Genomic DNA, 142159 nt, shown 5'->3' with positions numbered 1-142159 from the left:
TTTGGTTCCTAAGCCAGTATTTGATGCATTGTGGCTAAGGTATGGCCAATCCCTGCTCATACATGGAAGCAGAACGCGTGATGGGCTTCCCATCACTGGGAGCGGAGTCTTCTTCAGGGAACCCGCTGTGTGCTTGTGTGGGGACCCACGCTCACGTGCCCATACCCCATCGTACTTTGAGGTTGAGGGTTTCCCTCGAGTGTGCCTCAGGACCAGATATTTCAGCACCCAAAGCCTGAGCTGAGCTCTCTGTGAAACCCATGTCCTCCAGTGTGCAGGAGCCCACAGACCATGCCATGGCCTCTCACTGTGTCCCCGGCTGGCTGCAGGAAAGCCTTCTGGCTGATCATTTTTACCACCTTCACTTGCATTCAAGCACTTTGAGAGTCATCTGCTGGGGAGCTCCTATTCAGCTGCTGCTTCAGTTTTGGTCTGGGCTGTGCAGACACACTGGGGAAAGCATTGCTCCCTGCTGCATCCTCATCCCCCCGGAGGAATGCAGCCTCTCCTTTGTTTAGTGTGTTTCCACGGTGCTCTGTCGCTAGAAATGACCAGGGCAAAACAACCTTTTGAAAGGACTCTTTTTGAGTTGGGGGACAGAGGGATGCTGAAGAGGGACTGATGCTTTTGAGGGTGCTGGAGGAGGGGAGCATGGGAATAATTTGAATTTTTATCCTTTTTCCTGAAAATGGTGGTTCTCCTGCTTTCATACCTGTGCAGTGTTCCTTCAAAAAAGGCAAGTCCCTGCAGCAAACAAGCCGTATAATCTCAAAGCCTTCTCATCCCGCCTGCAAACGCAGTAAATCTTTGGAAGCCTCAGATGAAACCTGCCCTGTCCTCCCACCCCGCGCCAGGCCAGCTGTCTGTGCTGTGCGTGAGCGTTTTCGCAAGGGGCACCAGGATCTCATCTCTGACTCTTTCAGAATACCCAGGATACACCAAAAAATGCCACGGTAGGGCTCTGCCGACAGCCTGTGAGGGGCAATTTGCTGCTTGCCTTATGCTCCATTTATTTCTCTGTCTGTGGTTGTTTCTCTCTGCTCTACTGCTGCTGGTTTTCCTCTGCTTTGGTCTGGTTCTTTGGCCATCAGTATTGTTGACTTTATTGTGCAAAAAACTTAGGGACGCTCTTGGAGAAGCAATTATTTTGTGTAGGGGCTTTAGCTTCCTCGTGTTTTGCTGCCTCCCAATCTTTCTATTTCCCAAGGAGTCTGACAGATATTTCTATATATTGGTGTATGTGCATGCATGTTTGTACATACCTGCATACATACACACAGAGACATGCACACATATATATGGTGGGCCAAAGAAACTCTATTAGTTGTTGAGTTACTGCCATGTTCCTTAAAGTGAGTGGGTATTACCTTCACGTATTTATTGAACGGGGCCTTTAATATAATTTTGAAGGAATTTTAATAGGTGGTGAGTGCAGAGCCCTGGCGTGGCTGACCACCAGGTCAGCAGTGCAGACACCTGGGAACTTGATTTGACCACAGATGTCTTGTGGCTGTGAGGGAGCCAAAATCTGCTCCTCAGCCCTTTGCCTCTCCATGAAGAGGTGACAAGGCTGAAAAGAGCATTGTCGAAGCTATGGAAGCCCAGCTGGGACACGGTCATCTCGCCATTGAGGAGGCAGATATTGTCCACCTCACTGTGATTGCCATCCCAGCTGTGGAAGAACTCAGGACTTCTGGCTGGGGATGGAAGAGACACATGGGTGCTGGAGTGAGCCTGCCCTTGTTCTAAAACATACATTTGTCCATGTTAATATTTCCCTGTGCACTTCCTCTTTGACTGATGAAAGCCGCTGAAAACAGTATTTCCAATTTCAGATAGAGTCCTGCATAAATAGAGAATTCTGTCCTCTCAAGCAGCAGCAGCTGGTCCGTCTAAGGGCGATCTCACAGCCCACGTTTTCTCCTCTGCCATGGATGCTTTCTGAATGCCTTCCTCAAGCTCCCTGGCCTCTCTCACAGAATCACAGAATGTCAGGGGTTGGAAGGGACCTCAAAAGCTCATCCAGTCCAATCCCCCTGCCGGAGCAGGAACACCCAGATGAGGTTACACAGGAAGGCGTCCAGGCGGGTTTGAATGTCTGCAGAGAAGGAGACTCCACAACCCGCCTGGGCAGCCTGTTCCAGGCTCTGTCACCCTCACTGAGAAGAAGTTTCTTCTTAAATTTAAGTGGAACCTCCTGTGTTCCAGTTTGAACCCATTACCCCTTGACCTATCATTGGTTGTCACCGAGAAGAGCCTGGCTCCATCCTTGTGACACTCACCCTTTATATATTTATAAATATTAATGAGATCTCCCCTCAGTCTCCTCTTCTCCAAGCTAAAGACCCCCAGCTCCCTCAGCCTTTCCTCACACGGGAGATGCTCCACTCCCTTCAGCATCTCCGTGGCTGCGCTGGACTCTCTCCAGCAGTTCCCTGTCCTTCTGGAACTGAGGGGCCCAGGACTGGACACAATATTCCAGATGAGGTCTCACCAGGGCAGAGTAGAGGGGCAGGAGAACCTCTCTGACCTGCTAACCACCCCACTTCTAATACACCCCAGGTCCCATTGGCCTTCCACCCTGACCACAGGAGCAGTTGCAGAGGCATGTGGTGTGGACTAGAACCCCCCATTCACGACAGGAGCCTGGCCGGCTGAGGACAGGTAGGTGCCACCCAAAAGCATCTCAAGGCTGTTGGCCGGGTGGCGTGTTGGGCAGAGGGGTGTGCCCTTGGCAGGCGGCTCCCGTCCCGCCCAGGCTTGTTCCCCATCCCCAGCAGCACTGCGGGATGGCTTTCTGCTTGCAGCTGGAGCAGGACCGGCGCCCTGTTCAGGGAAGGAGAGCTGTCTGTGTGCCGGGCGAGGCCTGTCTGATCTACGTGCCAGGAGCTGGATATAGACACAGGCAGCTGGATGAACGGTGAAAGGTGTGTAAAATCCCCCCCTTAGGGGCTAGGATTAAAGCTGTGAAACCAAAAGCTTATGGAAACACTTTAGGCTCCATCTGGGGTAGCTGTATTTAACTCCAAAACCAGTGGGAATTGAGAGATCATAGGCTCCAGCTCCACTGGCATTTCATTTTGGAGCAGTTGTGTGGTTTTGAAGCAAATTTCCTAATTGTCCTCACTTTCTGCATGCTGTATTGGTTGGTGGTGCAGTTTTTGTAAACACAAACTGCGTTCATTTTGGTGGAAACTAGATCAGAAGTTCTGCTCTGAGCTTGCACCAGATGTTCTCCAGCTGCAGAGAAGGACATGGTGGTTGGAAGCAGCAGCTGGTCCTCTGGACAGCTGTGAACCATATGCATGTCCAGGGGTTTGGTCCAGGTGACCAAGTCTGGCTGGAAGTAACGTCCTTGAGCTGCATACATGGTAGATGTAGGAGTCCCCAAACCAAATGCTTCAGCCAGCTGATCTCCTCTGTCACGCACAACTATTTGCTGCTGTAGACACTGCCCTTGAGCCTATGTGACCTTGAACCCTTGCTGAGTAGTGGCCTTAAGTGGATGTTGAAGTTTAGCTCTTCAGGGACCATAGGTCATCACACTTGTGTCCCACACCTACGACTGCAGTATGGCTTATGCTGAAGTGTTTGCAGGGTCCACACTGCTGGGGTCAGGGCTAAGTATTCCCCCTTTGTGGTGGGGTCAGCATGGGCCATCAGGAAGAACACAGGCTGCTGTTTTATACATTAGGTGTTTCAGCGAAGTGCCAAAGCGGTTTTCTTCTTTCATCTCTATCTGCTGAGACCTCCATCAGGACAGATGTTGGGGTTTCCCGCGGGTTGCTGTGGTCTGGAAAGTAATTTCAGCCATCTCGGCATCCCTTGGGAAGGCCCCTGCCACTCTCTTCTATTGTAAAATCACATCCACCGGAGAAGATCAGGGTGTGGGAGGCAATGGGCTCGCTTGTTGGGAGGCGAAGGTGCTCCAGCCTGCCTGACTGCCGGCAGTACCGCTGGCTGATGTTCTCAGCTGCGCTGAAGCAGGGCTGAGCAACCTGAGCAGGAGCTGCACTGTGCTAGTGAATACCCCCGGGAGTGCCTCCAAGCTCTCCCTGTCCTTCAGCTACCCCTGACCCGGGTATGGCAGCATAACGGGCCAATGCAGTGCCCAGCAGTGCCAGTTTTTCTGCAGCTGCCAGAGGAACAGCTGGAACGGACTACAGCTTTTTCAGTCTTCATGTCAAGGCTTCCCTGCTCCTTCTTGCCCAGCTGCAGGTATCACCTCAACTCAAATGCTTCCCAAATGAATCAGTAGTGCCTGGAGTGACCAGGCACCACCTCTGGCAGAAAGGGGCAGAGATGCTGAGCAGAGCCCACTACTACGATATGGGCATCACTTCCCAGCCTGTTGATAAGGGCTAGAAAAAATTCCTCATGAAAGAAACAGGGCATCTCCCAGCCACAAGTTAATCTTCCCAAGCATAACTTCATGTTTTGTGTTGCCTTTATGGCAGCTGCAGGAGTACAAGCATTGTCTGATCTGGCAGGGAACATGTGGTGACTTCAGACAGGACCGATGTTGTGGATCGTGCGAGCCGGGCAATTTTGATCAGGTAGCAAGACCTGGGTTGACCACATCATTGCCAACACAAGGGCAGACGGGCGGGAGGGCGGCTGGGTGGTGCAGGTTTGGAGGGGAGCGTGGATCAGACAAGGGTGAGAGCAATGGGACGGCTGGGCCAGGCGCTGCCCGCACTGTGGGGAAGGCCCCAGTGGTTGCAAGGGTGTGTTTGTGTTTGTGCAGAAGGACTTGGAAGAGGTGAGTGCTGGAGTTGGGAAGACAGTGGAGAAGTGATTTGTGTGATGGTTGGTTGGAGAGATGCTTTTGGAGTCCTGCCTCATCTCTTTAATCTGTGCAATCCCTGGCATCTTGCTGGTGCTTTTCATCTAGAGATCTCTGAGATAAATACAGTCATCACCCCTAGGTAGGAGACTGGAAAAATTCAGGTGTGGAGCAAGTAGAGGTGAGAGTTGGGCTTAGAACAAGATCAGCTGTCTTGTGGGGCCACTGCTGCTGCCCTACACTAGGCTGCTGTAACGGCATCTGCTCCGAAAAAACATGGGGCAATCGACACCAAGTCCAAAGCTGTGGGTGGATAAGTTGTACTGGTAGACCTGGGGATTTTCTGCAGTGTCTCGGGTCAGCGTTGGAATGTGCTCTCTGCTCATGGGTTCTTATGGATAAGGGAGGACAAAGCCTTGGGCTGCTGCAGAGGTCTTCTAGTAGGTGTGTGCTGGTGTGCGCAGTGTCAAACCATGGGAAACACTGGAAGGCATTGGTCTGCTTTTCCCCAGAGGATTTTGACAGCAACATGCCTGGTTTGGAGAACCTGTCTGTCCAGGTATTGCTTTTCTTGTGTTCAATGGTCTGGATGGTTCTTCTATCACACCTATCAAAATAATACCTCAGCACCTTTCGGGTGTGCATCAGGTGATGTGATTTCTATCCCACGCGGGTTGCTCATTCTCACAGTCTCTCCAGTGGGAAGAATGCATATCTTAAAGTGCTTGGCTTTGTACTTTAATACTCACGTCGCTTACTAGGGAAGGGCAGAGAGCAGGAAGGTTTGAGGTTATGTGGTTGTTCCTGAGGGACCCAGCAAAGTCCCAGCTCCTGTGCAGGGATGCTCTGCCCTTGCTGTGGGAGCTCCTCTGTCCTGAGGAGCTCCGCCATGGCTCTCCTGGCTCATTTCATCATCCTAACATCTGCTTTTCTGCACTCCGTGCAAAAGGTTATTTCTCTCTTTCTCCATTCTCAGTCCACAGGAGGTAGAAAGAAACAAATTGAGCAGTGGGAGGTGGTATGACCATGCGGAGAGGTTGCTGGGGGGAAGCGAAGCAGTTCGCTAAGCTCAGTTTTGTGTGCGACTGGTCTTGCAGAAGGTTACCTGCTCTCTGGCATGATCCATACTCCATCCGCTGGCTGTCTGGAACAGAAAGGAGTGGCCTTCCAGAGCCACTCTGGGGTTTTTCCTCACCTTGTAGTTTTGTGTTTGTGCAGGGCTTGCCTCTGTCTTTACAGTTTTTCAGCTGAAAAACATTTTTACTGTAGCAGCCTGAGGCAAAGGGTGAGAGATGTACAAGGGCAGGAAGGTGCTTCCAGCAGGGTTTGCTCCATTTTCTTTGGCAGCCACCACAAATGATGCTTGTGGCCCAGAAGGGTGTGAGCTCCACCTGCCTATGGGAACGCACTCCTGGTGAGCACTGGGGCTTTGGAAAACACCAACATCTCATCTAAAGCCTGGGGAGCTGCGGTGCGCTGTCTTGGGAGGTGGCCGTGACAGACAGCTCCTTGGGGACTGGCTGGGTCCTTGGATGACCTGTCAGGGTGCTGGCCAGAGCCCAGGGCTGATGGCCAGGCTGCGGGAGCGAGCGTGGTCCCGACAGAGCCTGTGCAGAGAGGTGGAGCGGACGCCACGCCAGGACTGTGGGAATGCCTGCATGGTTTATATAAAGCCTTGTTTCATACAGCTGAGTAAGTCCTGTGCTTTTACATACACAGGGTGTGCCAGGAGCGTGCGAGAGCTGCTGTAAATGGCTATATCAATACAGGATAAAAGTGGAGAGGCGAGCACTTTATTAGATGGCAACAAAAGTCAGCAAATCAGCTCTTTACAGCACAGGACAGCATTTCTGACGGGGCAGCAAGATCAGGCGCTGGGTTTCTCCTCTCTGCAAACAAATGTAGGGCTGAACTATAGAGGCCTGTTACGCAGAGAAAATTTCAGGGCAGTGGGTTTAAATCAAGGTTGCGTTGTTATGCCAATTTGAGTGAGAAGTTGTTCTGCAGCAGATTCCTGCTGCATGGGTATGCTGAAGGACGAGGGGCACTGGGCAGGGGCAGATGGAGAGAGGAGGGGGCTTTAGGAAGGTCCTAGAGAAGGAAGGGAGAGCTCTCCATCCTTTCTCTTATCCCAGCAAAGCTGTTTCCTGCTGAGCAGCTTTCCCACAGCCGCAGAGCTTCTGCCCTGCTGGTTCCCCTGGCCTGAAGGAAACCCTGGAGAGGAGGCATCGTTCCCAGCTCTCCTCGGGGGCATTTGCTGTTTGGCAGAGGAGATGGGACGGTCCTCCAGCCCCAAAGAAGAGCGCCTTTGAGCTCTTGCTAGAAGACCAGATCTCTCCGTGGCAGCAAATGTGGGACCAAGTCAATAATTCCATTTGCTTGATGGTGTTAGCCATGGAAAACTTCATAGAAATGCTCTAAGGCGCTTTTTAACTCGAAGTGTGTAGTAGGATTTGTGACACCTAACGCAGGGACCGTAGGAGAGTCTCAGCAGCAGAGTGAGTTCCCAGGCTCTGGTAGGTCTGTGATGATGCCTTGGGCTGCAAGCCACATTCTCACCAGGGCTGTGACTTATACATGAAACATCTCAGCAGCACAGATCTGATCCAGGGCTGCTTCAGCTTCTGCTGCATTATTCACGAGTATGCGAAAGCTCTGAAAAATGTGACAGACTTTGGTTTAGGTTCTCAACTCAACATTACTTCTCATGAGATGGAGTATGAGCATGTCCCTGTTAAGACAGGAATGTATACGCTGGAAGCTGTGAGATAATGGCATATATAAAGGGAAAGTGAAGTCTTTGCTGTTCTGCTGACAGTGGGTATGTTTTCACTTCTCTTGCAACAGCAGCACTTTGCTGGCAAACTACAAGCAGTCACAACCATGGCAGCGTGGTTCAAATCAGTCTGAAAATGTTTCGCCCCAGAATTGCTTTTGCACGGGGTTTTGCAAGGAGTCGCTTGTGGGCATGGATGATTGGGAGCCCCTCCACGTGTGCTTTGCCAAAGTGAGCACTCAACAAAGAGTTCAGCTGAAAATTTGGCTTGTGTTCCCTTTTTAAGCAGTGTGCTCAGTGTTTTGGCCTGGCTGCTGTGGGTGACTCCCATGGACAGATAGGACACTCTCTGCAGAGCTGTAATTTCTCTAACATACTCAGGAGCCTCTGCACTTTCCTAATGGGACAGGATTCAGTCTTGTTTCCTGAGAAATAAGTGAGAGTTTTCCTGTTGATTTCCATGAAAGCTGATCTGGGAGTGCCGTTTATATGAAGGGAGCTGCTATGCACGTGGATATTTTGTCCACCTGGGCTTATGTTATTATATAAATCTGGAATTTCTTTTTATTGAAGGCACACGGGGGTCCCGAGCCTCGGGTCCAGCCTTTCCCACATCCTTGTGTACATAGCAACTGGCCTCTGCTTTTTAATGCTCTGTTCACAAATATACACTTTGGTGTGTGGGGGGGCGCAAATAAAGCCCAAATCTGCACCGGGCTGTCCCAGCCCTGCATGTGCTGGGTGAGATGTGACACATCTTGTGAGCGCTTCTAGCGAATAGGTCTATCTGGCCATGCCCACACTGAGGAATCTGGTCTGGGTGCTTGTTTCGGCTGTTTCCACTCTGCGCATGAGATGCGGACCTGGGCGTGCAGCATCCCCGCTGTCTGTGCCTCCAAACCCCTGTGCCTGGGACATGCAGTCCCTGCTGGGGTGGGTGCTGCAGCCTTGAAGGTGCCTTATGTGGGTGCTGGGGACGGAGCCCTGAGCTGCGCTGCGGCACCCCCAGCAGCCAAGAGACACAACTGGCGGCGCCCGGTGCAGATGTGAAAACAGCATCTGTGCGGACCCTGCCGCTGTGTCCCAAGCGTGTGTGATAGTGCAGCTTCAAACACCCGCTTATGAGTATGGTGCTGGCTGCTCTGCATTAGCTTGGGGAGGTTTTCTGTGCCGCCCTTTCCCTGGGGAGAAGGTGGTAGCAGCTGGCAACGCGTTTTTGGTTTGTCAGTGGAGAGCTGCCTGTATTGAAGAGCAGAGTATTATTGCTCTTGTACAGTACTGGTTTTGATAACACCGGATGGGTTTGAAATAAATAGAGTTCCTATGTCAAACACAAGTAATAGCTGAAATACATGTATATGAAGTGCTATGAGTAGTCTTCTGCATTTCTGAAGAAATGTTTTATTTACTGAAAACCAGTGGCTCGCAACGGATTCCTGCAGCATTAGTTGTTGTACGTGACAGGGAGATCATTGAAAAGGTCACCATTGGTTTGAAATGAAGGCAATGAAAAACGAGTGTCTTGTACTAAAACTGTTCCTGGAGATGTTGGCCAAGTATTGCAGTCTTGCTTTTCTATTTTTAAAACTCCCTTGCCAGCTGCAATGTGACCCTTCCCTCCACACCCACAACAGAAAAAAACCTTAATGATTAGAAACAGGAAGTAATAAAACTCACTAACCACAAACTATTTTCAAATTTACAAAGTAAACAAGCAGAGATGGTGAGAAATACACATTTCCCACTGGTCTCTTTTCAGCACGGTAACCATAGATGATAATTATAGTCACCGGGGATTTACAGCTTTTAGGGGGAAAGTATGTTTTTAAGTTGATACTGTCAAACCACAGTAAAATATTTTCATCACAGCCTCTCCCAGCACAACAATGAGGTGGCCACAAGTGCCATGAGACTAATCACTGACACTCTCTGGAAGTAAATGAAAACCTCAGACCCCATCTGCTCCTCTCACCTCCCCAGTGATGCGCAGACCCCAGCACTGGGCAGTAGAGGTTCCTCTGATGGGAGCAGCCAGCGGGGCACATGTGGCACAGGGGCTTTATCTAAACTCAGCAATATGCATGATAAACTGGGAAGGTCTTTAATGTCTTTTCTCTTCCAGGATTTTGCAGTTCGCTTTGCCAGAATGATTTCCCTCCCCATGAGTATTCTGTGTGCTTTGCCGCGGCTGTTTGCTCGGGCTGGCCCCAGCTCCCACCGCAATCTGGATTTTTGCAGTGGGATGATTTGTACACGTTCTCTGTATTGGTGGTCACTCTGGAGGTTCCCATCAGCAAAGGGGGAAGTCCCAATTTTCAGGCAGCGGGTGGAAACCGAGGTTTCGGTAGGATTTGTGCAATCCCGTGTCTTTACCTGCCTTCTGACCCCGCGGCTGAAGAAACCTGCTGTGCCCCCGCGCAGCCGCGTGTAGGCCAGTTGTTTCTCCTACTGTCCTTATGCCACCTCTTCTAATGGCTTTTCAGGGGGGCTGGATAAAAGGGAGAGCTTCACAGAAAAAGATGCTAAACCCAGAGGTGATGGTTTTCACTCCTTTGGCACATCATGAAATAGATCTCGCTGCATAATGAGCCTCTCTGAACTAGGGGTCCATTAATTAGGATGCGTGGTGTTTGTTTAAGAGCTCCTTGCTCTTTTCTTTCAACTGTGAGGAACTTCCAACTGCCTTTGACATTATAAAACTCTGACCAAATGTTGCCGACAAGCTGAGCAGATTTGTCCCGGTTGTCTTGGTCCAATCTGCAGGGAATTTTACCTTTTGCCCTTTAGATTCTCCCTGTGATTCCCTTATAAAGCTAAAGCATTGATCCAAGCTGATAAACCAAACTCCTAATTTCTTTCATGACTTTTAAGCATTACTGTGATCCAGGTGATTCTGTGTGTGTGCAGACTGCTTTTTCTACAAAGCATCAGGGGAAAAACCTCTTTCAAACCCATCCAGGAAAAATCCTTTGTGAAAGAAGAAAACAAAAGCAGATCCCCCAGTACTGTTTATTCAGAGCAGACAGGACAAGGCTGGGAGAAGTATCTTGCAAAAGTTTATTTAGAACTTTTAGTTATGGAAACAAAAAAAGAGTCCCTAAGTATAACTCTATGTAACATATATATACATGTAGCTCACTAATTGAACAGTAATGTCAGGATGTCCAGGTGGCTGGGAACAGCACAACCAGAGTGAGCAACCCAGGGAGCATTTCTACACAGCCTAAGAAGTCCAAACCAAGTCTCTCCCTTTCTTTCTCTCTCTCTCTTTTTTTTTTTTTTTCCTAATCACTGCAGCAATCAGAACCGGAATCTCCTACAGCTGCACAGGGTTAATAATAAAAATAAAAAGTGGAAGAGATTGGCCACTTAACCCTTTACCCAATGAAGTCATCTCAGTGGCTTATGTGAGATCTGAGAGGTAAACTTGATGCCAAGGGGGGTCCTTGCTTGTTGGCTTGTATTTTTATTAATAGGAAGTCAATTATTTTAAGAATGTAAGACAAGAAAGCTATATAATTAATATACACTAAAGAGGATGAGAGAGTTCTATACAATAATTTAGATGTATTAAATAAATAAAAAAATAATAGCAGCCTTCTACAATTCAGGCTACACATAGGTTTACTTCGGCTTGAAGTACCCTGGTCTTTCGTACACCTACAGGAACAGACTTGCTCCACAAGTGTTTTAAAGAAACATATCTATAAGATACATACATAAGAGTGTCTAAGGTTAGGAAAAAACATTTTATAACACAATTTACCATGGCCTCCACATATCTAATGACCCCATTCTAGGGTTGTTATGGGAAAAATTTGGCTGCAGGACCTGTCTGGGAGGTGCAGTATCAACCTGGCTGAAAACTGACAGCGATGGCAGCTGGAAGGAATTTTTCAAAGCCTGCTTGTTCTCCGCAGGGTAGAAGCGCTCCTGTGGTGGGTTTGTGCCCCGAGTGCTCCCCTTAGAGCTCAGCGGGCTTTTTGGCATGAGAAGAGGCTGCTGAGATGGGCTCGAAGACCTTAATGCCGCTTTGCAGGTGTCTTCGCCAGACCTGGGTAAGGATTTCAGCAGGTGGTTCAGCAGGCGCGCCCCGAGGGTCTTGTCCATCCACTCACAGGTGAGGAGGAGGTTGTGCACCTCGTGCATGCACTGGATGTACCCGGTGCTGTACCGCTGCTGGGCTTCCAGCCCCACTTTGGAGTCGGCTGTGTTGGAAAGGAGACAAGGGGAGTTGGTGAGTGAGTAAAATCTACCGGGTGTGTTCCTGATTAAAAGCGTTCACCAGGTTTCCCGTGTGCACAGGCTCCTGGGGGCTCCTTGCTGGAGCCCACTGGGCTTTACCATCAGGTGAATCATTTGCAGGGCGAAGGTGATGCAGGGTGCAAGGCCCTGCATCCTCCTGCCCACCACCAAGGGCAAAATTTAGATCAAAAAGCAGAGAGCAGCTCCGGAAGGAAAAACACCTTCTGTGGGTTAACCGGTGCCCAGCTCCATCTCCCCACCTAGTGGAGAAAGCCAAAGCCGAGCAGCAGCCCGGGCCTCAACAGGTTTGGAAGATGCTTTTGCCAAGGTGCCAGTGATTTAAACCTGCTGGCACCCTCCTGCCCCAGTGCTGCCCACGCTCGTGGGGTGCGGGGACCCGGCACTCACCCATCAGCTTGCTGCTTTGGATGTTCTGGAGGTGCTTCACCGTCATTTCAAGGATGTCTGCTTTTTCTAGTTTAGACTGCTGATGAGGAAAGAGTGCAGCAGTTAGAGGCAAGGAAGGGTTTTGTACCATGCCCAGTTTCTCGAAAGAGAGAGGTGCCCCCCCGCCCCAATCCAATCCCCCACCAGCAAAAGGACAAAAATCTGCGTAAAAATGAGCACTTACATCCAGATGAAACGCGCCCACAACGGTCTCCTTCAGCTGGTCCAAGCAGTTATTAATCCTTTCCCTTCGCTTCCGCTCAATGAGGGGTTTCCTTAACTGGCAGAGGAAAGAAAAGGAGGAGGAAAAATTTGAGCTGGTATTTTTTCTTCTCCCTACTGCAGTTCAGCGAGGACAGAGAGCCCCATCCCCTGCGTGGAGCCAGCGTGGGGTGACGTGATGCTTGGCAGGGACCAGATATATATGGAGAGTGCTCCATCTCCGGCTCTGGTCACGGCCTGTCCCTGAGGTGGTATCAGGTCTCAATTCTCCCGCTTCTGCTCATTTTAAGCAGAGTTTACCCAAATGAAGCAAACAGAGAGAGAACTTTCTGAGGCGGGAAAAGGAAACAGAAAAAACACCAACACGGGTTAAATTCAGAGAAAGCATCTTTATAATAAGAAGAAAAATAATTGCCCCATTTCTCAGTGCCTGTAGCCCCGGCATTCGCCATTGGCGTGCCCAGTGGGGCTGCGGTCACAGCAGGGCGCAGGGGACCTACCTTCCTCTCCTCCTTGGTGCTGGCCAGCTTGTGGGTGCCGCTGGCGGAGGCTGCGGCGGTCATCGCAACCCAGGCTGCCCCGCCGCCGGGAGGACGGGACACAGGCACTCGGGCGGCGGGTCGCTCCCTTTCCCAACGGGCTCTTTGCTGCTGCGCTGCCCCTCTCTTGCTGTATTTATAACCCAGAATTAGCATGTGAAAGGAGATTTTCCTTGGCGGGATTTCTTTTCCCACATGAAGGGTCGAGCCCGGAGGTTTGTGGCCATCAATCAAAGCTGACAGGTCACTGCTTCTTTTCAATGACCACGCCAGCCCCCCCAAATGGCGACAGATGTCCAGCCTCCGACGCCAGGCTTTGGAGGGCTCTTTTGTTAAGGAAGAAGGGAAGGAAAATGGGCGCGCTCTGAGCAGCTTGCATGGCTCCCCGCTCAATTTGCACAGATTCCCAGGGAGGAAAACAATAGCCGGCAAGCGGTTGAGTTACACCTGGGAAAATGCTTGCCTTCTATCCGTCTTTTTCGCCTCTATCTCCTTAAAGCAATGTCTGTTTTTACCTGTTAACGTGAGCCCCAGCCATTTTGCATTTTTGACGCAGCCTCTACATTTAATAATAGAGTACTTGAGCTAGGAGTTCCTGCTCCCAGGAATTGTTATTACAAGGTAATGATGATCGATTAAAAACTGTTGACAGCAGACACCCATAGGAAGGTAGTTTCCATCACAGAAGTCCTCTAGGGAAAACACGGGAACTTTATTTACCTCTGGAAACCCTAATTCTCCATTGCACACAGCCGGATGTAGGAAATATGTAACTCTTCTCGTTTTGGCTGCTGTGTAGACTTTAATATTAAACTTACAGGCCACTGCAGATGCAAACAAACCTAGAGCTGAGTTAGTTCTGTGGGATTTTTACCGCTTTGGTTTTTTCCCCTGCGCTGCGAGGACTCGTGGGTGGCTTTGGGGGGAAGGGTGTTTTTTGGTTTGCCCCTCTGAAATGCTGGTGCAGAAGCAGCTGGGCCTTTGGAGGAGACTTGGCACAGGGTGAGAATGCACTTTTATGCTTCCTCACTTCTGCCTGGTCTGGGAGGGGGGAGTATGAAGGCTTTTTTTCATGACGGTGCTTTTGCTTTCTGACGGTCGCTTTGCTAATGAGCAGGATTTGGCAGTGTCCTGTTGAGTCCCACAGGTGAAGCCCTTTGGGTTGGTGTCGAATGTGTCACCTTATTGATATGGAGAAGAAGCAGCCGCAGCGGTTCAGAAGCACCGCGAGCTGCCCCGACCCACCGCTGTGGTTTCCCAGCACCTGGCGTAGCCCCTTGGCGGCAGAGCCCTCTCTCCCCTCCAGCCGTGGGTGGGGATGTACCCCAGCTATAAAAGCCAGGACATCACGTCCCTTGCTTAAACGCCGCGTGGGTGTGTGTTTGCTTGCGTGTAAATGCAAACATACTTGCGGCATGTCTGTACACCTGGCTGCCTGGGCTCATCGTGAAATCCTGTCCTCAGCCATGGTATCTTCTTGCAGGCAGAGGTTGTTTGTCAGTCAAATGCAGAGCTGGGGTGCAGTTACCTGGTTGTATAAGCATCCTACTTGGCAAGGGATCATGAGGGTGAGCCCGAGACGGGCCGGTGTGGCTGTTGCACTGGGAGCGGAGGGTTTGGGGTGGGAAGGTTAATAACTTGTCCTGTGTGCCAGGTAAAGGGATGGGCTCCTTATCTCAGGTGCAGCCGCACTCAGACAGTGAAAGGACATCCCCACCGCCCCTCACGTCAGCCAGCCCTGGCTGCACACAGGTGAAGACCCCTTTGTTTTTTCAAGCTTTTTCCAGCCCATGAGGGGAAGTGGTGAGTTGCAGGTATTTATAAAAGGCACAGCTGAGGCACCCGTGTCACTGCGTGACTCCAGCAGCTCGGCGTGGGAGGGACAGCAGGAGGGCTGGGGTCGGGCTCTGCCCTGTGCGTGCCAGGGGGTGCGGAGTGGAAGCACCCACAGCTCTGGGCAGTCTGCTGGGGTGCTCGGGGCTGCAAGTGTCTGCCCGTCAGCTGGGCACACAGCTTCTGTCTGGGTTCAGCTGGTGGATGGGGAAGAGCAGTCACCTCCTGTCCCCCCCAAATCACCCCTCTGCCACCAGCACCTTGTGCAGAAAGAGGCACCTTCCCAGGGCAGCAGGGGGAAGCCTGAGACCATCTTGGCTCCTGACCCAACTGAGCATTGCAGAAGTGTCAGCAAATTGCAGAACTGTCTAAAAGCTCTGAAAAACACATCCAGTGCCTGTCGGCATCACTCCCTGGCCAGGTATGGCTGCAGGGTGCTGTGTGTGCCCCCGCCAGGGGCTCCCCAGCACCACCAGGAAAGGTCTCTCTGGTCTCTGTGATGGAGGCACCTCCACCCTCGCCCTCCCTTTCGTCCTTGGCCTGGACTTGCTGCTTCTGCCTCACCCTCCCTCCCGCTTTCCTTGTCCTGCAAGGTGCTGCCGAGCTCCTGGGAGAGAGGGGTGCTCTGTGGGAGGGTCACACACAGGCTTCCCCTGCAAAGCGGCTTCCATGAGGCAAGCAGGCAGAGGGGTGCTGGTGACAAGGCGGTGGCTACCGGCGACAGATGAGTGTGATAGGGGGGCCAAGAACAACGCGGTGGCCACCGGCACCCAGCCACGATCCGTGCCCAGCCTGCCACGGGGCAGCGGAGCCCCCAGGCTTGGCGGGACAAGCCCCTGCGCAGCCCTTGGCTGGTGTCTGCTCCGGGTGAGCTCATTTCAAGGCTCGTTTGTAAGACAGCACCACAGTGAAAAAGAAGGGCAGCTTTTGCTGTAAACAGTTATTTTACACCTCTCAGTCAGGGCAAAGGCCTTTATTCTGGAGGCAGGAGGGCTGCAGGCGGGAATGCTGCCCTGGCTTTGGGGGAAGGCTGACATCTGTGCTGGGGATTGTGGGGACTCAACAGCCCCATGCAAATGAGCATTAAAGGGAGCTTTCTGCGAATTCCCGCTTTCCTTTTGCATTGGCCACTGCCAGGTTTCCCTGAAAAGGGGATTCTCCTTCATAAACAAAGCCTGCCTTTTTTTCCTGGGCTTTCTGAGAAAAAAAAAAAAAAAAAAAAAAAGAGGAAAAAGAAAAGGGTCAGCACTGCCTGGAGTTTTCTTTTTTTTGCTATTTGTCTACATTTCACACCCTGGAGAAAGAAAACAACTTTTAACATCTGTTCCTGCACTTTTTAAGAGGGAAAGAAAGGCTCTTGAAAAGAGGGAAAGTGTGGCAGATGTTGGCAGGTTCCCTCTGACGCAGATGTCTTGCTCCGAAGAAAACTTTCTTTGGGGCTTGGCGGCCAGGGCTCCTCTTTGACTCGGGACACGCGACTGCCTAGCGAACGAAGGGACGTGGGAAAGTGCTGCTGAACAAAAGAGCTTATTCAAACAAACCTGAGAGCCGTGAACAATCTAATAACCAGCAGAGAAATGGTCAGCGGCCCCCAGCCCTACTGGGGAGGAGTTCAGGGCAGCCAGGGGCCACGGGATGAGGGAATTTTGCCGCGTCCCCAGGGCTGTGAGCAGCGTTGTCCCCTCCTTAGCCCCACCTGCTCCCTCTGGGGCATCCAGCGTAGTGCTCTGGCCAAGGACTGTCCTTCTCGAGGTGCTAAATGGTCTCAGCTGGTCTGCAGACCCCATGGCAGAAGCAGGGGAGATGGAAGGCAGGTACCTGCCAGGCTGGGCTGTCCCACACGCACCGGCCAAGGCAGCAGGAGAAACCACGGGACAGCAAGGATGTGGCAGGACACAGCATGTTGGTAGACAAATTTAACTTTTAAATAAGAGGTTCTGAAAAGATAATAATTAAAAAAAAAAAAAATCCCAACCCTATCGATTAGGACCAGTTGAAAGATGCTTGTGAAACTGATTTTGAGGAAAGAAGATTTTTTTTAACGGAAAGCAAAAATATTGAGGAAAAAAAGTATTTTCTGTGAACCTTTTGTTCACCCTTTTGCCTTCTCTCTGGCTAGTAAAATAAAATGTTTTAAAATAAATTTTTGCCATGAAAGCTGGTAATATTTCAGTTTAGGCACTTCATAAGAAAAAGTGAGACGCCTAGAGAAAAGGGAGCAGAGCCAAGAAAACTCCTATAAGAAAGTAACTAATTCCAGTTTGCTGTTAAAGCCGATGAGCTCTGTGACGATTCCTCCGATTCCTGCGTGCTTGGTTCTGCCTCATCTCTGTCCCAGTCCATTTTCTCTGCAGGAAGGATGCTGCATGTCACCAGAGACCCATGCACCTGCCCAGGCTGCTGCCTCCTGCCTCTTGCCGCTCGGGGCGATGCTGTGGACACCAGCTCACAACCTGGCAGGACTACCTGGTGGGCAGCTGCCGGGTGGGTGGACGGGATGCTCAGGGTGTCCTTCCTCCTCCGGCCCTCCCAGCTGTGAGTGGGTTTGCTGGCTCTGCTTTTATCACGGGGGCTTTGCCTTTGGCACGCACAGTGACACGGGGTTTGTGAAGCGAGGAGCAAAGCGCAGGTTCGGGAGCCACAGGAGTGAGCAGGCGGCGGGCAGGGGCATTGGGCAGCGGGCAGGGGAAAGCAGGGACAGAGGCTGCTGCTGGTGCAGCTTCGGTGCACCCCTTGCACCCTGTGCTCCCTCCCTCGGGGACAGGTCCAGACCCACCTCGCCATAAGCGAACACTCACCAAAGAAATGCTGTTTTTACAGGGGCTTTAGTCATTACGAATAAAGAGTATTTCATCTGAGGTTTTTCAGAAGGTCAGTTCTGGTTCAAGGCCGAGGTTTAAAAATGAGGGGTGAAGCTTTCCAATAAAAGGTTTCAATCTGCAGGTTTCTTGATAGCTGTAAATCCCAAGCAGCCCGTCCTGAAGCCCTGTGTTGCCCAGGGGTGGTTTGCTCCCAAAACGTTGCAGCAAGAGAGGAATGTGAGGAGCAGCAGGACATGCCGACACAGTGACTGGATGCGCCGGGTCCGGAAGGTTCAGGCAGTGCCTGGGCAGGCAGGCTGGCTCCGGTGCTCAGGCACGGAAACCGCAGCCGCTCGGAGATTACTCACTGCTGGATTGCCTGGGGGCACCGGGCTACATCTCCAGCCTGGCCTCAGCTGGGGACCCGCGGCGTCCCATCTCAGGCTGATGCAGCATGGTCCACAGAGGGACCACACGTCCAGCAGCTTGGCCAGGACAGGATTGCGCAGGAAATAAGCTGGGGCAGATTGAGTGGTAGATTCCCCATCCCTGGAAACATTCAAGGCCAGGCTGGACGGGGCTCTGAGCAACCTCATCTAGTTGAAGATGTCCCTGCTCATTGCAGGAGGTTGGACTACATGACCTTTGAAGGTCTCTTCCAACCCCAGCTATTCTATGATTTATCTGTGCTTGGGGCATGGAGAAGAGCATTTGCAGTTGTTTTCTATTATAAGGGGAGTTGTCCGAGAGCTCAGCCCTGATGCAGCAGATGCCATCCATGAAGAGATGTGGGGCCGAAGGCACCATCAGAGCTTGCAGCGAGGGCAGCTGCGGCTGTGCTGGGGAAGGCTGCTCCAGAGACCCTCTGCATTGAAAGGTTGTATTGGTTAAATCCTTGGGGCTGGAATGACACTGCCTGTACCAGGTCATGGTTTTGGGCAGAGGGCTGCAAGGCATTGTGGTTTGTGGCTGGGTGAGAGTTGTGTGGCAAGTGGGGAAGAGGCAGAAGGGATCTGGAGATGAGTCTTGATGTCTGTGGTCAAGTGGTGGCCTGTTTAAGCAATGTCCTACACAATTCACCAGTGTGTAGACAGGGCTAGGAACACAGTTGGAGGTTCACCTGCTCCAGAGACACAGGTGGAGAGAGAGAGGACATACATGGCATTGGACAGTGCTACATGCAGTATTTTCATCATAGGGGGAGTCCAGCTCCAGAAGTGGCACTGGACATTTTCTGGAAATATCTCTGTTTCTCAATCCAGCTCCTTTACTGAGTGCACCAAACCTTGCTAGCCCTAGCTCAGCTTCCTCAGTACCAGCTGGCTCTACCACCTTTGGGAGTGGACTCCTGGGATAGGAAATAATTACATGGCTGGTACCAGCTGAGTGGCTCTCAGCTTTTCTTTAACAGTCCCCCTCCAGCCTTCATGTTAAGGATCAGCTGATGCTCCTGCCGTTGCTCAAGACATCTCTTGTCTGGCAGGTTAGCAGTGCTCCCGGCCCCAGAGGACGCTTTATCTGCTGCTTCACAGCCAGAAAGCTGCTGGTTGCAACGTGGCTCCTGAGCCAAGAGGCCTTATAGGAAGAAGAAAATCTGATAAGCCATGTGGGTGGCAACACACTGATAAGGGTTAGCCCCTCGCCTGGGCCAAAGCCATGGTATGAGGGGCAAGAGCCAGGCGTGGTGGAGAGGGCGTAGGGAGCTTTGAGGGACTATTCAGGGGAGTTCTTAGTCTTACCCCACCAGGCATCCCAGGAGTTGTTTCATTCAGTAGGGCAGCTCTGGGATTTTTCACACTCTCTCTGTGTGTAACGTTACCAGATGTCCCCTGATAACAAGCCTCATCTATAATGCAGCAAGTGCTTGGTTTATTCAGTCACCTTCATGTGGACAGCAACGTCCGTGTGGGTGCCTGGCTCCAAATATCAGAAACTGGGGCTCAGCGCCCCACACCCCAGCTCCTGTACATCGCACACAGCCTGTTTCTTCTTAGCTTCTCTGTTCCTGAGGCGGCAGAAGGGTCTGGGTTAAGTTTCACCTTTGCGAGAAAAATATCTCTTCTCTGACTGTGAGTAAACGCGGCTTTGTCCCGGCTTGGCCACGTGCCAGTAGCAGCTTTCTTTTTATAGTATGTGTGCATACGTGTACTGGTACTGACACCACATCCTGACCCCCTGACACAAAATACCTCGTCAGCACGACCAAGGCAGCGAGGCCGTCACTGTGGATGCTCTGCAGGGAGAGGGACGTGCAGCCCGGCCACCAGCACCTGGTCCCGGGCCACGGGCAGTGGCTGTTGCTGTGGGGCAGCAGGATGGCTGCGGGGGGGCACTGGGCTGAGCAGCAGCATTTCTTACATGCTGCTTGTTTCTGGTGCTGCGGGGCTGGGATTGCAGCACCCCAGGAAGTGGGGAAATGCTTACTTGGGTTTTTTATCACTTGCTGGTTCAGTCTCCGTGCAGCCTGGCTGCTGAGGGGACAGCAGGAAACACAAGGGTTTAGGATGGGAGGGCATGAGCCACAGCGGCTCTGGTCTTTGTGAGCCAGCTCTGGCCTGGATTGTACATGAAAATCACATCCTTCTCTCTAAGCTATTTCTTTTTTTTAATCTGTATCTTTATATCTAAATTTTTCACCTATCAAAGCAAGAAGTTTTACACCGCTTTTTGTTTTATAGATACTCTCTGGTTTTACCCGAGGTTCCACTTAAATTTGAGAAGAAACTTCTTCTCAGTGAGGGTGACAGAGCCTGGAACAGGCTGCCCAGGGAGGTTGTGGAGTCTGCTTCTCTGCAGACATTCAAACCTGCCTGGACGCCTTCCTGTGTAACCTCACCTAAGTGTTCCTGCTCTGGCAGGGGGATTGGACTAGATGATCTTTTGAGGTCCCTTCCAATCCCTAACATTCTGTGATTCTGTGATTCTGTGATTCTCTCTCTCCAATTCCTTTACTTTTTTTTTCTTCCCCTCTTCAAATATATCTAGGAGGGTCTATTTTTTTTTTTTTTTTTAAATAGGGATGAGGGTTTCTTATTCCTCTGGAGGAACCGAAGGGGGTCTTGGGAGGGGGTGTTGGGTGCTCTTGGGGCACACTTGCTCAGTGGAAGGAAGACCAGAGCCCCGATGGGGTGAAGAGCAGCCAGGAGCTGTGAGCAGGTGGGTGATGCTTCATGGGCTGCTCTGTGACAGGCAAAAGCAGAGCTTGCTCTTGCATCATCTTCTCCATAGCAAGGCATGTAAAAATAATAACAGCCCACTGCCATAACCTTTTTTTTTTTCTTGTCTTTTCTTTAACACTAGGGGCTGTGCCCTGGGTTTGCTCCATCAAAAAGCAAAAGAGGCCATGACACATGTGAGCTCCCCAAGGAGTTTTCCAGAAGAACACTTGTGATCAGCTGAGTGTTCTGTTGTGTTTTAAAGGTGATGTTTCCTCCCTTTTTACCATTCCTGGTGTGTACATATACACACGCACAGACAGCAACTTGCTTGCACACAGAACATTTTCAGAAGATACAAATTTCACCGTAGAACATAAATTAACTCTCTTTTGAAGGTGAATCCAGCTGAGCTGGGTGAAAGGGGCTCAGCCTTTCTCCAAACCAGTGCCTGGCTTGGAAGGTGGGGACAGGCAGAGCTCCAGAGTGCCCTTCTCCTCCAGAGCCAGGGATCCCATCAGGAGGAGGAGGAGGAAGAAGAGGAAGAGGACAGGCACAGAAGAGCTTTGGAGAGTCTCAGGGAAGGTCCCTGCACATATTTGCTGGAGTGGCTCGACATAGATTTAAGTGTCAAGTGATACGGCAATGGTTCCTGTGTTAACTCAGCCCCACGGCAGCTGAAGAGCAGCGCTAAGCCCGTGCTGAACAGGGTCACTGCAGCATCTTTTGGCTGTAAGAGCTAATTAATTCGTTTCTGCAAAGTCCTTTGAAGGGGTAAAGTGCTAAGTAAGTGCATAGCAGCATCATCCAGAGGGTGTGGGCTTCAAAGCTTAACAGGCACTACTTAAATATGAACCGAGTTAGTAAACTGGGTTCATAATTTCTTTAAAATGTAAAATAACAGGGAAAGCGTCTGGAAAAAAAGAAAACACCACCAGTCATTTTGGTAGTGGTGAGGCTGAGGAAGACTCACTAAAAGAAGCCAGCTCCCCAGAGGATGAACAATTGTCTTCCAGTTCCCCTTCCCTGGCTTTCAACCTTAACCTGCTGGCATAACCAGGAAAAACCTTTATCCTTCAATAATTTTCTGTTTACCTTTATCCTTCAATAATTTTCTGTTTTAGAATTGATTCAGTAAAAGCGAGAGAATAAAAGTGCTGAGAAATATAGAAGAAGAGCAGCCCTTTTGGGAAGATCGGTGGGTAAATCCAGGTCGGCGGAGACAGTTCCTGCGGCACCTCTGCGGGAGCTCAGCCTCTTCTCCCAAAGCCTCGTGAAATCTGTGTGTGGCAGCCAGCCCTGGCACGGACACGTGGAGTGCGGCCGGCTCACTGCCCTGATGGTCCTTCAGGCACGTTGGGTGACCGGCAGAGCAAACTGTCACCCACCGAGAGCACCCACGTGGGCAGGGTGAAAACTGAAGGCTCCTGCCAATATATGGAATATCCTTTTTAATTGTTTCAGCAGTGTTCACAGCGTCGCGTCTTTCCTGCATGATTTGGGATTTGTAGATGTATTTGCTTCCTGTTCAGTTGAATTAATGGATATATTTTACTGTTTTATGTTTTGTTTTGTTGTTAACTCGGGAAATACATTCTTCTATGGTGCTGTTTTTCAGGGCGACTTCTGTTATTTCCTTCCTGTTTACCGAGCTGATGGAAATCTGGTTTTGACTTCAGCCATAGATTCTTGCTGGAATGGATGCTGCCCTTTATAGATGACTTTCAATTGTGCCACAGTAATAAAAATTTTATTAAAAGGACATGGTTCTGCAGAATAATACGCTGCTCTTCTTGCTGTCCAGGAAAGGAACTTGCAGCAGATTATTTTCCTATGATTCTTCTGGCAATTTTTTTTTCTTTTCTGACAATCTTTACTTGCTACGCTTAGTTTTTGTGATTTGCACTAATATTTTAAAAATGTGTTTAAATTTTAAATGGCACCTTGAATTGAGGATCATAGCATCCCTGTGAGAAAAAACAAAACAAACCAACCAAAAGATCAAAACCACCCAAACCAAAACAAACACAAACAAGCAAACAAAAAACAAACCACAAACCCCTGATTTGGATGACAACAACATTTATTTGTGCTTTCTGCTGTAAATAGGTTTTGGAGGCTGTGAGTCTGTTCATAATGTATTAATTGAATGAACTGAAAGGTAACAAAACGCTCACCCAGAGATGTTTCTTTGGGAAAAGCTTCAAGAGTTTGCAGTGACCATCTCCAGCCAGGAACAAGTGAAATGCACTTTCAGGAACAGTCACAGGCACTTGCAAAACCTGGGTGATTAAATTCAGCCACTTCAGCTTGATCCAAAGTCCACGGAAAGACTCAGGATTCTTTTTCTTCCAGACTTTAAGTAGAGGATATCCAGCATAACTGCAGTTATCCCTGCTCCTAATATTTTCTCCCCGAAGCCTTTTCCCTTTCACTTTATCAGGGACCAGGAATCCGGGCTCTGGTCTCTGAATCACACCAGTGCATGCCCATGCCTAATTAAAACATAAACTAACGTTCGTTATGTTCTTTCCTCTTTGTATATTTGTCAAGACCGCTGGCAAGAAGACTCAGATTATTTTTTTCAGATGGTCCATGTCATGCTTAGCGAGATGGCCACACAGGTGGCAGAGGAGCAGCTCCATCCCGTCGCCTGGTGAGACGGGGCCATGCCTGAGATACGGGCAGTGATTTCTGCCTCTGTGCTCCCTGCCCCGCTTTCCTGTGATGCTTTGGGCTCTGTGCAAATGGGGCTGGTGCTGGGGAGCTCTCACGGGCACCACTGCCAATACAACTCGGCGCAGGGTGTTTTGTAGGAGTGACATTTACCTTGCTTGGGCTTGTTCCCATTTGGGCTATGGGCAGTGACATCCAAAAGCACATGGCAGTCTGCGGGATATGGAGGGACACTGGGGGGGACATGAGAGGCACTCGGGACCTGGCCCCGCAGCAGGGCAGTGGGGAAGAGGAGGAAACCCCCTCCAAAGGGCAAGGACGTGTGTCCTACTGCATTACAGCCCCGGGAAAGATAAAAGAGAAACCAGGTGTTAAGATACTTCCCCTGTGTGAAGTACTGAGGAAGAGGAGGGTGCAGCAGAGGGATTAAGAAATAAACCTTGATCCCTGGGGATAGGTTGGGAGAGAGACCTCGGGAGCTGCTGGGGACCCATTTTGAAATCGTATTTGAGAGGCAGTTTTGTCAGTTTTGGTGGTGTCAGCAGCCTCCCTGTCTCCTCCTGCCCTTAGCCTCAAGGAGAGCCGAGGAGGCTGGTCCTAGAGCCGCTGCCGTGCAGGACCCACATCCCGTCCAGGGCACAGCGGCTCTGCACAAGGTACAGTCAAAGGAAGAAAAGAGGTGAGAAAAATAGAGCTGCTTCAAGGAGGATAAATTTCATAGGGTAGCATAGTATTTTTCCCCATTTTCACCATTGGTTTGTGTAGGGTGGTGATTAGAGGAGCTGAACCTGAGTTGCAGAGCTCCCTGGGACCCCAGACCAGCAGCAAAAAGCCCAAGGATCCCATTCAACTATTTGTCCCTCCTGAGCAAAGCACCCAAGTCCTTGCCTTTCTATCTATATTTTTTCCCCCAGTGAAGTAACTTGTATTTCAATCATGTTTACTTGCTTCCTAATTTGAAAGAATTAATTAATTCACAATGAATGTCTCAGTCACGGCTGTGAATTAGTGAATTGCTAGTGTACTGAGAGCTCTCTCACATGTTGAATTTAATTCCTGCTTCTAAGAGCTTAGAAAAATCATGTGCTCTCTGCTCAGGGATTTCCCTGCAGTATACTGCACAGGGATGGTAATTGCACCAAACCCGTTACTTGCGTGATCTTTTTTCCAACGATCATTTGTAAAGCGGTAGTGTCTTTTTTTCCAAGAGCTGGTGTTGAATCCCTGTATTAGTGCATGCCTTTAATTCCTCCTTCTCTCTAGTCAGTACCCTGAACACTATCTGTTTAAACTTGAATGTTTTTAGCATAATTACAGGTTAACAGTATGAACTCAGACATACACACCCTTTCCATGTTGGCTTTGAAAACAACTATTCCCAGCTCACGAGCAGGATATATGAACTGCCAACGTTTTGCTGACTGCACACCGTGGGCCCAGGCAAGCTTGGCAAGCTGTTCCCCACGTCCTGCCACCCTGTGCAGGCAGCGTGCCCCCCTGCCTGCCCCAGCTCCAGAGCTGCTTCAGCTCTTGTATCTTGATATAAGAGCAAGTATTTATTTGGGGGAGATAAGCCAAGTGCAGGGAGCCGTCAGGGTGGGAACTGGAGGAGAACAAGGAGACTCGGAGCAGGAAAGCCAATGGGATGCTGCAGGTGGATGATGTGCAAAGGGTCCAGGAATGAAAATCTGTCTCACAGAGGTGAGAAGTTGAACTGTGAAATACTGGAGTTTGCTGCCAGGCTGCTGGAAGACACAGCTAGCGCAGAGTACACGGGGTATATATCCAAAAATGTAATACCAGGCCACTGCGTTTTCTTGGACAGCTGAGGACGGTATTTGTTGTGTGGGTATGAAGCCTATTTTTGCTTATGTTTGATTTTTTTTTTTTTAATTTGGTAAACTTCCAGCTGGAAGGAAGGGAATGCCTGCCGGGCACGGGGGAACAGGAGAGACCCTGCAATCCCCAGGGGAGCGTACAGTTAGGTCCAGCACCCTATGCAAACCCCATTGCACTAATTCAGGTGTTGCTACAGAAGTTGCTTTTCACCCACCCTGTCCCCTCACTTTGGCTAGATTAAATTCTCACTCTGTGCAATATGAGCTCGCTTGGCTGTGAGTACAGTCCAGAACAGAGGAGCTCCAGCCCGCCCCTGCCTCGCTGCCCAGGCCCCCAGCACAAGCTGCCACGTCCAGCACAGTGTCCCCGTGGGAGCCCATGAGGCGCAGGAGCAGCTTTGCCCACCCATCCCCACTTGCTTTTTTGTCCAGCAGACAAGCCAACCACAGCACGTGAAGTTCAGAGCAGCAACACGCTGCTGCAGGAAAAAAATACAGCATTGAGAAGCCCGACCCAAACTCTTCCCAGTGATGTGACGGGGAAGTGCAGGAAAGGGATGTGGAGGCACGTCATTAAAAAGAAGTTGGGTAGAAGCTGTCAGCTGGAGCTGTACAGTGCAGCAGAGCGTGAGCAGCTTAAGGACATTTCAGGAAATCAGGCCAGCAAGTCCCACGCTGCACAGCAATAATGCATCAAACCCGGGGGTGCGACGTTTCACCTTATAGCTTGTAAGAAATTCATGACCTGTTCCATAAAAATATATTTTTCCGCTTTAAAATCACGTTGTGTATTATACTGCAGTAATGGACAATTTCAACTTGATCTATGTTTGGAGACTTGTGGGTTTTTTTCGACTTGGGCTAATCTGCATTTGTCACGGCGAGAATAATATATGGATATTACCTGCCAGGGACACAGAAACAGCCCAAACCCCTTTGACGCTGCGATGGGAACCAGCAGAAAACCTTTGGACTATAATTCACTGGCAACCTGACGGCGGGGCCAGCTGAAGTCCAAGCCCAAGGCACAACGCTACGTCACGAGCCTGCGTCATGACACAGGAAAACGGTTTTCTGACAGTGCAGAGGGTGCAAACGGCCTGCAGCAGCTTAAGGCAATGAGGAGAGGGGTAATAATGCTAATAAATAATAAGAAATAATACATATAAAATAATAAAGAAATAGATATCAACTAAATAATTAAAAAGAATAAAAAGGAATAGACAACAACTAAATAATAAAACAGTTTAATAAAAATTAAAAGTAAATAATAATTAATAACAATAAAAAATAATTAATAATACATAGCCGCTGGGGCGGGGTGCTCAGGCACCAACGGCCCCTCCCGGGGGCGACGGCGGGGGAGGTCCCCTGCACCTCGCCGCAGGGCTGCCGCACAGCGGGTTTCCCCGCGGCCCCAGCGCACCCACCGGGGCGCACACGGGGCTCACGGGGGGCGCACACGGGGGGCGCACACGGGGGGCGCACACGGGGCTCCAAAACGCCTCCGCTCCCTCTCCCGCCCGCTGCCCGGGTGCCGCCCTCGGCCCTCCGCGCCGGCAGGGGGCGCTGGCTCGCGGCGGCGGGCGGAAGCGACAGCGCGCTCCGCCGCCCGCTGCCGCCGCCGCCGCGCTCCGCCGCCGGGCGAGGGAAGGGCCGCTGCGACGCAGCAGAGCGCGGGGCGGGGGGGGGGGAGGGGGCCGGGCGAGCCGGGGCCGCGCCGCGCCTCTGCCTGCAGCCGCCGGAGCCGCGCCGCCAGCCGCCGGAGCCGGGCCGGTCGGGCCGCCAGGGGCAGGCCCCGCCGGACACGCCGCCGAGGAGACGCCAGGCCGCGCTCCGCACCGAGGTACCGAGGCGGCGGGGCAGGGGGAGGCCGGCGGCGGGCGGTGCGGGAGGTGAGGAGGGCGAAGGCCGGAGGGCCCGGCGCGCATTGTCCGCCGCGGGGCCGGGCCGGGCCGGGTCGGGCGGCGGCGCCGCGGCCGGTGCGTGCGGGGCGGCCGCTCGGGGCAGGGCCCGGCCGTGCCCTGCGGCCTGGTCCGGCCGGTGCCCGCCGCTCTCCGGCCCCGGCTCTCCGCTCGGCGGCAGCCGGTGCTGGAAGGGACCGGCCGAGTCCTGCCGGGCAGATTGGCCTGGGAGGCGGCGCTGCCGCCGCGGGGCTCGCTGGCGGCCGGCGGAGCGGGGCAGGTCCCGCCGGGCGCTGACTGCACCGGGGGGTCTGTGCCCTTCGGGCCGGGGGGTGTCGGTGTGTTTGTACGTAGGAGCCGGAGGCACTGGAAGGGGAAGGTGCGGAGCGGTGTCTGGTTTAGGCTGGTGCGGCAGCGCCTTTTATCCCCGAGTTCCTCAAACGCTGTACCCGGGGACCGAATTAACGTGCACAACTGCGCCGGGTTTAACCTCAGCCTGCAGGAGCGGAGCCGCAGCTCCCGGGCCGGGCAGCGGGGGAGGCTCCGTCCCGGGCAGGGGAGCGCGGGTGGGCGGGCAGGGGGAGCCTGGTGGCCGGGAAAGCACCCAGCTAGAATCTCTTCTTTGTTATGTCCTTTATTACACGAGTTGGTTGGAGGTGCGGAGGAGGCACTACTTAGCGCAGTCCTCTCGATGTCCAGGTCTTAAGGCTTCTTCCTACAATTGTTACTTATGGTCATAGTCCTAATAGGCCTCTGTGTAGAAATAACTGTATGTGAGGACTGTTAAGATCTTGATTTTTTTTTTGCAGACTACCCAATAGAAAGCTAACACAGCATGGTCTCTGTGTTCCATAAGAGAAAAAAGTTTTTTCATTGTTTTTTCCTACAATTCAGCATACTGTATACTACTAGTATTGAAACTAGGATGTATTCAGGTGTTTTTTTGTATTAGAATTTTATGAAAATGTAATTTTTGGTTAGTGATCATCTAGGTGCGTAAGATTTATTTAAAACCTATATGCTGTCTTATGAGAATGGTGTGATTTAATTTGCATGATGAGTCAAAGATTAAATTACATGACCTAGGCTAGTTAGTTTCAGTGAGGCGAGTAACAATGCTGGGAACAACAGTTTAAATGTAGACCAGAAATGAAATTTGATTAGTGTCAAAATGTTGTCAAGTTTTTCTTGTGTGTCTCTTTTTTAAACTTACTTGTTAGAAACTCTAATTCAAGGCCCTGTGTTTTCCTTTCAGCAGCATAGTTCATCACCAGGAAATGTGTCTTCCTTTATAACGTGAAGAGCTCATGAAATCATATACTGTCAGAGGAAATTTAACATCCTGAGCTTGTGTGGTGGCATCTAAACTTTTAAAAAATAGATTTTTACTATTTAAAACGTCACGTACCTTTAGTTAATACCTGTTACCTAATACCTGTTGATGTGACACATTCCTTTAACTGCAGAGGGGAAAAAAAGGCCAAGAAACATTCTGTGGATTAGAGTAAGCACGGTACCTGTTTTGGGGTCAGAAATAACTTGATGGTTTTTTTCAGTTGTGCTGTGCAAATTGGCAGTTTATCTGATCTGTAAGAATGGCATGATGCCTTATGGTTCTGTGTCTTGGTAGGGTTCTGGCTGTTGTGGACTTGCTGCTGTATTGCTGTTGTATTTTACAATTAGTTGCATGGTTGTCTTGTGACATGAGAAACTATTGAGTCAGCCAGGTAGTAGACACTGGGCTTAAATTGTGTTTAAACTGTAATCTCAATGGTCGTGTGATATACGTGTTGGTGGGGTCTTTTCCTTGGTCAGACAAAGAAAGTACCTTAGTACGAGAGGAGATTGTGTCTTCTGGTATTGGGAGCGAGCTGAGTAAGATCTTGTAATGTAAGTTTGTTTGTATGGACTAACATGCTGCCAAATATTTCTAAATACTGATAGCATTGATTTTTTTCAGGTTAATTGCATTCTCTTATTTACTTTGACACAGAGTTCTGAAACTTTCGTGTGTTCTGTAGGTATTTAGTGCATATTTATAGATGGAGAATTATAAAACAGTCTCCTTTATTTGTATACATACATCTATCTTTACAAATATGAATTCTAAATAAAAGTGCCAGTTAAGTAATACTTTGTGGCAATATGTCTTTGAGAGATAATTATGCTCTCTGGGTATTATCAAGTGCAGACAAATGTGTATTCCCAGTGGGGTGTGATAATATTAAGAAAACTCCACCTCTTGGAATTCCCTGATTGCTTTTATGAAACATTTATTCAGGGGGGAATGGTATATATTTTGCGTTCTATCATAGAAGCTAATACATTAGTCTCTTATTAATTAGTGGATGGTTGGCAAATGAAACCTTACTGTTGCGCTGTACATGCTGCGCTCTCTAGGTTATTACGGCATTTTTATGGATGCTGGAATTGCTGTCCAGTGTCCTCACTTCTGAGTCAATTCTCTATTTAGTTTTTGCAGATTTTTTTAAATGAGATGTTGCCTTAATGTTTGTGTAAAATCTTCGTGAAAGTGGTTATAATCTCTGTAGCATGCTCTAGACACTTGTTAAAATGTCTTTTTTTGTGTTGCATGTAGAGTTTTGGAATAGCTTAGTAATAGTTGATGCTGGTTTGAAGCAGGGAGCAGAAAGGAGCCTGGGTGACCTTTTGAATTTCCTTCTGGCCCTGCTTTCTGTACTTATGACACTTTATAACATGGTTTAATTACAAGAGCAGCTATTAAAGTATGATTACCCTTGTCTAATTGGAGGCATCTTGCAGCTTTCTATCAAAAATAAAATTTGACTCATCTGCTCCTTCAAAATTAATAGTACCACAACAGCCTGCAGTTATTTTATGTGAATAATGTGCAAAGCAAAAATAGGAGTTTAATTTAAAATATCATATTTTATACATTGTACAGTTGAAATCTTGTAAATTTTGAAGTTTCTGGTAAAGAAATTGTGGCCTATGTGCACTTTTACCACTTCTTCTTAACTGCATGTTGAAGCCAGATATTAATCACGTTGGACAAAAACCTTTTTAGTTGTTCAGCGATCCTAAGATGTAGTGTTCACTGTAACTGTGTATTTTTGTAGCTGTCGATATACCTCAAGCAAAATGAAAAATTGTTTTTGCTATTAGTGCCCCAAACTGTGCTGTTCTAACAGGACAAGAACTTTTAAAATGTTACTTCCCCAATTTGTTGCCTAATTTAGGGTGTGTATTAGTCGGAATTGTTTGGCAGTTCAGCTCTCATTCCCTTCTGTCCGGGCTCTCAGTGTCTGACTTCTCGCGCCACAAGCTGGGAGAGGTGTGAGCCAGAAGGAAATGGAATGTCTTCAGTTAGAAGGTGGAACTTTACACTGAGATCCTTCCCCACCCTCCAAGTGCAAACACAAAGGTTAAATTAGAAGATGATGCTGTCTTGAATTATTTTAACAGACTTGAGCTAAGCTTTTAAATGTACACTTCAGGGGTACCTGGGGCTCAAACCGGTGTCATGTGAGTTTGGTCTTTCTTGAGCCTGTACAGATTTATATGCTTTTGTTATTCCACCTCACAATAAAATGGCACGTTCATTTGTCCCTATTCAAATAGTCTTTATAAAGGATCGAATTCAGGATTGAGCCAAACTGGAAGCAGCCAAAATGCTGTGTATTTACAGGAAAAGCTGTGGTTGTTCCTCAGCAGCCTTCATGGCCTGTGGTGGTGGTTTTTTTTTGGTTTTTTGTTTTTTCCAGGCAACATTAATTTAGAAAGTAAATTTCTTAGGTTTAAACAAACAACTGCAATTTGCTCTCTAACTGGCTTCTTTTGAGTATGCTCAGTAATGCTTCAAATAGTCAAAAGGCACTATAAGAAGTTCCTGACTGTGGACTTCAAGTACGCTAAAAGGAAGCAAATTTTTAAGCCTGTCTACAGGGGCATAAAATTATGGGGGAAGTCGCTGAATGTTGTAGCTAATTTTTCTGTTTATTAGAAATGTGCTACTTCTAGTAAAATGCCCAGTTCATTTCTTAAGATCCGTTTGCTTTCTAATTCTTTCATCCCTTTTGAACACTTGGGGAATTCATGGCTAAAAAGATAAATATATCAAGACAGTTCAAAAATTTATAAGTTATACTTAGTACAGAACTGTAATATTTGTATAGCGTGTTTTTCTAAGTTCAGAAACATCTTCGGCTGAAATTATTTCAGAGTTACTACTTGAGTTATTTTAAAGTGTTGAGATACACTGTCAAGTGTTTCACAGTGAAATGGCTGCATCAGTGGAAAATTGCTGTGTGCTGCTTTTGATCCTTATCCCATTGTGTATTTTTTAATCAATTTGTATTGATAACAAGTTCATTTTTCTTACTAAAGGAATGTAACTAAATGTTTAACTACAAACCCTACAAGATTTGAAACTTGACACTTAAAATAGCTAAAATAAAACTTGGCTATAAATTAATATGTCAGCTTTTCAGGGAGTTGAATACGTGTGATTGTGAGAGAAGTACTTATGTTCAGTCCTTCATGTGTGCAAAATGTCTTATCTCCTTTGAAGTTATCTGTGCTAAAAACATGTAATGAAAAAATTGAGAAGCAGTCCCGGAAATGTGGAACACGTACTTTTTTCTGGCTGGTAGACGTGCCCAGGCAGACAGTTGACATCTGAAGAAATACCCTTCTGAAAAGTTGTTATGGTTTTATTTACTGAGTTTTAAGTAAAACATGCTGGTGCGTAGAAATCCAAAGAAAGCCTTTTGAAGAGACAGCTGTGGAAGGGCCCTGTGTCTCACCGTCCAGCCCTCATGGCTGGTGCCACTTCAGATCTTGCCAGGCAGAAGCCGACTGCGACTTTCACTATTGCTTTTTTCTCTTTACTCCCCTGGCCAAGAGCTCACCTGGGAGGCTTACCATGGATGATTTTTTTTTTTTCCTCCAAATATTTATTCAGAGCCATGCCAGCTTCCCAGCTCATCTGCTGAGGAGGTTGCTTTAAAAAAACAAAATCTGTAACCACTGAATTATCAGTAACACCTTGTATGGTGGGGTAGATGTGCGTGCTGATAGCACACATTCAGAGCATCCTGCTGCAGTGGAGTCTCTGGTTTCTTCCCCTGGGTAAGCAGTTTCAGGAGTTTTTGCTACAGTTGTAGAAATGAGGCAAAAGTTACTTGCGTCATTATCTATTACTTTGACTATTACATGTAAAGTATGCACTTTACTGCCTTGGCAGATCATACTCCTTTTAATATATGTCAAAAGGTATTTTTGCCTGAGGTATTTTAACAATTTATAAAATTAAACAGCATATACCATTTTGACTTTGTTGAACATTGTGTCTAGACAAAGAAAGAGCAAAAGCAAAGTTTGTTCACAGAGAAGTAAGATTTTTAGAAAATAAAATGGGAATTTTATTCTACCTCAGTAAGCCCTCACAGACACTTGCGGAGTGTAACACACGTGAGCACTGAGAAGTCACTCCCACACAGTTTACGAAGGCATCGTTCTTCTAACCTGTAACACCTGCTATTCAAGTCCCAAGCTTCTTCTGACTGGAGATTGGATGTGATGGAGAAACTTTACAGGGGAATTTAAAGAGGCACCTTGTAGGGGAAAGGGCTGAGGCACGGTTCTTGATAAAGGCTTTGTATGTGCTCAGTACTAGATTAGAAAAATCTTGAAAAAGTGAAGTTAATATTTCAAAAGTTAAGAAATTTTGATAACCTCACTTTGCTTATACTGACTTGGTACAAAAAGTTAGGTTATGAGTTTGTTTTCGGGTTTTGTTCGGCAGGAACTTTCTTCAGTCAGTGCACAAGAGAGTGCTCAGTGAAGGGCCATCCTTGGCATGTACTTGTTTAGTTGCAATGTAGTATTTGGTCTTCTGATTTGTTGCATAAAACTCCGTTCCCTGAAGACAGGAGGATCCAGATTCTTGTGAGTTTTTCATTGGTTCGCAGATACTCATGAAAGTACAGTTCACACCGGTTTTCAGCAGCATGATGATTCTCCTCCTTTTTTTCAGGAGACAGGGAATTTTCACCTGTGTTCAAGTGCTTGACATTGTGTTGTCTGGTGGAGCACTTGAGAGCTTACACTTCCAAAGCTTTTATTCCAGTGGCATCCGTTGGTGATGTGAGATTCAGTTGCAGGAGGCTTTTGATTTTCTACAGGGGCAGTTGGAGACCATCTGTGCTGTTACAGTGTATTTGCAGTGGCATTTGTCATTCAGAGACCTGAACTGCTGCCTTGGTATTAGATGTTAGCTTCAGAGTCTCATTTTGGGCTCCCAAAAGGGGACAGATACTTAAATAAAGACCACATATTAGACACTTGGGTTATGTGTTGCCTAATGAGAAAGGAAGATTTGGGATGAAATTCAGCTGGCCAGGGCAGTGCTTAAGAGTCTTGACTGAGGGACCTGGTTTTGCTGCCCCCTGCCTGGTTGCATGCTTTCCAACTTTAAAATCAATACGGAACAGCTTCTGTGGAAAATTATGATTTTTTTTTTAGCCTAGCATAGTATGTCAGTGGAATGAACAAAGACTTCTCTTAAAGTGTAATTAAGAAACGAAAATAGTCAAGATAATTAGAAAACCTTAAATCTCAAAGAGTTGGTTGTTGGACTTGAGGGCCTTGCTACTTGAACATGAGAAATTCAGCTTGTCTGAAAATATGGTCTGCAAGCGAACACTGTCTCCAGTGACCACGATAAGCAGTCTTTTTCAATGAACTTCATGGATAATAATTGACAAAAAAAGCTTCTTTAAAATATTCTAATTTTTCTAAACAAGTGCTGTTCTGGATGTGATTTTTAATCTCCAAGAAAAGCAGTACATTGACTCATCAGCATTGACTAACATAGTTCCGTTTTACATCTATAATTGACATTGAGCAATATTTTAAACTCTGTAATAGGGTGGAGCTGGAGTAGACAGTTTTTCTGTGAGGAGCTGCATCCATTCACAGCATTTTGGCCAGTCCTGGTGTGGCTGTGCAGTGTGACTCGTGTTCCTCCTCACCCATGGGCTATGGTGAGGGGATTAACATCCTTAGATCCAAAAGAGCCTTGTTGTTTCAGGTTAATGGAATATTTTCTAAATAAGTCTCAAAAACTTCAGGATATTTGTGCATGAAAACAAACTTAGGAATGTATCGAAGTTTTAAATTCTGCGAAAGAATTGTGCGTCGGTTTTCTTCTTTCCTTTAACTTGGAAAAAAACAGTCTCCAGCCCCCCAGCTTTCTGGCTGGTAGTTGTAGTTATTCCTTCCTACCTGTGTATATACATTGTTATCTGTCTTCAAGAGAAATGAACTTCATTTAATGAACTTTCGTTCTTGTTTGGGAACTTACGTATATATACATGTATGCATATATATAAATACAAATGTTAACAGCCATGTAAGCACAGATTTATAGGGTCCATCCAACAGAAGATAGATGATGTTTTTTCCTTTGAGACTAACCATGCAAAGCTTTTTTCTTCCCTTAGGAATTACACTGAATAAGGTCTCAGCGTTGCTGCAGCTGAGGTGTTGGAATCTGCAGAGTAGATGGCAGCCGCCTCTCATATATTAACGCAAGCCGAGGACTTAATGGTATCAAATCTAGGAAGAAATGTCAAATCTGTGTTTTTAGAATTAGCCGTTCTTGAGCTCTTTAGCAAACAAGAGGAAGGATTGTTGGCCAGAAATACAGCATCTTTCCTTTCTTAAATCGGTTATTTTTAACTTCCAGAATTACTTACAAGCATCGAAAAGTCTTAATAAGTACAGCAGAAGTTTCTACAACCTGTCACTTCTATTTATTATGGTATTCTAACTTTCAGTGTTGTGAATTCATGCCTCCAAGATTTATACCAGAGCTGAGAAAATCTGGCCTTTCATCCAGTCCCTCAATTAGATAACTGGACTAAACTAATTTTAAAGTGATTGTGAATGGGAAAATTAAAGTCTATATTTTAGCAGCTAAAAGTGAAATCTCAATAGTTTCAAAAGCAATCAAGTATTGAGTCTTTCACATTGTTTATATAAATCTTGTTTGACTTAGTAATGAAAAACATTATTTTAATAGATATCTGAATTCTGTGAAGTCCCCTGATTTACTTCTGTGTCTAATGGATGGTTGATCAGATTCCAAAATTGTCACTGCATGCCTTTTCTTTTTGTTATTTTCAGAAACTTTAAAGAATTTATAACCAATAGTATGTTTTGACTGCAGTCAAGCCTTAGGTTATAGTTTTAGACCACAGGATCTTGAAAGCATAACCTTACCCGCTCCTTAAATTTATCATTTTACTAATTTGTGAATAACTTCAGAGTTTACCAAGGCTGTGAATTTTGATAGCTGCAAATTTTTATTTCTAGAGTAGTTGATTGTTTAAGGACTCTTGTTTGATTGAAGCTTTTTGGTGATGTAGAAAGCAATGGCATTATACTGTTGTGAACTCCTGTCAAAGTACTTTTTATAATCCCGTATTTAAATGAAATTAGTGTTAAGATGTTGCACCAATTAACCATTTTAAAGTGTGGTGTGTGTTTGTTTTTCCCCCACGTAGCCCTAAGAAAGAGAAGGACTTGACAGGATACTGATGTAGCTGAAATACTTATAATTCTACATTATATGTTATTAATTATCAGCTGAAATGCAAGCATTTCCACCTGAGCCTGGTGTCAGCCCTTTGGAAGATCTGCTGTCCTTTGGAACAGTATTTTCAGTAGTTGCAAAGATGATGTGTGATCTTTCCTTGGGTAAACTTGTAGAGATGATAACAACTTCTTCTGGTGGTGTTTAATTTTCTCTTGGTAGTGTTACACAGTAATGGCGTTGAAGTTGGGAGCTCTTATTTTAGTATTGTGAAACAATTTGACAGTTCCTTTTTCTAGTCCAGCTCTTCTTAGCGGGTCAGATAAGGGAACTCTGTCCCTCCAAGTTTTTCCACTCTGTTAGTTGGTGTAATATTAGTTGCTTCTTGTTACAAGCCTAGTTTTTTTTTTTACTTGCCGTCAGTAGATTGGTAGCCCTCTAACATTTTTCATTTGTGGTCCTCTTGGCGTGTTGCTGGAGAGATGCTGACTCCTATATAGAAAACGTAAACAGTGCTGGGGTTATTTGTGAACCTTCTGGAGAATCACATCTACAATAGCTATTGCTAGCTACTTTGAAGTAAAATCAGTTGGGAAATCTTCCTTTTGGAAAGGTATCTTTCCGCTGTGGTATTCCCCATTCCCTCCTTTTTTTTTTTAATGCAAAAATGCTTCTTGAAACTTCTGGGCAACCTGTCTTAGTTCTGGCAAGCAGAAACTGTAAAGTATTTCGCTTGGAGTTTTTATTGGAATAAATTTGAATGTTAAACTTTTTATGAGGACCTCCTACCCGCCTGTCCCAAGCTGTTTATTTTCTTGTATTTGTGACTCTGATGGAAGTAGAGAATTTTGCTTGCCATGATGGGGTCTGCCTGGAAAGATAACTCGACTGTTCCCAGGAGGGACATCCAGATGAAATGTAACATGTATGTGTATCTGATGGATCACCACAGACATCTGGCACGTTTCTATTCTGTTTCCATTTAATGTACAAGTAACTCCCAGTAACTGGAACTCTCAGGTGGCATCAGGAAGGAAAAGGACTTTCACATCGTTTTTTCAGGAATACCTGGCTTTTCAGAGTGTGTTTGCAGACATATCCTGCTGTATCTTAGGTCTTTGGACTGTCAACCTGTGGGTCATCGGAAGGACTCTTAGGTTGGCATGGCAGGAGGTTGGACACGTTTTAGGGGACAATCTAGATCATTCCTCCTTCTTGATTCCTGTGCTGCAGAGCATTTCATAGCATGGAGTTCAAGGTTACACTGAAACTTTTCTCCCTCTGCCTCACAATATTTGCCACAAAAGGAAAATACGATGGCATGGTGTTAAAAGTTCTGGCTCTTGCCTCGTCTCTCCTGAAGGTTTGTGCCATGGCGAGTTCTCCTAACCCTGGTATGCATCATCTCTGCCCTTAAGTTTATCTTTCTGTGATCTGCCTTGCCCCAAAGGAACACACCTGTCTTGGCAGTTGAGGTGCGATGTGGTTTATGTGTCAGAAGTCAAATCTATTAGTGACTTTGAAGATGTAGACCAAACATGTGAACTGGCAGGAGAATCAGAGGTGGTTTGAGGGAACTGTGTGAGGGACACTTTTTTTTTTTTTATAACTGCTTTAGGAATATTGTGATCTCGAAGTTATTGATGTGGAATTTCTGTATCACTGTGGCTGGTTCTTCTCTTGGGAGAATTTAATGAATTGTCATTTAGGCTTTTGTTTTGTTTGCTTGTTTGTTTTTATTTTTTGTTATCATGGCACACAGTTTGATCATCAATTCAGTAATGACTTCTACTTTAGTTGAAAAGGGAGATAATATTATCAGTGTATTTTCTCTTTCCTGAACCTGTGACAGTTTTGTTCATGCTAAACTTCAGGCAGCTACTTCTCATAAGTGTATTTCTTACAAACACACTGGTGTCTTGGTAGCAATGAGGTATATATCTGAGTATCTGTGTGTGCTCTGGCCTATAATGTGTTGATTTTTTTTTTTTTTTTTGGTCTATTTCAAGTGATTCTTGATCTTGAGTATTTAGGGAAAAAGAGAAGTTTCTGCTGGCTAGCCTCGGATTTTGCTGATCTTTGTGCAATTTCCCCATCTGCCGTATTGTCCTTAGTACAGCGTACTAGGGAAGAAGCACGCATTTTCATCTGAGAATAAGCCGGGTAAAAGTTCCATGCTAAAGGTACCTCCATACAGCTAGCTTGGGAAAATCATACTTGACACTTGATTTATGGTGGTACTGGTGTTGATTGTCAGTGTAAAGGAAAGAACACTCTCTGTAAAGGTACCTAATCAGTAAAGCCCTGGCATGGTTGCAGTTACCGTGGTCAGAGGTTGTGGTTTAACTAATATAAGCTGTATCTGCACTAGTAGGATTTACCAACAGAGCTGTGTCAGTAAACCCTTTGTATTGTCATCAAAACTGTATTTTAAGTGCCGGGGACCATGGCAGAATAATAGTTTGACAGCAAGCATGTTTGTCAAATGGATAGTGACCTTATGGATCAGCTCAGATATTTCCTGTACATTAGCTCCTAGTACTAGGTAAGAGATAATTTAAGGAAAAAAAAAAACCTCTTGAACACCTTCTTCCCTTTACTGAATGAGGATGTAATGAACGAGAAGGAAAGGGTTCACAGTAATGTTGGGGTCATGATTCTGAGTTGTTTATTGATTGTTCTCTCCTGCCTTCTCTGTGACTCAGTATATAACTCCCCTAGGCTATGTCAGGAACTCCCTTTTGCAGAAGAGATACGTAATCATTGAATAATGTGCCAAGTTCTTTCGGTTTCATGTGGCAAGAATCAGCTTGGATTCATGAGAGTTGATCTCAGAGTAATTCACATTTTAATCTTTGTGTCATACCAGTGGGCTCTCTCCATAAAGGTAAAAATGGCAGAACTGAGAAGTCGTCTGTGGTCTCAGAGTCACCTCCCAGGAGTTTGACCACTTGACATCTTTTTGCAGCACAGCTTGCCGTGCCTGTTGGTTTTGGGTTTCTGCCCTAGTTATGTCAAACTAATGCACAAAAGTAAACCCATGCTTGATTGCATGTCATCTCAGCTGGTTTCTGAAGGGCTGCTGGGACTGAGGTGAATTGTGCAGTAGTTTAACATAAATAGTCTTTAATTGTGAACACCCAAATTGATTATTTTGGAAGGGAAGCCTTAGCAGGTGTAATATGTCAAAGCAGAGACTGATGTAATTTGTTATACCCTACCTATGGTAGGGGCTGGTAGTCATCAGTTAGGGAAAATGGATACTCCTTGATATATCTTCCAGTTCTCAAGTCAATGTTTTTAGGATGTTCCTGAGCTGTTTCGATCATTGTTGAATAACCCATTAACTTAATACTTTGATGTTGTAGGTTTTTTTCCCTACCTTTGTTACTTGTGCTTCTAGAGAATGGCCGGTGTAGTTTTTTGTTTATTGAGGGAAAATTATCTAAAGAAAATGGCACCTTAGAGGATTGCACCTGGAGCAATCCCAGGACCATTCTTACAGTTTAATTGTTTTCAACTTCTCTTCAAAACAAAACGCCCAAAAAGCGCACGTGCGTTTCCCATCCTATCTTGTGCTAGTATGTAGGATTCTCATCCTCCTTACATAACTAATTCATGTGTTAGATAATCTGTTTTTCCTCTGTCTATTGCACCAGATTTCTGGTTAAAAACTAAATGCCAATGTTGTGTTGCTAGTAGGTTTTCCTGTGCCTCGCTTGTGCAGTTTCTGATATTCGTACAGCTGTCTTTAGTTATTGGGCCACGTTAACTGTAGACCATAGTGCACTATGTGAAATGAAGTCAGAGATTGAACTGCAGTGTACTTTCTGCCTTCACTTTTACCACTTCTTCACTCTCAACATTAACCCTTAGATCTGTATCAGAAATCTGATGCAAAGGGAAAACCTCTGGAAAGGAATGGGAATAATTATACTCAGGAATAGAAGCAGTTACAGAGGAGACTCTTTGGGTTTGCATTTTTGCTTCCAAGGGTGGGTAGAATGGCACATACATAATTGCAGTGTTTTTTGTCATGTAACAAATATTCTGGGTTTTGTGATGATGCAGTAAAGGCATCTGAGCCAACAGGGGGCTGACTGTAATGCCAGGTTATGGGAAAATTATTTGAACCTCAACTTGGCCAGAAGTGGGCACATCGTCTGACAATTTTTCTTGAAACTTGGAGTAAGTTTTTCTTTCTTCATGTGCAGTGTGTTAGAGATAGTAGTTACTTTTTGTGATGAAACTTGTGATTACTATTTCTAAAAACATATATTTACCAAGGAATAGGTGAGGCATTTACATGCTTGTCTGTATACCATATTGCAATATAGCAGTAAGGTTTGTGGGGAAACAAATGGGTGGGGTAACTAAACAGTACACCAGGGAAAGAGTCTGAGTCATAAGATTTCCTTGAATATGGAGAAAGAGCTGGGATCTCAGACACTGAGCATTAGTATTAACAGACTGTTGTGCCTATTCTGGATCTCTGAAGCCCCTCTGAAGCAGCAGCCTTATTTAAAACCTATTTCTACTTAAGTTTCTGCAGAAGCTCTGTAGCTGTGTGTTAAACTGCAGTGAATATAATGATCTACAAGTCGCCAAGTATAAGGTGGTTTAGGAGGCTGCAGTGAGCTTGTAGAGCCTGGTGGCAGTGGGTGCTCTGCTCTTTCCCCCACATGGTGCAGGTGTCTGCTGGAGAAATAGGCTCTGGGAGAGGCAGAAGGATCAGTAATTGAATGGCAAGAGAGAAGCCTGCTTGATGAAAGGAATCAGCTGGCATTTGCAGGGCTGTGAACTGCTGGGCTCTTAATTCCTTGGAAATTTTCAGAAAGCCATAAGATGTTTCATATGATGTGTTTCGTTTTTATGTAGAAATTTATTTTCCAATTTCCTTTTTTTCTGAATCCATTGAATTGATCTTTTTTGTTCACTTAATTGTTCATCTGTATTACAGCAGAGAATTTACCATTCTTAGGTAGGGGATTTTTTTTCCATTTTAATCTTTAAGTGGTTAGCACCACAAATGATTCTGTGATGCAAAGTTGTGAAACTGCTTTAGAATCAGATTAAAGTTTTCATACGCTGCAGACTTAATAGAACAAATTAATAGTGAATTTTAAGGAAGATGCTGGTGTTCAGTGATGGGTGGGACATGCCAGGGATGAGATGAACATGCCTATGTTGAAAGAAAACTTACATGTATGAATTATGTTCCTCACCAAATATCACAAGAGACCCAAGCAGATCGTTGGCTACTTTAGCCATGTTGTGTGTCAAAAGTTTTACTGCTTATATGTGAGACAATTGGTTGAGTCCTTCTATCCGCGTTTTAAAGTTATCTTGAAAGAAATGCTGAAAAGGTGTGCAGAAGTATTTAGAGGACAGCAAAAGTGCCTTAGAGCTGGAGTATACTCTTAAATTTTGCCAGTTGGTAGGAATTACCATTGACAACTATAGCCATTCTGTTAATGGTGTGCTTCCGCAGGTAAAGCTATGGTTATACTAACTAGCTCATGCTGGAGCCCTGAAATAGACTGAGGTGTGGCTTCTGCTCTTTATCAGTCTCCTTTCCTCCATGATAGAAAGGTTTTATCTGGGAGGTTGTATTAGTAAACTACGCTATTTAGACATGAATTTTAAATGAGAGGCTGTCATGTTTCAATTTGTTTAGCATATCAAAAAGAAAACCGAAAAAATGTTTTTGGTACAGTGCTGAGGCTCTAGAAAATTGTTTAATCTAGTGGGAAACTACACATCCAGAACCAGGGCACTGAAAGATGTAGTAGACAACAGCACGTGAAAAGTGTGGAAGAATGTTTTAATGATGAATATGAGTACCCCGTTTAAATATCCTGAAGGAAATGATGGATGCTGCCTTGGGTCAGCTATACTCGTGCAATGAGAAGCGGTAAGGCCTTTCAGGAGGACGGGCTAGAGCCAGGACTGGCAGCGCTGGGCTGGCGCTGGCGTTTCGGATGCTTCTGAGTGGGACCGGCCGCTGCCCGGGCCCTGCTGCAGCGCAGGGGCTGCTGCTCCTCTCGCTCACGCCGCTTACGGAAAGTACAGACAGTACCTAAAGTATGGCGAAATACTCAGATAACCAGTAAAACTCTGTAATCTTGTACAAGAGGGCTGAATAGCTAATATGATGTCTACTTCTGCCTTTGAAGTGCTTGAATGTTCTTTTCCCAAGCAGCATGGTAGCTTGCATAAAAAATGGTTCTTGGATCAAAGGAGTGGCTGTCATTCTTGCTTTTGGATGCTGGGCATGTCTGAGAGTGAGGCAGTGCTTTTAAAAATGCATAATTTCTTGATCTATTTCTAGTTTTATCATTCTAACCAGCCTTCACAGCGGTGAATTCTGGCTGAACTAACAGCTGCTTGTAACAATAAGGCCTGATGAAAACTGATTTATGTTACTGGTTTCAATATTGGCTTAATGATCCTTGTTAATCCAAGAGGCATACAACAAAAGAGCAGGTTCTGAGAGGAAATCAGTTCTATCAGGACAAGCACGTGCTCATGGCGTTATGTTTTTAATACAAACATGCCTCTCTGGCGAGATGCAGCATGTTTTTTCAGGAATAGACTGATAAATTGTCAATTAAAAATGCATATACAGAGTAAACCCAACTGTTTATTGTGAATCTGGGTATTTTGCCTTTGCAGACTTATTGTTATTTTATTGTATTTGCTTAAGTCAATCTCCCATGTGTTATTAACACTGTTGAATGTAGCTGGCACATGTTGAGGATTTGGGGTTAGTGGTGGGCAGCCTCCCTGCCCCTGGAGGAGATGAGGGGGAGATGCTGTGCCCTTCAGCCTCCTCCTCGCCTTCCTCTCTTGGGCTGGCTCTGCCTCACACCTGGGAGTGCCTTGTACTGGTTTCTCTGAAGAACATTTCAGAAATATTTTATTTTTTTTCTCTTCCCACCCCCCCATTTATGTTTGGGTTTCTCTTCTGCCATTTTGTTGGGCTCAGTCAGCATTCTGGGCATTCAGACAAATATCCGACCACCCCAAATAACTGAGGGAGTGTGACCTTCCCCCTTCAGCCCTGCGGTTGATTTGGCTCCCGCCTTACCGTGAAGTGCCCCTCCAGTGAGATCATGAGAGTGCTGATTCACAACTATTTGCAGGTCAAAGGGATGCTTTTTTTACATTCCTCACACTTCTCATTGCTTACTTTCCTTTTACGTGTTTGGTTTCTGATAGCTTAGTGGGTTGAATCAGCTGAGGGGCGAGTCAGCTGGCCCTGCTGTCAAGGCAGGGGAAGGAGCCCGCTGCTGGGAGTGGGGGAATGGGACCTCCCTACGGGAACCTTATTGTTAATGTGTTGGTGTTATTCAAATTGATTTTGTTTGATCTTCACCAGTTTTCTTTTTATGTGCACATTAACTGGGTGTTACATGTGCTTTTTCACTAGGCTTGGATTTTTTTTTTAACATGTGCAATTGTAGCCAGAAAGTGAATTGTGTTTTGTTTTTTTTTTTTCCCCCTCCTCTTTTACTTGTTAGGAGCTTACTAAAAGCATCTTAAACTCTTTGTGCCTGAACAAGGCAACAAGATCTACCTTTAATATAGTGCAGTTAAACTGGGAAGCCTACAAAAGAATAAGAAATTGAGTTTATTGTACCAGGTTGTTTCACGAAATTGGTAATGTAGGTGTTTTGTATGTTGTTTAAGTAGCATTTTGCATGGGGGAAAGGTGGACATTTTCCCCCCTGAGCTGGAATAATGTGAATACTTGAATTAATTTGATGCTTTATTTATGGATTATAGTTCTACACAGAGGAAAAAAGTTACAAGTTTTTTATGATGTAGTAATTCACGGTAAGTGATAAGCAGAAAGCCTGACTTTGCTTTTTTTGTCTTTGCCTATACAGCTAATGTTCCCTGAGCTTCAGTATAGCTTTAAAAGCCTGCATTGCCGAGACTTCAGCGCTGGCAATTTATTTGTCTGTGGAGTAACTCTGCACGTGCCACTGCAGTCATGAGTCTTGGGTACCAGAATTATCTTGAACATAGTTGTGCAAGCATCTTGCAATATGCTTTATTTAAAATAAACACACCACCACCACTGAAAATCCCTTCTATTGTTAAGTAATCAGGGTTTACACTGTAGCACATACTTCTACTCTTATAATAGGTAGCACATTTTCTCACAACAATTACACTCCAGGGTAGTGAATCTCTTCTGCAGAGAATTAAAATTTATTAAAAGAGAGGGATTTGTGTATCATGCTCCTGTATTTGTTCTTGCAGCAATTTTTTGAAAGAGGGCTGTCCTTACAGTGAAACACTTTTAAGTGTTACCTGCTTACTTGAAAAAAACCCAATCTTATCTATGATACACATTAGTTTGAAATTGGATGTTAATTGATTTGTATGGTCAATGCAGTGAAAAAAACCATAAAGCCTTATACATAAAGCAAACTGTGCACGATTGCACACTGCATTGACAGAGCTAGAAATGATATACTATGTGAAACAGCGGGACTACTGTCCCTTGTTATCACAAAAGTCCAAATGTCCCAGTGTGCCCGAGTGTGTGTCAGCCGCTCTGTGTCAGTCGTGCTGAAATCTCTGGGTGTTTGGCTGCATGCCATATTGTTGTTTGACAGTCCATTTGGATTTATAATGTCGTTTAAGATTTCTAAATGTGGCTGTGACACCAGTGCTTTGAGGACCTTTAATTTTGTTAGGTTTGGCATGCTTGAATAACGATGAAATAAAATGGCATGCCTAAGAAAGCCTGAGGTTTGTGTAATATCATTCATGGCCTCTTTTAACAAATGGATAAAAGCAGCGAGGTTTCTAGGAAGGTAAGATAAAGCAAAGCAGCCCAGCAGAGCACAGAACTGTCGATTTACTTGTGCAGTTTAACTCTTCGAAAGTTCCATGATCGCTTTCTTAAGCCATGATCAAAATTTTATCATGAATTTGAAAGGCTGCCAGGTGCTAGTAATGTGAAACAATTATCATTTGACATGATGTAAGGTCTGTTCTTATTTACAGCAAATGTCATTTGATGTTGTTTCCTTTTTTTCCCGTTTTGCAGATGCGGGTGCTTGCAGTTCTTTCCGATCCCACACAGATGTTGTCATTGTCTATTGTGCACAGGCTGCTGCTTGGGGTGGTTTTGCAGGGCTGGAGAGGGAACAGCCTGCCTGTGTTCTTGCTGCATGAGGTGCAGCTCTGATGAACAAAGGACTGCTACTGCTTTTTCTTAGCAAGATGTGGCACAGGTTCTTCAGTAATAGAGTTTCGCGTCAGGGTTGGTGGGGTCTTCGGTCTTGAGGCCCCACATAATGTTCCCGGCAGTGCCACTGCATTCTTTCCAGTAACAAACTGAAATAGCAGAAACAATGCACTTATTCCATTTTGTATAATAAATGAAATACCTTGAAGGAAAATTTGTCACCTTCAGTAATCAAGGATTTCCTTCTTACTGGTGCTGGCATTCTTGCCTGATTTTTTCCGAAGTGCTCATGAGAAATTTAAACAGGAAATTACCTGAATTGGGAAAAAATGTTCAGTATAAATATATGCTAGTATAAATATATGCTAATGAACTGTTATTAATTGATTATTTTCTGTTAGATACGCTAGTACATAGAATAAAACTCGTGTATGACTTGTGTATGTATGTAGGCGTATCTGATTTATACAGGACCTGGAAGGTTTCATGAATAAGTTAGTGGTAGACTATTTTTAATTTAAAGAAGATATTGAGCACTAACTTGAGGGAAATCAAGTTTTGTGAATCTAGATGTTTGACACACCATGAGGGTTGTTGTTTGTCATTATTATATATTTCTATGTTATATATGTTATCCATGTAGTCTTTTAGTTTAGAAGCATCTTAGTTCTGATCTAGAAAATGAGTATACAGAGATATTTTCTTGGTTTTGATTTCTTTTCTTTGTATATTGCTGTAATACTATATTTTCTGATTCCATATAATATTTTTATTCTTTCAAATAACTGTTTGGATTCCTACTGGATTTTATTCTGTTTTAACACATAATCCAAGGAATTAAGACTAGCAATTTTTTGAGCCAGTCCTGCTGTTACATGGGCATAGCCATCTTCCAGAATGAATATGCTGAGTAGTTGTTAAATGCTGTTATTATCAGTGATGATGTGCAAGCGTGAAAGGATCCAGCTTTGTTTTCAGGGCTCATCTGAATTTGGCAGAAAGGGAGAGATAAAGGGAACATTTCAAATGTTACTGTGGTGCTCGAGGTATGTCATCTACGTTGTGGGGAAATTGCACTTATTTTCATACCTATCTCTAGAAAAATAAATCCTGTGTGAAAATACTGTAATTTTCATAGAACAGTGTATTAAATGCCGTGACATTGTCATTAAATAACAAGGAGTAGTCACGCTTTTCTTAAAGGTAGGTTTCTGTTCCACTACATGTGGCAAAGTTGAGGCATAAAATTCTTTTGTCCAAGGAATGACACATGGGCAGCTTTTTATCTCTTTGGGTACCAGTCTTGCATTTGTATTTTCTGTGTTACAACCCCTTCTTTGTGCAGATGGTGAACGAGAGATTACTATAGTGAGACAATTATAGTACAAAACAAAAGCAACAGAAAGTCCTCATGATCTAATATAAGAATGGAAACAGCTAGTGGAAGGGCTTGTTTCAACCTTCGTGCTGATACTTTTATCTGAAAGTAATCTGATTAAGAACTACCTACCTTTATGCTTTTTGTCAGCTGTGTTGTGTCAGTTGCAGGCATGGAACAGGGAAGGTATAACCTCTGTATCTGGTTATCTGAAATACCTATTTATGGAGATTTTCTTGGCTGGAGATCTGCGTGCTTCTGGTCTTCACCTTTAAATTGTTGCCCTTGTGCCAGCTCAACTTGTGTTAAAAATCATAATAACTCAAAGATAGCATCAAATTGGTATTTTTAATTCTCGATCAAAACATGGTTGATTAAGATCAGGATTAACGTTTTGGAGTTCACGGTGAGTGAGCTGGTGTTTTAATCAAGAATCAAGGTGTGTGGTATTAGATAAGAAACTTTATTATGTACTAGTTATGGTTGACTTTTTACTAACTTCATGGACATTGTACGGAGATAGAAATTACTAAATTTCAAGGTAATATCCTTTCTTTGTAATGATGGTGTAAACTCCGCTATGTCAGCTTCAGCTGTCTTTTGTGTCCAGCAGAAGTAGCATTGTCAGCATTCTTAATGTAGGATTTCCTGTTCTTTTCTGTCTAGATTAGAGTTCTAGAGGTATGCTTTATGGAATTCACTTGTCAGTTTTTATTATTGTGTAAATGGGGGTGTATATGCTTAGTAACAAAAGCTTTGTATGCTCATTTGTGCTAGTAACACTTTTCTGTTTTGTACACAGAAGTGAATATGTATATGTTTATGTGTAAAAGCAAATATATGTAAATATACAGAGGAATTAATGTATTTGGATTCAAGAACCAAATATTTTTAGGGAAGGAAAATTGCTCCCATAAGAGAAGTTTCGTCTTCTTGAAAAGATACATACCAGGTCTATGGTTTTAATGTTTTCAAGTGCCTTATTTACATCCTTGTTGTTGGTGGCAAATTTTGTTTCCCATAAAATGCATTGGGGTGAGGCTGTATTTCAGCATGAAGTTACAGTAAGATTGATACAAAACAGCCAGGACAAACCAAGTGTTCTGACATGGGAAGAAGCCGCCGTCTGTAGCCTCGTCTGCATCGTGCTCGTAGCTCCCGCGCTAAGGCACAGGCTTTGCATCTGCTTTGCATTTGTTATGGAATGAATGTGGGTAAAAGCTTCTACCTGGACAGTCACTACAGAGCCACTGAGACATGATGGCTCGTGTGTCAAAGACCTAACGTAAGAAGGCATTTTGCTTGATAGCATTAACTGGAATAATTTATCCTTGTTAGTCTTGCCCGTATGTGGCATTTGTACAGTATGTGGTTTTGGATATAATTAATGTACTCTTTAATTTGTTCCTGGAGCGTAAGATAATAACCTTAATGTGAGTTCTTAGATGCTGTATCTTGTGTTTTAAATGAATTAGAAACACAAGCATTTAAGTTTGTCATGGCAAGCTCTAGTTGAACTTTCAGGGATGGTTATTCCACATACTAATACATTTGCTACTCTCTTCATCGTCATGTGTGTTGTTATACCGACCTTGTGTTTCTATTTTTTGACATACTTTTTTTCTCCTCCTTTTTCAGGTGAAGCAGGAGCTGTAGAAGGAAAACCTCGTGGGTCGCAATCATGCCATTCCCTTTTGGCAAGTCTCACAAGTCTCCTGCAGACATAGTGAAGAACCTGAAGGAAAGTATGGCAGTTCTAGAAAAGCAAGATATCTCTGACAAAAAGGCAGAAAAGGTACAGTTGAGACTTTCCTATTGCTAGACAGTAATTGAAAGGGGGGAAAAAGGCAATTACAGCTGTTGAAACTGAATCAATTAAGAATTAATAATTGGGGTTTTTTACTGTGATAAAGGGTAAGTTATTACGTACCTTTGAACAGGTGTGTTTCATGTTGGTTGCTTTTGCATTTTTCTGCTACTGGCAGCTGACATGATATTTAAAATAATTTGATTTGGAACTGTAGGATGTTGAATTGTTTATTAAGCAGCTCACAGCTGTACAGTGTTGTGGTGCCTGTGTCCACCGTAGTGGCTTTACTACTGTACAGTAGTTCTGTCTGTGCTTGTCCATGCAAATGTTGATAGGGCAGAGTGTCTGTTACTGAAACCAAGGAACTTTGTGTCTCCATGGATGTCAGTAGAGGTTATACTTTTACCTTTCCTTACCTTTTCTTCAGCCCAGAGGAAGATGTGGTGGAAAGTTCCTGTGCTAGTGCAGTTTCCTTTAGTGCTACTTCAGGATCTGAACCTGTCAACTGTAGTTTACTTCTCAACTAGTAGTCTCGATAGCTTTACTAAAAATTACCTTCAAGTTCAGCCTGTGTGCAGCTGCATCCCACCTGGTGACTTGTATGGCAGGGGTATTTACTGTTTAGGTGAAGTTTTTCCTGGTAAACTTAGCACAAGGGCATAGATTTCAATACTTAAAACACCAAAACGAAGCACCAAATGAAACAGATAAACAAACAAAAAAAGAAAATAAAGCATCTTCCTCACCAGTCTACCAGCTTTTGAAGCAGGCTGTGATACCCTCCTTGGATCCTCTCCCAGCATTATTTAACTGTTCTGTGCCATTCTTGGCATCCTTACAGAATCATGTGTAGGAGTTAAGTCACAGTCTTTTTCACATTCAGTCTTTTTCATGTTCACCAGTATTTTTAAGCAGTGTGTTTCACCTAGATTTGGCACTGCTGCTTTAAGTGCAGGGAATCTGGGTCTTAACCGAATGGCCATCTTGATCCTGATAGTCTTTGGAATCAGTGCATTCTACCCCAATGCCAGCATGTGGTATGTTCCAGGTCTCTTGCATTGTACCACAGAATTTTTCTCTGATGGTTTTTTTTCTCTTGCTGGAGAGAAAAATGTTATGGCCTGTTATGCAGGCCTGCATGGAGGCTGGGAGGATTTTCATCTGCTGCTGCTTATTTTCTATCTCTAATGAAGACATCTGTCAGGAAAGGAGTGGTAGGTGCATTCTGAAGAGTCTGTTATGAGACACGGCTCTGCCTTCTTCATCTCAGCCTTATTATTAATTCCTGGAGGTTTGGCTTGATCTTGAAATCTCTTTTGTGTCATCTTTTTCTTTTTGCTTAGACCTCTAATGGGGAACAGGCCAGCTTCATTCCATTGTGCATAGCTGTGCGCTGTATCACATGCCTGTGTTCTTGATGCTGTAGATGAAGATTATTATGTACCATTTGCTTCTTACTGGCCTTTAATCCCATACCTCCATCTTCTCTAAAGACCTCATTTATGGGAGGCTGCTGCTTTCACAAGGAATATGCTAAGCCTGTGGAGTTGTTTCTCCTGTGTCATATAGAAAGGAACACATTCTGCTCGAAGGAAATAGGGCAACCCATGTTCTCTGGGTTAAATGTGAGCAGGGTTAAATACTGACATTCACAAGACTGAGCTGGATATGGTAGTGCTGGCCTCTGTCATCCTCGTTCACAAAGGAGACCAGTTGATGAATCTGAGCATTCACAACAGTGTCTGCATCTCCATACAGAGATTCTTCAGGATATAGTTGTTTCATTGGCAAACCAAAACGTCCGTGAAGATAACTGTGGTTGTGGCAGTTTATCTCAGGTTCTCAGATTGTTTCCTAGAGATAGAGGTGTTCTTTGATAGAGAAAGTTCTTCAATACCTTATGGACCAGTCATCACGTCTTTGAGAGTGCAACTCTGATTAAACACTCTGAATTTGTGCCCTCTTGCTGTGCAGTCTGTAGAAATTACTGGAGTAACTTTGGAGTTAAAAGTCAGCCAGAGTCTGAGCAGTAGGCATTATTAAAAAGAAGACAATATTGTACATGTATTTAGGCGTATTTTTATCTTTCACTATCCCTTTTATTATTATGATCCTTTCTGCAATGTAACTTTCCAGCCTCCTTTGGAGAGGAATTCTGTTCTGATGAAAAGGTGAGGTCTGTGGCTAGTAGCGGAACAGAAATAGAAAAACTCACTGCGTATAAAGCACAAAAATTATTACCCTTTAGGAAATGGGGAGAAAAATGCCAGAGTTTTCTTTTTTTATAACTCCATTTTATTAGTGATTAGACTTGTATAATATACACTGTCTCTCTCAGAAATTTCTGCTCCATTGCTGCTGTTTCATCCAAGGGTGTGCTGTTGTAGCCTGTCAAATAACAGCAATAAACTTCCAAGGCTAAGCAGCATGGTACATAATTCAGTGTTAATTACTGTTTGTGCTAAAGACACTTTTTTGGGTGCACGGAATGTTTACTTTTCCTACAGTACTTTGTTTCTTAAAATTAACTACGCATAGTTACATATTTTCTTTACTCTTGAACATAATTTGAAGTGCGTATGTAGATTAGATGAAAAAAAATTCAGCACATGTTGAAGTGAACTGAATGTTTCAAAATTTATTTTTTGTTTAAAATATTTCTTCCACAAAGTGAAATTAATTGTAGATGTCCTTTTGTTTTATACCTTATGCCCAACTGAGGTTCCAGAGACAAACTAGTATTTTTGTACTGCAGTACCACAGTGGGGTTTTTTTTATGTGTAGTTCACCTTATTTCCTACCATGTGGTAGCAGGACAATGCTGTTAAGAACATATTTAGTTTGCTCCTATGTAGAGGATGCTCTTCGGCAGTTTCCTAACACACTTGGAAATACAGATTTGTAAGAAAATTAGACAAATAATTCTCCCTAGAAATTAAAAGTGGAATTACTTATGGTTGAACAGAACACCTCATTTTTTTTCAGTGTTTAGACTGAAATTTAAAGCCTTTAATGTTTTGTGAGAGGAAGAAAAATCAATGTAAGAAAAAAAGGTTTTTAAAACTTGGATAGTGTGTGTTCCTGTACATTCTTTATAATCAAAATGGAAGAGATTCTTCAAAGCAAAAGATGTAAAACAACAGTAGTGTTCATCATGCATCTTGTTCACTTATGAAACATTCTGCCTGCAGTTCAAAAAGTGAATTCTAGTTGCATGTTGATCTACCTTAGTTTGAGCTCTGTGAGTACTGGAGAACAATGAACCAGGTAATTCTCCAGGTCATTTTGAAATGTTCCTGAAGTTGGTGGTCCCTGCTTGGGAGCTGAGATGCGGAGTGGCTGTCAGAGCTGGACGTTGTGTCCGGTGCGGCGCAGCTCCGGCTGCACGCTGGCCGCAGCCTTTCGCTCGGGACACAGGCAGCAGCTTGTGTTTTGGAAGGGAAACTTGAAACGACAAGTGCTTTATGACTGTGAATGTGCTTATCGCCCATTACTTGTGTTTTTTCAGAAAGGGGGGCTGAAGGGAATGAGAAGGAAAGCTCCTTCATATAAATGGGACCTACCCATGATCTAGCCCATTAATGAGTCTCTTATTTGCATCTCTTTCTCCTCTTTGGCTGACATCAGCATTTATTTTTATACTCAGTTTTGTGGCACGCATTTACTGTCGTGAAGGTAAAGATTTACTCACGTCATCAACTTGTTCTTCCCTACCCTCTGACCTGGGGTTAACCTGCTTGTAACTGCTCTGGTTTTGGCTTTCAGATAATTGTGGCAACCATGTTGTTAACCCCTGCGGGTTGACTGTTGCAGGCTTGGTTGGTCTCCTTTAAGTTACCAGCTCTATACAATGGACAGTATATTCAATGTAAGGGTTAAAGCCATATGCTGGTTGGATTCAGCTGTCCAAATGTAATATTATGTCATGTTGCCATAGGTGTAGGTCACATTTCATTCAGTGAGTTGATGCTGTCATTTACAAAGCAGTAACATTTTGAGTTTGTTATGCGTATTTGTACAATTAACTCCTGGTTGAAAGAAGGCCAGAGGTTATGAGAGCTGCCCTGTCTGCTGCATGGGGCTGGTACCCAAAGGGTGAAGTTGGGATTTCCTGTGAAAGTCATGGATGAGAAGACGACATGCTTCTCTAACTGATCTTAGCTCTTGAATGATATCTTCATGCTAGATATCTGCTGAAAAAGAATGTAGTCATTGTTGGCCTGTAAAATAAACTAGTGGAACTGACGCAGATAATCATATATTTACAGATTTGTATGTTTTTTGTAAGTGTTTTGAAATCCAATCAATTTAAATAGAGTGGTGTTTGTTACTTATGAAAGATACCGGTCTAGTCTAGTGAAAATATTCACCAAGTACAGGCTCAAAATTATAGCTAGGCTACCTTTTTGATGGATATTTTAATTCATAGTGCAAATTATGTAGCTGCGTTGTCAATGTGGGTAGAACCCCTGACCATAGACCCGGAGCCTGCTGGGCTCATCTCAAATTCTTAAAGACTAACCATGAGTTCTTTTTCTACTGTTTCTTTAGGTAGAGGCAAGTGTTGCTTGGTAAAACTCAGATACTCCAGCTGTACAAATCTATATGAAGTATTTGGTATTTGCATTGCTTAGCATTTAAGGAAATAGTAAATTTTGGAAATATTGGTGAAATATCCTAGAGACTGGAATAGACCATAGTGGTTCATAGTTATAGAGACATGCAGCTGATTCTGATCTGACAATCATACGTGACTTCATAGTGTCTCTTTTTATTTTTAAATAATCTCTTCCTATCTTTGATAAAAATAGAGAAAAAAGTATTTTCTTTATTTTACTTACTTACATCTTACTTTTATATTTTGACTTGTCCTCTAATGCTATTGATTGTCTGGCACCATCGAATTTCAAATGTGATTTGTCCCAGAATTTTTATCAAAAACTGATTGCTCCATGGTTGCTCCTTCTCAGTATTGAGAATATATATTTATAATTTTAATATATAAAAATATATATTAATATAATTTTAATACAAAATATGTAGAGACTATAATACGCAGAATATATAATACACATTTTGTGTGTATTCTGTATACATAAAATATACCCTGCTTCTACATTGTATTAGAATGTTTTATTTATATATACATGGTGTCTGATTGTTAATTCTACTCTTGATCATGGGCTTTTGGATGAACTTCCTTGTGCATTTTCATTTTCCTCTACCCTTTTTTGTTCCTGTTAAAAGAAATCAGCACATTAGGCAATTACTTAGATCTCAGTACCTTAGGAAAATTTGCAAGTAATGCTGGCCAGCCTTCTCTTATCTTCTAGGTTCTAGGTTCTCTTATCTTATCTAGGTTTTCACTTAGGTCTTAACATTGATCTTTATTGTAGCATTATATTTTTCCATGTAGCTATCTAAATTCCATTCTGCATTTGAAATGGCAAAAATAGCTCTGCACATCATGTATTTGGAATATATTTGAGAGTTCATGGAATAGGAGAGTAGAGATCACAGAACCACAGAAAGTTAGGGATTGGAAGGGACTTCAAAAGATCATCTAGACCAATCCCCCTGCCAGAGCAGGAACACCTAGGTGAGGTTACACAGGAAGGCGTCCAGGCAGGTTTTGAATGTCTCCAGAGAAGAAGACTCCACAACCTTCCTGGGCAGCCTGTTCCAGTGTTCCGTCACCTTGACTGAGAAGAAGTTTCTTCTCAAATTTAAGTGGAACCTCTTGTGTTCCAGCTTGAACCCATTACCCCTTGTCTTGCTGTTGGTCATCACCGAGAAGAGCCTGGCTCCATCCTTGTGACATTCACCCTTTATATATTTATAAACATGAATGAGGTCACCCCTCAGTCTCCTCTTCTCCAAGCTAAAGAGACCCAGCTCCCTCAGCCTTTCCTCATAAGGGAGATGCTCCACTCCCTTCATCATCTTTGTTGCCCTGCGCTGGACTCTCTCCAGCAGTTCCCTGTCCTTCTGGAACTGAGGGGCCCAGAACTGGACACAATATTCCAGATGAGGTCTCACCAGGGCAGAGTAGAAGGGAAGGAGAACCTCTCTCGACCTACTAACCACCCCTCTTCTGATACACCCCAGGATGCCATTGGCCTTCTTGGCCGCAAGGGCCTAGTGCTGGCTCATGGTCATCCTGCTGTCCACCAGCACCCCCAGGTCCCTTTCCTCTACACTGCTCTCTAATAGGTCGTTCCCCAACCTATACTGGAACCTGGGGTTGTTCCTGCCCAGATGTAAGACTCTACATTTTCCCTTATTGTATTTCATTAAATTTTTCCCCGCCCAACTCTCCAGCCTGTCCATGTCTCGCTGGATGGCAGCACAGCCTTCTGGCGTGTCAGCCACTCCTCCCAGCTTGGTGTCATCAGCAAACTTGCTGATAGTACACTCAATTCCCGCATCCATGTCGTCGATGAATATATTGAATAATACTGGTCCCAGTACCGACCCTTGAGGGAATATTCCAGAGATATTCTAGAACAAATTTGTAAGAGTTGATTTCTACTCCTTTTGATGTTGAGTTTTAAATTAGGAGGGAATATAGAAATGTCATATTTTATAGAAGTGCAGTGCATCAGGAGACCTTGGGTATTGATGATAATACTTTCAGAAAACCTCAATTTCTATATTTATAGTATGTATCCAGAAATGGTAGTTTGGCTTAAGTTGCAGTGATACAAGCAAGTCTCTTTTTGTGGTGACAGTGGTCAGGCATTGGTACAGGCGGTGGGGTGGTGGGGTGTCTGTCAGGGAGCTGCTCAGGGCATGGTGGGCTGTGCGCCTCGTCAACCTGATGGGACTTCAAGGTTGGCCCTGCCTTGAGCAGCTGGTCGGACCCTGATGTCCTCCTGAGGTGCCTTCCAACCTGGGCTGTCCTGTGTTTCTGTGTCTCTGTTACTTCCCACTAAAGCCATATGTCATTCCAAGTTCAAGTGAAGCACATTCAGATGGCCTTGGCAGTTGTGAAGAGCACGAGAAATAAATTCAAGTCCTGGTGTGTGTCTCTCTCTTGTTTGTTTGTGGTTTTGTTTGTTTGGGGTTTTTTGTGTGTGTGTGTTTTGTGTGGGGGGGGGTTTTTTAAGAAAAAAAAAAAGCACTCAGTTTGGAAACACTATTTTTTCTCTCTGGTTGGTAAGCATTTCCATTACGAGCATCTGTCTTGGGATGGTGGTGAGGGAGAGCCTTTGAGTGTGATTATTAAGCTTTTGGCAGGGTTCTGATTTCTAGAATTTTGGTATGAAAAACTCTCCACCGCCATTCTTTTAATTGCAGGAATCCCCTCAGCATTGCCACCGTCTTACTTAAAGTAGGTAGTTACTCGAACCTCTGCCTTTCTTCCTCTTTCATCTTGTTGTCTAAATGAGTGTGCAGGGACAGACTGCAATAGAACTTTTATTGCTGCTTCCTCTTTCCTTGGTAACCTTGCATCAAAGGCATCTCTTCATATCTCCACGTTTGGCAGATGTTCCTGTTTTTTTCCCTAGTAAAGAGAGATTTCTTCTGAATTTTAAAGAAATAGAATGCTTGTGTGGTATCACACTACTATAGTACGGTGTACTGGCTTTCTCATTTTACGTCTTCAGGAGCTGTCATGGATCTAAGCAGTCTTACCAAGCACCTGCTTCTTGCTGTCTTACTAAAAGTGTTCAGAAAATCCTTTGGAATTTTGATTAAGGAGGAAACTGGGACTAGGAACTGCAGTTTGCAAGTAGAGGGAGGCGGCCGGGAGTGGAAAGTTGTGGAGGAGCTAAAAATGATATGGAGCCTCCTTAAATGTCATGGAATCCTCACTTGCATACCTAGCAAAGCTGGAAGGGCTTTGGCTTGGACAGTGCATGGGTCATGCTGATCTTAAGCCCCTCTAGATATAACACAGAAATGAGAAATCTTTTTACATACGTCTTATAAGACAGGCAATATCTAGAAAGTGATCATTTTTCACTTCGTTAATTTTCCATATGCTACCAATCATACATACTTTACATTAAAGTGTATGCATACCTTGTTGGCAGGTTCATCTAAGTACTAAAAATCAGTGCACTTACAAAGCATTCATACTTTTTAGGCACATGAAGAACTAATACAATATAATTAAAGCAGCTGTTTATGATTATCTTTTTCAGCATTTTGTCCCCAAGCTATGTAAACATATATATTGAAAAGAGTAATTCTTTTTTTTCTCCAAGATAACTGTGTTTTAAGATTTAGAAGTTAGTGTTTAGAAGTGTTCTTGTTGATTTTTTTTTTTTTTTTTTTTTTTTTTTTTTTTTTTTTTTTTTTTTTTTTTTTTTTCTCCTCCTTACTCATGAGAGAACTCTGATTCCACTGCTAAATGCTGCTCCAGCCCATCATGGCAACTTGGGAATTCCTTATGCTGGATTCCTTAAGTGAGAGGTCAGACCTGCCTTCTGTAAGCTGGACCTCAAATGGGAAGCATCTTAGACTTTTGTTTCCTGTATCACTGTGTCCTTTTGAGTGCACCTCTTTCTGGGTCTGTTTGCCACTTTGTTCTTGTAAGCTGAGATAACCTGAACATTAAAGGAGGTTTTCTTTGAGGTTTTGTTAGTTGGAAAGGAAAAATTTTATCCTCACTGACTGGAATAGGAGCCTGACAAGTGCAAAATCTGTAGGAGGGGTACGATTGGTCACTCTGAGCAGTTCACTAGAGACAGGCATGTGTCTCCATGTCATGTTTTCCAGTCTGATCCTGCCTACCTCTGTTATACGGAATGGAAATTTCATTGGGTTCTTTTCAGCCCATTACTGTTCTTAGGGGATTTTTGAATGGGAAGTTTAAAGGCAGTTAAAAGGAAGAGATTTTTACTTTTGGTAACTTGTCAAATAAATTGCGTGTGTCCTGGCTCTGCCTTTTTTTTTTTTTAAATGAGATAAAACAGTATTATTTGAAGAATGATTATCTATTGTGTTTTATTTTTAACAGGTTGTCGTTTCCTGATTTTTTTTTTTTTTTTTTTTTCTCCTTAATGGAAGTTTGCAGATTATAAGAATAATAGAATGTGCAGCTACAAAGGCAAATGGCATTGTGCTTTAACTGTAGTATTTTCCCATTTTCTTTAGGCCACTGAGGAGGTCTCAAAAAACCTTGTTGCCATGAAGGAAATCTTGTATGGCACAAATGAAAAAGAACCACAGACAGAAGCCGTGGCACAGCTTGCTCAGGAGCTATACAACAGTGGTCTCCTTAGTACCCTAGTAGCCGACTTGCAGCTAATTGATTTTGAGGTAAGAAAATAAGTTTGACATTTCTTATATGGCATATGTTAAAAGAAATACATCTGAATTCCTGACACTTTAACTGGTTAAGGCATCTTTTGATCTTTGGTCGCCTTTTTTTCTTGGCTGGGACAAAACCATTAGAAAACTCGTTATTCTGAACTACGTAGAAAATTAAGCAAATATAGGATGTGAAATCTGTGAATTTAGGCACATAAACCACAGAAAATTGAAGTAGATTAACCTCTAATCCTGATGATACAGTTCTGCTAAAATTATGGAATAATTCTTAATTGTGTACGCAGAAGAGTTAATCTCTTAGTAGTAATGCCAAAGTGAACATATGCTATAATACTACAAGGCATATCTATATTCTCATCTTGTTAAATTAATTTATGAAGTATTTTAAATATTTAAGGTAAAGCTGTTAGTTTTAATAAGTCCAGTATTTCTCTCTCTTTAGAAACAAGTGATGAAATCATTTTTCTGTTTTCATCATTTTTTTCTGTTTAAGAAAAAATCAACAAATGCGAGTTTTTATTGATTACTTCAAAATAGCAATACTACTTTGTATTCAAACATACATATATACAAACCTCTAACTGGCATTTGTCACTACATCACATGGAATTATTCAGCTTTCCAGTGCCATAATAAAAAAAATCACCCTACTTCTAAGACATTGCAGTACAGTAGGATTTTCCTGTTTTCCCTGAGGTCCCACAAGAACCGCGTGATTGTCTAGGAAAGGAGCCAAACCCCATGTATCTCACTCCACAGCCTTGACCATAAGACCATCCCACTTCAGGTTGCTTCAAAACAGTATTGTTCATAAACAAGTTGTTCACAATGCAAACACGTTTAAAGTCCCGTTGTGGTATGACATTCCCAAACAATGGCTTTCTTCCCTGTTCGTTCTTCTCTCCACTCCACCCCACCCATAACTCCCTCTGATTTGTGTTTAATTGTAATATGGTGGTACTTTTTCCCTACCCACACAACTGTTTATATCAAACACAAAACATTCAGGTTGTTAAATAAGCAAAGAGACCTGGGAAAGCTGAGAGGGAATGCTGGAATGTGATGGCCTTTAATTGCTGAAGAAAGGAAATCATGAAACGTCATCTGGTTTCTGCTGACCTCTGGATTCTTATCAGCTTGGTGTTTACTCAGCCTGGTTATTAGTGAAGGAAGCCTTCATTATCTCCTGGTAATGAAAAATGATAACAATTTGTACAGGCTTGCTCTCATTAAGGAGAACTATTCATTTTATTCTAAGGGGACTTTAAAAGATTGCGAGTAGTTTCCTGCTTGTGGACTTTCTGCTGCTTTGTTACATGAGGATATGACAGTTCCCCCTTGAGAGAGAACAAGTCGTTCACGCTGCTTTCTAGGCCGGACCACGTCTGCTTTTCAAGGATGGGACCTGGCAGACTGTCCAGCTGTTGTTGGTACCTAGCATTAATGTCTGCACACCTGTGCTCCAAACCCACACGACCTTCCCAGGTGTTACAAAGTCCACCAGATGTTGGTTTGATATTCCACATCCCTGTGGTTGGGGCTTTACTGCATTGGAAAGGATTTATCCATTATCAGTGGAAATATGAACTTGATTTCCTGTTGATTCTTAAACTTGAAGAGTAGGTCAAGCATTTATTCCTTCCGGTGCCCCATCAGAGCTTGAGGTCGTTCAGTGATGAAGTAAACATAACCTTTTTGTCAAGAACTTCACTCTTGTGCCTGAAGGTTTCCTTATAGAACACGGATAGAGAGGTCATTAATGGACAAGGACTGTTCACTCTGACTCTGAAACTGTCTCAAATGAATTTGAATCTGAATAGTTTTGTAAAAAAACAAAAAATCAAACCAAAACAAGTAACAAATTAAACCCCAGAAAAGTAACAAATTTCATGTTTTAATTAAGAAACTGTCTGACTGTCCAGACCTTGCTGTATGTAAAAGCCTGTTTAAAATTATACCCTTATCTGGAAGGTTTCTTTCCAAGTACAGCAGTCAACACAACTATCTGCTTACCTTTCTTATAAACTTACCACTTATCTCCCTGCTGGTTTGTGCTGGTGTGTCTACAGGAAAGATGGTATCTTTTGGTATCCCTTGTGCAACCTTTGGGGTTTTTTGTTCGCATTTACTTTGCGTTTTGTTGTGGTTTGCTTGTTGTTGGTTTTTGTGTTTGTGTTTTTTGTTTGCTTGTTGTGTGGTTTGTTTGTGTTTGTGTTTTTTTTTTTTAATTTAAGTAAAAACAGAAAACAAAAATGCCTTTTGCATAAGGGAGCCTGCTCAGAAAACAATACTGGCCCAGTCTCCTCCTCACCTCTCGCAGTCGTGACTGTGGGCACAGAGTTCAGTGTCTGTTTGCCCTTGTTGGACCATGAGATCACTCAGTAACACGTCCTTCCTACAATAACCCGCTTTGGTATTACTGTGTACCACTATCAGTTCAATTATGTGCATAATAAGGAAATGCCGTTCTTGCTGGTGAATCCAAAGCAAGTTGTGAGATCCAGCGCAAAATTGGCAATGTTAGTGAATGAGAGTTGATGACTATATTATGTGGAGTTTGAGTAAAGCAATTTCTGGAAACACTGCTCTACTCATTTCAGAACAAAGAGTTGTGGTGTTGCTTTGGGCTGGCTTTCAATGGAATTGTAATTGAGAAAACAAGCGTTTACAAACAAACTCTTATTTCCTGAAAACAACACTCTAACAAAACTGTCCATGGTAATTCACAAACATGCCATTTGTAAAACTACAGTCCTCCTACATTTTTAAAAACATCCATTTTTTTCTTATGCAATCTTCTTGACTTTTTTCTGTTGTTTTTAAAGTTTTTCCTAATACGCTTTGCATTTTACTCAAAAGCTTACTGATGTCACTCAGGACATTTATAGTACAGCTAGAGATTGTCAAGAAATGTTATCTACATATTTTTTTGTGTATAGCGTTCAGGGAACCTTCAGGTGGAGTTGCTTAATAGGCCTTTATTTGTAAGTCCAGGCTTCGTGCAAGTTTGCCTAGGCTTTCCCTGGATTAGATCTGATAGCAAATAGTTCTGAAGTTGTCTTTATGGCAATCCAAAATAGAAAGTTAATTGCAGAAATCTGTCTTTTAAATGTTGCACGTGAACGACAGTGAAAAGTGCTTATATTTATCATCAGCTTTTTGTTAGATGTCTGTACCAATTTGTCATCTTTAGCTGTGGTCTGACAGAAGAAATAACTCGGAGATGTATATATATTCAACAAAGAACATTGCCAGCTCCTTATTATACTGTCTGGTGCACTTTCTTTTGTGTAGTCTGTTCTGAATTCCGTCCTAGTCTTAACTATGCTTCTTTTGTGCATTGAAAAATGTGAGATTTGCATTTTAGGTCAGTGGAAGATTTATCTTTGTATGTTTTATTTATTTATTCAACTTCCATAAGTTGTAGTTTTAAGTTTGATGTTAACACTACAGTCAGAAATGCTCTGCACACTCTTAGTGGTGGCATGACGTGTTCCTGGGCCAGGGAAGAGGATAATTGAGTGTTGAAGAAACACTTTAGTCAAGAGCATGGTTAAAAACTGGTACGTGATTAACAAAAACAAGTATAAAACAAGCCCAGGAGACTGATGCTACATAAAAGTATCTGATGAAACATCGACTGTCTTTACTTCTTAATGTCAATTACGTGTGATCTGCTTGCAACATAATGTAATGTTTTGAGTGCTTTGACATATTTGAAACGGGTATAAAGAAACAGAATATTTGATCTGATTAAGATCAGAGTACAGAGACTGACTGAAGTGCAGAGCTCACACAGTGTGCATGCATGAGATGATGATAATGTTTGTTACTTGCCTAGTGGACTTGAATATTATGTGTTTAACTGCTAATGTTTTTGACAGGGCAAAAAAGACGTTGCGCAAATTTTCAACAACATTCTCAGAAGGCAAATTGGTACAAGAACTCCCACAGTTGAATACATCTGCACTCAACAGAATATATTGTTCATGCTATTAAAAGGGTATGTACACTGTGAAACATAAATATGCTTTTACATTAAGTATGTTTCTGAATTCATGGAGAAGCAGTGAGTTCTGAAATATTTTTCTTCCTTTGCAGTGTGCTTGATTTATCTATCTGTCTCTCTATATATATATGTATATTTTTTTTGTCTTGGGGCCTCTAAGTAAAGGAAATTTTGAGTAATAGACTACCAAGAATATAGTTTTGCATGAGATATGACTGTAAATTGAGGCCTGTTAGTAACCTAAAATACTCTTAGTGAGGTAGTGCAGGCATTTTCCTTTGAGAATACTATTTGATCCTATTTAAACTATTTCCTTCGGAACTTACTCCTTCATCAAGAGTTAAAGGCAATTTTTTCCTTTAACCATCATCATTTCCAGTTTTCTGTCCTATCTCCTGGTCTTAGTTTGGTCTTAGACTTTATTCATAGTGATTTATATTCCTGTAGTGATACAAATGCACTAACTCAGACTTGACTAAACAAAGAATGATTTGGGGCATATGGTGCATGCCAGACAGCTTTTTCTTCCTCCATTCTTGTATTATCTGCTGTGCTGGATATTGGAAAATCGCGCCATACTGAATAAGCGATTTACATGTAGAGCTGTGGATCTCAAACATGAAAGCAGAAAAGTGGTGTTAACGTTTTCATGTTAAAATAAGATTTTTTTTTTTTTAAATTAGAATGTGCTCTCCATTTAAAAATAACTCCTAACATTTCTTCTAACGTTAATTAAGAAAGTTCTGGAAATTGCAATTCCAGCGTGTTATTTTGGGATAGAAAAGTTCATAAGACGTTAATAAACTGTTTTAAATATGCATCTGTTTCAAGTGCTAGTTTTATAATTTGTCAAAGCTGCTGTGTAAGCTCACTGCAGTTGTTGAGTACTTATTCCACCTACTGGGATAGCTAGAGGATGTGTCACAAGGCCATGCTTCTCACTGAGATACTTGCCTGTGTTTATGTTGGTGGCACTGAGATGTGAAGATAATCAAATATATGTTTAATGCTTAAACGGGAAGCTTTGTTGCATTTTTCCTTTTCCCTCCTCCTAGTTCATAGTAGTCATTGGAGTTGCTGACTAACCTGCCACATACATGGCATCTTGGGCTATTTTATTGTAGCATCTCTCCGTTTACCTCATCTTGGCCATTTGTGTAAGCCCCTGGAAAATGGATCATACAAGAAACTTCCTCTGTGGAGAAAGCAGGAGTTTTACGCCTTTAGGTTCCATGCTGATTCCAAAGGTTTAGCACTGGGAGCAGCACGGCATATTTGCTTCAGTTTGTACAAGTGTAAGATAGACACTCGTCTGCCAGAAGTGCTCTGTTGGTTTTTATTTCCCCCCCTGCATTCTAGCCCTGATTTTGCGGGGAAGCAAGATTTAAATGTTAGCAGGACAAAAGGATTATTAATCGTGGCATAACACAAAAGAAAACATTGATTCAGTACTACTTCAAAATAATTTACAAAAGAAGGCAAAGACATTCGAGGTGCAGAGAGATGAAACTACTTTCTCAGCATGCTCTCGTTGATATGTGACTGAATGAGGGCTGTAACACATTCGTCCTAATTTTTAGTCTCTGTTGTTGCTCTTCAGAGAGCATGATTCTGACAGGTATTTTTGAAACATTCATAAGTAAGGATGTTTGAAATGGGCATTTAGTTAGTTTTAGTGACTTACATGTTGTATCCAACTGAGTCAAATTTATGCAAATTTAATCTATGGGATGAGTTGCAAAAAGTTCAGTAGATTTCAAATCTCCGTGGCAGATTAAATGGGAAAATATTGTAGGATTAAACATGAAAATTAATTAATAAGAAAATGTTTTTGTATGGTAATATAGTTAGTGCTTAGTATGCACAATAATACTTTGCTTCTGAATTATTCTGGTGAATTTAAATTAGCTTCCAATGGTATAGGATGAAGGATTCTTTAGGTGGGACGCAGGAAGGTACATAAGAGGCTTTGATCCAGGATGAGGTAGGTAACAACAGAATTAACTTTCCTCTAGCCTGGGGTACCTTATATTGCAGCATGCTGAGATGAGTTGTTGGTTTGGAAAGGCAGCCCCATCTCTCTCCAGGTTCCAACTACTGGCTTGCTTGGGAAAACAAGGAGCTAGTAGCAAGTACAAAGGTGTATTTCTGTTGAACGTGTCTGTTGTGAGATTTTGGCAGCTGCTGTTGGTACATGCTAAAATGAGCTGAGAGAAAGGACCCTGTACTATTTGAATAAGAAAGCCTGCCAAGGAAACGTAGGGACAATTTCTAAATGAAGCCGTCGGGGATGGCATCATCGGGTCCATCAAGTCAGCGACGGACGTGTTCCAAAGGTCTCTTGTAAAGATGGTGCAGATACTTCCCCAGAGGCAATGCTGGGGTGCAGAGGTGTTCAATACTATCGTTACAGAGAACACTTGCCAGCGTTTCAAGCTGGAAGCCCATGGTGTGTAGAGTAGCCAGTGACACTGAAAAATGCCTTAATGAAAGAGCAGGTGTGAATCTGCGTCAAGCATTATTAACCCTTCATCCTCAAATTATGGATAGTTTTATGTAAACTGCTGTCATGTTTAAACAAACTGCTTTGAAGACAGAAATCACTTACTGCTTTTCCAGTTATCTGCAACCCCACCAATATGAAAAAAAGAAAACTGATTTTGAATATGAAGAAAGTATTTTTATTTACTCTCATTTCTCAGTTTGTGAAAATCATTTGTATTGGCTGTAATTTGGCATTTAACTGTCAATGATTTCAATATTTTGTAGAAGTATGTAAAAGAGTGGTTTAGTGCAGAAATAAGTTTTTGAATTTTTATTTACTTGATAGCACTGAAATCTGTAATATGCAGTGTGGTGTGGCAGTGCTAATTTGTGAAAGTATTTTTAAAGAATCTTTTTTTTTTTTTTTTTAAACAGGTACGAATCTCCAGAAATTGCTCTAAATTGTGGAATAATGCTTAGAGAATGCATCAGGCATGAACCACTTGCTAAAATAATCTTGTGGTCAGAACAATTCTATGATTTCTTCAGATATGTGGAAATGTCAACATTTGACATTGCTTCAGATGCATTTGCCACATTCAAGGTAATTTATATACAACACTCGAATTACTATTTCTGTAGTTCTCTGCTGTGTGAACCCACATGATGCGTGTTACATCCTTGGGCAAAACAAGCCTTGGGAGAAGGGAAAAAAAAATATTAAAAGGTGCGATGCAAATGGGTAAGCTGGACACTGTTCTTCCTTATTTCTCAGAATGCAAGATATTCCTTTAAATAGATATACCATGTTCCAAATAACTTTTATTCTAGAAAACAAGACTCAAACTATCATGCATTATCTGAATACATGTGCATTCCATGCCAGGGGCTTTTAAATCTGTCTCCAACTCCTCAAGTGAGCAAACTCCTTTTCATTCTGTTACGAACTGGCGTATATTTGATGCTGATGCTTTGTCTGGGGAAATTTTTTGTTTTCTTAAAACAGCCAGTTATGGGACTATAAGCGTAATATTCATGAGTAGTAAGTAGTGGGTCTTACCCTTGGTTGTGTATAGTTGTGTGCAGAACAGAGCCTTGATCCATAAACAGCATTCCTTGGTCATAAGCGTACAGACTATTTACTGGTGTGATCAACATGGCGCATCGCAAACCTTTCCTAAGTGATGCCAACATCTTCAGCAATGTCCAGATAACTGTTCTGAATTTCTTCATTTAAGGAAATAGCAAAGTTTTCTCTTGGACATCTTGTGTATACTCACTGTTTAATGAGAATGTATATGTACTGTTTAAATATTTTAGTGAAAATACTGGTTTTGTGCTCTTTTACAGGATTTGCTTACAAGACACAAGTTGCTAAGTGCAGAGTTTTTGGAACAACATTATGATAGGGTGAGCAGATGCGTTTTAATATTCAGAATTTTCTAGTGCTTTGTATCTTATTTGAAGAAATCAGTATATTTCATTCCTTGTTTAGCTTCACTTTTGGAAATTTACATACGATATTAAACCAATTGAATATACAGTAATTTCTGCCAAGCAGTAAAATTCAGTTCAAGACATTATTGTTGAATGTAAGAAAGGTGTAAAAGCAAGAGAAGGCGGCAGAAATCTAGATCTGATTTTTCCACTAGAGGGAACCCTTTCCTTGACTTTTTCTTTTGTCCGTGTTAACCGGTAACAACCAAAGAATGCAAGACAACCCTCCTCCACCTGCTGGGGACTCCTGAAATTAATGAACAGTGTTCAGTAGCAGGAACTACTATAGTTTAAGAAATAACGAGATAACTACATTGCAATCTAAACACTGAAGGCTCGTTAAAGTGTTGTGGTTTTTTGTGTTGGTTGTTTGTTGTTTTTGGGGTTTTGTGTGTGGTTTTGTTTGTTTGGGTTTGGTTTGTTTGTTGATTTTGAGCATGTACAATATTTAAACAGTAGTGACTTAGAGGAATCTTCTGAGATTTCAGATTTTGTTTACATTTTTGTTAGGGATTTGCATGCCCTCTGCTCTGTTACAATCATTTGGAAGAAAAGTGTGTATGACACTTGGAAAGGTCCTAACCCTTTTCTTTATTCTGTGTTTAGTTCTTCAGTGAATATGAGAAGTTACTTCATTCGGAAAATTATGTGACAAAGAGACAGTCACTTAAGGTAACACAAATATATTTTCTTCTTAAATGCAAAGTTAGAGAATTCCTTTAATTTCAAGGTGGGTTAACTTTAATTGAAATAACTTCAGTAACTGCCTTCAATAGTGTTTACTTTAGTTTTTCATGTGTTTTAATACTTGAGATTAGCTACTTTTCTCTAGTACAGTTCTTCCATTACTTAGTGTCCAGCACACACCAAGTAATTTCTCTGCCTGTGCAGAAATGACTGTATGCAATATGTTTATTCTTGTTGTGTTTTTTCCGTCAACAAATCTGGATGCATTTAAATAATTTAATAAATATTCACATGGTGCGACTAGAGCAATACTAGTCTTACATTCAAGTAGGTCAGAAATAGTGAATATAAATATAATACATAATACATAATACATAACTTGTAGCAAGGGTGGTACTTGTAGGCAATTTCCTTTTACTCTCCTCTGGACAAAGAAGGTAGCAAGAGAAGTGTAAATATTTCTCTTTTGAAGTATTAACTTTTTTTTGTGGTGTGTGTGGTTGGTTTGGTTGTGGGTTTTTTGTTGGTTGGTTTTTAATACCACATTCTTATTGGTGATGTATAGCTTCTGTATAAATGAAAAAATACAGAAATCATGGGGAGGAAAAAAAGGAATGAAAAAGACTTTTCTTTCAATTCCAGTTCATAACAAGGGGAGGGAACAAAAGGCGATTTTCACTTGTTGAGAAAAAGGAGAAAATGCACCCTGCACTTAGAAATTCAGGACGTTTGAGTTCTGTTGTTACTGTATTTACAGACCAGTGTCAGCTCCTCAGTGTGTTTGAAAGCACTTACGAAAAAGTTGTTTCTTATGTCCAATGTCAGTCATTTTTCATTTGGGCTTGTTTTCAACTTTTAGCTTCTTGGTGAGTTGTTATTGGACAGACACAATTTCACAATTATGACGAAGTACATCAGTAAACCCGAAAATCTCAAGTTAATGATGAACCTTCTACGAGACAAGAGTCGTAACATTCAGTTTGAGGCCTTTCATGTGTTTAAGGTACGTTTAAAAAAGCCCACAATAAAACAAAAAACAAAACAAACCCACCAGAAGTTGTTTGGCTGAGTAAACTACTTAGCTGAGCCTAAATGAAGCTTATCTTAATGTCTGCTAAGTGGTTAAATAGAGTGCTAATGTTCGTCCTTATTATGATCCATCTTTACAAATAGCTATCTTTGTATCTTTTGAAAATTGTTTAGAAACCACTTAGGGACTTTTGTATGATTTTCAGTGTAATCTGTCTTAGAAAATTTTGGAATTAACAAAGATGAAGTGTGATAAGGAGGAGTGCGTGATTTCATGTGAAATCATGAAGCATCTCTGAGCTCAGAAGTGTTTTCCTCATTCTGTGTGATCTTTGAAGGATACCAGTATTTTAGTCAAGTCACCTAAATTTCAAAGCCTAAATAGTAATTTGCACATAACAATAGATAACTTCTGACTTTGCAGCAGACAAATAGCTAAGAGTTTGGAGATATGAGGTATAAAAGTTTTCAGTGAACTTTAATATACCCATCTGGTGCTGTATATAATATGAAACCAAGCATTTACTACAGAATTTAACTGTGAGGTGTCTTCAGTGCTTTCTGCAGAGAGTGTTGTGGCTCATCACCTCCCACAAACTGAATTTACTTTGGTACTGGTGTTCAGCTTATAATTTAAGAAGCTGAGTGATTTTATTTTAAAACTTGCATTTGCTCCATTATTTTTCCTGTAGAGACACTGGCTTTTAAAACATGACTTTAAGTTATTGTCATCACTATTTTGTTGGCTAGGTTTGTTTTTTAACTTAGCCTTCTGTTTCCTGCTGTTACGCTAAATGCCTTTTATTTTCTTGCAGGTGTTTGTAGCCAATCCTAACAAGACACAGCCTATATTAGACATCCTTCTAAAGAACCAGACCAAACTTATTGAGTTCCTCAGCAAGTTTCAGAATGACAGGACCGAGGATGAACAATTTAATGATGAGAAGACCTATTTAGTTAAACAGATCAGGGATTTGAAGAGACCAACACAGCAAGAAGCTTAATCTCCAATAAACCCTTAAAATATTAAACCCAAATTCAGCATTTGCTGTTAGATATTCAGCATCAGGCACTCTTATTGATTCATGAGGAACATTACTGCTAATCTGCTGTTCAGTGAACGGTTTTTGTTCTTCTCTTTTCTTTTTTAGTCCAAGTTGAAAAACATAGCTGCTGCTTTCTTGCACAATGTGGACTTTCTTGATATTTGTGTCATTTCAGAATTCAAAGACACTGCTTGTTTTAGGAGTCCTGAAAAGAAAGATTCTAGGTTCGTGAAAGCAAACATATAGATACTAGTTTGGTTTAGGAGAGAAGGTATTAATGTAGTTAAGTAACAGGTTGCATGCTTGCAAATCTGAATAAATCTGTATGTTTGCACTTACCTTGTTTGAGATATGAGCACAATGTGACCTGTGCATATCTGGCACCATAGTATAAGATTATATGCCTTGATTTAAAAAAAAAATGTGCAGTGCTTTATTTGTAATCAAAGGGGAAATGTATCTAAGATGTGATCTTATTGGGATTAACAGTTGTCTTGCAAATAAACTGATACTGAAACTTAGCAACTTTTAAAAGAGTGAAATCTCAAGGTTGATAAGGAAAATGTATATATGCCTTTCACTGCTTTATAGATTTTTTTTTTTTGACATGATTTGATTTTTCTGAGAATTGACTTGTAAACTTGGAAATATGTTCTAAGGGGTTTTGTTAATTTTACTTTAAAGGTATTTCAGACAGTAGACCTAGCAGTGGCATTTTGCATTTCATTTCAACAGTGCTTGCTGGTTTCTTTTGTATATAACTCCTAGGCTGCTCATTTCTTTAAAATATGATTTAATTTGTACAGCAGAGGAATGTTATTGTATTAGTCTGTAACTATTACCTAATATTGAGTTTTGCAAAATGAATGCTCACATGTAATTGAATACTTCAGATCACATGGAAATGCTGATTTAACAATCTTCAGTACTGCAGCATTAAAAGGAAAAAACAACAACAACAACAGAAAGAAAATTATTTGTATTCACTTATCTGATGGGGTGCCATCACTTAGGGTAGGCTGAAACAGAGAACTGGAACCCTTTATACTACATTCTTACTGGATAATATTGGCCTTATTCAATTAAACTAGCATTGTGCTCACCAGCTCTGCAAATGGCAAAGGTTATGCTAAATTAGTATCGATTCCTCTAACTTCTGGCGAGCCTGCAGTGCATCATTTCTTACAGTAAATAACTCAGTACAGTAGTTGTGAAAGTGAATGATTTAATTCGTTCCAACTTCAAGAAACAATTTCATAGACGTCCTAGAGTAACAAAATGATTTAATTTTGTTGATTTTGTTCTTTAATGCTGCAAACTATCAGTATTTATAAAAACAAAAGACCTAACTGATTTTGCACCATGTTTTTGTTACTGTGACCATACAAAAGGAATCTACTAAGTATAGCTAAATGATGTTATTAAAATTGTATCTATCCATCATATAGTAATGCTGACAACCAAGCAAACTTAGAGATTGGAGTCTGAAAGTTCAAATTCTGCATGGCTGAATCTGACTGAGAATGCTACAGAAAATGTTTGTTGCTTCCTGTCCTCTTCGTAATTAAAATATTGCAAATATCAGCAAAATGAAACTCCTAAGTGACATTTAAGCTGATTTGAAAGCCTTCACAAGGGAAGTCAGGCCAGAAAATTGCCTGTTTTCACTCAGTTTTTTAAAGTTGCTCTTAACCTTGTAATTGGTCTTTTGAAGGTTCTTAACCTGTCCTTTGCAAACCAATTCATTTTGCCTACAGGAAAGGAAATAGCTTACCCTGACCGAGGATCACTTGCACAGGCAGGCAGAATTGGCTGTGAAGTGATATTAGAGTTCAGTACTAACAGTCTATTATATTTTGGTTTATCATAGCTCAGTGGAGGAAAATATTATTTGCCAAGTTACTCACCATAACATATAAGGCTTCCTCTTTAGAAAAATGTAGACGTGCTAAAGATTTCTATATGTAAAGAAGTGAAAACATTTGGACTGGGATAGAGGTTACTCTATATTAGGCCTCAGAAACAATGGCTATGGTGACTTTTTTAATATGTGAAAACATTTGAATGTTGGCTTTCGAAAAGAAGTTGTGTTTAAATTAAAGCTCATTTGACGTGCTCTTCGTATTGAAAAACTATTGTTCTGGAAGTGGTTTCTTATCTGCTTGAAGGCTTAAGGATATTACTAAAAGTTATTTAAATGTGAGCAGGTTTTGGTTTAGCCTTTTTTTTTTTTTTTTTTTTTTTTTTTTAATGAGATGTATACAGTTGTAATTCTACTTCCGTGGTAGCATTTCATTTCTCCTGAGGAAAATGTGTTTCTTATCCAAAAAATCTGGCTGGCCCCATAATTTAAATTGAAATAAAATTTTGAAGAAAAATGTGTGTTCTTTCCTGTGTTACTGGAGAGGGTGAGTTTCTCGTGGATGCGTATCTGTTCTCTTCATTGCCTTAGAGGGGTTCAGCTTTCTCACTTTTAAATGTGAAATAATTTTAAATCATTAAAAACTCTGGCTTACAAAAGCATTTTTAAGGGATTAAGACAATGTGCCGTATTAGAGATGTAATCAGTTTTAATTAATTGTTGGTAGCCCCTCTTGCCCATTTGTAGCATTATGTGCTGATTCAGTTCCTTTTTTGCATGACTGAGGGCAAAGAGGGGAGATGCTATTTCCTGCATCATGTTGAGAGACAGGACCTGATAGGTCATTTTTGACCCTTCTCTAATTTCAGGAGCCGACAGTGCATGCAATTGGTAACTCTTTCCTTAGGAAATCCTGTGGCCTTTTTGCCTTTGAAACTGGCTGCCTCTGTTTGTCGTAGGTAACATCCCAAGCTATTCAATGTGGCAAACACTGAGAGCGTGTTGCATTTAGAAAAACAAAACGAAAAAAATCCAAACATCTGGGAGTTTTTGATGCAGATTCTTCAGATGCTTTTGTTTAGCAAAATTACTGAAAAATCTGCTTTCCTGCCAGGAACATGCTTGCAGACAAAAATATTTGGTCTTTTATAGCCCACCCCAGTAGAGGCTACACCTGCTTAAGCCTCTATGTAAAATGTTAGTATTATTCTCCCTCACTGTTAGTAAGATCACAGGTTACCAGGGGAAGGAGCGATTGATACTTGTAGTCAAACAAATTGCAGATTTTAATTAAAAGGAAGAGTGATCAAGTCGTGTAGTTGGCGGGGTGTTTGGATGAGATGGCCCCGGCGGGAGGAGGTGTGGGCAGCGTGGGGAGATGCTGCACTGACCTCTTGCAATGTGTTTTCCCGCAGAGTGCTCAGCAGGACCTGCCCCACGTGCTGCCCCCCGGGACCCACAGCGGGAGTTGCAGGTTGTGGACAAAGCTGCTGGCGGTAAGTTTGCTTCTGTTTATGCCTGCCAAGTCATGCCGAGCAGGCAGCTTCATCGGTTTTTCTTCTGCTGCTACCCCTTTTTCCCCCTTTTATCCTAGACATTTGCTTGCTGCTTTGTTGAATAGTTTTCCTGTCCATATTACTTTCCCTTACATGGATATTCACTTGAGCTGATGCCATCTCATTGGGTGCAGTACCTTATTTTCTGTCATCATTTTGGTTATCATACATCTGTACTCGTTTCTATGAAGGTTTTGGCCTTTGTGAGGCTGCTTTTAGTGCTGTTTCTTTTAGCTTTTCAGCATATTGTAATTCAAATCGATGGTTAGTATAATAATGAGGAAAAAAAAATAACCCTTCTTTTGCATGTTCTCTTTAAATCAGTGTTCAACTTAAGCTGAGCACATTGAACTTGTGAAGAGTTGTTTCCAGTGTATGTAATCTGTATTTACAAGTGTATCTGGGTCGATCCAGTTTAAATCCCATCTGACTGGAGGCAGGTCAAAATAACAGAAAAAAAATCAAAATATGGAAAGAACTTAAAAGGAGGAGGGAGAGGGACACTTCAGTATATTGAACTCTTTGATGAAAATTGGTTATTTTCTGAAAAGACCTGCTTCCAACTTAGAGATATCTGCTGACTTATCTCGATTTAAAAAAAACACCACCACAAAACCCTGAGTTATACAGCCAACATATAATTAGGTTTTTGATAAGTGTGTTGTATTCATAACAAAATCTAAACGCAAGCTGGTTTTTATTGGGCTTGTACTGCAGATTCTGGTTTACACAACAAAAGTAAGGATATTTTGTTTTCTTGCTCAAAAATGCACTGGCCAGAAGTGGTTTTCTGTCACTTTTCAGAAGCAGACCTTTCATGCTAAAGGTTTCCTCACCATCTGTTGCAGGAGAGTTTTCCAGTTGTGCTGCGGTGGGGCTGAGCGTAACTCCAGTACTCCCCATGGCATCCAGTGTGGGAGAGCATTGCACATCTGGAGGCGACCCTGCCAAATTGCCCAATGTGTTCCTAATAGTGGTAAAACTAAAGGACTGATCAAGAGGGCATGTTTGGAGGGAAGGAGGATAAAGAATATGCTGTACTATAAAAATATACTTTAGATATTGCAGGGGGAGTGGATCTGTTTGATAAATATATAAATGCTACTTTTTCTATCTATTGAAACAGCTATGCATGTGCTATTTAAGATAAATGGTTATGACTGGAGTTGTTTGCTCTTGCCTAAAATTAAATCAACAGTAGATGTTCTTGTATTTCTTCCCCAGCAAGTGCCTTGTACCGAGCTGTCATGGAGGATCCCGTTACAGTTCTCGCTTCTTCCTCTTGCAGCTTTGGGAACGCCTCACATCCCCCGCGCAGGAACGCGGCAGGGATAAAACTGTGAGTGTTGCTTAACAAGGTTCTACTGTTGAAACAGATGTTGAACTAAATTTAATATTGCTTAGTGCTATTTAGAGACAGCAGAGGATTAAGTTTGTATTTAATTTGAACAAAAATAAGAGTAGAAGCTTCATAGATTGGGGTGGGGGGGCTGTTTTGGCAAGTTTAAGACTACTGTGTATTCTAACATTAATAAATAAGCATTCATAACTATAGTTTGGGGCATATAATAAGGCACGCAATACATGTAGTACAGTGTTTAAACAACTGAGGTGTCAGCAAGCCAAATTTTTGGGCTCAGCTCTTTAACAGACTCTGCAGATTATATGGAATTAAAAGAAAATGTGTGACTAAGAGAAATCAGGCTGTATTGCAGGCTTCTAGGCATCTAGACAGGTTGAGAAATATAGTCTGGAGAGACTAAAAGGTGCAAAGGTTCACATGGCTGTCAAACTTAGCTTGCAGCAGCTGAATTTCCTTATCTTCTTCCACCTCTGGAATTACAAAGTGCTGGGTATTACCACCTAATATCCAGTTACACGAAAACAGCATTTAAGTGTTTACAATAATGCTACATTTTTTACATAAAACATTTTTGCCTTAGCCTGTAGTTTCTTAAAGAAGTAAGAGAATAATCTCACAAACGAAACCAGCATATTGGCAGGGCAAGGTTTTTGTAATGTCTCTTCAGGCTGTTAGAGCAGTAGGGAAATCCTTTGGGCTTAACTTTGCGTTGCTGCACACGCTTCATCTTTGAGGAGCACTTACGAAACACTGATAAGCAGATTAGGGTCGAATCTTAGTTGTAAGTCATACCAGAGCAATGTTGTAGAAAGAAAAAAAGCACAGATAAAGCTAACATAACAAGAACACTTACATACTTACAGAGAAGCATAGGATGAGTGCATTCGAAGTCATGAATAGCTTGTAAATACCTGTTATTTAATTTAGAATATGAAATGGTTTGTCATACTAGGCTGTAGGCCATCAGAGTACAATGTATAGAATAATAGAATCATTTTGGTCGGAAGAGACCGTTAAGATATGTTATATGGCACACACTGTACAGACAGGATTGGAATTTTGGCTTCAGTTTATCTAATGTTAGAAACAGATACTTTACAAAGAACGAAGAGTGAAAGAGCTATGATGGCCAGTGGCTGAAAGTATTCTTGCTTCTCAGTGTTACTTGGGAAGCTGGAGCCCAGCTCTCCGATTTCTAATGCCGATATTCTCATCTCTTGGGTATTCACCCAGTTTGGGTGAAACCTGTGTATGGATCGGGAGAGACATGGTGACAAAACCAAAGTTATTAAAATATCAGGGAAAAGCACATCTCTTTCCTTATTGCTCCTTTACAATTTTAAAATGTTACCCCTTTATATCTTTGATACGAGAATAAACTGAAAGCTGGCATGAGGTAATGTAAACTTCTGTACGGAAGCTTTTTAAAGGGCATTAAGCTGTGAGTTCATTTCTGTTAGCTGAATGCTTCTTCTGAGCTACGTTTTCTTTTCTTTTAGCCTTTACTGGTGTAAATTAAATATCCCTTGGCTATGCACTGCACTCTTGGTAACTAGTAACACTGGCAGCTGTGTGCATGTGGTTTTATAATTTGTAGTGTGCTCTGGTATAAGCTTCATATGTGAAAGAGCTAACTAGGCTAAATTTGTGGGGACAGTAGGTTATTGACAATTCTCGATGTCTCAGTTCCAAAAAGAAAACCCTTCTTATTTTACTAATAAGGTTGTTCAAAGCCTAGAAATTGCTAATAGTTGTATTGATACTTATGTTGGCTGATGACTCTTCAGAATGAGTGCTAAACTGCAATCTAGTTTTGAAAAACGTCTCCTAGGCAGGTAACACCCAAGGTGAAGTATTACTGTGTGGTTTCAGCCTGTTTCCACCTGCTGTCCAGGTGCTGCTGCCAGCTCCTGCACAGGAGAACTGGCACCGCGGCCGCTACAGCTGCCCTTGCCTCTGGAGTCAGCTCCTCCTGGCTGACCTGGCTGTGCCTCATCTCACAGACTTCTTCCACATGGGATGAAAACCTCCAGGAAAAAGAACCTGCAGCAAGATAGGGCAGCGAAGCAAAGGGTCGGAAAAGATGGGGTTTTGCAGCAGAGCTGCCGGCATTCTCTTAACACAGGACTGCAGGGTGAATGGTGGTTTTGTGGTACCTGTCTTTGACTCAGATAACTGTGTGTAGTCAGACACATGAGCTGAACTGTTTCTGTTCTGGGGATATGATGGTTTGTAAATCTTATCTCTTCTGGTGCTCCCACTCTTTGTGTCTGCACTTCCAAGTCCCTAAAGGATACTTTCTGCAGCTCTGTTTTCTGTTAGTTAATCCCCCTTTTACCGAGTCTACTTCTTCACTTAAAAAATCCCAGTCATTTTGGCAAATCACTTCTTTCCACTCTTGCCCTTCCATTCGAATTTCTACTGTTTGTCTTTTCAGTCCTCTTCCGAGGAGCTCTTCTGGATATTTTGGGAAGTGTTCTTTAATTGCTGAATCTCATGGAAGAAGTGCAGTTATTTATGTCTAATCACTTTTCCCCAGTTGTAAAGGGTTTATCATCCGGTATCATTGCTGCAGGCAACGTGGTTTCCTATAGGCCAGTACTTATATATCCCTAGAAAATAGTGAATAGGCAAAGTGGGGGGGTCTGATGAGTACAGCACATGCGGGGCTCACAGAGCTGTGTCAGGCACGTGAGAATTTTGATGGTGCTGTGGTGAGAGATGGGAGCAAACAGCTCAGTTTGACCAGGGTGAATCTTCCTAATGGTCAAGGTGCCAAGGTTTGGCACAAGGGTTGGTTGACCAGGTGATGTTAGGAAGCCAGGTGCTACCAACACCCACACACAGCTGTGTGGGGCACTGAGTACCTGGAGTTGGTAACAGATTTATAAAGCAGACAGGGGTTTGCCTCTGCTTTCAAAATGCTGCAAAATGCTGCCCTATTTGTATAAACCCTTGTATTAGGGTTGCTGGTGTCAATGACAGGCTCTGTCAGTGAGCGAGCTTTTGCCATCTTTCCCGTCACTTCTGTGCTGTACGTAGGTGGCTGGGACAGTCTCCTGGTCTCAAGCTGGCAGGCAGGGTGCTATTACAGGTGAACCTTGCTCTCCAAACAGTCAAATGGTATCTGTATCATCCTGTGACTAGACAGCAGTCTGCACTGAATCTTCTGAACTCAGCAGAGATCAGATCTTTGGTTTCCTGTTCTCTCAGTCCATTAGTCCTAAAAAGACTGTTTCTGCTGTAGTGGTTTGATTTGCTGTGCTGCTACCAGACATGACAGGTTTCAGGACTAATCTATGCCCTAGTGCCCAGGTTCTGACTGACCCTTGCAATTTGCTTGCAAGGTAAATATCTCCAACCAGACCCTGTCTCCTTCCACTAGTGTCTTGTTTATTAGCGCACTCAGGACAAGAAAAGGCAATTGCAAATCAGTGTTTAAATTGGTACACCAAGGGGATGAAGGAGCTCAAAACATTACCCAGACAACAGCTTCATGGCCTGATGGGAAGGTTGTTCTCAGGACTGGCCTGCAGCTGCTCCTGGAGAGCACTGGGTGATGATACCCATGCCACTGTTGTCTCTTGAGAGAAAATGCTTTTTGTGCCAACATTTCCACCCTTCTCCAAGCTTATCCTCTGGCATAGTTTAGCGCTGATTGAAGGCTGCTGGAAATAATGCTGTCTGGAGCGATTGGCTGGAGTAGGGTCCTTCAGCCTGTAGCTGCTGAACCTATGGACACGTGTGGTTTGCTTCTGAGGGGTCTGCAATGTCCACAGGTTTACATTCACTACACAGGGAGGTTTTCTGCTCTTTGTTGGGGGAAAAAAAGTCAACAGATTATGTATGGGTCAAAAGTCCTGTGACAGCCAGGAGATGGCTTTAATTTCATTGTTCTTATCTTACAGTGTGGCCTTTAACTTCAGGAGGCAGAAGATAAGTGAGAAGGTATCTCTACCCAGGGAGAGCATTGGAAGTTCTCGTCTGAGGTTCTCCACACCACAAAGAAAACTCCTCTCCCAAAGTGGGTAGTTTTCTGTCCATTTTTGCCTCTACAGCAGTGGAGGACACAGAAGCAGATCTGAGCCAGACACTGGTTGTTCCTGGTGATGAACAGTTCAAGGTTTTGGATCTAGCTTCCTTGATATTTCTGTGCCTGATCCAGAGCCCACTGAAACGTGAAAGAAGATTACTGGTGGCTTGGAGGGCTTTAGAGCTGGCCTCTAGGACAGTCCAGGTCTCAAGGCATTCCTGAGCAGTACTGAGTGGGCAGAGGAATGTCTTCTTTTAGCCAAGTACAGGAGCTCAGGCATTATTGTTTATAATGCAAAAAGAAACAAATGAAGACAAAGCCTTGAGAGCATTCCAAGCTGTAGGAGAAACTTCTGCTCTATGAGCCAAGGACTGGAGCAAGTCTGCTTTCCACTGGATTTGTCTCCCGTTCGTGTTGCCCATGACAGGTGGGAAGCAGCACGGAGGTGGCCACTGTCGCTCTGCATGGGTGCGTTGCCCGGTTTACTGGCGCCAAGGAGAGTTTGTGCCTTGGTGTGGGGTGTAGGCAGCCAGCAAAGGAAGCAGGATGGGGAGGAGGAGACAGCTACAGCTATTCCAAGTGTCAATGTGGAGCTGCTGACAGGCAGCATCCAGCAGGTACGTGACTCTGGAGTGGGATTTGGGGTACAAGGGGCAAGGGAGCAGGGATGGGAGAGATGAGGATGCTGTCCTGCAGGGTGGCTTGGGGCTGAAGGGGGTTGGGGAGGAGGAGGTGGTTCCAGCAGAGAGGAAAGGACATGGAGAGGGAAATACTAGCTCAGAAGGCATCTGGAATTACTGGGAAGTGCCTCCTCCCTCACTGGAAAATGTGAGTCTGGGCCGGTGTCTTGCAGATGGAGATCCCTGCACGGGGCTCCTGTAACCTTCTACGCTGCCCTGTAACTGGGGAGGATTGTTGAACATCACCCTCTACCCTGCCCAGCAGGCACCGGTGACACTCATGGCTGTCAGAAATGCTGCAGTCACGCAGGGCCATGTGACATTTGTAGTCGCAGCCCTTGCTTTGTCTGATACTGGCTCTCTGGATAGCTCTCTCCATCTGAAAGTATCCAAAATTGTTGGGGATCCTGTGGGGCATTGCACAGTTTGGTTAGTCCAAGTCAATTCAAAAAGAAATATTGTGTTTCGATCCTCTTTACAAACCAACCTTTAAAAAATTTTTTGGCAGAAGCAACCTTTTTCCCCTCATGGAAAATTTCTGCTTTCTCAGAAACAGAATTTTCGTTCAGAAGATGTCCCCTATGGAAAAACCCAGTCAGGTCCAATTCTAAAACTCGATGCCAGAAATCATCTAGCAGGCGTTGGCAGAGGGTGACTCGGGGTGTTATGTATAATTTAATCCTAACTGGGGCAACGTAACCACATGAATTTGAGAATACGAGCAGGCGCTCAGCATCTCTGACTCAACATGCAGTAGGCAATCCACCAAAACCACACACGCAGAACAGAGGAAAAAGAGTTATAATCATTTTTCAGTTTTGAAAGCTCAGTTCTACCCTGAGAGAGAAACTGGCAAAATGTCATCAGATGCACCATATCTGCTTCCTCTTACTGACTTCCAAATCCAAAGTGTTCGCTTTCGAATAAGAAGATGCCTTTTTTTTCTTTTTTTCTTTTTTTTTTTTTTTAGCAGATAGTTTCACCAACAACCAGTCTGAGAAACGAAAACGTTTCCTCCTACTATAAGAAGTATGCTGGGGAGAAAATGATCTGGCATGTTGTTTGCAGGCACAACAGACTTAAATGTTGGAGTTGGTTCTGTTGATGCACAAGAAATAATAGTCTCCAGCCCTTCTTCCACAGCTCTGCTGCTGCTTTTCCATTCGGAAAAGAGACCAGCCAACTGAGAAAGTACTGTTTCCTTCAGCAGAAAAAGGATTTGGGATTCAAGCCTATCTCAGAAGGTAATTTAAAGTCTATTCATGGAAGCATTGCCTGATTTAGCACACATCCTGGGAAAAAAGCAGGCTTCTGGGCAGGAAACATGGCTTTTCAGGGCAAGAAAATATCATGTTGGGAAGGGAAAAGGATGGAGAAAGGCAGGTGTGAAGTGCTTCAAGATGTGGTAGTCCCAATAACACAGGAGCTCTTACCAGAGGAACAAATTGATTAGTCCTTTTCCTAAAGACGGACTTCTTCCAGACACACCAGGAGAGACTGTCAAAGACCGAATTGCAATAAATATCCAGCCACCAACCTATCCATATAAATTATTGTGAAAGGCAATGAAAAGATGTTTTATTGATCACTAATTTCACTCCAGGTATCAAGGACAAGTTTCCTCTGCTTAAGGATAGCTCTGATTTTTTTGAAGGCTTTTTTATTTTTTTAAGCTAAACCATTAGCAATTTAAAGATGTTAATTTTTTTCCCCTTTAAAAAAATATTTGTTGCAGCTGAACTAGATTGGGTTTAGTTTGGTTTCTGAATGCTCAGATTTGTTGACTTTTCATCTGCAGCCTTGAGAATCCAGTGCACTAACCAATGTCCTTACCGATGTGCTTGATTCTGACTTGTGCATGTCTTTGAAGTTCTTTGCCTCAGAGCCTTCAATTCTAGACAATTTTTAATGTAAAGAGAAGCAGGAACAAAAAAATTCCTTTTAGAATAAGAAAGAACTACTGAAAAAACCCTTTCATGTCTATGCATTATAAAAAGGGGAAAAAAAAGTAGTTCAAAGGTTCTGTGCCCCCTTCCATTGTAGGTCTCCTTTGATCACTTTGTTCAAACAGTTGTGTCCTGTTTTGGGGGTTTTCTCTAGTGGGAGCCTTCCCCTCAAAGAAACAGATGAATAACCTTTCTCTTGTTTGTCCTTATGTAAAACACGAAGCTTTACACTGCTGCCTTTCAGATGCCATCATGAGCTGCTCTTGCACTTTGAAACAACAGACAAAATCCTACTGGCTTTTCCTGTTGTCGCATCTTGGTTTTGAGAGTGATAAAAATGAAAGTTAAACCAGGATGACAACATTTAGGACCCATCTCGTTTCTCAGAGTTGCAGAGTTAGGAGCACTCAGCATGTCACTGCTCCTGCAGGAAAGACCTTAATGAAGCGCTTAATGAAGGAAGTCTTGTTTCTCAAGAGTCGAGCATGGTTGCAATCTCATAATAGCAAGATTTCCACCTAGGCAGCTGTTGGCAGTTCTGAAATGTTCAGTTAACCTGTTATCTCTTCTAAATATAAACATGTATTTAAAAAGAAATAGAAAGTAATAGGAAGTTATGTCATGCAGGGTGATAACGCGAACCCCAAACATTCCTTGTTGATCTTGTCTTTGCACTGAGTGTAGGATTACTTAATGTCACAAGTGCTGAATATTTTTGCTAGTAAAGTGATGCATTTTAATTAAATTCACTGTTTAAAATTCAGTTATTCCTTAAAGGTACCCAGTTGTCCAGAAGGACATGCTGACCTTAGATATGCAATCCTCTGAAGAGGACTGTTGGAAGTATGAACTAGAAAAACATGCTTTCATATAATTCACACACAAAAAACCACGGAGAGTTTCTTGGCCAGTTAACTACATAGATGTATGCCGTTCACCTCGGTTAGTTCAGCTGGCCATTTCAAACTGACACTGTTCAGTGTCCGATATCAACAAGTCAGGGTGTGCGTGTCCTTCTGTTTCTCTCTCATGGAATCTGGACTTTGCTGCTGTTAGTTGGCTCTGGCAGCGCGGGCCGAACCTCAGCCCCCCAGGCAGCTCCAGCCTCTCCTGTGGCCGGGGTGGGAGCCCCTGGGAGTTCAGTGGCTCACCTCTGAAGGGCGTTTTCGTGACGGAAGCAAGCAAATATAAGAGCTTTGCAAAATTCAAGATGCATTTATCCGCAACAAAGAATGTATAGTTCTCAGCAAACAATAAGCATTTATTCATTTCCATGCTTGGTTGGTTGGTTTTTTTCCACTGCTCAAGCGTTCTCTGTGTTGAGGTTGAATGTTTCAGGGTCCAGTAGTTCTCTGCCAGCAGATGTCTTCTTTCCTGAAACAGAGAGGCCCTGTTTTCTCCTAGCATCTTTGCCTTTGCCTAGCCTCAGTGTAAAATATCCTTTGCTGTAAAAATGTGTTTCTTATTTCTCTCATCTGCCCAAGGTTCCTTTCTCTCTGAATGTTGTCTTTTATCTTCTCAGATCCAGCACTGGTTTGATCTTGCTTTCATCTGCCAGTATTATCCCATCATCAGCTAGCGAGAGAAGTGGACAAAAAAACCTGGCTTTATCGGGAGCAGTTATTCTTTTGTTCTCCAGAGTTCCGAAGGGCTTGGCTTCTAATGGTCTCTGTTCAACCTGTGTGTGGATAAGGAGGTAAAAAACACCATGGTCTTTACTCAGCATAGGAACATGGGGCGGTAGGCAGTGAAAGTTGGTCAAAAGATAAGGAAGCAAACACTTAGGTTTCAAGCAAATAAATATGAATCAAGAGGTTTCCCTACCTACCGCAGTGTCAGTGAAGCTGTGACAGCTCACTCCTGAAATTTTAGACTGCGGTACAAAATGTGAGTGTTCTTTGGTAAAGGTAAAGGCTTGAAAAGGTATGGTATTTTTTGTTGTTGTTGTTCTGTGAAGACAATGTAATCTATCTAGGAAAGGGTGATCAAAGAAACCCTGTCTTGGGGGGTTGCAAGTACCTGCTGGGCAAGTAAAGTAAGTGTTGCTTAAAGGTCAGGGCACTCTGTTGGTAAGAGAGACGTATTGAAAGGGCAAAAGAACCACCGTGGGCTTCCTGCGTCACTACAGCAAGTGCTGTATGAGGTTGAGAGAATGGCTGAACAAAGCAAACCACAATGATGACAGGATATTTAAAATAAAATGGGGAAATAATGAGTCATCCCCATTTATTAAAGTGGAGGGCAAGAGATTTCTGCCTCACTTAGTTTATCTATGGGATATAAAGGCAGCCTTTAACAAAAGGGGGGGAAAAAATCCCAGTTTCATTCTCTTTAACCCAACCAACTAAAATCTTTTTATACTATGGAAGTTACCAATTATGTAATGTTATTACCAAAAAATCAGTATTTTTCAGGAGTCTTGGCTTTAGTCTTTCATTGTAATCCAAGTGGTATGTTGCTTGGTTGTGAACAAACACATCATTACTCGTTGCCCAGCCAGTGGGTCAGGGCAAGCTCATGAACTGCTCTGCTGCTGTGTTGGGCCAAGAAGACTTGCTTGCAAGGCCTTAAACAGATAGAGAGCACAGGTTTATCTGGAACGGATTATCGCCGTATAATAGATAATGTATTGATTTGGGAATTTATTTTATTGGATTTTGTGTTCCTTAGTGAAAGTTGGACTTCCCAAAAGGAATGCTTATTTTGGGGGAAGACCTTGCCAATGCATTTTCCAAGAGATTCCTGCTATTTTGTGCAGATTTATACTTCAGACCCTCTAGTACGTTAAGCGACCTCTTTGTCCATCAGAAGCTTTTTCCTAAGAGCTTTTATGCAAGTTCTGTTGCTACTTATTACTCTGGTAGTAAATCAGGTTGCATATGTTGGATGCCTAAGGTGCCCAGCTCTGACACAGGCGATGTCCTCCGAAACAGTCCTCCTTAACAAGGCAGGCCGGTGCTGCCAGGAAAGCTCACTCCTCTTGGAGAGTCTCCGTACAGTCTGTTACTATCCATCTGTTGGTATGAAGACAAACATCTTGCAAGCAACGGAAGTCTGATAATGTGCACAGTGTGAGTGCGTGTGTAGGGATCGTGTGTGTAGGGATTGTGTGTGTTGACATCATTAGTGCTTGGTCACCTAGGTGATGGATCTTGCTGCTATAGTAACCCAGAGGCTACATTACTCATCAAATACGAATTTCAACAAACAGGAATGTTTAAGGTGTTTATATCTTGTGTCCTCTGTAACCCCCTCAAAATATTTACAAGAACTGTAAAATGAGACCTAAGTAAAGGTTTTATTCCTCTTTTTTTTTTTTTTTTTTCTCAGGACTATATCCTGGAAAAGACGTGATATTTATGCCCAAGCATCAAGGTTAGGATAGATATTTTTGAAGAAAGGTAATGCTATTGCTTATTGCCTTCTGAACTGATTCAGACACCAGCATGTTTTGGTGTGTCTCACTGAGATCTGTGAAAGATGATTCATGAGTCACAAGAGCACAGAGTGGCAGATCAGCTCATAAGATTGCTGATTTTTCTTTTTGATGACTGTATAAAAATCAGGTGTGTTTCAGGCATCCCACAGTTTATGCCCTTCATTACCCACAGTGTGTCACCTTTTTCACTTGGACGTTAAAGTTAGGCGATTTTTTTAAAATTCCTTAATTCCTATATGGTGGCACTTAATGCAAGAGAGATGTCATCTTTGCTCTCTTGTCCCTGAGACCTTCTGAATAGGAGCATGGCAATTACTGGACGTGTTGAATTTGCTTGCTCTGGCTTTTATTTCATTTGAGCTGCAAAGCAGAGGATACTTACATAGCAAAGGCTAGATTGATCTCTGCCAATTGCTGACGCTGAGCTTGCTTGAATATGTATAATATGTGCTGATGCTATAAATAAAAGCAGCTCTGTCCCTTGCACCGAAAACTCTTTGTCAACCATGCAATACTGAGATTTTGTTAGGTATTAATTAAGTTATGAGTACATACAGGATGCCATGTATTGCTAGGAGGGATGGCAGATTCTTTCCATGTGACCCAATTTGCAGTAGGTCTGGGTATGACAAACAGGATATCCGAACAAAAGGGTTTTTCACCGAGTCACCTTCCCAAAGAGGTGATGAAACCGAGGATGTCCAAGCAGTTGTTTTTGGCTTGGGTTCTCAGTGAGACATTTTTGTCTGCGTGTCTGTTGAACATGGTGGTCATGGTTTTATTGTTCTTATTTTTTCTTCATCTTTTTGGTGTGTGTTTTCAGTGCTGGGTTCAAAGGCAAGGCACCAAAAAGAAGTACTAAATCTAAGGAACCAGGGCAAGAAGGAGGGTGCCTGCTGTGCGAACATTTTGGGCAATGGCTGGGCATCAGGCAAAAATTTCAGTAATGACAGAAGAAGAGAAAGAGGGGAGAGGAGATTCGGGCTCTTTCTTGCAGAGTCCTACATCCAGTTAACATTGAAGTTTCCATCTCGTAAGGTTTATTATTAGTATTATAGTGTTCTGTGGTACTTCATCCCTCATAGGTTCAAGATAATGGTGGTTTTCTGAGCACATTACGTAGAACCCTGAGATGTTCATCAAGATCTGCTGATTAAAGAGAAGGAGCAGACTCATTTAGAGGATGTGGCTGTCACGAAACACCACAGCAATTATCTCTAAGCTTTGAAAACTAGTTCTTCAACAGTCAACCTTCTGGAGAGAAACTAACTTTTCTTTCCTGCTTCCCTGTGTAAAACCTGCTGGTGCTGGTATTTCATGTCATGCTCCTTTCTCTTCTGTGTGTTCTGTTCTTGCCAGAATGTGTGCTATTCAGGCTGAGCATGCTCACCCCTAGCAAGCCCTGAAGAAGAGAAAAACTGAGGTTCATATGGTGAACCTGTTGGTTCAAATGCTGCTTGGGCAGAGCTCAAGATGAGATGAGAACTGAGGAAGAATGCAGCTTTTTCTTGGAGCTGAACTCTGTGGGACTGAGACCTCCCACCTGCCTTATCCCAGAATATTACTTAAATCTATTCTAGTCCCATGCCTTTAATCGCCTTTTATCTTCCTCAACCAGCATCTCCTCTAGGTTCCCTTTCTTCTGCTTTTGTTCCTAATCTATATCTTAACACTTGTATTCAGATGTAAAGATGAGGAATAGGGCCCTTCCCACTTCCTGGGCTTTCTTGGCTTTCAGGCTTAAATCCCTTTCTTTGCAGTAGAGCTTTCTCACCAACTCCGATTCCCTCCCTGCTGCTCGCTGCCTTTCCAGAAGTTATACAAAATTCTCTATGTGGGTTCTTCCAAAGTATTTTGATTTGTGGAACCCCTAACATGTTTCCAGTTAAATTGTGGATACCGCTATAGAAAAAAACACCCTCCAAATAATAAAAAAGTATAAACTGTGCGACAGTTCTGGTGGCTTTGTTGTCTCTGGTATGGTCCCTGCTTATCCAATGACATAAAAATACAGATTGGGTATTTAGGGTGCTGTCTCCAAGCCACCTTTTTCCTTCCCTTTCTCACCATCCCTCCTCACTTTTTTGCATATACCTGTTGGGACGTTTTTGGTGCCACAAACCAAACGTGAACAAGCATCCTGGCTCTGGCTCCAGACAGTCCTGCCACCACCGCGGTTAGCTGGATGTAGTGGTTCGGGTCAAATCCATTGCACATCTGGTCTGTGCATACTTTTTAAAATGTGGATACTTTTTTTTAATACTGCTTGAAGGATGCTAAGTTTTAGCCTATTATAGACTAGAGTTTATAAAAGAGAGATAACTGAGATACCTGGAGCTCGCTATAGTTTTCAGGAATGTGACTAATCCAGTATAATTCTTACTATTAGAAGAAAATTACTCACTCGTTATTTTTGAAGTACATAATGGTAATAGATTTCCATTTACCTTCCCAGGTGGACAAGGGCTTCCCGCTGCTGCCTAACCATCAGTTTTGTTTCAAGGAAGAGAAAATAAGGAACAAAAGACTCGACCCATGACAGCTGTAGTAAGGATGGACATGTTACCCCAGCTGGAGTGGCAAGAAATTCAGCTCAGTTCAGCTACAGATGAACACTGTAACTTCCCATGGAAACTACTGGATTGCTTCTTTACCTTTGGCTACAGGTAACTGTTTCACCTCATGCAATTATGTAGGGTAATTGGACTATACAAGGAATAGCAAAAAACATCGGTGCATCCTCCACATTTGTGCTTTGCTCCTTTAAGAGTGATTATGGTTTTCTTCTTACTTGATTTTTTTTTTTTTTTTAGCCCAGCCTGTCTTTTTGCTTTCTTCCCAGCCACCTGGTATGGCATAGGAAGGGAAAATAAAAGTATACTTTCAGCACATTATTGAGTTCTGCTCATTTTTACAGCTCACTATCTAGTACAAGCCCTTATTGGAAGTGCAGTGGAAAAGCAGAATGATTTAAGGACTCCAAAATTCACATTGTCTTCCAGCCTGATATCGTGAGGGACTATTAATACACCAGGCAGAACTCTGAAATAGATGCAGCTCAGTAAATGACAAACACATTTTGGTTGGCTCAGAATATATTAAGGCATTCAGCATTAATATATCTTGTGCTCTCTATTATTTTTTTTTTTCTACATGAAGTGGTACTTTTCAAAAAAGTGAAAAGTGGCAAGGTAGTGGGCAGTTTCTCTGCTAAAGCTTTATAAATTTCCCACTGATCTATTACTTGAGAAGTGCTATTGTGCTGCTATGCTTAATGAAAGATCTGTTAAGTAAATTGTTCCTGGGTTTCAACTTAATTACATGCAAGAGATGGAAACTTCGTTATCAAGGGCTAATAAAATGTCAGGTGGCTTTAATGAAGGCAGTACAGTGGCAGTTTTAAACTGAAACCTGCTTGCTTAATAATAGAAAAGACGGGATTTGGGCAAGGTGCTTTATAAGCAGCGTGTCACTTCACTGCAAAGCAAGAGACACAATTTTTAGCTGCGTTAGCAAGAAACGTAACATTTGTTGTCAGTATTTATCCTCTAAGCCTCGGACCGAAGAGCCTATAGCTGGAGAAGATTTCGTATTGAAAAATTCTTTTAGCCTGAAACTCAGCATATGATGACTAGGGTGATTTTTCTTAATGCTTGCAAAGCCATTTATCCAGCTAGGTAATTGAAATCAGGACATGTCTCAGAATGGCATGGCTCTGACTGGTACTAAATTTTGAAATGTTAAATAAGTAAAGACACTTAAAGTTTCAGACCTTTAATGCTGACCTATTTTATAATCATTTGGATGGTCTCCTATCAATTTTTATAATACATGTTTTGGGTTCATTGTTATGCTGAGAATAACTTGCCTTCCGCACCAATCCTGCCAATTTTTTTGTGGTACAGTAAAATTAATATGAATATTCCAGTTGTATTCACAAATTCTGCAGACTGGTAGATTGTTAAAGGCACTTGTGCCTATTTCCATTATCAGAATTGAAAAAAAAAAGAAGAAAAAAAAAAAAGAAGAAAAAATAATTAAAAGAAAAAAAATGTTAAGAGCACATGTGAACTTCAAGAGCATCCTGCAGGATTCTGGACCTCATGTGGGACAGTCTTTGCTCAGCGATGCTTTTGGGGTCCACTTCATGTTTTACAGGGTGATGATGTTTCAGCCGTGCCTGGGCAGGAGTTGCAGAACCAGCGGCCAGGGAGGGCAGTGGCCTCTCAGGTGAGGCTTCCTGATGGAGAACAGTCAAACTGATCCACACACATGCTCTGATGGCTGTCTTGCATATCTGATCAGTGCTACTTTCCACTTAAAATGGGAAATTAAGCGCTGTACTCCAGAGAAGACCTGGTTGATGCAGTAGTTGACAGGCCAGTACCTGCCTTGCATAGAAAGAGCAGAGCCACTGTCAGTGCTGGCTGGTGCTCTGCTGCTGGCATGGGGTGCTGCTGCCGTTCAGTCCATTCGCCACTCTGAAAATCAATAATCTAGTTCTGTCAGTAGCCTCATGCTTATTTCTCTTAGTATCTTTCACATATGGCCTAAATATTAGAAGAGGATCCTTTGCTCTCCCAGCTGCAGGCTTGTCCCACCAGTCCTGCAGACCGACTGGTTGGGGGTGGGAGGTGAAGGCATGTTTGCCACAAATGCAAAGAACAAACCCCGATTTTCTACAACTTCTGCCTTTCTTGTCAAGCTTTTTCTGCCATTTATCAGATATACTGAGAGATTTCATATCACTTCTCCGCAGCTGGCAGCCTGGCTTTAGATTTCTTCTCTGTGATGAGAGCTGCTCAGTGGACCATTGCACTGGAGACAAAGGAAGTAATGTAGCATTTCTTGTACAGAAAGCAGGATGCCATGAAGAGTGTAGCAAAACAATCTAAAGAAAAACCAACCAAACAAAACCCACAACAACAACAACAACAAAACCCCCCACAAAACCAGGGCCAAATCTGTGAAAGCCATGCCCAAGAGTGATGAACAGGGTAGAAAGCAGGATAACCTGGTGGATCAAGTAGACTGGGGCGCAGGAATTTCTGCCCCTCTGCTTCTGTTCTGGACATTTCCATGCTCTAAGGCATGTCATTTAGGATGAATGTTATTAGAGTAGTTAGCAATTGCTTTGTAGCTTTTGTCATGGAAGATCCTAGTGTGGTGGCTCTCGGTTGGCACGTTGCCTGTGAGATATTTGGATCTGGCTGTAAGCGTTCCTCATGTCAGAGCTTGGGACCATCTTGTCTCAGTTTGAGCTCCTAAGATTAGGGGCTGTTTTGGAACTGCTGCCCCTTATCTCTGTGCGAGATAAAACTTGCAGTCCTGATACGACTTTTACCCACGCAGCGGGATCCAGGAGGACTGAACGGCTCTAAATACTGAACAATGGCAAGTCAGCACTATGAGCAATTGTTGTTGTGAGTCAGTGTTGAATACCTGCCAAAGATGCCTTTTGCAAATAAAATTTAGCACTAATTTATCAATGGGTTAGTTCATAACATGAGGTAAAGCACTCAGTAAATAATGAATCCTCCTGGATCTAAAGAAGATGCTCATAACAACTTTATTATAAATAAATACTATGTTTAAGTGGACCAAATCAACCTAAGCGTACTGCTGGTTTCTCCACTGACAGTTTGCTGCTTTCCTTACAACCCATGTCTGGTGGAGAGGGTTTTGTTAATGCCTTTTTCCATTTTGTTACCTTGACAAAGCTGTCAGCATGTGTCCTTTACTCCTCGCTGTGCCAATGCTCCGGTGAATGCTGCACACAGCCCGGGGATGCGCCGCTGTTCGAGGCAGCCCCTCGCAGGCAGCGCTGCTCCCCGCTGCTCCCCACACGCTGTCCAGTGGCAGCAGACCAGAACCAGTGGCACAAGAGCAACCTGCCTAAATTCCCTTCTGCATGCCACACTCTGCTTTTGTCAGGAAGGACTTTTTCTGGATCATTGTCCCCATTATGAAGATAATCCATCTGTTCTGATGCGCAAAGCTGACTGTGGGAGAGAGGCCACCTGAATAATTTTGGTTCCTCCACAAATTCTGGTTTCAGGCCTTGAAACCAACAGCAACTGGCTTTTCTCAGCTTCCCCAGAGGAACCTCTGCTCCCTGTGTGCATCTGCTCTAGGCTGAAACGTCTTCAGCCTTGGTAGCTTGGTTTAGGTGTGTTTTATTTTGTTTTTCTATTTGGTGACCTGATTTCAGCTGTGCCGCTTGCAGTACTGAGAATTTAGCACCGCAGGGAGCCAGGGCTTCCTGGGGCTGCCTCTGCATCCTCAAACCTCCCGAAGGGCCGAGGAGCTGCAGCAGAAGCCTGCTGAAGCAAGAGCTGGCGGGGGAGCAGAGCTTTGGCTGGGCTTGGGAAGCACCCGCGGTGCTGTTGGCAGCAGATCCCCCGGGACAGGTGTAATTGCCCGAGACTGGGGCGGCGCTTCGGGCACAGCCCTACCGCTTGCAAACCCCCGTTTGCCTTCACAGCCGTCCCGGAGGACACCCCCTCCCGGAGGACGCCCCCTCCCCGGTCCCAGCGGCGGCGGGCGGGGGCAGCGGAGCGTCCCGGGGTTCCGCCGGGGGCGGGGGCGGCGCCGGCTCCTCCCCGGGGCGGTGCCGGTGGCGGTGCCGGCGGCGCGGACAGCGGCGGCGCGGGGCCATGGTGAAGATCGGCGTCCAGCAGCCGCCGGCGGGGCTCAAGCCGGAGAAGGCGAAGGCGGGGGGCGATGGGGCGGCGGGCGCCGTGCTGCTGCCCTCGGGCGCCGTGAGTGCGGGGCGGGCGGGGTGGGAGCAGCGCTTTGTGCCGGGTCCTTACCCTTTTTCTGCTAAGTTGGAGCTGAAAGGTGCGTGCGTGGGGCCAGGTGTCTGCTCGGAGCTCACCTGCTTTTCGGAGAGCTGCCCTGGGAAAGATGAAAGTGTCCGGTGCTCTGGACATTAGCTCATGTCCTAGGAGGTGCGTAGGCATCTGAAGTTGGATAAGTAGGGAAGGGATGGAGCAGCGTAGTTGCTTCATTACGGGGACCAGCCATCCTTGGGCACTGAAGTAAATGGCCCGGGGGAAAAGTGGCGTTATAATTCATCTCTTAGGTCTGGGTGGTTTTGCCTGGGGGAATGTCATTTGGGATTGATCATTCATGGGTGGATTTCAGATTCTAACATCTCGGAAGCCTTAGGGTTGTCATGGAGAAGAGATGAGAGGAACAAGACAGCTGGTGCTGGAGCAAGATGAGAAGCAAGGGGATAAGAGCACACACAGCTCTCTAGATGCTTTGCAGTTTTCAAGATGGGAGTTGACGTGCTGAAGTTGAATTGCTCTGCTGGCTTCAGGTGACGGGCATCACAGGGGAATATGCACTCGTGCCTGCAGAGGCTGGGACCCGGCCAGGCATGAGGCGAATGAAGGCGTTGGGGCATCCCTGGCAGATGCAGAGCATGGCCGGGGCCTTGGGGTATGGGTATGTCGAGTCCCACCCGGACAGTGTGAATCACGGGCAGGCAGGGCTGGGCATGTACCAGGGGCGGTGTGGCTGGTGCCCCTCTGGAGGAGGGGCAGGTGAAATGGGCGCTGTTGTGCTTGGCCAGGAGTTGAGTGTTTCTGAAGCCTCTTGTGCTAGAGAACCCTCAGCTTGCGAGCTCTTCTGTGAGGGTGGACCACCCTGCGAGGGGTAAATAACCACCCTGCGTAGTGGGAGGGTGTTGTCCAGAGAGGTGGGCTTGGCCCATGTCATCAAGTCCACCTTGTTACAGTGCTTCTGTATCAGAGCAGGAGACTTAAGTGGCATTCCTGAATTCCTCATAAATGCTTCAGACTGTGCGTGCATGTTGATCATATATCGAACCCTAACATCTCCCTGACTCAAACAACTACACGGGAGCTGTGGTTTTGCTCTGTTCCTGCAGCAGTGCAGAGTGTCTCTCTTCATGTGCCTTGCTGGGTGAGTGGGGATTACCTGCCCCGGAGAGCTGCTCTGCAGCAGGGGCGTTGGGAGATTGCTCAGTTCTGCAGAGAGTTCAGGGAGTCGCTTGTATCATAATGATCTCACAAAATGCACGGATGTGCTTGCAGCTCTCAGCTGTGCTGCCAGTATCTGAACATACTCGGTCTGTCATAATTGCATCTATTAATCTAATGTCTAGGAGCTGTACAGAAACCTGTAATGGGGGAATGTGGCCAGCTGTGGTCTCTCAGTGATTTCCAGACTCCATCTTTCCTACTTACGAACAAAAGAAGGCAGTAAGTTTCTTCCCACCTTTGATATTCAACCCTGAAAGTTGAGTATTGTACTGGACTTCCACCTCATGCTGCCATAAAACCAGTTTTCCACAGCAGGGGAGTTGGTCGTTCTGCCGATGCTGCATGAGTTTGGGCAGGGTCTTGTTCCTTCTCACATGCACCATGAGAAAAGGAGTTTAAAAAGCCATAAAATAAAAAATAAAAATAACAGAAGCTTATTTCCATTATTAGTGCTGCCAGATCCCAGCAATCAAAGTTGTTCCAATTCAGATCCTGCCAGATGAATGAAGCTGGCTTAAGTAGCAATAAATTTTGGGTTCTTTACATTGCCTTGAGCCTTTCTCTGACTCCTGAGGGGCGTTGTGTTGTTCTTTTAAGCCCACAAGAGCTGCAAAGGAACATAAAAATGTGACTGTAAAACAAAGATCCTTCAACAGTCTCTTAATTCCAGCAGACGGGCATGTGAGAAAATCAGCATAAGACCCACGACAGAAGGGCAGGAGCAAGTTGTGGTCAGTGCAGCATGAGGGTGTCCAGGGAGCAGCACGTCACTGACAAGCAGGTGGCCTTTTCCTGATGCTCTTTTTCAGGGTATCTGTGACGCTGGATCCTTCGGTAATGGTCTTTTGGTTATGGTTTAGACTTAGCTGGACCAAGAGGATGTGCTGCTTCGTAAAATGTCCAAGCTGTGGGGTTTGTCTTTCCGTAGCCAGGCATTCTTGCCACGCTTTCTCCCGCTGCTAGTAATTCCTGTCTGTGTGTGTCTTGCTCTAGCTGCCTTGCAGCAAAATGGCATTGGTGACATGCAAACAAGATGCTCTGCATTCCTCTCCTCTTTGATCTCACAACTTCAATCCCGATGAGAGCTGGGAAGTGATTCAGCGGCGGCTTCTGCAGCCTGTGAATTTTGGCAGGTGCTCAGTGAATGCAAAGATATGGCAGGCAGGAAGATATCTCTGATACTAATGTGTCCCAAAAAGTAGAAGGTGAGGAGTCCTGATGGCAAGCTCGCATGTGCTGAGCCTTGTTTCTCCCCTGTGCAGCTCAGCTTGAATTGGAAAGAATATACAGTTTGAACTGTCAGAAAAATCCATGTAATTTTGAGGCAGTTGCAACATTTTAAGGACTTATAAAAGAAACAATCTTGTCGTTAGTAGGAGCTGGCAGGATGTAGCAGCCTCGAGCAGAAGGCAGTTTGACGTTGTGCAGTCAGTAAAATAATTTGTTGTTGGAAAATATTTTCCCAGATGCAAAATAGTATTCAGTGAGTTTTAATTGAACTCCAGATTTACAGTCAGAACTGGAAATAAATACATACGCTATGTCTTTAACTGCTCTGAGAAATATGGTCCTTGCGTTTGTGGTGGATGTTGAAATCCACAGGAACTGAGTAAAACTGATGGCTGGAGCTCTCCAGTCAAAATTTGGTTTGGGGTCTTTGTGGGTTGTTTCCTTGTAAACCTCTGTAATACCAGCAGCTAGTTATTCTGCAGAGACAGCGCATGAGCCAGAGCAGAAGGGGTTTCATTAAAATCTTCTGCTTCAGGAGAGGTAAATTATAAGAACTGGAGGGAAGAGGCATCTCTCCTCCCTCTTGCTCTGTACGTAGCAGAGATCGGCTGCTCAGCTGCCCTGGCCAAGGGCTCTGCAAACGCTCCTCCCTGCCCACCCGGCGTGAATCAAACGCTGCAGCGCAGAGCGGCATCTGTGGGGACCGGCACAGTTTGCAGACAACGGGCAGATTTCTGTGCTTTCACAGAGACCTTTCGGGAGGGGAAGCAGAAAGCAGAACCTGTTGTCTTGTATCTGGGAGAGGCTGTCCTGAGATGGCGCCTATGATCACGTTCATCTTCAGCCTGCCAGAGCTGTGCTGGGCTCCCCAGTTTAAGAAGGACAAGGAACTACAGGAGGGAGTCCAGCAGCGGGCTAAAAAGATGATTGGGGGTCTGGAGCACCTTTCTTGTGAGGAGAAACTGAGAGAGCTGGATCCGTTCAGCCTGGAGGAGAGAAGGCTGAGAGGGGATCTTATCAGTGCTTATAAATGTCTCAAGGGTGGGTGTCAAGAGGATGGACCAGACTCTCCTCACTGGTGCCCAATGGCAGGATGAGGGGCAATGGGCATAAGAGGTTCCCTCTAAACATGAGGAGAAACTTCTCTACTCTGAGGGTGCCAGAGCACTGGAACAGGCTGCCCAGAGAGGCTGGGGAGTCTCCTTCTCCCGAGACATTCGAAACCCACCTGGGCACATTCCTGTGCGATCTGCTATAGCTGAACCTGCTTTAGCAGGTGGGTTGGACTAGATGATCTCCAGAGGTCCCTTTCAACCCCAGCCAGTCTGTGATTCTTATCAGGCAGACAGTGTCTCGCTGCTGGGGCTGTTGCTGTGCCCCAGCTCCCCTGCCTTGTCAGATGGCTGGGGAAGGGGATACGAGGAAATGTCTTTTAAACAGGCTTTTTCACAAAGCAAGCTGTAAATGCAGAGAGAAAAACTAGCTGGCAGCGATGTGGATTGATTACGCTCATCGACATTTTTGTAGGCTTGATGCTCCTGAGCTGCGAGTATTTTCACCATGTTGAGGTCTTGATTTAGGAATCTAAACATGGTAGATATTAATTTGAAGACGCTGCCTCCTGTAACAGAAGGTTATTCCTGGCCTTTGCCCAAGCCTCCTGTATCCATGTGGGCTGAAGTGATGACTTGTTTTTGTGTCTTGTAGGGAGTCATCAGCTTAAAAAGAAGTGTCGTCTCTGGTTCTTGGTTCTCCTTGGTTTGGGGATGCCTTGGAAGTGGAAGAAAAGGGCTGAATTGGAAAAAATATCTCCAGACTCTTACAGGATCCACTCTAGTGAAATACTAGACTTCAGTATCTTCCCGGACTCTGGACATGAATATTTGATATTCCAGCTGAGCATGACAAAGGATCTGGCTAAAAGTGGCAGAGGGATTAGGGGAGAGAATGGCTATTTCCAGCAGAAATGTTATAAATGCAACTGAATTTGGAAACACGGAGCTCTCTTTTACCAAAGAGATGTAGACTGAAGAGCTGGGGATGGAGAAACTTGAAATGTGTGTGTAGAGATGTACATTCTTCCAAAGCTGGAGAAGAGCCAAAGCCAATGCAGCTTTGCATGTGGGTGCTCTTTACATGGGAAGAACCTGTTGCATTTACCTGCTTTGAGTGCAGCAATTTCCTTGGCAAAACATAGAAAACCAAGAAATATCTTTTAAAAGAAGCGGTTTTAAAGGGTGCAAATGAACCGAAAGTACTTATGAGGCGGAAGCTTTGCTGCATACGCTGCATGTATTATTACTGCAGCGCTATATGTCCCGTCCATAGGACAGGAGCCCTCCTTGCTTTGCTGTAAGGAGCCCTGTGCTGAGCAAGGATAAGTGGAATGCTGATCTTCACCCTGTTATTGCACCCTGCTGCTCATGGGGCCGTTTGGGAGAGGTGGCCCGACAGGTGGCTGCTCAGAGGAGGGAGCCCCTGGCTGCAGAGCATCGCCTCCAGGTCTGGAGAGACGGAGCGTCCAGGGAAGATGAGGTGTCTTTGTGCACAGTTTTGCAATTCCTGCTTTTGCAGATACCAAATCTTTGCTCATTAATGGGTTTACAGGAGGTGGAAGAGGCATTTTCACTTCTGGATGGGTATTTTCTTCCAAGGTGATGTGCAGGAACCTAGAATGTCCTGTGTTGGAAGGGACCCACAAGGACGATTGTGTCCAGCTCCTGTTCCTGCATATGACAACCTGAAGTCAGTTTGAACAATAAAGCTGAGAAGGGCAAATTTGGCTCCTTTCTCTTGCTGTTGTTAAACTATACACCATTTTTTTCTGGTGAATTTTTGACTGTAGGACTGATTGTCAGGGTTTTCTTACACTGCTGCTGAGAGAAGAGGTAATGGCTGTCAGTGTTTCTGAAAGGGAGTGGTGACTTTCTTTTATGGTGCGATGCTGTGTAAGTCCTGATTTTCAGGGAAAAGGCAAATGTTGCAGCCTGAAATCTAGGTCCTTGTTAAGATGCTTCAGCCTGAACTCCAGGAAGCGCTGCACTCTGACCCCTCTGCTCGGAACAAACAGCAGAGGTTTACAGCTCCCATGCCCTCTCCTGTCTGCAGAGCCAGCAGAAGGCAGTACCTTGGCTGTTCCAGCTCCTAAGCGTCTTGGCTGTGGCTGTGCCCTCCTTTCTGCCTACCTTTTTGGAAGGGTGAGGTGGGACAGCGATGGTATAATTGACCACAACCAGATCAGCAGTGCTTGGCTTGTCATGGTGACATCCGAAATGACTAATTTGCTCTTGACCATCTCCGCCTGCCTGACTGTAGAAGCTTGGAGGCAGGTGCTGTAGTTTTCAATTGTACATTTGTTTGGACCCCCAAACTGTCCGGAGGCGGAGCTCTCTGGGGTAAGCAGTGGTCAGAGCCCAGCCGTGGTGTTCAGGTGAGTGCTCTGTCCCACTCTTGTTCTGTTCTGGTGCTTCATTAGCATCCAAAGCCATCACTGGTGGTGAAAAACTCTTCAGGTGAAATTGTGTGAAACATTTTCATATGTACAAAGGTCTTTTCCATGTCACGTTTTCTGCTTTCAGGCATGTTCAGATAGCATCCAGTCCTTCGCACCTTTTGCAAAATTAGTCTTGGCTTGTGCCCAGGACTCCCTGGTCCTCTTGCCCGGGTTGGTAGGTGTGTTTGTTTTATATTGGAGCAGTTGTACAGTTTTAGTCTGGGAAAAGGTGAGTGTGTGGCTGTCAGAAGGGAAGTCTGTCGTGCTCCTTCCCAAGTGCGTGGTCCCGCTGTCCTGCCATAGGACAGGCCATCCCTTTGGTGGCCAGTCAGGCTTATGTCGTGCTTCTTCCCAAGCCACATGTGAAGGTGGAATCAAGCAGGCTGGTCTTGTGGGCAGCCGGTAGCAGCTGCTCTTCACCTGGGAGAAGGAGGACACTACGCTGAGAACAAGCTGAAAGTTGTTGGCATTTCCTTGCATCAGTTTCTCAGTGTTCTTGAACATTTTTGGCATTGATCAAAGGTCTTTTAAGGAGTCAGGTGTCTGCCCACCTGCATGTGTCTTTACCTTTGAATCAAGTCTCTTTCTTGAACTTTGCCAACCCCTTCATTTAAGAGCTTCCGTTGTTCCTGGAGCAGCTCCGTTCTCGCTTGAGCTGCCCTTTGTCTTTAGTTGCTCTGGGCAGGTTTTGAGACCCAATGCCAAAGCTTAACCTTTGTTCTTCTCCTGGGGAATATTCCCTTTCTTTTAATGCCACTTCCCACTTTAGGGTTACAAAAAAATAAAAATTAAAAAAAAAATCAGCCCTTGGCTTTTACTTGGCCACGCGTGCTTCCAGGTGAGGTCTGCCCAGGTGCCCCAGAGCCTTTTGGCTGTGGTGGGGGAGCCTCCCCAGGGCAGGGACCGTTTCTCCCTATTGTCACAGTGAGTGACTACAGCTCCTTTTGATTTCTGGAAATCAGGCCATGTATATCAGACTCCATGTTTTGCCAGTTAGGCTATTAAACACCCAGGCTGGGACATTTTTTTCCTCTTTATCACAGCCGTTTATTTTTCTTCTGCCTGCCTGTCTGTTCAGTACGACACTCGGGGCTCTAGCTGTGTGCCTGGTAAGAACAGCCGTATTTTCACAAGGGGCTTTGTTGGTTCTGCTAATGGTCTGAATGGTTTTACTCCTGGGAAAGAAGAGAGGGAGGCTGGAAAAACTCCAGCTGGAAGTTGTTGTGCCTCTGCCAAAAAAAGAAAATAAAATAATATATGGAAATGAATTCCTCACCCCTGTGCAAAGAGGGAGGAGAAACAGCCCCTTAATTGCAGAAAGGGATGGAAAAAGGAGAAAAGAGCGGGGTTTATATCTCTCCTGCTGGCGAGGGAGAAGAAAAATATGATCACTGAGCGCTTAGGAGCTCCCACACGTGAGGCCGCATTTTTAACATCCTGCTGTCTTTGTCATATAGCAACAAAGCTGGGGGTTTTCATTAGCCAGTGGTTGGTTTTGATATTCTAATTTCCAGCACTGCAAAGTGACTCCTGAGGCAGGTGACTTTGTTTCTAATCGCGTGCTGTGGTATCGTTTAAAGATGTGATTAGATTCATTTATTGCAACCTTTTTGCCTTCAGCTGTGATAGTCTCTTAATTACAGACTTGCTTTTTTTTTTTTTTAGCTTCCAGGCATCTTTGAGTCCAAAAGCCACTAGTTGTGTTCTCTGTGGAAATGCTTCTGCGTGCCCTGCACAAGTGCTGCTCAACTGCTGCGCGCAGGGAGTTCGGTTGCCTTGGAAACTGTGTGCCAAATATATATGTGTGTATATATACCTCTCCATGCATGCACACTTTTTTTTTTTTTTTCCCCTGACCCTAAAGCATTAGAAATGCTCTTCAGCCTGGAAGGACTCTCCTTGCAGGTAACAGGCTCGTTCAGAGGCCTCTCACTGCTGGTGCTGAGCACTGACCCCTGGGATTCCCTGCCAGGGCAATGCCCAGGCACTGCTCCCCCTTGGTGTCACTGCTATTTCTCCTCGTTTCACTCCCTCTCCTTCCTCCAGGCATAACTGCTCTCGAGGACAGGACTCATTTCATGTTCATCTGGCAGAGGAGCCTTTGTTGGAGTGTGGGAGATGCTTTGGTGGATGCAAGGATGCACACTGCCTTTGCCGCGATGGTTTATCTCTCTCCATTCCTCTCCCCCTTCTTGTCTGCTCTCACTTTCCTTCTCCAGAGCTCTTGCTTGGCAAGTGCTCCAGTTCGGAACCCTGGCTGGCCAGTCTTGCTTGCTCCGGTGTCCCCAGAGGCCCTTCACCACCAAGCTCCCCTGCATCTGAATGCCTAAATATGGGAGGGGTTGTCTCTGGGACACAGATCGGAATCTCCTTGCTCTACAATTTATCCCACAAGCTCCCTGGCGCTTTTTATCATATAGAGGGATGCTGTCTGTGGGGTGGGTGGGCGAGAGGGCTTTGATCCGCATGCAGGAGCAGCAGGCGGCAGCGGTGCGGACATGGGGGTCACTTTCCTGAGAGGTGACGCCGAAAGCCAAGCCCGGCACATCAGAGGAGAGGTCAGTCCGTACCAGCTGACACCAGTGGCAGCGCTGCAGTTTGCCAGCAGTCAGCCACAGGCTTTGGCCATCTGAAGTCACTGGAGGTGTTGCTATTGCAAGTCTTCACATCTTGTAAAGCAGTTACTGATTTTGACTGTGAATATGGGACTTGATGTGTTGAAGGTAGAGACCTTGAACTGATTTTTTCTTTTCCCATGGTCTGTATTGGCCTTTGGTTAACAGAAGTTAGTAAACGGCGAGATCAGATTAATTTTCTTATGTGGGTTTCTTAGGTTTTGAGCCTGCAGCCTTTGAGCAAGCCGTGGCTGCCTGTGGCAGTGGCTGTAGTTACATCAGTACATCATCTACATCAAGAGCTCAGGCTGCTGCTCCCTTGAAACAAGCAGCATCCCAGAGAGGGATGACATATTTTACTGCCTTTCAGATAGCACTCTGCTCCAGACTGCATCCCTTTGAGTATTTACTCTGCATTGCGTTTCTCACCTCGTCAGTCATCAAGATCACATCTACTATTTTTAGTTGCTGCAAGCCTCTTTGCCTGTTGGAGGTGTATATTTAGACACTTGCCGAGCTGTGTCCTCTGTTTGTCAGGCCCTGCTACACCTAAAATGAAAGATTTCAAGCCTGCGTGTTTCAGAAATGCAGGAAAAATGGTTCGTGGAGAACTCGGAGCTGTTTCCAAAGCTAAAGAAGCAGGAAAAGGGTGTGAGCTGAGCCCATCTCTGCAACTCAGGAGGGAACAAGGCAGGACGTGACACCTTTCATTTCCTCACTTTGTCAACTTCAGGAAGACATAAGCGATGAAAGAGCGATATAATCAAATATCTATTTTTCACAAACCTGTACTGTATTAATGAGAAATACCAAAGGCAGCACCTCACTGGGTATGGTTCTTGCTTGCAGCTCCTACTCACGTTGTGTGTCCAAAGGCTCAGCACTGTGAAGCCGGGGGGTTTGCTCGGCAGGCGTTGATGGTTTCCCTGCTCTGTCTTGCTCTGGCCTTTGGGCTTGATTTCCATGCCATGGACTGGACATTGTGCCTGTGAAGCACAGCCAGACTTCTGTCCCCCACCCCTGCAGGAGAGATGTTCCTTAGCCATTCTGTTACAAACAGGGATAATGAGACACCAGCCATTTTCATCATGTCCTCAGCAAGACGTGAAATTCTGAAGGAAATCCCCAAAGACTGAATTAGGACTTTTTTTTTCCCCCCCCTCAGGCTAATTTCAAGCCTCCTCTACCAAATGGTCTGTATCATAACTTCATCCTCTCCCATCTGGGCATCCGCAGCCTGTGCTGTTCCTGTACCAGCCCCCTGAGCAGGCAGGGCACTGAAGCGTAGCGAAGAGCCTGTTTTATCCATGGAAGGATATTCCTTTTTATATTCCAATATCCTGTCTGCTGCCAGGTGCTGGGTAGAGTGTCTGTGAAGCAATCGCACCTGCAAGCTGGAGCTGAGTCAGCATGTCTGGTTATTTAGGCGCGTGCTGGAGCTGCCTCTGTCTCTTGCCCGGAGGGATGATGTATTAGCAGGACAACGCCTGGCAGAACACCAAGACGCGCAGGTGCTCTCCGTGAGAGATGGATGCTTTCCCCCATTGCCCATGAGGGGGAGGAGCGAGCTGTGCCTTCCCCTTGGGTTGTGTGGAGGAAGGAGCTCCACCTGTGGCCTTTCCCAGTTTTCCCACTGGAAAGGGAGCTGGACCGGCCCTTTCTGTAGGATCAGCAAAGCGGCCACATCCACTGCCTGCACCGGCGCTGGGGCATGTGGTGGGGCCAAGAAATACACAGCAAAGAAAGGGTCATTACATGGAGTGGCAGGGTCTTCCTGCCCTGAAATCACAGTGGGATACACTGCAGATCTGTGCGTCTGTCTGGGCATCCTCCTCGCCTGTGCCTCAGTAGCACCTGGACCATGGACATCGTGCTCTTCTGCTGCTGTCACTTTTCCATCCATTCATTCATGGAGAAGCAAATTAATGTTCATCTTTTGCATAGCCCAGTGCGGGGAGGAAGTACCTTATGTTCATTTTTGTGGAAAATAGGCCCATCTGTTAGAATACTGTGTTTAAAACAAGAAAAAAAAAAGAAGAACCCATTTGATGAACTGAAGTACCTGTCCATGCCTTTGTCCAGGGATGGTTTTGACTCCAACCTTTCCCGTTTCTCTTGGGCAAAAAAGTCCCATAGTTGTTTGAGAGAGAAAACAGTAGGGTGGCTTGTTGCAAGAATAGCATCTGGTTAATGAATTCATAGGGAATATTGTTAAGCATCTGGTGAACGTTGTTAGACAGCATTGTTGCATGTTAATATTTTGATTTTTGTCCTCAGTGAAAATGCATGTGTTGAAGGTGTGATCTGCTCTTCAGGAGAAGCGCTCTGCCAAGTCTGTTTCTCTTCCCCACCACTGAAATTCATGGAGGTCGGCAATGCTGCCAGATCTGCAACAACTGCTGTGCGGCATGAGCACGGTGCCTGGTTTGGTTTCCTGGTTGGTCCTGGGGGTCTTTCTGGCAGGGATGGCTTTCCTGCAGCTTGCTGCTGGGACCGCCTGCTTCTCTTTATGATAAGGTTAGCTCAGGGGAAAACTGCTCCCTTACTGGGGAGCCAGCCCGTCCTCCGGCAAGAACAGATGGAAATCAGCTGCGTTGGATTTCTTGTTTTTTTTAAAATACCCACATTTCTACTGCAGGGAGAGGTGGGCCTGTGGAGAAGGGGTACAGTGTGGCGTGAGCGGGGCAGCAGCCTGTGGAAGAAGCTTGCTGGATTTTTCCAGCCTGGGAAGGTTTCTTATCGTGAGTGAAATGCTGTGAAAGCAGGTTGTGCACTGCTCCGTCCACAGGCTGCCAGCCCTGAGAATGCCTCCAGCCCAAAGCCGATGTGCTGGCGGGTGTGTAGTTGCTTTTAAATTGTAGTTAATTCATAGCGACAAAGGCTGATGGCCTTTTAATCTACTGGGCTGGAGGAGAGAGATGCGTGTTTCAGTGAAGGTTTGCACAGGTGATTTTTATTCAATATTTTGCAGGGCTGTGGTTAATTGTTCCCCTTGACCTGCCTGAAAGCATCATTAACCTCACTGTCTTAACTTCTGCTCCATCAGAATAGTTGCTATTGAGCTTTTTCTTTCCTCCCTTAGAATTTGATGGGTTTTTGTGTTGTTTTTTTTTTTTTTTTTCATTTTTCCTAGTGTTTTGTAACTTCTCCCGGGGCAAAGCTCTGCATCACTTCTCCCACCCTCTCCCAAAATGCAAAACTGAGGCATTTTTCCCAAAGCCAGGAATGCTTTGTAGGGAGCCAAACTCACCTCCTTTGTCAGTGAGGGATGGGATGTCTCCCTGTGCCTTTGGCTGTGCAAAGAGCACAGAGCTGCTCTAGCAAATAGCAGACCAGTGAGGGCTTATTTGCCCCTCCCTACCATTCTTCAAACACAGGTTTTAGTGGGAGCAGCTTTTTTCCCCTCTTTGTATTGCTGTGTCCTTCTGAACCCTCTTCCCAAGCTCTCCGTGGAGTTTGCACGTGCAGCTCACCGAGGAAGTGAACAGTGCGTTATCCATCACAGGAACCTGACACCTTTCGGATGTAATTCACTTGCAGAGCGTTAAACATTTTCTCAGCCGTGCTTCAGTGTCAGTAGCAGGAGAGCTTTTCGTTCCTCCTCACCCCCACTGTCTACACTGTGTATCTGATGATAAGTATCTGGGGCAATCTGTTTTTGTGAAACACTTGACATATAGCATGACTTCCCTGTCTGAGCAGTTCGTGTCAGAGAGCTTTTAAACTTCCTCTGGTAATATGATTTTTTTTCTTCTTTGTGGCTTTTCACAGTTCCTGTCCCTCATCTGTAGAAGGAGAGGAAGGAAAGATTGGAAATTAACTTAAAATGTGATATTTTTCAGTTTGCTCATCCCTTTATTTGCAGGAGGAGCAGCAACAAACTGATTAAATGCTGATCCTTCAGTGTAAGGAGCTGGTGCTGAATAGAGGTGCTGTGGCTCTTTCAACAGCTGGGATGAAGGAGAAAATAATATAGATTAATTTCTTCTGGAGGTGCGCTGGAATTGGAGCTCTCCCAAAGCAATTTGCTTGTTGCAGTTGTCAGTCTGAATGTGGCTAGAAAAGAAGAAATCGATAGCAGGAACAGTCGGCGTCAGCTGGGAGGGGGGCAGGTAGCAGAGAGGCTGCAGGATCCCGGCTCTGCCCTGTTCTGCACCTCCGTGGAGCTCAGCTGGGCATCCTTGCTTGATGGGCTCCCCAGGAATGCCTAGGGATATTGGGGTGCCCTTGCATCAGGGGCAGGAAAGACATGTTAAGTCTGTTCCTCCAGCTTGTGCAGATCTCTGGCTGGCTGTGGAGAGAGCATCTTCTGTACCGAATGTGCCGGATCAGGTGCTGCGCAGAGGAGTTAATCTGCAGGAGCCCTCCCCGGCGTCTCTCCCCGCCTGCTCACCTGAGGGCAGCTTTCAGCTCTTCTCTGTGGAAACTGGGGCATCTCTCAACCGGCTTCTTTCATCTGCTTCTGAAAGGCCTCACATCCTCCTGCTTAATGTTTCAGAGGGTTATTTTGGTCGTAAAAACAAGAGCATCGTGGGCTGGGATGAGCGGTCCCAGGAGGTAACCCTGCCTTTGTATTGCCCTCCTTCTTGAGGGCTGTAATGAGGTGAGCTGGCTCCTGTCTGTGTGGATCAGGCAGTGCTCTAAGAAAGGCAGATCTCTTCTCTTTTGAAGCTCTGACTGTGTTCCTGGAAGGTGTGCGGGAACCTGCTTGAAAACAGAGTTGAGGTGATCAACACAGATGTTTAGGTAGGCTCACTCCAGCGTGACCAGTAGGTTCTTCTCTGAGAACAGTAATTTCCACTGCAAAAATTTCCCCTGAAAAATGCTGCAGGATGGGTAGCATTTCAACAAAGCTTTTTGAGTATAAACACGAGAGAAATGCAGTTACATTTAGTAGCCAGGAACTGCAAGTTCCTGATTTCCTTTTTTTTGGTCAATCCTTATCGCCCACTGAAACAAAGCTTGACTTTGTTCTGAGCAGTTAGTGGGAAGCAGAGTGTACATATATACGTGTATGTTCACACACACGTGTATTTATTTATTTTTATATATGTAATATTTATTTATACTTTATGTCAGAGAGAAAAATGCACAAGAAGTGTTTTACTCTTGCCCGAATGCTGTTGGATGTGAAGTCACCTTGCAGGACGGTGCCTGCCTTCTTCAGTCACACACCGCAAACCTGTTCATGGCCTTTGTATACAATATAGTTGCTTTTCAGATCCCTCGCAACGGCAGCTGACCGATGCTCTTGGTTTTGTCTCGCAGGAGGAGCCGGTGCCCGTGGTGCAGGGCCGGAGGTCATCGCTCAGCGGAGTGTGCTACCTGACCATGGGTCTCCTCGTGCTGCTCCTGGGCTTGGTCTTTGCATCGATGTATGTGTACAGATACTTCTTCATCACCCAGGTAGGGGCAATTGGGAAGGTCTGCTGGCTCTTCGGTCGGGGCAGACAGACAAACGACTTCACCCTTTGAAAGAGGTGGTGCTGTTATTTATTACTTTGCACTGCTGTAACTCGGGAGCTGGTCCTCTGGGCACTGCAGACGAGGCACGTCCTAAGTGGTAGGTTCAGACTCACCTCCATCCCGACTGCCAGGATGGGCCTTCCAGAAACCCTCCTCTTCCCATTCCTGGTGGCTTTGTTTGGCCTTTTTTTTTTTTTAATCTCCTTAAAAAATATCCTGTCGGCTCTACCTTTGAAACCCAACGTTACTGCTGTCAGGGTAAGGCAGTCTCAAAGTGTGGCTTGTTGTGAGGGTCAAGCAAGCCCTGGAGAGAGCAGGGAGTTACAGGCAAGGGAACAGCTTTTTGCAGTAGGCTTTTTAGGCCACAGCACAGCAAAGCTCTGTAGGTGTAACAAAAATAGGTGCTGCTATTAATAAAGCAAGTGGAGAAGTGAAAAGTGGGAGATGGTATGAAGGTAAGCCTTCAACCTCCATTAAATTCAGCCTATTTTCTTCCATGTAGTCTTGGCAAAGCCTGGCCTAGCTGAGGTGCTGGGCTGGCAGTGCTGTGGTGGGTCAGAGCATAGGGAATGAGACAGACAGAATTGCATTTTAAAGGGGAAACTACTAAGCTGTGTGTCTTGGTGAGTGTTTAGCCAAGAAACCCCAGAGCATCGATTTGCGCTGAAGCCCTTGTTCTGCTGCAAAGCAGCTCTTAGTGAATGAGTTCTCCCAGGACCACCGGCTGCCTTCGTCTCTGCAGCCAGTACCTATCCACTCAGCAATGCAGACTGTTTATACACTTCCTTCCTCCATAAATCTCCTTGCTGCCAGATTAATCTGCAATCTTTGTTTTCAGATACATCTGTTTGTTCTTACCTGTGCTGATTTGTACCTGATCTGAAAACTCTGTGACAACTGGAGGGCTACTTGACCCCACACACATCCGTGTGTCAGTGTGATGGGACCCTGTGCAGGGATTTCGGTGTAGGCACCTGTTTATGAAAAGGTGGCAGCCCCCAGCATTGAGGGTAGGTTATTGACTGGGTGGTGGGCAGCGTTTGGTCCATCACCCAGTCAATAACCAACCCTTGGTGTGTGCTGAATGGGGCTGGGAAATGCCCACTGGTCCATTTGGGGCCACCTATTGTCACCCGCACTGGCGACCTGTGATACCAAATGGCAGCTTTCATCCAGATAGGTGGCAAACCTGTTTGGTGTGCTCAGAGATGCTTTGGGGACCAAGGTGATGAGGCCTTTATGTCTCAGTCTCCGATGGCTACAGTTTGTCCCTGTGATCCTTGTGCTCAAACTTGATCACTCACCCTGCGTTAGCTCTCTCGCCCATACGTTGTTCTTCTGGAGCCTGGGAGAGCAGCAGCTGCTGTTTTGCAATGAGGTGAAGCTGCTCTGTTTTGGTGCATTTGCCATATCCAAGCTACAAGTGCCTTTAGAAATGATGCTCTGCTCACTCTGAGGTTATATGCCTTATGTAGAAAAATGCAGTTACAGGAAGCCGTGTCTATGGAGGGATTTGAACAGCCTGGTTATGAAACATAAGAGCCTATAGGCAATCGGTTTGCCTTTCTGAATTATCCCTTGTGAAATCCCACAGAGAATCCTTTATTCTCTTCAGACCTGGCTAGCAGGAAGGGAGACATGAGGGTGCTTTGAACTACCTCCATCAAGAACAGTTTCTGGTTAAAAGACTGGTCTTGAAATATTCTCAAGCATCTGTTTCAAAAGAGTGTTTTTACCCAGTCTGGGTACATTTCTTCCTGTGTTTGCTCTAGTTGTTAGTGGGCTGTATGAGTGTTGTGCCTCCACCCGGGTCATCTTGTCCCCACAGCTGCCCCGTGAGAGCGTGTTTCACTGCGGAGTCCTCTACGAAGACTCGCTGTACTCACCATTCAAAGGGCAGCTGGAGTTGCACGAAGACGTCAAGATTTACATTGAGGAGAACTACGAGCAAATCAACGTCCCAGTGCCCCAGTTTGGAGGGAGTGACCCTGCGGACATCATCCACGATTTCCAGAGAGTAAGGAGCTCATGGGACCCTTGGGGTTGTAGCATGGGGCTGGGCTGGGCTTCACCAGCCTGATGCTCGCCGCCTAGCACTATTCCTGTTTTCACGTATGTCGATGATGGTCTTGTTACTAAGCTGTCCTTGGACAGGTTTGTTGCTTACAGCAGTTTCTTCCCTGAATTCCCTCTTTTCACCCATCTTCACAGCCACGTTTCATTGCGAAGGGCTCAATTCCTTAATTTCTCTGCTTGGAATGCAGGGTCTGACAGCTTACCATGACATAACGCTGGATAAGTGCTACGTCATCGAGCTGAACACCACTATAGTGATGCCTCCTCGCAACCTGTGGGAGCTGCTGGTTAACGTGAAGGTACAGCTGCAATCCTGCTTATTCTGCATGCTTTTCTCGAGTTGGCTCCTAGGTGCCAGCTAGAAGCTTGTGGGAAGCCAGACTTGCTGTGTTCGTGGAAGTAAGTCTTGGCCCTGGCAGAGCTGGGCCTTCGCACAGAGCAAAGGCTTCAGAGAGTTTAGCTGAAGTATTAATTTTGCAAACATCACAGTAACACTGGCATGGCAGATCAACCTGACGAGGGTGACACAGAGAAGCAGCAGATTCCTTCCCTTTGGTGTTTACTGATTGTAGGAATAAAGGGGAAAAAATAAAAATTTCCCTCCTTGCACTCTTGCCGTGGTTACTGCTGCAGTTTGCCATTTGCAGAGCCCTCAGTGTCCCCTGGGGTGTGCCAGGCCTTCAGCCTTCACCGTTTTGGGGAGGAGTCTGTGCTGCCCTCCCCACTGTGCTGCGGGCTGCAACACCAGACTTGGGCTCATGCAGTTTTGTTCACAGCAGGCATTAATTTGGTTTAGTACCAGCGGTTTTGTTCGGTCCAAAAGCCTGTGCCACTATTGCAGTGACTGAAAGCAGTCTTAAAATAGAGTCCTATTTAATCTTAACAGCAGGAAAAAAAAAAAACAAAAAAACAACAAAACCAACAGGGTTTTTAAGACTGCAGAAGGCGCATATCTGTCTTGGTCTTTTGGAGGTAAAGCAAAGCACTAAGCCTGGGTCTCTTACTCCCTTCTGTGACAGTCTGTTTAAAAGAAAAGAAGAAAAACTCACCAATCTTAACTCTTGTAAATTCCCTGCACTCAGCCACTCCTACATGCAGTGTGATGAACTTTGTAGAAGTTAAGTTCAGAGGCAAAAGGTTGTGCCTTGAGCAATGCCTGGTCTCCCATCCTTGTCTGACTCCCCATTTATTTCCTGGCAGTCCTTGCAATTTCATGCACTGTGACCATCTGGCAAATGCGCTGGGAACCCTGCTGGGGTACGACACACATGTACCTACAACTCGCTCCAACCAGCTTCTGACCATGGCAGCTGACCAGTCTCTGGCGCAGAGGGAAATGGAAAAGGTGGGATTGCACAAGCTGACAGCAGAGCCCCAGGAAAAAACTGAGGGATTGAGAATGCTGGTCACATCCTAAAATAAGAGATATAAAATCACAGTCAGTGAAAATTATGCTTTATCAGGACCTGAATTCAAAAGGGGATAAAATACAGTTAAAATGGTCTTACATGTTTGATTCTTTAAAGAGAGTACAAAGCAGATGTGGGTTTAAATAACTTTCTGATTATTGGGATAAGTAAATGTCCAGTCTGTCTATGGAGGTTTTAACATGTACCTTAGAGACATTGTTCTGAAGTGTTTAGCTTGGTCTTGAGGTCAGAAAAGGTTTTTTTGCCATGTGGACGTAAACGGTGGAACAAATTGCCCAGGGAGGTTGTGCTACCTCCTTGAAATCCTTGAGGGTTTTCACGACCAGACTGGGTAAGCCCCAAGGAACCTGGTCTGATCTGATAGCTGCCCCTGCTTTGGGCAGGAGGTGTGACTGGAGACCTCCTGAGGTCCCGTCCCAGCTCAATTGTCCTGTGAACCTGGTGTCCACAGGCGCAGCCTTGCTGGTGGACTGTGTCAGGCAGAGAGGACAGATTTCTTTCTGCTGTCGAGAACCTTCCTCACCTGATGACTTGGTCCCTGCTCTGAAGTGCTCCTGTTTGGATGCTGGATGGGCTGTGTTGGTCCTTGGACTTGGAGGCTTTTGCCTCGCTCCTCTTGCTCCCCCTTTTGCCTCCTCTGCTTCTCTGCATCCAGTCAAGTCCCTAACGAGTAAGACTACTTTCCAGCTGAATGTTTAGTTTTAAAGATGTTCAGTGGCTTCAGTCCTGTTTCTAGGACCAACACAGATGTGTTACCAGGCCTCTTGCATCTGATTTTTTTTTTTTTTTTTTTTTTTGCTTCTGAATGCCAGCTCTGCTGCTTCTTGCAGTGTTTATTGTGCGTAGGAGTGACGATTTAGTGGACAGGGCTGCTTAAGTATCTGAGAGAAAAGGATGCAGGGATGCTCCCCTCGTGCAGCACCAGGACCTTGGAGATGACCCAGTTAAATGGTGGACAATCCTCATCTGCAGAACCCAAGATGCTCAGTGCTCCAGTTTTCTTAAAACTCCTGGTGGAGAATTGAAGGTGTCATGCTTGTTGCACAGTCCTGCAATGGTGGGGCGATGATTCCTGGCTACTTCAACTGCCACAGCTATTTAAATCTAAAACAATTAAGAAATTGGATAGTGTGCATGTGCGGGTCTCTCCAAGCCCTGTTGCCGTGTCAGGGATATGGCAAATCCTGAGCCCCAGCCCCGGTGTTAACACAACGGCTCCTGCCAATAACTGCACATATCACATGCTCTTTCCTGTGCTCTCCCAGAGAATCAATAATTGAATTTCTTGCAGAACATTGTGTTAGTGTAGTACAAAGTTCCACTAATAGTCTAGTCCTCTAGCATTAGAGGAGAGCTTTATCGATCCAGTCGGCTATGCCAGCCCAACAGCACAGTGCTAAGTTAAGACAGCATGTTTCCAGGTACATCTCTATGGAGATAACCAGTCCTGTGGCGGAAACTGAAGAGGCGATATTTGAAATTGTGCTGTTGTTGCTTGCATTCCCCTCTGATTATATTTGTGTTGGCCCCATGATCTGCTGGTTCTTTTATTTCTTTGACTCTTCTAAAATGGAAGGGACCAGAAGTAAGGCTTTGCTTCATGGCCTGCTCAGAAGCAGCCCAAGCTGTACTTGTAACACACCCGCTTATTGCTGCACTGATGCCCAGACAGCTGCAAGATGCCCTGAGCATCCAGGGCTCAGCTTGCAGAGGGTCCTTGTTGCTGAGCAGATCTCTTTCCTGCAGGGCAAGAGGCTGCCTGCATCCCTGCGGTGCGCCCAGGTCCCCCATTTTCTCTCTCATTTTTTCTAGCCTCTGCTGCCTTTCTGCCATGTCCCCTACCAGTCACCCCACTCATCACCCTGATCTTCATAGTGGCCTCCCCCCCAGCAGCAAGGAGCTCAGGTGCGCTGCTTGCCCAGGCTCACTCCCTGACACGAGCCGCCTTCCTGCCCTGCCTCAGCATCACTGAGTGATGTCCTGGGCCATGAACTGTGCCAAGAGCTCGTGTTCTCCTGAGTGCCCAGCGCTACCATGCAGGGTCGTGTTTCTAGATGTGTGCCCATGGCCCATCTCTGGTCCTCGTTCCTGTGGGCTGTAAGGGCAGGAAATCATTGTGGCTGTGCTGAGTGGACCAAGGAGGAGGGCGAAATGTGGAAAACTCAGGACACTCTTGGGATCTGAGCAGGGCTGGCATTTTTTGGTTTTGCCTTTGAAGTAAATGTAAAATGCACATTTTCGGTAGAGTTCCTGGCGTTTTGGCTGAACATTCGTCTGTTTCCAGATGGGTTCGTTGTGCTCTCAGAGGTACAGCTTTGTGTACCTTCCTTTAACACTGGGGTTAGTTTATAACAGGAGTGGCTTCATTCCCTATGTGAACATTCAATTTTTGGATCTAATCTGTTTTAGTGCCCTCTGCTAGTAGTATGGGACAGTTTACTGCAAGGACAGGTTAGCGCATTAACCAGCCTCAGTAGGCGGAGTTCGAGCCTCCAAACAGTGAATTTTCCACAGTTTGGTTGTCCTTGGTGCTCTGTGTGAGACAGTTCTGTTCGAGCAGGAGGTCATGGCACAGTTGGTCTTTATTTTTGTGGAAACTGTCATTCCAGAAAGGAACATACCTGCCTCAGACGTACATAATCCAGGAGGAGATGATTGCAACCGAACACGTCAGTGACATGGAGCAGCTCGGCTCCTTCATCTACCGCCTCTGCAGCGGCAAGGAGACCTACAGGCTGAAGCGGAGGAGCGCCAGGAGACGTAAGAGCCTTGCTGTGTTCAGCTCTAACTCGCTTTCCCCCCCGCATCACAGTCGTTATTTCTGCTGTTACAGCCACGCTGGCCTCTTCATGGCGAGAGGGGAGGTTTCCCTGTGGGTGTAAGCACACAGGAGATCTTTTGAGGTGTTTCCTGTCTAATTTATGTAAATCCAAATCTGTGATACTGCTGCTGTAAATGAATGCTTGCTGCTGTGTTTTATTGCTGCCTCTGTCAGCCTAATAGAAACCTTGAGAAAATGGTTGCAGGAGCCAGCAATTCATTTACATGTGGGCTCCTGGGGATGAATTAATGCCAGGGCTGTTGGGAACTGTTGGGAAACTTTCCCTAATGGAGACACTTCAGTGGCAGCTATTCTGAGCAGATTACATCTGCAAATTGCCTTTAATTAATTAAGTTCCTAATAATATGGAAATAGTTATGAAGAGGGAACATTGGACTACCTTAAAATGATTTCATGTAAACCAGCAATATGTATTATATACAAGTGGTAATATTGCTGAAAAAAAACTTCCTTAATTTCAGTATTTCTATTTATTTATTTTTAGATATGGGTGTACTTAAAGGCTTACCTCAAGCATGAAGTTTAGGCTTGGATCTCTGAGGGAGCTGCAGGGTGCTGAGAGCATTGGGGTGCAGAAGTCACCATGGCTGGGGTCCATGGTTGCTTTCACAACAGAAGCTGCACAATTGCACCTGGGGCTGCCGGCCGCTGCGCTCGTGGAGCCCTGGCATGGTCCTGCTGGTCAGGGTTTGCTGTGGGAGGGGAGCAGCTGCCTGGCAGAGCTGCCCAGAGCTGAGGTCCTGCAGGCTGAGGGCACGGGGAGCATTATGTGTTCCCCAGAGAGGCTGAGGCCGTGGCTGGATTCATGCATGTGGGGATACAAACAGGCAGAGGGGCTGTTTTAAACCCTCCTTGGCACATTCAGAGCTGTGCTCTGTACCAGCCTGTGACTTCTGTTGCTTTCCTGGGGCTTTCTGGTCTCTGAGATAACACTGAGATGCTGTCAGCTGAAACCAGCTGTTTCCATGCAGCTCCCCAGCTCATGGCAGCTCTTACTGCACAACCATGGCCTACAGAATATGGGTGTTCTTCCAAAGACCAGATTACACTGCTTTTCATATGGGCTGTGCTGTTCCTGCATTTCAGCATTCAGCGGTAGCATCTCATCTGCTTTTCTTCCCCTGCTTGCTGCAGCTGTTGCGGATTATCACTTGTTGATTTTCCTTTCTCCTCTCTTTCAATCACTTCTAGGTATCAGTCGACGTGAGGCTGGAAACTGTCATCGTATTCGTCACTTTGAAAACACTTTTGTGGTCGAAACTGTTATCTGCAAAAAGTCATGAAGCTGCTGTCCCGACATAACCTTCCCTGGCTTTGCTTGCACACATACGCACACACATGCTCTCAACCCTCTCTTCACACATGGCAACCTGTCTTACTTTTTTTACGCCCTCCCCTGCTTGTGCAGCTCTAACCTTTTGGGTCTGTTGTGGCCCCATAGTGGATTCTCTTCTCTCCCTGCTACCTACCTGAGATGTTTGCTGGGCTTAAATTTACACAGTAGTCAAAGTCTGGGAGTAGATGCAGCTTTTTCCACACCCCAGGACAGAATCTCTTTTGGGAGCAAGTTTAGGGTAGAAGGGATGGCTGAGAAATAGGAGTGCTGGGAATAGGTGCTTTTTTCCTGGCTGAGTGATTTCAGGCTGGTGTGGTGCTTGGAGGCTGCCTTGGCACCGGGACAGAAGGCATATGTACAAGAGGAGGGTTACCGTTTTGATGCTGATACAATGACCAGAAATACATAACCAGATGCAGTTAGGAAAAGAGCAGTTGTGAGGATACAGACAGGGTGATTCCAAAAGCTCAGCAGAAGGATCGTTTTTGCCCAAACCATACTGTGCTGGTCCCAGCTTGCTCTGTGCTGTCCCCCTGAAGACTAGATTTTCAAACAATGAAGGCAACCGCTATGCGTTGCATCTGTGGCTGGTTCCCAGGCTCACCCCTCACCACGTCTCCTCCTGAACATGATGTGGCTCAGTGTGACCCACTGAGCAATGCAGGGTGTCCTGGTGGGTGTTCGGGGTGGGCAGGAGGCCTGGGCAAGGGGCAGCGAGGTGGGCTGGGAATGACATGGGTGACACAGCATGTCCCTGCTCCCAGGCCGTGAAGCAGAGTGAAGTGCAAGGCTGTGTAGCCTTTAACACGCAGTTGCAGCTGCTGTGGGTCCTGGGCAGCTCTGCTGTCTGTCTGCCCCAGTCAGTAAAGAGGTGAATCTTTGATGCAAGGTGGCAAAGCTCCACTGATGTCCCACTGTAGGCCATGGCTACGGGTGGAGCTGGTGGGTTTCTCCAGCCCCGTGTCCATCCCAGCCGGCTCTGCTTGCCTGGTAAGCTATGTTCGCACTGGTCTTTCTTTCTGAGTTCTTGAGATCCCATCTGTGTGCGGACGGGTACCATGCCGACGTACAGAGTGGTGTCAGCAGCAGAACTGGTAGTTACTGGCAAGTGCAGAAGCAGGGGTTTTTTTTTTTTTTTTTAACAGAATGTGTATTCTTGCATAACTCCTGATGAAAGCTGTTTTAATAGTAAGTAATATTGTCCAGCTGTGTATCACATTATCTGCAGGCACCATTGTAGTACAGATATTGATACAAGGCAAGATCCAGCTGATTGATACACTGCAGAGAAATTGTGTGAACAAAACTGCATTTCTATTGATCATCAGACAGAAAAATTGCAGAGTAATTAAATATTCTTCCCTCTGTTCCATAAATATAATTAAAACTAATTAGGTTCTTGAAATGCAGGCAGTTTTTTGGCTTGAAAGAACAGAGCGAGTTTCAACTTGGCATATTTTTGTTAACTGGTTTCCAGCAAATCTGGACTTGTTCACCATCTGTTGAAATGAGCTTGTTGTTTTAGAAGAGGAAGGATAAAGTAAATGCAAGTACAATCATTAGCTCAGCAGAACAAAAAAAAGTGAATATATTTTAGAATAAAACTTTTAAGTAATAATGTTTTCACATAATTAACTCGTAATAAAACAGGATCTCAAAATGGTCATGTAATGCAATAGGAATTTTTATGTCTTACAGGCTGAGGTGGTTTTTTTTTTTGGTGTAAATGTAGAGTCAACTATAAACATTAAATTTTACCAGGTAGAGGAGGACAGATTGATCTCATTCTGCTTTAAGCTTGATGTAAAATGAAGAGTTATGTGCACTTCATGCAGGTTGGTAAGGGAAGTTTCTCACTGCCAGCGCGGTATTTGCTTTTCTGTGGTACCGTTGTGTTTTTCCAGTGATAACTTGCTACTAGCGCTGGCCTTTCATTGTGAATGGATGACAAGAAGTGGGTCAGAGAATTGGTTCACTTACTGCAAACTGGTAAATTTAAGCCCTGTGCTTCTCCTTATTTCTTGGGACCTAAGCCTGCACTCAGGTGAGCATACAGACCTTTTTGCCCTTCCTTCTGATTCTGCATGAATTAATGGGTCATTGAATATGCTAACTCTGTGCAATCCTGCAGCTGTAAGGACAAACCTTGGTTCTTTAAGGTGAACTAACATAGTCACTGTTTCATACGAGAATGCAGTTGTCTAGAAAGAAAACATAAAATGCTTTGTATATTTTGTCTGGTAGGACCCTTACTTCTTAGGAAATATCCATGGGATAATAAAATCTTTTACCTCTGATATGTAAAATGTGTGTTTGTTCGGAATGAAAAGCACATACCCTCCTTGGAGCTGTTGCTTGTGTGAGACGGCAGCCGGAGGGACCATCCTGGTGGCATCTCGGAGCTGGGCAGCAGGAGATGCTGCGGGGTGGAGACATCTCCCCGTGGGTGATGGCAAGGCTGGGTGGGGATGTGGCTGAGCCCCCCGTGTCAGAGCCTGCCTGTGCCTGCAGGCTCTGGGGGGCTTCTCCCCTGGCCCTCTGCTCGCCTGCGAGCCCAAGGGCAGCCCATGGCGGGGAAGTCGCTGCCGAACACAGGTCTGTGAAGCAGCAAGCTGCTTCTGTTGCTTGGGTGGCTTGTGGGTGTTGGATCTTCACGCCCAGCCTTGCTTCTCCAGCTGCCTTCTATGCAGAAATGTGTCTGTTTGCCTGTGGCCTGAGCCTGCTGTTGCATTCTGGCGGGCTCTGCAGGGCTGCCCTTTGAGGGCTGCCCTCATTGCTGCACACAGCGATGCGGGGCCCTTAGTGCTCTCCCGTGCTTTCTCTCCCCCTCTTCTATCCTTCAAGGACAACAGAAAGAGCTTCTTCAAATACATGGCAGATAAAACTAACACCAGAGGCACTGTAGGCCCACTGATGAATGGGGTGGGTGCCCTGGTGACAGAAGATACAGAGAAGGCAGAGTTACTGAATGCCTTCTTTGCCTCTGTCTACTCTGCCGGAGGCTGTCCTGAGGAGCCCTGTACCCCTGAGGCCCCAGAGGAAGGCAGGACAATGGAGGAGTTTGCCTTGGTTGATGAGGATTGGGTTAGGGAGCAATTAAGCAATCTGGACATCCATAAATCCATGGGTCCAGATGGGATGCACCTGCGGGTGCTGAGGGAGCTGGCTGAAGTCATTGCTGAACCACTCTGCATCAGCTTTGCCAAGTTTTGGAAAACGGGAGAGGTGCCTGAGGACTGGAGGAAAGCAAATGTCACTCCGATCTTCAAAAAGGGCAAGAAGGAGGACCCAGGTAACTACAGACTGGTCAACCTCACCTCCATCCCTGGCAAAGAGATGGAACACCTTATCCTTGGTGCCATCTCAAGGCATATCAAGGATAAGAGGGTCATTAGGGGCAGTCAACATGGTTTCACCAAGGGGAGCTTGTGCTTGACCAACCTCATAGCCTTTTATGAGGACATAACGAGGTGGATAGATGATGCCAGTGTGGTGGATGTGCTCTACCTTGACTTCAGTAAAGCATTTGACACCGTCTCCCACAGTATCCTCACAGCTAAACTGAGGAAGTGTGGACTGGGCGATGGGGTAGTGAGGTGGACTGTGAACTGGCTGAAGGAAAGAAGCCAGAGAGTCATGGTCAATGGGGCAGAGTCCAGCTGGAGGCCTGTATCTAGTGGAGTGCCTCAAGGGTCAGTTCTGGGGCCAGTATTGTTCAATATATTCATCAATGACTTGGATGAGAGAATTGAGTCTATTATCAGCAAGTCTGCTGATGACACCAAGCTGGGAGAGGTGGCTGACGTGCCAGAAGGCTGTGCTGCCATCCAGCGAGACCTGGACAGGCTAGAGAGTTGGGCGGGGAAAAATTTAATGAAGTATAATAAGGGAAAGTGCAGAGCCTTACATCTGGGTAGGAACGACCCCAGGTTCCAGTATAGGTTGGGGAATGACCTGTTAGAGAGCAGTGTAGGGGAAAGGGACCTGGGGGTCCTGGTGGACAGCAGGATGACCATGAGCCAGCACTGGGCCCTTGTGGCCAAGAAGGCCAATGGCATCCTGGGGTGTATCAGAAGAGGGGTAGTTAGCAGATTGAGGGAGGTTCTCCTCCCCCTCTACTCTGCCCTGGTGAGACCTCATCTGGAATATCGTGTCCAGTTCTGGGCCCCTCAGTTCCAGAAGGACAGGGAACTGCTGGAGAGAGTCCAGCGTAGGGCAACGAAGATGATGGAGTGGGGCATCTCCCTTATGAGGAAAGGCTGAGGGAGCTGGGTCTCTTTAGTTTGGAGGAGACTAAGGGGAGACCTCATTAATGTTTATAAATATATAAAGGGTGAGTGTCACAAGGATGGAGCCAGGCTCTTCTTGGTGACAGCCAATGATAGGACAAGGGGTAATGGGTTCAAGCTGGAACACAAGAGGTTCCACTTAAATCTGAGAAGAAACTTCTTCCCAGTGAGGGTGACAGAGCCTGGAACAGGCTGCCCAGGGAGGTTGTGGAGTCTCCTTCTCTGCAGATGTTCAAACCCGCCTGGACGCCTTCCTGTGTAACCTCATCTGGGTGTTCCTGCTCCAGCGAGGGGATTGGACTAGATGATCTTTTGAGGTCCCTTCCAATCCCTAACATTCTGTGATTCTGGTAGGGAAGTGTCAGAATATTGTTCCTGAACTTGACTGTTCCTCTTTCCAAAATTAGTCTCTGGTCAATGAGTGAGGAAGTTCACGTTTTACTTGTTACAGTCATTTTTGCTGCATTTTGCATTTACCTCCTCAGTATCTGGATGCTTTTTCCATTACTGGGGATCTGCAGAAGAGATCTGCACCTGACAGTAACTGTGATTGCCAAAGCCTCTTCTCCCAGTATCTGCTGATACTAAGAACATGACTCATGCATTTCAATGAATCTCATTACCTTTAAACATAGTCAGCCATCTCAAGACTTGGCCAGTGCAAGGAAAACCAGCTTGTATTATGAAATTTTGCATTTTCTTTTGAACATTCTCTCACGGCTCAGTTTTTCATTTCTTGTGGTTGTGTTTGTTGCCCCTTGGTCTTAGGATACTTGAAACAAGTCAGCTCTACTTCCTAATTGAACTTACACTCCCTGGTAGAAGGCTGATTTATTTAACTCTGTGGTGGCACATACAAAACCTTGACAATAAAGCTTGCTTTAGGAGGACTGTGTGGCAGAGGTGCGGTTGAAACCCCAAGATGTGGGTCACTCTGACAGCAGCTAGCACCGAATATAATTTACCTTTTAGTATTGCATATTGCAGTGTAGCTCAGGGGTTGTTACTAAGCTTTGCGAGGCAGTGTTCAAAGTTTTGGTTTAACTGTGGGAGCATCTGCTTCCAGACTCTGGTGGATTTTTTTTTTAAGTGTACTGGAAGCCTATTAAATTAGCAGTTGAGGGGAGGGACCTCAGTATCTCTTCTAACGTGTAAATGAGCTCTTGATTTGTTGCAAGTTTTTTTACAGCTACATTCACAGTCCAGTCTCATCCTGTGAAATGCAGCTGACTGGGATTTCTACAGACTTGAGACAAAGAATGTTTCTACAGTGGGAAGCTGCTCTCCGCAAATCACCTTTTGACTTTGGGGATGAAGAGGGATTGTTGGGCCACTTTTATGCTGTGAAAAATGAAAATATATGTCAAGTGTTACCCTGTGAAATGGCTCCCTGATTCATGAACCTGAAAAATGAGCAGTCCCCATTTTATTGTGGTTTATAAGACTTTCAGTCATCTTTACTAGGAACTGACTAGAACACGTTTAGCTCAACATGAACAGCAGTCTGGTACATTATGTTGGTGCCAAGCTAATGAAAGCATGTTCTTGCTCTTATACATGCATATGTGCTTGAAGATGTACGAGTTGTTCCCAAACATTTCGCTGCCATCATTCTGATTTTCCACCAAGGACATTATAAAAGTAAGTATTGTGGATGCTGTCACAGCTTCCCAGAGAAAAAAAACCTATATAATCTACCAAAATTAGCCTTCCAAGTTAGTTTTCTAAGTCTAAGGAAACTTCCAGTTTCTCACCCTTTTGGTAAGTACGGTTCCTGATGGTGGCATTCATGTCTTCATGAAATCAATGAGATGCTGCAGCTCCATTGGTGGGAATGTTTTCTGGATTAAATGAACAGAAAGCAGAGTTTGAGAGGAGAGAGTCACTAACAAATATGAACTGACCTGTAATGAATATTTTCAGCCAAGAAGAAATCATAGCCTAAAAAGGTGGGGAGAACCATCTGAACTTCCTAATGTTAAGCTGAAGCATTTGGTTTAATATTTGAGTAATTAAGTTATTGTTTCTTGTTTTGAAAGTTTTTACCTAAAAATGCCAAATTAAAGTGGTCAAGTGACATGGGGATTGAACAAACACTGTTTATTTCGTGTTTAAAGAAACATTTATGTTGACCAAAATGTCAAAAAAGCATTACTTTTTTTTTTTTTCCTTCATACTGGAAAAAGCTGACATAACCTAATTTTGGTTTGATCTGAAACTTTTTTGGTTTTGTTTTTCAATTTGCTTCATACCCCAACAGGAAAAGTCCCTAATTTTCTATCCAGTGTCCGGCCTTATTGCCAGCAGGGCTCAATGAGACTGAAAAGGGAACTGGAGCTTGAAGCAACATTTGGACCATCCAACTTGGCATAGTGAAATTAGGAGCCTTTGCTTCCTAGAGAGTAAGAACATCTCTAGAAGGTGATTTTGAGTGCTCAGCTTAGAAGTCTCTGCATACCTTAGTTTTCTAAATTAGACAACCTGAAACTCTTGTGGGTCGGATATTTTTACTGACTGGTTGTATATGCTTACATACCTCTTCTGTATGACGGGCTGGAGCAGGGTGCATTAGTCAAGCAGAAATAGCACATAGTACAAGGACTGCTTGATAATTCCCAGCACTTTTAACTCTTTCATTCTTGGTAAAATTGTAAAAGAAATTAATGGGTCGAAGAATCAAGAATTGGATGTTTCCTTAAGTTTGCTAAGAATATTTGCTCTGGGAATATTATTATTCATAATGAATGTGGACTGTGTTTTGTGCCAGCTCTAATTAACCATTCTCGCTAGCACAAAGATGTTCTGCAGTGGAAGCCAGTATGTTATTGTATTCGTTTGGATTAATTGATGTGAAAAGACCAAGTATGTAATTTCATACTTGAACTTTTAGATCTCTATTTGAATTGAACTGAAATCATGTTATGCAATGATTGAAATATTCTCATGGTTTGACTGGGGAAAGAAGTTTCAAAAAAGAAAACAACTTCTTAATGTTGAAGAAAACCTCTCAAATTTAAATTTGTCATCTTTTAAAGAGACTTATCTAGGATGTGACTCTGTTCTCCCATTTGTAAAGTAACAGTAAAGGCTTTGGTTCAGGCCCCAACTCACTTCTCACTCTTTTTAGATGGTGATTTTGTGGTTGCCACTGCTAGAACAACAGTCAATCCTCATGAGCCATTCTCCCTTCTCCAGAAATTGTTGGATGTTAAAACGCAAAGAAGCAGCTATAGTCTGACTTTGGTACTGTGGATACACGAGGCTGCCTTCTGTCAACACCCTTATGTGAGCAGCGTTGGTCAGAGCATCGCTGTCTGCAAAGTCTGCAGAGGTTTTGGGGGGTGCAGCCTGCTCCTGGCCCCCAGGTACCTTCTCCTGCGGTGTGGCTGGGTCTGACGGTACCGAGGAGGCCTGGGAGGCACCCATGGGCAAGCAGGCAGGGACTTAGCAATGCACATCATTAAGAAATTTGGCAAGCTGGATGGTGAGAAATGAAAGAAAATTATAGCTCAGTGTTTTAGAACATATAGTGGCCTTTGTGGTAATTCAACCAGCAGCACCGTGTTAATTGTCTCTGTGGGGGAGTACTGGAAAATACCAATGCAGTTACCCTTTAGAGAAGCGTTTGGACCTGACACAGCCATGGTTTCGGTTTTGAGTGCTGAAAATAGCAACTTTAGGCAGCATTTTATGACTTGGCTGAGTTCAGTTTGGTCTCCAAATGGACCGATCATTTTGTAGGTCGAATATTTAGGAAAAGTGTAGTAGGCTGATGTGGTGGTGTTATACATGCTAAGAATTAAAACTGGAGGTCATTACAAAACTGTCAAAAAAAAATAGAAGAAAATGCTCATGGAGGAATAAATCATGTGCAGACACCTACATCTATAGGCTGGCTTTAAAATTAGCTGTGACTGGCTTTGCACGGCCCCTGCAGCCCCAGGTCCTGGTGCGGTAAAGCAGGGCAGGCTGTGTGGGTTGGCAGCCTCACGCTGCTGGCTTGCTCATGTTGCAGGTCGTGCAGCTGATTTCTTTTGGTTTTGCAATGGTTTTAGCAAGATCTCAGAGCTGCCAGACTCATTGTGGAGGCAGGGCGCAGGGGGCTCGGTGTATGGGGCTGGATGCTGGCTCCAAGTGCTCCCCATCCTTGGCCTCCCCCAGCACTGCTGAAGAGTGGCTGCTTTCAGCAGCTTTCAATACATAATTCAAACATCCGTTCGGATGCAGCACAGTACGCATGCAGCTTGTCAGGGGGCTCACGTCCCTTTGTAGGACACATACCACAAAAGGCTTGCAGCATGCTGCCTTTGAGGCTGCCCACTGGGGTCTGGGGTGCCAACAAAACCTCCTTCTTAAAAACTAACAGCACACCCAGTTATTGAGCAATGCTGGGAAAATCCCATGGCACCACCTGCAAGCACTTGTTTGTGCACTGGTCCCCACAGTGTAAATGAGGCAGGCACGGAGCAGGAGGGTTCACCTGCTCCTCCCTCGGGCAATGAATGTGGCTGGGAACAGCAAACAGGTGATTTCCCACTCCACTGCTGGCAGAAACTCTGTTTAACTGTGTTGTGTTTCCCTTTGCGGGCAAGGTCATTGTGAAACTGTCCCCTGCGTCAGGGGTCTGGGTCAGGGCAAATTCAGTTAGCCCCTGGGACCAGCTTGGATAGCCGCAGTGAAATGGCATATGTTTTGGGCCAGACTGTCACGCTTGCCTCTGTTATGCCAGCTGATCGCCGGTTGGGAACAAGCGCTGAGCTCATCCAAAGCGCCCACACCTTGGCTGGCGGTGTGCTCCCTCCCTGGCCTGCCAGCCACAGAGACAGCCCTGGCGTAGGTCTTTGGCAGGCGATTAGTTGTATTTTGGGGACCGTTGCATGTTCGAGGGGTCACAGCTCTCAGTCTCTGCTTAAGCCCAGGACCTGAGAAGGAAATGAGTGCCAATTAAGCGTATTCTGGCTCCTGCCCTACTTTGGTCGCTTTTCTCCATTCAGTTGAAGACATCCAGGTCCCCTGCACTGCCAGGAGGGGCTTCTCTCTTGGCAACAGCAGGCTGGGTTGCTGAGCAGTGAAAAAAAAAAAATTGCCTGATAAAAAGTGCTTTGGGAAGCATTTTACAGTATTTGGGAAGTAGGCATTTAAAACTGATGCTCATCCACCTCTCCAAGGAACATGAGCACTACTAAAGTACAGACAATTGCAATGTAGCTTGGGCCCCTCTGAAATGTGAGGCAGGTTTGCAATAAGCTTTTGGATCATCTCGCTCTGAGCTTTATAGCAGCTTTAAAAAAAGATTCAATTAAGATGTCATGGATATAAATGCTTTCCCTTTCTCCCCATCCCAGTGGTTTAGTGTTAGGCCATGAAATGCATGAGCAAACAACAAACAAACTCCAACATAGTTGCCTTTATAGCAGCAGGTACCAAATAATGAATTGGCTGGTTGAAATGTTAAGTGAGGAGAGGAAGGCATGTCAATTCTGTAATGAGGTTTGCAAAGGAAATGCACTTTGCTTTCATTTTGTGCCTTTGATCAAGTTGTTTAATTGCACTAAAAGGTAAATATTTGGTATTAATCTCTGTGACAATCTGAATTCATCCAGCATAGCTGTTTCTGAAACGCTGCCTCTCTGCAGCAGCAGTGCTCTGTGCTTGTCCATAGGGACCTGGTGGGTCTTTGCATTTTCCATCACTTTTTTTACCCAAGATTTTCATTAGCAGTAGAGGCTCGACTATTTTTAAGTTATGACTGCTGGAAGGGCAGCTCTGTGTGGGGCTGTTTGCAGAAGCTGTAAAATCAATTAACGCCTTCTAATATTTGCACCTCTCAGCGTGTTCAGTTTGTTTGCTGTGAAACCTGTGGGCAGCATAACCTCAGCCCTGTGCAGCTGTAACAGATTTGGCCAAAAAGTGGATTTTGTTGAGCAAGAAGTCTTTCTGTATCTGACATCTGCCTACGAGGGCTCGGCAGCCGTTGCCATCATGGCTCTGGTCCCAGGCAGTGAATGGGGCTGAGGGCTGCTCAGCACCTGTGCCATAGCATATGGGCTGCTTGTATAAATTAGCATCTCATTAGCTCATCAAATGATGCCCATGGTTGAACAGGTTTCCTGGCCGTGACCCCCTCAGCCGGCCGAAGGACGCGCTGGGGCAGTGGCTCATGGCGGCAGCACTGAGGGAAGGCGGGAGCCACTGGCTCAGGCCTGCCGGCCCCTGGGCTCTATCCTCCTCACCTTTGGCTTCATATTGACTTGTGTTAATGACTTGGCACTCACCCAAACGCAAAGTAAGTGGAGGAAGCTTAAACAAAAAGTTTAATGTTGAAAACGGCATTGTTTCCCCACAGAAACATGGCCCCGTGGGCAGCATTTTGTCGTTGGAGCTGTGGGCGTTTCTGTGCAAAATCCTCCCTGAGTACAGGAAACTTTTCGAAGTAGTGCTGCTTTTCTGACTGAAACTATTTTCGAATTTGGCAAATAGCTTTGAGGAAAAAAAAACTTAAATCCTTAGCTGCCCATATTTAAAAGAAACCCTCTGGCCACCATGTCAAGGCACAGTCTGCCCGCAGCTGCGCTTGCCCTCCCGCTCCCTTGGTCTCTTGTCAGGGGCCATCGCAAAAACAGGATCCCCGGGACACCTCAGGGAGATGAAATTTTAAATGTGGTACTGTATTTAGGAAAGTATTTTAGGGCGGTTTGGTTTTTGTTTTGTTTTTAAGCAAAGCAAATCAGCCATGGTGGAGGGCGTCAGGAGGAGAAAGGGCTGGCGCTGCAGCCTGCTCTCAGGGGATGTGAGGCTCCATGCGGAACAGCGTTTCTTTGTCATTTGTCATTGCTTTCTTATTTTAACAAAAATGTGATTAAAGAAATAGCTGGCATGGTCAGAGTCAGATGCTGGGTGGCAGCGAGCCTTTTCTGTCATGGATGTTGGACTTTCTCTTGCTGTGCTCCGATGTCAATGGTGTAATTGCAAAAAAAGAAGAAGGAAGGAAAAAAGCTGTCGTATGTCACCAGGGCTTAACACAGAAAAAAACCTGCAAAGCCATTGAGAGAAATACATGCAAAACGCATGATTTATTCAAAGACCTGTCACTGTATATACCTTTTCTTGGTGTTTTCCCCTCTGTGGCAGTTTAAGGCTAGAGTTTTCCCCATTGATGCAGCAGTGCTTTGCATGAGACCTTAAATGCTCTCAGCCTTCTGCTGCAGGTGTTGTCAACAGCCTTCGTCAGTGCTTGCTCGCCTTGGGTCAAGGGTGTTGTTACCAACATCTTCCAAAGGAGATTTGCACAGCCAGCACCTGCTGAGGAGAGCTGCTGCTGTTTGCCACCGCTCTTCTTTTTACTGCATTTTTCTTGCCTTCTGTATTTTATTCTTTTTTTCTTTCTCCTTTAAAAGTTTGGTAACAGATGTTGGAAATTGTTCCCATCTAAGGGTGTGAATAGGAATTAAGTGACAAAAAGAAAGTTAAAGCAAATCGGTTACTTGCTTTTTGTTGCATCTACCAACTCCCACCTGGGCATGCAAAACCAAATCTAAAAATGCTCTGAAATTTTGCTTACAGTTTAAAGAGCAGCTGTTACCTCTTGAAAAACCTTCAGCATAGAAGGATTCTGTTGCTTTGTCTCTGACTTTTATTTCTCGTTTGTTATTCTTCCTAGCAAATGCTATTTGCATGAAAACAGGACTTTTTGTTTTTCGAGAGCTGATCCATCCCAATTACTTATTCCTCATTTAGACATTAACCATTGGAGTCTGGGTCTGTCTAGGGTGTGCAATTAAATCAGACCCTCCAGACTCTAATCCTCAGGGATACTGGGCTCATTTCCACAGCAACTGAATGTGATATAGAAAAGGGTTTCTAACATCAGCAGGATTAAACATGCAGCGGAAGTTGAGTGAATGTGGTTGTAATGAGAGTGGGGTACAGTAAAAGCGAAAACGTAAGTTACATTAGTAAACTACCTTTCTGACAGGAATGCATCCCCAGAGTCCTCCAAGGGACACATATAGCTGTTTAAGAACAGGAATTTGCATGTGCTCTTCTGGCAATGTTTGAAATCCCACTTCTCCACCAGAGGCTGTGAATTCTGGAGCCACGGGTGCCTGATCTGCTGTCCCTTGGCTCCAGTGGACCATCTGCAACACGGCTCTGCTCCACAGCCACTTTGTCACCTTCCATAGGCTTCTGGTGCCACTTTTTTGTCTTGTTGGGTCTGGGAAACTTGCATAATGGTACTTTGTATTGTCTTCATTAATACTCAAAATGTCGCAAGACTTTTCTAGGTGTCATCAATCTGGCCAACAAAGTGCTTCCTTCCTCTTGGCTCCCTGTCAGGATGACCTTCAAGCTTTCCTACTTTGACATTTTATATTTATCCAAGGAAATAATAATTTGTACCCTGAACAGTTTTACCAAAACTTTGCTAAGAGAGATTGTGACCTATGTGGTTCCGTTTATATCTGTGTTGAAAAGACTTGTAAACACGAGGTGGGAGCTGTGTTGGAAACCTAATGAGACTAGGAAGAATGTTGAAAATAAGGTTGCTGGACATATGCAGCTGAGTTCTGGAGAGACAAATACTTCATCTGCAAACAGGGTTGTTTTCAGTATGGGATTCTGGCTGCCTTGTTGTGCAAGTTAGACAGCCTCATAGACTAAAATTTAGAATGGGTCTATTTACCCACAGGATCAGGTTTTTGATTGCCAAAAAGTGGGACAGAGATTTGGAATGTCTTTTAAAGCTGTTTTGTGAGAGCTGTATGTGGGCATCCCAAGGCAAGTGACACAGGCTGCTTTGAGAGAGTAATAACCCACAATAACATGAAGTATAATAACAATGTGGGTGGTGTGATTATCTCCAGGAATGAAATCTAGGATAAGACTCAGTGATACTGCTTGATTTCTGCCCCGTTGCTCCAAAACAAGGGAACACATTATTCTTGCCTCTGTATTTTGTGTAGCAAAGTCAGGGGGCATTAAAGGTCTCACTACTGCTACTGGGTGCAGGGTTAAGTTTTGTCTTGCCATTGCATCATGGAGTTGGTTACAAATGCAAATGTGTCCAGCCCATTGCTTTACCTCCTCCCACTCCTCATAGCCTTAATGTGTTTTTTCTGAGGGATCATAAGGCGAGGTATGTCAGGCTGTGTGCTTGAATTATGTGTGTTCTGCCTCCTTTCACATGACTTTTACAATGAGAGACAGGTAGAGGTGAGAGGGGCCCGGAACAGCCCATCCCCGTTCGATTTGGCAGCGGAGGCTGGTGGGATACCCCAGGGCATCTCAAATGGGAGCAAACACCCCTCGTTGCACAGCAGGGTCCTGGCCCAAGGTCCCAACAGGTCCCTGCGCAGCCACGGGCAGGAGCGGCAGCAAAAGCCTCAGCTCAGAATGAGATGAAGTGCTTTTTATAGCTCAGACTTTCTTTTATCATCTCACTAGTCATATAAAATGGTTGACATAAACATATTTATTATTAATACCAAGTTATTTTACTCTGCATGGGGGGGGGAAAAAATCTATCTGCAGGGTTTTCACAGCAACACCACCCTTGGTCTGTCAAAAGTCCCATTCGTTTATTTCTGCCCCCTTCCAACGGCAGCATTTTCAAGCCACTGCACTTCCTATGAGCGTGAATGAAGTCAGACTGGTCTCTGTCTGCAAGTCCTCGTGCTTTCCTAAGCTCTGCTTTAAACTGAGTAAAGCTATTTCAAACAGTGTTTTTCGTTGTCTCAGATAGTTTGGCTGGCCGAGTGAGACCTGGTTAGATGCTGGTCGCCGAGAGGTGGCTTTACTTGTAGTCACAAAGTTAATACTTAGCAGGGAATGTTTGGGATTGTGTTGGTCTACTCTGAAGTGTAATCTAAACTGGACTTCCTGAGTTCGTGATGCTTAGTTTTGGATTAACTATTGCGTGGCGGTGTTTACAACTCTAAACTGCTGATACTTGCTCTCAAGTATGATCCCAGTTTAATACCTTTTTTTGTCTTGGAATAGAGAGCAGGATTAACAGGAATCTGTAGCATACAGCAGACGTGAGGTTTTACATCCTTTGGTGTCTGCAAATGACACTGATTCAGCTTTTCTTCCTGGGAAACATTTTTGGTTCCTCATAGATTTTTGCTTGTATCAGTATCCTTCAGCAACTTTTTAATCGCATTAGATGACGTGGTAACTGTCGTTCTCATGGAGTGACTGGGTATAAAAATCAGAATAAGAAAAATAAATGAGATAAAATGAAGGAGAAGTAGAGAAGTTGTAGGTGTTCTTTGCCTTTCAGACTAGCTAGAGACACTGATTCATTAGAGTTTGTTGCCATGGCAGAAGTTTCTCAGTGAGCAAGAAACCTGACAGAGGGAAAAGTCTCAGCTTTTCTAGAGAAGTCAGCATCTCCAAAAAGCCGCAGACAGAGGCATGTGAAAGGGCAGGAAGGATGAAGACAGGGCTGAGTAAGGTGGGCTGCAGCACTTGGCTGAATTGTAGCTTTGCACTGGCTGGTTGCAGATCTCAGAGCAAACAGCACAGGTCGAGTTTGAGGGTTGGAGCACCTTCCCACCGAAACCGGGCACATGCAGGACTCTGCGTGTCTCTGTCACGCCAAGGTCAGCAGTGGGAATGCTCCATCACTATATGGTGTCACTTAGGATATTTTTGCTTCTCTATGAGACTTACATCTCATACTATCAGTAAATGCAGCAGATGACAAGAGCACACAAACAGCTTTGCTGTGTGGGGAAAAAATGGTGAAGTGAGCTGGGGTGTGATTTCTGCACGGGCCTCTCTGTAGTGCTTCACTTTCACAGCAAAATTAACTGCTTCACACTTCTTGTCTGTGTGAATTTCCTCTGAGGGCTTCTCCCTTGTATCTACAATGCTACAAATTCATCTTTAGCTCATGGTGCTGTTTTTCTGCAGAGAAGACAAAGAACAATTTTAACCCTCTTTAGAGGCAACAGAAAAATAAACCACTTTGAGAGGAGCATATGCATATGAAGAATTCTGTAAAAGCCTATGCATTTCTCCGGAGACTTGCTTTTCTGAGGTGTTTCTCATTATCACTGACCACAGATGTGGCATTGCTCATGGTAAATACTGCATTCCATTCATTGTATGTGGACATCTTTCATAAAACATAAAAGACAATACTGAAATCTGTAGGAGATACTGCATGCCTGGGACCTGTACTGAGTCTGTCTTTTTGGGAGATGAATGCTTTGGCTGGGGTTTTCATGGTTATATGCAAATATCATCAGTGATGTTTTCTGATGGGTGTTTTTCCTTCTCAATCCAAACAGATACTCTGGATCCTGAAGCACAAGGTAATAGCTGTACTAGAAAAAGGAAATTCGGAAAGCAAAGGACAGATGTGCAGAGTTACTGGATAACTAAGTTTGAATTTTGCTGCTTTCTCAGGTGAGTGAGGCTGCAGGAAATAGAACATTTGGCTTGTTTAAGTGTGAAATATCAAAGGTGAAGGAACACATGCCCAGTCTTTTAATGAAACCTGCAAATAAATGGGTAGGAAAGCTACCCATGTGAATACAATACATGTATGAATGTCTGCAAGACAGGTCTCTTGGCAAGAAACCTGGCAGGTTCAGGGAGAGTTTTATAAAGGCCTCTCAAATGAAGTGGGTTGGTTGGCCCACAAAATTGCATCTAAGGAGGCACTGTGCTGACCTCCGTAGATATGTCTGAGGGATATTAAGGAAGGGAAGCAACCATTTCAATTAAGAGAAATATTGAAATAAGAGAAAATGGGTGAGAACTGTCCCTGGGTAATTCTCCATGTCCATTAGAAGAGGTGTGAGGAGAAAGAGCTCTTTCCCACCTCTCCATGGGGACAGGTGGACTCTTAATCTACTGAATGCTCAGGGGGTTGGTGAGAACAACTGCCTGAGGGGTTTTCTTCTAGCAGCAGGGATTTGTCCTGGCATATCAGGTGCTCCCTTCCAGCGCAAGTTCCCAAGACTTGGGTGAAGTCCCCAGCCAGGGCAGCTTCACCATCTCCCACGACTCGCTATGCTTTCAGTGCAGGCTTAAACCCTTTGCCTTTCACTATCCAAATGCAAAAACAAGTGCAAGTGGGAAAAGTGCTCTCTAACAGCTCTCCATCATTCAATCTTATTCTCTCAGAATAAACTAACTTGATTTTTAGCTAAGAACTGTATGTGTTAGTCCTCAGTTCTTGGGGGTGAATAATTTCCAAACAAACCCTGGCTTTTACTTCCTTTTTTCCCTCAGATGAATCGTTACCTGTATTCTGGAAAGCCTGTGATGGCTTTAGATTGAAGGTTCTCAGATTTTTCTTTTTCCTTTTATTTCTTAGCACTTTGTCATTAATATTCTCTTGGTGCAAACAGAAATCTCTGTAGTCTCACTAGATACTCAGTGTCACGATTTGGATATAAAACCCTACAAATGAATAAGCTGTTACAACTACCCACCTGAGCAAAGAGAAGGGATCAGACCACACCAGATTTGACCTGAAACATGTTTGTTCAGAGATCTAGAAGCAATAAGATCCAGCACAGACCTTTCGTGTTGAAAATGTCACCTTTGCAAAATTATTATTTCTCCCAGAAATCTGGAAGCACGGTTCGTCACCTGAAGAACAAAAGGACTCTGTAAATGCCAGTACACACTTATATCTATGTTGGGTCAGTGTTTCCCTCCTCAGCAACTGGACTTCTTTGGTACAATCTCCTACATAGATGGTACAATCTCATACATAGATGTAGCAACTTCAAAAAAATTTCGCTTTATCTAGATGCCTGTGAGCTCTGATAAGAAGTAACTGACTGACATGTTAGGCTCCTGCTGGTGGATTATTTTTATTACCTTGTTTGTTTGGGAAGTGGTGGTGCTCAGCTTGCTCTAAGTTCTAAGAGGTTGCTGGGATCCTGTGTTGCTGGCTGCCGCTTTAGGGATCAGGGCTGCTCTTCCCTTATCTCCCAGCAAGGTGGGGCTTGTTCCTTTGGATTCATGTGTTTGCTGCTACGTTGGTCTTGGGCTTTGTATTTCATGCTCTTGTTTATTTTGGCTCTGTTCATGAAGCTGGGTTTGTAACCAAGCAGGAAGGAACAGGTATGTGAAAAGCCTGCAGATAAGATAGGAGCTGGTGGAGAAGCCTGGAACTGGGATAGTCAATCTGAGCTGTCCAGGGACTTGAGCTAGTGACAATATCAATTAGAAATGCCCCGTGGTAGGCATAGAACTATTGCTAAAACAAGCGTTGCACCTTGCAGAGCAAGTCAGCCAGTGAAGGGATGGCATGAAGATCTTGCTATACCCATGTTAACCTAAAAATGCCTTCGGATTTAGAGTTACAATAATTTTATTCTTTAAATAGCATGTGCAAATCCAAACCTGACAGATGCGCATGTATGTAGGTAGAAGCATACATGATCACGGCAGGGGAGGCAACAGAATTTAGTCTGAAGCTTTTTACTATAAACTCCAAGTCACTACAGCCCAAGTCTGTAGTGACTGAAGTGCCGAGGAAGGTTTGCAGGTGTGGTTTAGACACGGAGGCTGCAAGATGATGCCACATGTAAGTGAACAATTTTTTTTTTCAAAGTATAGAGGAATCACATCCAAAGAGATACGCATCACCATTAATAGAATAATTCCATTTCTTTTTACCCATAAATGCTAACACAAAACATTATGGAAGGATATTAAAAAAGCGAGGAGCAGTCTTCTGGGAATAGACTTAGTTCTGTTTTTTATGAAATACATTCAGATCTGAATATTTAAAGTAAATTGCTTAGATAAGTAGTTCAAGACTCTGTACTTTCCATAAAACTTCTCCACATATCATCCCAGGTAACTAAGACGCAGCACGTGGATCAAGGCTTTCGTGTGGCTGTTTTTTCACTGTTTTGTAACGGGACTTCCAAGGACTCTCTTAAAACAAAATAATAACACACCCCATCAAGACAGCAGTTCAAGTTTGCCCAGCAAAGGGTCACCTGAACGGTGTCTCGTAGCACTTGCTGAAAACTGGTGTGAATTACATTATTCTTCACCAAAAAATACAGCAAGTATGCCACATGGTAAGGCGTGAAACAGACCAAAAAGGCCACAAGGTTTGTCAAGACTATCTTCTCTGCTCTGCTGGTGTGTGTTTGGGGGTTGTGTGGTTTTCTGTGCTTTCTCAAACACCGAACCGTCTGAACAGTGCAGAAGGTCATGGCTGCCATGCTGCTGAAGAAGGCAATCTCCAAGGCACCCAACAGGCCTGCGTTTTCCCATGTGCTCTTGGAGAAGTTATGGAAGCAGGAGGAGATGTTGTGGCCCTCTCCGTGCAGTTGGAAAGTAGAGACTGTCCCAGCCGAGGTGCCCAGGCAGATGACAGCACAGACCAGAGCGGCTTTCTTGGTGGATCGCAGGGTGGCAGCTGTGAAAGGGTGCCGGATAGCGATGTACCGGTCCACGCAGATGCAGAGGGAGATGAGGATGCTGCCGTACATGTTCACAAAGTAAAGACTCTCCAAGGTGGAACAAAACACAGACCCCAAGTTCCAGTTATTCTGAAGGTGGTAGGAAATTATTTTAAAAGGAAGAGTAAACAGCAGCAAAGTATCCAGGAAAATAAGGGCTATCATGTAGACTGTAGATTCTGACAGCTTTTTAACCTTAAAAAACAGGAATGACAGGGCCATCACATTGAACAGCAATCCCAGGCTCAATGTGGGGGTGTACATGATGAACTGGAACAGTTCCACAGTAGTGCTGATATTGCTCTTGGCACGGGTGTCATTCATATCTCCAGGTATGCTGAAGGGAAGAAAATCACTTTCACCACAAGGAAGGATGCAGATCATATCTAAGACCCGGTACAAAGGCCAGTGAGGTCTCTGTGTGTCCTCAGGCCTGGAAACACTTTTTCCTTTCAGGCTGCTGTATGCTGAATTGCAGTTCCCAGTAACATAAAGCTCCCCAGTGCCAAAGGATCCTGGGATGAGGTCGTGCCTAAAGGAGCAACAAGGCTTTCTGGGGTCCAAGCCTCACTTGCACTGTTACCTGATACCCCAGACAGTGCTGCCCTATAATTTAGGTTAGGCAGAGTATAGATGTGACTGCACCATCCCCTTGGAGCAACACAATCTCTCTGCAGGCCCAGGGTGGCAGCCCCTGATTTTAGGGTTACTTGGGTTGTGGGGATGGAGGCAATTAGTTGGAGCAGATTTTCCGAATTAGGCTATTCTAAGAGACCTTGGGGAGCCAAGCACACAAGGGTCCCCCATATTTATTGTGAAGATCCCAAAGAGTCATTGTCATCCTGTACCCTCTCCCACCATCACCGGGCAAAGAGGGGCTGTGATTACCTCTGGCCCTTCTGAAGAGCTTGCTAAAAGGAGACAGGCAGGAGGTTTTAAATGGGTTATTTCTAGCAGAGGTTAAGTCTTTAGAAGAAGAATGAGATTTAAGAACCCAGCTTTTTGCTTAAACCAGCCAGACTTACCACAGCGGATAAATTTCTATCTGAAGAGACAGGAGCTGCAGAAAACATGCAGCTGGGTTCTCCTCTGCAATGTCGAGGCAGACACCCTCTGAGCAGGGGTCATGAAGTAATTCTCTTCTTTAGAGGAAGAGTGCTGGCTTGATCCTGCCCTCAGACTCTCCTGATAAGGACCGGGAAGGCTCTCATTGGTTTCTGCGATGCTGATCTCAGCCGGAATCACTTACAAATGCAAACGCACAGGGATACCTGGTCCTTTTTTTCCCAGCCGGTTCTGTCACAGCAAACGTAACCTGTAAATAAAGCCTTTTAAAATATCTTTATGTCAGAGCTCGGAAACTACTTTCATCTGCTGTTTTGTAATTGTTACTACTTTGACCTAGTGCCTTTCCTACACGTTACTGATCTTGATGCTGTTTCATTTCAGATTTGTCAAACGATTGTCAACTGTGCAGTAAAAGTTCCCGTTCTGCAGATTAAGTGACTCCCCCAGTGTTTCAGAGGTAAGCTCTCCCGTGCTGTGGTTTAAGAGATTAGGATCAGGAAAAAAAGGAAATTTGTTACTTACTTAAAAATGAGCAGATATTGTTATGAAGAAAAAGCAGCTTGGCTGTTTGCCTCTTAAGGACACACTGATGCCAGGTAAATGGTTCTGTAAGTTACCAGTCTGCCTTACAGAAATGAGAAAACCAGCTCCAGAAAGCCAGCCCGGCGAGGAGGACGGGGCGCTGTCAGGGCTGTGGGTGCAGCCGAGCACACCTGTGATGGACAGGTGCGGGGATCCATCCGCAGCTTCTGTCCTGCTGTAGCAGGTGCAGGTTTTATTTGGGTGCCCACGGTCAGCAGTGCTGCTGAGTGGCTGGAGGGGAGAGGCACCCCTTGTTATGCTGCAGGTCATTTGCTGCCTGTGAGTTCAACCCTCCCGCATCCACGGGGCTTGTTGGGAGCTGGGTTGGGTCCCTGAACCTCTGGATTCAGGTGGCCCGTGGCAGACGAGGGGTTACGTTGGTGACCCAGGCAGAGATACTGCTCAGTACAAGAGAGTGGCCCAGGCTGGGCAACCACATGTGGTCCTCTCCTGCTGAGTCCCCCAGGGAAGCACGAGTCTCATGCTGGGAGTGAGCCCATTACTGAGAGCCAAAGGGATGAAAAGTTAATTAAGGAATTACTGAAAAGTAATAAATAATGAAAAAGTTATTTTCTTCATTGCCTCTGTAGCAGATTTCATTAGTCTTTCTTTGTTTGTTAGTTTTATTTTGGTTTTGTTTTGTTTGATAGTGTGTTTAGGAAATGCTGGGTCTAGAGAAATAAAATTTCAGCTTCTTACTAAGATTTTTACCTGAGAAAAATCTAGTTTTGAAAAAAAGCATTTTAGACTAGAATCTCTTGTGTAGATTCATAAACAAAACAGAAAAAAAGAATATTTAAAGCATAAATGCAAAGGGTAGCTATGTTCATTCTTAACAAAAAAAGTAGATATGCTAAAAGCAAAACAAGTTATGTAAAATTTACTTATTTTTCAGATCTTGTAGCAAGAAGAAAGCTTTTAGGGCAAGGTTTCACTACAATGAAATATTCTCTCTTGTTATCTTACCTTTGGACTGTCTCTAGCTCTGGTTGTTGACTTTTCCTCCTTCTCAGCTTGTAGAGTTCTTGAGTCTTGCGTGAGTGGAGTGAGCTGCATGCAAAGTAACTGCTGGTCAGGGTGTCAGAAAGCATGACGTGCTGCTGCTTTTCATTTCGCCACATATTTCCATGACAACATCGGTCTCCTCACGCTGTGTCTGCATACACACAGTGTATGTCGTATGCCACACAGAACTCATTTAAGGATATAAACACATGACTTTGTGGGGCTGGTAACTCTCTGAGTCACCATTCAAAGTAGTCTCCAGTAACAGAGAAAGAAATTCTGGCCCTACAGACCTTTCTCTGATTGTTTTCTACAAGACATGATTTTATTTGTTGTATTTAACATCCATGGGTAGAGTATTAGCTGTCAAAATGTGCTAATCTGCTAATCTGCTAAACAGCTAAATCCTGAGCTGTCACTGTTGGTTTTTCCCTTCCTTTTCATGGCACCAAAAAGGAAAGAGATCATTGATTTTGATTGGTGATGTGATATGTTCACTCTGAGTTGGTATTTTAAAAAAAGGTAAAAGTCACTCTGAAATGTGTTTTTACTCCTAGGGAGCAGAGAATGTACCCATAGAGAGTGTCAGGTGCTGATTTTGTCCAGGGAGGAAGGGGAAAAAAAGATATTTTTTTTTTTCCCCCATTGTATGCATGTTTGCAATCTTCTTATCAAAGGGGGAAAGAAAGGCCAAAGGGGTAGTTTTGCTTGATTCTCTGTGTACTCCTTAAATATCAGAACTGAGGATTGTGTTGGCTGAATTGAAATTGTACAACTGTGAAAGAGATGGGGGGTAGGAACTGAGAGAAAAAAATAGTACTTGGGCTTCCCCCATGGTATTTTAGTTGAAATGACTCTACTTAAGAAAAAAGAAACACCACAAAAGGGGAAAAAATTATAGGGCTGAGTGAACAAATACCTCATGGCATCCCTCAGCAAGGTTTCGGTTCTGTGTATCCAGTGGGGCTCTTGTGACTGTGTTTTGGATGTTAACAAAAAGCCCCACAAACACATGCCAGCCTCCCTGCCATGGGGAGACATTTGGGGCCTGGGCCAACCCTGGGCAGTGGGGACCGAGGCTGCCAGGAGGATGGGACATCAGCCCAGCTGCCAGAGCACTCTGTGCTCCTGCCCTGGGGCTTGCCCATGCCACTGCTCATTCTTCCCTTCTCTTCTCTCTCTTCTCTCACACACTTGGAGCTTTCTCTTCTCCTTTTCTCCTTGAGACTCATATTCTTCTGCCACCCAAGCGCTGCCCACCTCGGCAGAGGCTGCCCAGAAGCATCTGTCCCTGAGCGTGCCTGCTGCTCAGAGCCCTGTGTGGCTGCACATCTGGAGAAAGATGCTTTGGAAAGGGAAGGATGAGGAAGCAGCAGTGCCGGGGTTGGCATGTCATTGTCTAGCCACTGCCAGCCGTTGGTCTGCTTTTTGCTTTTTTTTTTTTTTTTTTTCCCCCCAGCAAACAGCTTCGTGAGTTTGTTTGGGAGGGATCTGAGGAGAAATGGCCAGGAAGGCATGCAGGGGATACTAAAGCACTTGGGACAAGGCTCCTCTCCCTTCAAAATCAGAAGGTTGAAGAAGGATGATGCTGAGGGCTGATGGTGAGAGGAAAATGAAATGGAGCAAGCAGCATAACAGGAAGGCTGGGATAGTCCATGAAGGATGCTCAGACTGTTGATTAATAACTTAACTTGTGATACAGGGGTGAGGAAGCTGTGGGCAACCAAGGTCCCTCTCTTTTCCTGCTGCAGGCTCTACTCTGTTCTAGTGGGACCTGATGTCACTTCACTAAATCCTCCAGACCATGTGTGCTGTACCTTTTCTTGCAGAGTGGGGAGAAAAGGGCCACACCCTGCAAACTCTGCTCTGCCCTTGGTGTCTCCGTGTCTGTCATCGATGCTGCCAGCAGAGTCTGACCAGTGAGAAAAATATTTGCTGTGCTTGAGAAGAGAGATCATCCACTGCTGTGATCCCCTTGCTTTCTTCCTTGATTTCCCCCAGATGCCCTTCAAGTCTTCTCCACTCTCCAGTTTCATTCGCCTCTCCTCTGCCCTCCCATGTTCCCAGCACTCTGGATTTTCTCTTTTTTTGAAGGGCTTCTCTAGCTCAGTGCTGGGGAGGAGGCTTCGGAAGCCAGCCAGAAGGAAACAGCAGGAGGCTGAGCAACAGAGGCCACAACAGAGCAATGTGTGGAGCCTTGGGATGGTCCTGGAGAAGTTTTCGCTGCTAGAGTGTGCTTGGTTGGGGTTGCCATTAGGGGCTGAGAGCACTGCTGAGCTCCTTGGACCTGCTATGAGGTGGCACCCAGGAACACCATCCTCTCCCTGCATCCCACCTAGAACATGGGCCAAGAGGCTATTGGAGCTTGCTCCTTCTTGCTCTGGGCTGCCAGCCACATAATCGTCTTGGGCCACCGCAGCATCCCATCAGGGCTGCCTGCAGCTTCTGCATGAGCCAGAACTGGGATGAAATGTCCCATCACCTAAATCCTGTGCCTCTGCGGAGCCGTTTGTTATTGAGTTGCTCCACCTCGTGGCTATAGGGGAAGTGAGAAACATGGCTTCTGCCCTGTGATGTCTCTATCTGTGGTTGACCACCAGGAGGAACAGCTTATCCTACAACTTGTCTTAATGAGCCAAGCACTAGACTAGACTCGTTGTCTTCACTGGCCTCTGTGTTTGCCCCATCATCCACACCGTGGACAGCCCAGGAGTGATGAGAAAATGAAGAGCCAAAAGCTCTGATGGTGATGGGTGGAGAGGGATAAAGCACAAGAACAGCTGAAATGGAGCTTTTTGGCAGAATACGTGACTGTCAGCGCTGCCTGTGGGTTACTGCTGAGGCTGGAAGGCCAGGGCCAGGAATCTGGTGTGTCGGTACAGAGGTCTGACCCCAGGTGATGGCCTTCTCACTGGTGTTTAGTGTCTTCTGGAAGGACCCTACAGCTTGAGGGAAGCACCAGCAAACCTTGGCTGTGCACCAGAGCCAAGAGTGTTGCAGCAGAAAAGGGTCCTTTTGATGTTGGAGGAGCTAAATCTGCTGCTTGGGAGAGCAGGTGAGCTGATTCCTCTGCCCTGACATGTTTGGTTTTGAAGTGACCTAGTATTTCTTGAGAGATGTGTCTCAGTTTGCACACAGAAATCAGCTGGGGATGCTCTAGTGGGATTCCTGAAGCCAGGTCAGCAGGGTGGGGATTTTCTGTGTCAGTGCTCTGAGACTGGTGAAATTTGAGACTGGTGAAATTTGAAACTGATGAAATGTGAATAAACCCAAAGGAAAATAAATTCTTTCCCCCAAATCTTCTACTACGTTCTGATCTAAGTCCCAAGCAATTCAGGCATTCATTCCTCTATATCCTTATTCTGCTAATTCTCAAGCTGCAGCACCAACGGCAACAACTTTGTGGAGATCTGTCTCCTGTGTTGCAGCTTTTGCACTTTTAGTTATTCTCTGACTCCACAGAGCAGACATTCAAGAGATGCTCACACACACCAGCTGAGGGCCCTACCTACCACATCACAGAATATGCCTCTTTCCAGTCTAATGACTGAGTCATTTTGACACTTCTAAGGTATTTTTATAATTTTTTTCCAACTCAAACCATTAGCTGCACCAGTCTTCAACTCATAATTACGTTTGAAAGACTTGAGAGACCTTTTTCGTAAACCAACTGTTTCCCAACAAATCATAGAAACCTCCAAACCATAAGTCACCCTCCCCCCCTGGCATGATGAGACAAGCACTTCAGCTGTAATTTTGCAAGGTGGGAAAAAATCAGTTACTCAAGATGATAATGGAGATCTCATTTTATTTTCCACAGTGCTGAAGTGTATAGAAACTGCATAACTGGATCTCCTTTCCGAAAGGCACTTGTACACATTTTGAGCCACCTGGGCTTCTCGTATGGCCAAGGAACCGCGTCCTTCTCGGGTGCACCCCGTGGTGACTGGGATAGTCTCCATCAGACCCCACATGGCTCATGGCTCCATTTCTTCTAAGTGGTAAAGGTCAGTTTTCCTTACCTCTTTTCTGGGCCCTGTGTAATGACATAGCGTGTGCTGTGAGAAATTGTTAGGCATATTTATGGCAGCCCTCACGGCAGGGAGAGAAGTTCATTGAATGTCATTACGAGAAAATAATTAACTGAAGAAGAACAAAAGAGTCATTTAGGCAAGAAAACGGTGCATCTAATATGGCATCCTGTCTTTGATTGAAGCCAGTGGTGGATGCTTAGGGGAAAAGCCTAAGAAAATGCATTCCCCTTGCTGACAGTGCTTCCAGCAGTAAGCAGTTTAGAAAATCAGCAAAGCTTGAGCATAAAGGCTCCCTTAGTTATGTTCTAGAATTTCTTCTTCCCGTATCACACAGTTGTTTTCTCCTGAAGCTCTACAGGTACATGCCATGCATAAACATGATATGCACATGTCTATTTAGCAGACAATTCTAGCATCTTCGTGCTGAAACTACCAAAATGTTTTATCCATGAATCTTTAGTATTTAGGGAACCAGTTGAATATTACCTAACCACTGCTGCTACAGGAATATTTCTTAAAAAAAACCTCGAACAAGTAGTATGATACTACAACTTAAATTTTCCAATGTTTAGCAGAGGTAGTTTGTTAGAACTGCTTAACAGGAAAAGCAGGTAGGTTGCCAGCTGAATTATGGTTTCTGGTCTTCCTAAGGTAGCAGAAATTGAAAGACAGCAAACCTCTGAGCTTAGATACTTAACATGAAGAGAAGAATTAGTTAGAAATGCAGTAACAGCAGGCAGAATTTGGCAACGCTACTTTCCCCTGAATTTATATTGACAACATATTCCTCAAAGGAAATAATTTTACAAAATGATACATTTCTAAATGAATTATTTTGGAGGAAAAACTGAAACTACTTGAAATATTTTTAAACTAAAATTAATTTTGCTTTCTTTATGCTCTGCTCTATTACTTCGTTACGTAAACTGTGTTCCGTTCTTATGCCAAATGTCAGCTCATGGTCTACTATAACATTATCAGGCCAGCAGCAATGCATATCTATATTATTTCATGATGTACTAGCTTTGCTATTGCCAGAGAGAGGATTTGGCTGTTAATGAAAAATCTCTCTCTCCTTGTTGTACACATAGTTGGACACATCAGTTTGGTGCTGCACTAACCTTATAATCTGTTTAGCAAACATTAGCTCTGCCAAGCACTGTGCGGATGAGGCACGGTGGCTGCTGTGCCAAACTACACCACTTTTGGGACCGTTTGGGTGTCTGCAGAGGACATGGCAGAGCACCGTGGCAGGCTTGCCTGCTTGAACCTGTCAAGTTTGGGGTTTTCTGTCCTCTCCTAAATGTAACTTCTCCGCTGTCATCGTGGTGGTGTAGGTAGGGTCTGTTGTCTTTTCCATTTACGTGTGGGGAACTGAAGCAGAGATGAGAAAAAGGGCTTTCCAAAGGTGATAGAAAACACTTGGAGCATGGTTTCCCAAATCCAGATACCTCCTTCCCAGTGCCAAAAAGCCTGTTCCTTCCTGGGGTCCAGCTCCCTGTCTGCAGCCTGGGAGAGACAGAATTGCATCAATCATGCCTGCATCTTCCCGCCCCTTCTATAGTAGAAGTCCTACATTCTTCAGAAATAATTTGTATGTCTGCTTTTTCATATTCAGAATTAAATATTTTTGGTTGGTAAGTGTTAAAACTGTGTTGAAACTATGTAGTAACATGCAAAAGAAGTAATCAAGAATCAACATGTTTTTCATGTAATTTTCCATATATATGTGACCGCTTAGTTCATTTGAAACTTGAGGTCTTTCTGTTTAATTTCAATAACATTTTAGTTAGACTGAGACTGCGTATATGTGATAAGAACATATAAGAACAGCCTGTGCAGATTTCAGCAAGGATTAAGAGTATCTTTCTCTCTCTCCTTTTTTCTGTAGCTGAACCCAGGAGGTGGTAGCCTTCAAGCAGATCTTGCACTGTTGTAAGTCTGATGGTATGGTGTTTGTGCAGAAGCACTTATAGTTTAGTTGCCTAAATTATGAAAATTTGCTGAGCACTCATAATTCATAATTTCTTTTTTCATTATTCCTTTTAAGACAATGCAGCTTAGAGAAAGAATCTGTACTTCTAAATATTTGGTTTCTTGGGCCAAGCCTCTCTTGTGCATTTAGCAGAAGGCTTTCTTATTTTTATGCCTTGCCTTGCCAGCACAATTTTTCTCATGACAGGCACAGGCGCTGAAACACCAGTCTGGTTATGCTAAAGCCTGTTTCAGTGCTGCTAATGGTTTTTAGACTACTGTTAAGCAGCAGGGTTAAGCATTTGCTTTCTCCTATGTGAAACGTGTGTGCGGCATCTCACCTGTCACCAAATCGTAGAAAATAGTCTGCACATTTGTGTTTCCTTTTCACATGTTTGTAATTTGCTTACCTTTGATACAGTATTTTTTTAAGTGTGGGGGTTTTGTTGGTTGGTTGGGGTTTTTTATGCTGATTTTTATAGCTTTGGTTGCTACCAGTGAGAAGTTCGTGCATAAGGAAGTCCATTCCCTCATTCCTTTCATGTTCAGATGAAAGGCAGAGGAAGACTTCTGATAGCATTGTGTCCCTTGTCATTGTTACCATTTGGCACCAGGTACCATTGCAAGAGTGAGCTGATGAGCTGCCTGCTCTCCTCAGGAGGGCTACTGTGCAATAACTGCATTTGTGTGCAGAAGGAACTCTGAATTTCCAGCCCTTTTTTGAACACCGATCCCTTTAAAAGCTGCTGACTGATGACCTCATGGACATCTTCCCATTGCCTGGCATCGCGGCTGATGGGAGGAGATCTCATGGGATGGGGCACAGAGCGGCTCTTCTGCAGGACAGTGGGGACAGGGACACTGGCACACGCATTGGCCAGGACTGCACAGGGCAGTTTGAGCAGCAGTCGCTGGCTTGTTCCTGTACCCCCGGCTGGCACTGGTGCTTGTGGGAAACCAAAGTTGCGGACAAATGTGCCTGAAGAACCTGGTCAGCCAGGACCCTGCGATTTGACAGTGTGAATAATCGCCTCAGTGTTGGTTTACCTATAAAATGAGGAATGTGAGAGGTTTAATGATTGTGGGGCAATACGTACAGAATAGTTTCGCTGTCACATTGTCCTTAGAAAAACGTTTGGTTAACCACATTCAGGACATCACTGACAGACTTAAAAGTATGTTCAGGAAAGCATCAGCAAGTGGCATGTTTAATCCTCTGAACCCCTCATACGCCAGAGTCTGGAGAGAGAAACGTTCAAATCTTGTTTGAAGAAATAACCTGTAAAATAACCTGATTTAAGGGAAGCAGTTCTTCCTAATACCTGTTGGTTTATATCGTTGTATTGTTCCATTGAATCCTACTAAGTTCTTGGCTTTGAGACAAGAAGAAATGCGATTTATTATATTATTTTTTTTTTTTAAACACTGTGGAAGTGGTGGGTTTTGATCACATTTGCAAGTAAAGGATTTCCATATTATTGCTTATGCTGATATTTCCATTATGCTGTCTTGCAGCCCTAATTGTTCAGTAAGGCCAAATTTAGGGTCATTTTTTAATTATTTATTCTCTCTAGGACAGAGCCTTAGAGCTGCAGGAGGCTGACACAGACAGGAGTGTTGGAGCCTCTCCTCGCTGTCTGTCTGTCTGCACATACTTGTCGGGAGAGACAGGACATGATGGAGAGGGAGAGAAAAGACGGAGGAAAGGGTTTTGATGGCTTTTTCACGTTTTTGCAGGGATTCATCTGAAATCATGAGGAGTTTTTTTGTCCTTATGTGCTTGCTTTGCTTTTTTCCAGCTGTCCTTACTGCAGGTGTGTGCAGGGTGTTCCTGCCCTGCAGGAACATCTGTACTCTAAGGCAGCCTTTATATCTGTATGTAACTATATGCTACAGTATGTAGGCGTATTTAAATATGTTGGCCCCATAGAAAGGGGTGCACATGATACCACAACCTGAGTTTCAACCAAACGAAGGGAGAACCCAGCTCCTGCCTTCTCCTTCATGCCATCCCCGCATCCTCTTTCCACTGGCCATCTCTTGCTGTCTTCAGAAAGTTGGTATGTGGGGGCTGAGGCCTTCAGGGAAAGCTTTAAAGGGCTTTTAAAAGACAGTATTTTCTGTGAGTTTAAAAAGTCTCTCTTCCTGCCTGAAAACGGAGCTTATTGAATGGCTAATTTTGTACCGGGATATGTGAACACTTCAGACTTCTCACACTTATTAATTCTTAGTGAATCAAATTCATATAAATAAGTACAACACTTATGAAATTGTTAAAAGCATTTACCAGGCCACATCCTTTTCCTGTTGTTTTCCTGGCAAGCAGTTCTAAAGTCAAGTATTTAGACATTTTAGCGTAAAATTTCTCTGGTCTCAAGCGTTTCTTTGTAAATAACCACAAGTACTGAAGAAAAACTAACTAGGGCTATAGCTTTGATGCAGATTTAGCAGTCAGGCTTGTGATCTGAATTAATGGGGGAGGGGGAGAAAGTGTTAGAATATATTTTTCTTTAACTACAGTATTTTTAGCTTTTAATATTCCTGTCATAGTTCCTCTTTTTTTTGCAGAGTTGATGTTTGATTCATGTTTTGCAGTGTTGACACCAGGTTCTTCTGAGTTAATTTTCCAGGATCCACAATATTGTTCCTTCCATTCCTTCTGTATCTCTTTTGGGAAAAGTTAGATCAAATTTGAGATCAAGGGGAGTCCAAGCTTCTAAAAATACAGTTTAATAGCATATACATAGTGCGCCAAATCTCTCTCTGGAACTATAACTAGCGGTTTAATATTTGTTCTTCTCGAGTAGGAAAAAAGAGTAACGTTCCTAAAGTAACTATTTGTTGTGATTTCTTTCTTCTTCTTTTAACCTGACCTGGTTTATCAAACTAAGAAATACTGGCTCTTTCTGTGTAGGAGAACTCTTGCTTACAATTCTGGATTGAGGAGAAGATACATTTGGAGGAAAACCCATGCGTGCTAATTTAATTGTAATTCCCCCACAAACAGATGGACACACTATATAATTGTGACTTACCACTGCTCTGCTCATTAGCACTTTCCATGCCAAAATCCAAGTGACCCCTGGCAGAGGGAGCTGCTGCTCAGCAGGACAGAGATTTACAGCCTGGTCCTAACAACACGTAAGCAA

At 44.4% G+C, this 142159-nt stretch overlaps 4 protein-coding genes across 4 annotated transcripts; 2 read left to right on the top strand and 2 right to left on the bottom strand.

Annotated features, from left to right (window-relative positions):
• Nucleotides 1-11324: 11324 nt before the first annotated feature.
• Nucleotides 11325-13039, bottom strand: LOC135991704 (transcription cofactor HES-6-like). Its single transcript, XM_065640510.1, has 4 exons — nt 12977-13039; nt 12439-12534; nt 12216-12294; nt 11325-11770 (listed from the first exon to the last, which is right to left on the bottom strand). Exons 1-4 carry the CDS (start codon nt 13037-13039, stop codon nt 11325-11327), a joined length of 684 nt encoding a protein of 227 aa, XP_065496582.1.
• Nucleotides 13040-27068: 14029 nt separating this feature from the next.
• Nucleotides 27069-70570, top strand: CAB39 (calcium binding protein 39). Its single transcript, XM_065639924.1, has 9 exons — nt 27069-27164; nt 48028-48184; nt 57305-57469; nt 61366-61484; nt 64410-64578; nt 65325-65384; nt 66078-66143; nt 67018-67161; nt 68003-70570. Exons 2-9 carry the CDS (start codon nt 48071-48073, stop codon nt 68189-68191), a joined length of 1026 nt encoding a protein of 341 aa, XP_065495996.1. The 5' UTR covers nt 27069-27164; nt 48028-48070; the 3' UTR covers nt 68192-70570.
• A 19197-nt stretch (nt 70571-89767) lies between these two features.
• On the top strand, nt 89768-113873 carry ITM2C (integral membrane protein 2C). Its single transcript, XM_065640152.1, has 6 exons — nt 89768-89872; nt 103730-103867; nt 105756-105944; nt 106192-106302; nt 110043-110193; nt 111467-113873. Exons 1-6 carry the CDS (start codon nt 89768-89770, stop codon nt 111556-111558), a joined length of 786 nt encoding a protein of 261 aa, XP_065496224.1. The 3' UTR covers nt 111559-113873.
• Nucleotides 113874-129753: 15880 nt separating this feature from the next.
• Nucleotides 129754-130677, bottom strand: LOC135991718 (lysophosphatidic acid receptor 6-like). Its single transcript, XM_065640525.1, has one exon. It carries the CDS (start codon nt 130669-130671, stop codon nt 129754-129756), a length of 918 nt encoding a protein of 305 aa, XP_065496597.1. The 5' UTR covers nt 130672-130677.
• Between the last annotated feature and the right edge of the window lie 11482 nt (nt 130678-142159).

The sequence above is a fragment of the Caloenas nicobarica genome, chromosome 8 (assembly GCF_036013445.1).
Source record: "Caloenas nicobarica isolate bCalNic1 chromosome 8, bCalNic1.hap1, whole genome shotgun sequence".
NCBI lineage: Eukaryota > Metazoa > Chordata > Aves > Columbiformes > Columbidae > Caloenas > Caloenas nicobarica.
The sequence above is the reverse complement of the archived record's forward strand: the minus strand, read 5'-3'. Positions and strand labels throughout refer to the sequence as shown.

Coding starts and splice junctions, on each gene's coding strand:
- LOC135991704 (XM_065640510.1), bottom strand. CDS start 13,039: ATGACCGCCGCAGCCTCCGCCAGCGGCACCCACAAGCTGGCCAGCACC. Junction 12,535..12,976: donor GCACCAAGGAGGAGAGGAAG/GTAGGTCCCCTG, acceptor TTCCTCTGCCAG/TTAAGGAAACCCCTCATTGA. Junction 11,771..12,215: donor CCAAAGCAGCAAGCTGATGG/GTGAGTGCCGGG, acceptor TTTCCAACACAG/CCGACTCCAAAGTGGGGCTG.
- CAB39 (XM_065639924.1), top strand. CDS start 48,071: ATGCCATTCCCTTTTGGCAAGTCTCACAAGTCTCCTGCAGACATAGTG. Junction 57,470..61,365: donor TGCAGCTAATTGATTTTGAG/GTAAGAAAATAA, acceptor TGTTTTTGACAG/GGCAAAAAAGACGTTGCGCA. Junction 61,485..64,409: donor TTGTTCATGCTATTAAAAGG/GTATGTACACTG, acceptor TTTTTTAAACAG/GTACGAATCTCCAGAAATTG.
- ITM2C (XM_065640152.1), top strand. CDS start 89,768: ATGGTGAAGATCGGCGTCCAGCAGCCGCCGGCGGGGCTCAAGCCGGAG. Junction 103,868..105,755: donor GATACTTCTTCATCACCCAG/GTAGGGGCAATT, acceptor TTGTCCCCACAG/CTGCCCCGTGAGAGCGTGTT. Junction 110,194..111,466: donor GCGGAGGAGCGCCAGGAGAC/GTAAGAGCCTTG, acceptor AATCACTTCTAG/GTATCAGTCGACGTGAGGCT.
- LOC135991718 (XM_065640525.1), bottom strand. CDS start 130,671: ATGAATGACACCCGTGCCAAGAGCAATATCAGCACTACTGTGGAACTG.